At 54.8% G+C, this 108,274-nt stretch overlaps 2 protein-coding genes across 10 annotated transcripts; one reads left to right on the top strand and one right to left on the bottom strand.

Moving 5' to 3' along the window:
- The first annotated feature begins 3,901 nt into the window (after positions 1–3,901).
- On the top strand, positions 3,902–33,663 carry MAP3K14 (mitogen-activated protein kinase kinase kinase 14). Of its 6 annotated transcripts, none has more exons than XM_008167576.4 (16): positions 3,902–4,084; positions 12,172–12,444; positions 13,412–13,481; positions 15,565–15,775; positions 15,912–16,487; positions 17,699–17,836; positions 21,284–21,413; positions 22,196–22,327; positions 22,756–22,860; positions 23,044–23,207; positions 23,626–23,776; positions 24,451–24,792; positions 27,000–27,106; positions 27,458–27,602; positions 28,118–28,218; positions 29,071–33,663. In XM_008167576.4, the coding sequence occupies exons 2-16, from the start codon at positions 12,192–12,194 to the stop codon at positions 29,233–29,235; spliced, it is 2,790 nt and encodes a 929-aa protein (XP_008165798.2). In that variant the 5' UTR covers positions 3,902–4,084; positions 12,172–12,191; the 3' UTR covers positions 29,236–33,663. The 6 variants fall into 6 exon arrangements, with proteins under 6 accessions (XP_008165798.2, XP_042700739.2, XP_042700740.2 ...); XM_008167577.4 differs by having other exon boundaries at positions 3,949–4,088; positions 29,071–31,066; XM_042844805.2 differs by lacking the exon at positions 22,196–22,327 and having other exon boundaries at positions 3,940–4,084; positions 29,071–31,066.
- A 4,994-nt stretch (positions 33,664–38,657) lies between these two features.
- Positions 38,658–96,801, bottom strand: FMNL1 (formin like 1). Of its 4 annotated transcripts, XM_065577658.1 has the most exons (27): positions 96,434–96,801; positions 77,929–78,012; positions 69,096–69,209; positions 67,718–67,791; positions 65,617–65,700; positions 63,527–63,667; positions 60,417–60,525; positions 58,961–59,037; positions 58,438–58,531; positions 53,815–53,889; positions 52,457–52,567; positions 51,962–52,111; positions 51,262–51,363; positions 50,555–50,792; positions 49,696–50,022; positions 49,016–49,140; positions 48,437–48,639; positions 47,070–47,304; positions 46,221–46,289; positions 45,522–45,602; positions 44,315–44,444; positions 43,953–44,116; positions 43,416–43,517; positions 42,921–43,010; positions 42,390–42,513; positions 41,397–41,494; positions 39,565–40,692 (listed from the first exon to the last, which is right to left on the bottom strand). In XM_065577658.1, the coding sequence occupies exons 1-26, from the start codon at positions 96,584–96,586 to the stop codon at positions 41,403–41,405; spliced, it is 3,348 nt and encodes a 1,115-aa protein (XP_065433730.1). In that variant the 5' UTR covers positions 96,587–96,801; the 3' UTR covers positions 39,565–40,692; positions 41,397–41,402. The 4 variants fall into 4 exon arrangements, with proteins under 4 accessions (XP_065433729.1, XP_065433731.1, XP_065433733.1 ...); XM_065577657.1 differs by lacking the exon at positions 41,397–41,494 and having other exon boundaries at positions 38,658–40,692; XM_065577659.1 differs by lacking the exon at positions 41,397–41,494 and having other exon boundaries at positions 38,658–40,692; positions 69,126–69,209.
- Between the last annotated feature and the right edge of the window lie 11,473 nt (positions 96,802–108,274).

Below are 108,274 nucleotides of genomic sequence, written 5' to 3'. Positions count from 1 at the left end.
AACCTTCCTCCCCTCTGTGCTAGTTATAGTTCCACATTCATCATTGGAGAGTAGAATATCATAGACCTAAGAGGTGGAAGAGTCTTGACTGATCATTAGTCCAAAGAATTGCAACACTATCTCAGCTGAGCATTCTTAGGGCTGGTATAGCAGATCCTGTGGTTCTCAAGCTCTCAGACTGACCAACACAACTGGTGATGCCTGGTGTCCTGGCTTGGACTAAGTAGTCATAGAAAGGCCTGCTAACTGCAAAGTATGATATGCTCTAGTAATTATAACACATCACTGTGCAGCTTGCATGTTATGATGGGATTATTTTGTGGCTTTGTGCAGCTCCATTCCTTTATGAAGGAACCTTACTCCAGTTAAAGGCTGAGGAACTCTACCCTAAGGGGATAATGGCCCAGTGACAAGACTGCATGTAGAAGAGGGAAGTCTGGGCACAAGTGTGTGCTTGAGGTGGAGGGAACTGACTGTGTACCTTTAACCAGAAAAACAGGATCCTGCTACAGCTGAAGTTTCAAGATTGCTCAGAGCATCCTCCGTGGTGGTTTCTGTTCGAAGCTGCTTGCTGCAGGCTGTTAGTCATCCTCCCGCAAGCCACAGCATATCACTTAAATGCCACAAGAAGTCTGCTGCCCACAGCCAATCCAAAGGGAGTGAGTGGGTGGCCAGATGCTGCACAAATGCACAGGGAACATCAGGCTACAATTGCTAAACAAACTCCTTTCCTTCAGAACTCCTTACAAGTTATGGTCTCTTGTTTGTGTTTAACTTTTATCTGTCCCATGGAGAAGACCTGAAATCACATGGGGAAATCTTTATCCATGTAAATCAGAAGCTGAAAACTAAATCAGCTGACAACTGTTAAGGGTAGGATGACCAGATGTCCCAACTGTATAGGGACAGTCCTGATATTTGGGGTTTTGTCTTATATAGGCTCCTATTACCTCCCTGCCCCCGTCCTGATTTTTCACACTTGCTGTCTGGTCACTGGGGGAAATATACAATGTTTAAAGTCTCTTGAACAGCAGCAGCAAAGTGCAGAAGGAGAGAGAGGAGGTCCTTCTCAGAAGAGAAGAGGCTAAAATAAAAAGGGGAAAGGCTGTCTATCTGATCTTCTGAAAACTTCATTGCTCACTATAGCAGGGTGGTCACACATACCACCTGGGGCCAGTTCTAATTCTTGAAAAGGTTTCATTTTGGTCTGCCTTCTTGCAGAATACTTAAAAACTAGATGTGACTCAATGAGACATCACAGAAGCTTTCCTATACCCCACCCAGTAAAAGACTAATTCAGAGAGAGCCTTTTAAATGTTACTATTTCATATTGCTCAGACGCTCACTACTTTTTCTTGATGAGTACATGACTATCCAACTGAGCACCCAGCCTAGCTGCAGTATCTAGGTGCTACCACACTTGTTGTCCTCTCCTTTTCTGCCTTATTTTATATCATTTTAGGTAAACACTGGCTGATACTTTAGGAAATGCACAAGTTGGTGGAATTTTTACATCAAGCATAGCTCTCCCTTCTCACCTTTTTTTTCACATTTTGCCCACATGCTACTGCTGCTGTATGAACAACCAATGGCTGAGTGATAGCATTGTGAGAGATAAATGGTCACAAAGGACTTTACAATTTATGAAGGGAGAGAACTTGGTTCCTGCTGCTCCAATCACCCAAATCCTCATCACCTGAGTTAAAGGAGAATTTCCTTTTATCATCTATAATGGTATTAAGGCTTATGACAGTCACACTTGAACAAGTGCTTATCTGGGGGGGGATAGCTCAGTGGTTTGAGCATTGGCCTACTAAACCCAGGGTTGTGAGCTCAATCCTTGAGGGGGCCATTTAGGGAACTGGGGTAAAAAGCTGTCTGGGATTGGCCCTGCTTTGAGCAGGGGGTTGGACTAGATGACCTCCTGAGGTCCCTTCCAATCCTGATGTTCTATGATTAAGTGTGGCATCACTTCCAATAGCTGACAGTGGTGCACACAGCAAGCTTACACAAAAGGGAATACAGTTGTCTAATGGTATATTTGGCAATGAATTCTGAAACCAATTCTGAATTTCAAAAATCTTATGCAGCTACATCTTGCTATCTTTAAAATGAGACATCATCTATAGCAAAACTGGAGGAGGAACAGCAAAGCTGTAGAGCAGAAATCCCATGAAGTCAATGACAGTTTGCAGGATTAAGGACCTCACCTTTTGGTCCATAGAATAGTTGGATACTTAATCCAAAAAGCCATGGGATGAATAATAGTTTATGTACACATAGTAACTTTAACAGCTCCCACAACCACTTTTCCTTTGCACTTATGGGCACAATTCAGTGATTTAAGCATTGTAGAAAAACTTAAATTTAAACACCTTAGATTTTAATTACAAGATTGAGCACTAGCAAGCTGGGAGGAACTGCAGGGAGTTATAAGAATCACAATGATATGGCTCACTGGCTATAAATAAAAGAGACTGGACCAAAGGCTCAGGGCATGCATAGCAGTAAATGGTCAAAGCTTTGGTGTTCCCTGATCTGCAGTGGTCTGTACAAAATGCTAGCACTGACAGTCACAGGATTTGCTAAGAAAACCTAAAAGTGAGCAGAAAAGATTGTCAGCTCAATACAGCCTTTTTTATTCTCCTTTTCACTGAAGAAACTTGCAGCAGAGTCTTAGGAAGATACTTCTGCCAAACCCTCAGCCCTGGTAAACAGCCAACAATCTAGCATCACAGCCCTGGCAGTCAGCTGCAGCGTGGGAGGATAGCAGTGGAGTTCCTGTCATTCCAAAGTGCCTTGTGGGGGGAAAAGGCTGAGATTAGTTTGCTGTTTCTAAACAAGGCTAAGGGGAAAGGGACATTGATGTGGATGGGTGGTGCTGGTTTGCAAGCCCCGAACAGCATCCACAGAAGGCAGGAGCTGGTAGACGTGTTGCTTAGTCCCTTGGCTGTGGATTTCTTTAGTCCCTTCAGTGCTTCACTGAGGTGAAAAAAATTATTCTAGGAAACTCCGCTCCGATAGCTGAAGTAGGGTGAGCAGACAGCAAATGTGAAAAATCAGGACGGGGGTGGGGGGTAATAGGAGCCTATATAAGAAAAAGACCCAAAATTCAGGACTGTCCCTATAAAATCGGGCTGGCTGGTCCCCCTAAGCGGCAGCCCCCAGGGAAAAGCGGGAGCTCGCTGCCGGGGGGGCTGGGACGGCCAATGAATAACGGGGCTCGGAAAAGAGTGGGCCGAGTTCCTGGTGGGCAGGTCCGCCGATGGCTGTTCGCCAGGGCGGGCGGGGACCAACCCCCTGCGCTGGGCGCCCCATGGCCCCGGAGCACAGGGGCTGGGTCACGGGAGACTTGTTCTGACCATTCCCTGAGCCCGGCCCCCGCACACAGCGGACACGAGGCTCGGCGGACCCTGGGGCTGACCCAGCCGGGCCGCTCTGGCGCGGGGAGCTGCGCAGCGCGGCCCGTAGCCGCGGCCCACTACGGACCCTCCCTGAGGAAACAAGGGCGGGAAGACCGAGGCTTCGGCTAGTCAAAAGCGGCTTAACGGCCTAATGCTCCCGCGCACGCGCAGCTCCGCTTCCCTCCCGACTCAGTTCCGCAGCTGGTAAATAAACAGCCGGCGGCCCTCAACCTGCGCACGCGCTGTCGGACGATTCCTGCCGCGCCCAGAGGGGGAAGGGAAATGGTTTGCAAGAAGCCCCGCCCACTTCTGGGAAACCACAGGCCCCCTCCGCCCAATGAAAGCCCAGGAAATCTCTCGTCGCGTCAGAGGGCGGGAGCGGTTATCGCTTCCGAACCGGCGGAGTGGGGCTGGAAGGAGTGTGCGCGCTGATTGGTTCGTGGGCTGGAGGGGGCGTGACGAGAAGGCGGGTCAGGGCGGTTGGGCGGGGCCGCCTCAAAGAAGGGGCGTTGGCCGCAGGCTATAATCTGCGGCTATTGGGCGGCGGGCCTAGGGGCGTGGCCAGGCAGGTGCCGTGGCAGACACGGCCCCCAGCCCCGAACTTCTCAGGCGCCGTGGAGGGAGCCTGAGGGGCTGCGCTGCGCCGCGCCGCGCTCGAGGCCCCCGCACGGACCGGAGCGGTAGGTGAGCGCGCTCTCGGCGGGCGCGGAGCGTGCCGGCCGCCTGGCCCCTCCCCCTGCTACGCGGCCGAGGGGCGCGTCCCCGTTACTCCCCCGGCCGGCCGGCTGGGGGCCCTATCGCTCCCCCCTCACCACCCAGCGCCGGCGGCCGTGCCCCGCCAGGCGGCCAGGTCCTGCCCAGCGCGGGGCGCTTCCCTCGGGCCGTGCGCCCCGCCCTGGCAGGGCCCCTCCTCGGGCAGCCCCGCGCTCGCTGCCCACGGGGGGCGGGGGCCACCCCCTGGCTGACGTGAGGGGCCCCGGGGCCGCGGAGTTCCCGAGCGGTTCCCCCGGCCGGCCGGGCGGGCGGCACGCTGCCTTCAGGAAGTCCACCCGCTAGCTGTGTCGCGCCCAGGCTTGGCCGGCCGGCTCCTGCAGGGGCGCTGGTTCCCCACGCGGCTTGTGGGGCCGTCGCGGCGGGGGGTTGGGGACCATGCGGGTGGTCGGGCTGTGAAGTGGGGGGCTCGGGATCGGACCCCCAGCAATATTCGCTTCTAGTCACTGTAGGGCGAGGGCAAGCGTCCTAGTTAGCACCCCAGTGCACCACTGGCTGGTTGGTCTGGATAGACATGAAGCCAAGGAAACGTAGCTCCCGTATGTCAGTTTTAGTAATCAGCCTTGCAGCATTCTAATATTGAATTCAGTGTTTTTAAATGTTAAACAGTAAAACCCCTGTTAAAGTAACTAGCTCTTATAAAAAAAAGTTCCTATACCAGAAATCCGAGCTATTTCTTGTAATAAATTGACTTCCTCAGTTTGAACCTTCTGTCGGGAAGCATCAGCAAAGGCTGTTTGTTTGAACTTGTTAAATTAAACTCTCTTCTTTTTTAGTCTGTTACAATTTGACATGATTGGCTTTGCCAGTAATCTCAGCAAAGTAGTATTTTAACTTTTTGTCAAAGTTAAACTGTTAGTCTCAAAGGTGCCACAGGACCCTCTGTTGCTTTTTCCAGTCATCTCTGATATCCAGAATGTTTCGAGAGTAACAGTGACGTATGGTATTAGTAAAACATCGACTTCATTCATTCAGTGGAGTGCTGAAAGAGTGACAGATTTCTAATCGCTCTGAAATTTGTGTGTATGTATTCTAACGTTAAGTATTTAGTCAAGGTTTGTATATATAGCTGAATGTTGTTCTGTTCCTTTGGAATCCACCCAGGTGTTGTCTAACCCAAACATCTTCACATTTATTATCAACTTTATGTGAAATATTTTTAGCAAATGTTTCATGAAACATTCTTGAAAAAAGCATAGTATTCCTACGTGATCTCATTATTGACTAATATGTATTTTCATTCTACAAATACTAGCGCCTTGAATTCAATTGAACCTACTCTTTCTTTTCCATGTGTTTTGGTGAGAGCTTCAGAGTCTAAGAGACATTTTTAGCTTAGATGGTATTTTTCTACTAATGAGCAGACTTTCCCTTTTGATTTTTGAAATACCTTGCTTCCTGCCTGCTCTCTGCTTTTCACAGCAAAGAAGCACTCCTAATAAGTTAGGAGATTAAATTGCAGACTTTGCTGTTTTGATTGGGAGTTGCTAGGTGCAGATCTACAAAAGCTATCCTTTACAATGGGGAGGAGAGAATGAGGCAGAAACCTTGAGATCAGCCAATCAAAATAAACTGAACTTCAGATCTTATTCACTTGTATAACTGTATGTTTACTCACCACTCATTATCTGACCATATCACTTCTCTTTAAAACAACATTTTTTGACAAAAAGTTAAAATACTACTTTGCTGATTAATAAGTCACTGCTGCGGTTGATTTCAGATGCTTCCTGTCTGCTTCATCTTAATATCAGTTAAACTGGAAACATACATGCGCTACCATGCACGAATTGAAAGTGGCAGCATGAAATTGGTGTCCATAAACAACTTGCAAGTTGCTTTTTAAACCGGATTTCTGAGCTCTCATACAAGTGATATTTCCTCTTTGTCTATGCACAGTGAGAGTCGACATATGGATGTCTTCAAATCTTAATTTCAAATTAATCTGAGCATCAAAAGTACTATAAGTTTTTATATTAACATTTAACTATCTTAAATCTAATGGTTGTGCAATTATCATAACTGACAGCTCATTCAAAAAAATTGAGCTACTAAGTGATAGCTGTCACAAGAAGCCGAGTCTCTGAATAGCATACTGTTACTTTAACCTTTTAGTAGCAACAGCTATGTGGAAGGAGAGGCCAGGTTTTTTGTACAAAATTGTTGGGATTCTTCATTTTTGTATTTGGCATCTTGATACCATGGTGATGAGTGCTCTAGAAATACCTAAATGGTTCTCAATCTAAAAGTTGAAATTGTAGATACTATAAATCTTTAAAATATTACTGTTTGACTAATAGTATTTTTCTCAGATTGGACAGTGAAACTAAATGAGTCAGTTTGACTTTGAGTCTCATTCACCATTATGATCTTGTGTTTGGGTTCACAAGATTAAAGGGGAATATTTAAATGAAGCTTATATGGAAATGCTTCGATTGCTACTAAGTTTAGTAAAACCATTTAAGTGAAAGCTGATTTCCTGTTGATATTACAAAATATGTCATATAAGGGTCTGGGGGAGAAGTAGCATGGTTGGTGTAGATGGGACCAAACCATTTTAGTGTGTCTTCTGGCATTGGATTTCACAATATTTATAATATTTGGTGACCGTTTCGTCCTGTCTACACAGAAAACATTGAATTATTGTAACATTGCAGTTTTTTGTAGTGTAGATAGGACCTAGATGGGAATGTCCCTTTTAAATACCATCTTATTTTAAGCTGGGGATATAATATTAGCAAATAAGCTTGCTTAAGAAATGGCTTTTTAAAAAATGAGGTCAGGATGTTGTGTTGGACTACTGGATCATGAAGTTTGATGGAGATGTACAAACAACTAAACTTCATTGAAAATAAAACCTTGTCTAGATTGCTTACTAACTTAATACTTGCAGCTTCTATGAGTTATTTACAAAATGCTTTGCAAATTTTAACTCTGCTAACTTGAATGGAATGGGTAAACGTGAAGGTATGTCACATTTGGGCAAATAGCTTTTGCAAATCTCATCCCATTTCAATAATATGAAAAGAACGTCATTAGGAGATAGTTTGGGCCCTAGACATAAGTGTGTGTGTGTGTATGGTGGGGGGAGGGGAATTAAAGATAGACATGTTTAAGCATTTTTTTTAATTCACTAAAGTTTTAAATCCAAACAAATATTTCCCTGCAGCATTGTATTACATTGCAGCATTGTAGTGGTGTATGACTCTACTATTTCTTATTACTATTCACTATTCTAGTTCATTAGTCACTCAAGTGTAAAAAGTAAGCAGTATAAATTATACAAACTTACCTTCAATTAAGCCCCCAAAGTTTTCAAAATGTATTAACATGAGGAAAGCTGTTTTTAATATGACTTTTTTAGCCTGATGATAATTCATTAAAATACACTGTTTTGCATAGGAGCACTTGCCAATCTATTATGGACCAATTAACCTTCTCTGGTCCTTATAGATATTCTTGTCTGTGGAAGGAAAAGTGTAGTGCAAGAGGTGGGGGACCCTTCTCTAGAAGGATAGCAAGTCATTTAACCCACGCTGCTTTCAGTTATCAAACACCAAGTCTCTGCACAAAGCCTACATTTAACTCCATCAGGTACCCAAGATTTCCAGAAATCATCTTTTTGCCGATACCTTAATATTGCAGTAAATTGTTGGGGGAATGTTCTCTGTATTCTAAATATTTCTTTAATCCATTCTGGGACAAACTGAAACTTCCCATGCTGACTGTGCTAGTTAACAAACAACCCCAGAGCTATGCTGCCATAATATGGCTCGAACTGACAAGGAAAAAACAGAACTATCTTAATTTCAATTCCATTGAAACATGGGCGGTGGAGGAGGTCTATGTATACCATCCAAATTGAGGAAGGAAAAGATGGCAGAAAAACATAATTTATAAGCTTTAAAGAAGGCATAATAAACTTTTAAGAACTGTCAGAGTTGATAATGGACTTTTTACATGATGGAATTGGCATCTTGTAGTTCTGTACAAAATTCTCAGCTTCAGAGAGCATTCTATATTCTAAGGTTTTTCTGTTGGGCCTATAACTGATCTATAACTTTCCACAAGTGCTGTTCTCCTTGTGGCAGCTATGATGTGGGTAAGAGATCATACAGGCTCAAGGACTTTTTTTTTTTTTTAACCATCATGTTGTCTAACTTCTCAGACATCTGAGCCTTGGACTACTTTTTGCTTCCTCAGTTCCTGTCTGTGATGGGAGTGCACTTGTTGGGAATTAGAGGTCCCAAAAAAATCTCAGTCTAGGGGATGGGAACGTAGCATTCCCTGTTGGTGTGATGTGTAAATTCCTGGCTGCATCCTGCAGTTGTGAAGCTTAATTTTTGGTGGCCAGGTATGGGTCAGCAAAGTAATGTTGCTAAGACTTTAATTGCATGTTCTAATAAACCAAAAGCAACTTATGGGTGACCGGAGTTAAATGCATTGCTCATAAAACTCATGTCCCAGAGGCAGCTATTTATTTCAAACAATGTCAGTCTGAAACAGTTGTTGGACATTATAGCTATACATTTCTTCTAATAGCCTTAGTTTTTTTTAAAGTAGCCCTCTTAAATGTATAAATTGACTTAAGGCAGAACTCCCAAATGGCAAAATATAAGTTGCCTGACTGCCCTGACAAAATGCTGACTAGAACCCTTCCAAAATAGCAGTTGGCAGGGGAGATTTGATCTTCACAGCAACTGATTAGTAGCAGGTATAATGTGCTATAGACTTTCAGACTTTGAAATGCCCTGATCTGCTTCACCCTTGTCCAGCTATAAATCTAAGCTCTTGTTTAAAGTTTATTTAAAATCACAGTAAAAGTGTGTTTGTCTGAAGAGACAAAGTCCCTGCCCCAAAGAGCTTCCAATCGAAGTAGACAATGTTCAGACGAAGAACTGGAGTGGATGAGTGGTGCATCAGAAAAGCAAAGTGATCAAGGCTGGGGTTTTAATGGAGCTGAAGGGATTTGAGCACTCTGTTCCCTTTGAACTTCAGTGGCATTTGGGTGCCTATTTGGGGAAAAAGAAGAACAGGAGTACTTGTGGCACCTTAGAGACTAACAAATTTATTTGGGGAAAGAGTCCCTGAAGCCATCAGACCAATGGCTGTACATTTTCAGTAGTGCTGTACGATAATTTTCAATTTGCTGCTCGTATGAGGGAAGGTAAGCTATGGCTATGTCTTTGCTGCCAAAAAAGGTGTGGTTTTTTTTTTTTTTTACAGTGAGATAGCCAACATGCATCAGTTATCTCACTGTAAAATCTTAGCAGAGACAAGGTGCAGTTAGTTTCTAACTATGATGGAGCTAAGTGAGGTCAACTGCAGGTAGGTGATCTAGTGTTTGCCTCTCCTAGCTCTGTTGCTACGTAGCTGCCCCCCTCTTGTTGTTTCTTTTTCATGGGTCTGTTTTTTCAGAGCAAGTCTTCATGGTCAGGCAGGGAAGAAATCTGGAAGTGTTTACATTTAGCTTAATCATTGAGTTTGTCTTTTTTTTTTTTTGTGTGCAAAATGAGGCTTGAAATTAAAGACGCAATTTCATTAACGAAACTGGGCACACCTGGCTTAACTGCAGAATATAGTCCTAATAAATGTTGCATTTCTTTATCATTTTTCTTTCTCACCAGCTAGAGTATGTATTAACAGCCTCATGGGAATGTGATTGCTGCTGCAGTGGTAGGGTGTCAGCCTGATGGACAACCAGCAACACAGCCCCACTATGGGGAGCCCTGGCGCAAACTTCTCTTATGAATAGTGCTATGAAATCTTTAATGTCTGTTCAGAGCCCACAGGACCTTGGCCCAGATCCTCAAAGGTATTTAGGCACCTAACTCCCATTGATTTCAATTAGTTAGGTGCCAAAATACCTTTTCTCTAAAATGTAACTGAAAAAAGCTGTATGCCAAGAGGTGGTAAATGCCTGCAACCAAATCAGTAAGAGTTGTGGATACCTGGCACCTTTCGGGATTAACACCTCCAACTGTGCGTGGAACAGAGTTTACATATGTGGGAACGGCTGAATCTCCTTTGCTGGGATTGGAACCTGTGGTTCCAGGGAATGTGGTGCTTATAAACATGATGGCCAGTCCTCTTTATTCAGTCTCCCATTTCCAACTCCATATCTGTGAGAATTCCCACAGCTTAGTTGTCCTTAGTTGGAAACTGAAATTAGCATTACAGTATAATTTGAGGTAACAGGTGAACTCATCCAAATTTTTGATTTTTACTCCTTCACAGCCCCATTGACTTGAATCACTTACGTTGACTCTACAGTGTATTTAATAAAGAGCCTTGTTTATACTAGCTACATTGGATTCCTATTGTTAAGACTGGTATTCCTCCTTTTTAATTTACACACAAAATAAATCTTCCTCGCACTGACTTAAATGTCAGTATATCTGTGTGATTCCCTTCCATTTCAAGGGAACCAGGAGTTGATGTGATGGTTCAGTCTCCCTAAATGTATTTAACAAAACTGAGGTGCAGTTTTTGGGAAAGATACTGATGATTTAGCTTGTGGTTTTTGGGGGGTAGGGTTCAGATATATCCCTGGGTCTTGGAAGGGTGAGGGGAAGGTAAGGAGAGAGTCCGAAGGAAGTTTATTGCAAATTAGGAGAATGTGAATTCGAGCATAGCTCTGAACTTGTCTACTAGGTCACTGGTGGCTTGAGTCAGTCGTTTGGCAGGCTGACTCTCTGCTGCCCCGGGAGATTAGTTCAGAGCACTTGGACTTGACATTATTTCTGTAGAGAAGAGGCAGAGGGGAGTTAGTGTAGTGAGAAGGATTCTGTCACCAGCACATCTTTCTCATAGCAGCTGATCTGTGTTCAATTAGCCTCTGAATGCGGTTCTTGTTGACTTATCTTGTATACTTGCTAGGCTGTTGGGGGCCTTATTTGCTAACCACACAAAAGTATGTGCACTTGGGTCCAAACAGTTCGTTTCTTTCCTAAGGTGGCCCTTTAGGCACTGATCCTGAGAGGTGCTAAGCACCCTCAGTGCTCCTTTGAGGATCATACCTGCAGTCACCAGGGGCAAGTTTGGATTCAGTTCTGTTACTCCAGGCAGTGACCAGCAAAAGCAGAGTCTGAGTGCTGTGTGATACTCAGTAAGCTGATGAGCATGCGCTTGGAATAGTCCTGTGTTTCTGCTTTCACTGGGGTTTATTTAAACATCACCTTTCCCTGTCTTACGTTTGGGGGGGGGAAGGGAGAGCATGGGACTTATAATATTCATCTGTCTACACTTACTATAGGAATCTGAATTTTCACAAGCTGTTTAATAAAAGAAGCATTTGCTTTAAGATCTCGTTCTTACTGGTGGATGGATTGGAATGAGGAAATGACTCATGACAGGCAAGGAATAGCTAGAACATACTTTCCTCTTTTTAATATACAAAACCCAACAAACTCAAACTCCCTCCCCCTCCAAAACAACCACCCTTAACACAAAAACTGTAAGAAAAATATTCAAAGATGGTAGGGAGTGCAGGGGAGAGAACAGCCAGGAATATTGACCATTTCAAAAGTACAGGTTGTAAGGGGATGTGCAGAGACTATGGAAGCTGCAGATCCGCCAGATAAATCATTCAGGAAACAGAATGGAGATAAGTGACCATTCCCTCTTTAAAAGGACGGGGGTTTGAAACGGTTGTGCTCAATTACTGTTTGTAGTTAGGCCACATGAATATGAGATGAAGGAAAAATCTTCAGTCTTAACCTAGATTAGTCTCCTCTCTTTCTTTTTAATACCTGAAATAGTTTATTTAGATCTGATCTAGTGGTAAGAGCAGGGAACTGGGACCCAGGATGCCAGAGTTCTATTCACAGCTCCCAGGTTGTTCTGTGAGACCTGGGGGAACATATGATGCCACCAAAACTTAAGCTATCCCTTGCTTCATGTAGATGTTCAAACTTAATTGTTTGAGACTCTTGAGTGAAAGAATCTGCAGAAGGATAAAATATTATAACAAGTTTTTTGTTTTTTTTTTATGCAGTGTCTTTGTGAACCTATGAAATGGCTGTAATGGAAATTGCATGCCAAGGAGCTCCTGACCCCACCATCGGGCACCAAAAGGAGCTTTCTGCTACTAAAGGGCTGAGTGAAACAGTGAGTGAGAAGCAGAGCAGTGTTTGCAAAGTAGAAGATTCAGAGAAAGTTGCCTTCCACAGTCAATGGAAGATCCTGAAAGATGTGATCACCAAAGGAACAGCAAAAGAAGAGACAGAAGGGGGTTCTGCATCCATTTCCATCATCGCCCAGGCTGAATGTAAGTTGCCCAGTGTGATGCTTTTTGTTGAGGGGAGTAGGTAGTGCAGTGGGGCATTTCACCAGCTTTGCATCTCTGGAGAGCTGGGTTCGAATCTGTCTTTGTGATTGCAGGCAGGGTGAATTTGGTGATCTGGTGATCATTTTCCAGTTCCCATTTAGCCAGATCACCAAACCTTTGACTATTGTGGCAGTCTCTGCTGAATAAAGACCAAGTAATGGAATAGCAGGGTTGTTACAGGCCATGACTAGGGGGTATTCTCAGAGCTGCATAAGGTTGCTCCTACAGCAGCACCTACTCACACTATAGTCCCAAGCCAGGGCAATTGGTCCCTGATTTTATGTCCAGCAATGAACATTCTATGGCAGTAGGTCCTGAATTTCTTGAGAAAATTCCAGAAGATGCAAGGGGAGGGAAGATTCCTAGTGTTTGGGGAGTGTTTGATGTTAGAAAAAATACTGTAGTTCTTCATAATCTGTCATAACCAGGGATGCTAGTGTTCCATGATGAATCCCTCCCCTCCCCCCCCAGATAAAAAAAAATCTCCAATTAAAAAACACACCCAAATCTGTGTGTTTGGGTATGTTTGTGTGTGTGTGGTTAAAACGAAATCTGTCAGCAGGAACCCTGATGCCCATGGCTGTCAGTGTTAATTCCCCATATTCCTGTGTGTGTGCTGGTGGCGCAAGGTTCTACTATAGATGTGTGGTGTTTTTTTGTTTGTTTTTTTCCTCCACAAAATGTAAAAACTAAAGATTTTCTGTTAAAATGCAAATTCTGTATTTTTCTGTGGTACCCTGATTTCTAAGATCCCTGGTCATGACCAATATGGTGACTTATTTTCCTGAATTACTGTTTGGTTCAGCAAGATGTTACCACCATCTCCTTGTTCAGACACTTTCTGCCATCAGTGGAGACCATTGTCTAGTATTTAAGCTTTATGGTGATCTTGTTTTCTCTCCTACAGGTGAGAACAGCCAGGAGTTCAGCCCCACCTTTTCAGAGAGGCCTTTCATAGCTGATAGTAAACGTTACAGGTGAGAGGCCTTTAAAATAACTCTGGTTTCTCTTGAAATCATATAAATATTTACTGGTCTCACATCACTCTACTTCAGTGGTGCTCCTTTATATACTGCTACAGTTTATTTAAAGAAACTCTGTTTAGAATTGATTAACTCTTTTTTTTCTAAGGAGTGTGGGGAACTTGCAACACTTTTTTACCCAGGTAACTTTCCCAACCTCTCTACGTTTGCATCACATCCTGTCCTGTGACATGCTGCCCCACAAAGCATGTTGAGGGCTATGTGTGTAGCTATCTTGCAGTCATCCTTGTTCGTCCCTAGAATCTTGATTCTTTCCCAGTGAACAGTTACACCAAAATCACCCTGAGGTGGGAGCTGAAAGACCCTTTCAGTTTAGGTCCATGGGTTGGAGGAAGAAAGTTCATGGTAAGGGACATTTTTCAGTCTTTTCTGACTGAAGAATGTATCTTCAGCCAGGTTCATGCATCCTTTCTCTGGAAAGCTGTGGTAGGCTGGATTGGCTGGTGGGGGCAATGATGGTGCAGGTCAGCGTCCTGTTCCCTGGAAACAGCAGCAGGAAGAGCAAGGTGGGAGGAGAAGGACCCACACCTACAAGTCTGGTGTTGCAGGACTCAGTAGCAGTGCCAGGAATCCAGAGAGGGAAAGAGAAAGGCAGGAGAGGGAAATTGAAGGGCAGGGAGCAGCAGCCACAGGAAGGGGACATGGAACTTTGGGGCCCTTCTGCCTTGGCTGAGATGAGGAGCAGCAGCGGCTTGATGGGGAACTTGGAAGCAGAGCTCAGTGCTGATGGTGTCAGCGAAAGGAGTTGTTGCTCTGGAGTAAGAGATGGTGGGGCTTGGTTACCTGTGGCCAATCAGGTATAAGCTTCCTCATTTTCAGCAAGTGCCCAGCTTCCTCCTAGCCCTGCAGAACAAGTTCCAGTCTGGATTGCTTTGATATGGGTTTAAGGGCACCACAGACCAGATGAAAGCTTCCAGGGGAGTGGATCTGATTCACAGGGCTGTATGCTTGACACTTCTGTTTTATACCCACTGCTGCCTTACCTTCTACTGGTGCAGTAGATGTTTTCCTCTATGCCAGCAACCTTTGAAAAAGTGCAAATTGTGCTGTCACATCATTTAATCCCTTAAGTGTGTAAGAAGTACAAAGAAACATGCACTATGCTTAGTGCTACCATCTCGTCATGAGCTTAGCACTCACAACTCAGCTGCTAAATCAGCTAAATGTGCAGTGATAGAAGAGATTTCTGGGAATGATTGAAAAAGCTGTGAAAAACTCTATGGGTACTGCATAAAGAGTAATAAGGGCAGATGGCTACACTGCTTGGACCAATACATGATACTTACCTACAATTAGAAATTCTTCATGTGAGGAGCAGTCTCACCTCTTCTTCTCCTGCCATTGCTGTTAGATGAAAACAAACAACTTCTGATGGCTGGTGACTAATGAATGACTAATAAAGTAAATATTTGTCTTCTGAAAGAGAAATCTCTGGGTGGTGCTGGTTTGCATAGCTATGCTTTCCTAGTAAAACTAGCTTCGTTTTACTGTAGCAGTCATCACAGACTAGAGGTTTTTGGCTTAAATTTTGACTACTCTGTTGTAAAATAATTGGTCCAGATCCTTTCTTTAACTCTACTTACTTTTAAAAAGCAAATTTAAAGGTCTTTGTTCTCAGCACACTTACAGATTTCTTTTAATTAAGCTAGATTGTGAACTTAATAATTAAACATACATGCAATACACAGCAAGTCTGTGCCAATAAAGCAACTTGGCAATGATTTTTACTGCCAGTGGCTCCAATAGTCTCCCCGCCACGGCCTTGCTAATCTATACCTTCCAAAATACGTTGACAATGTTTTCTAGTGGACCCAGTGCTGTCTACCTTCTTTCATGACATCTTTTTCCTGTGTAATGCCAAATATGCTGCTACATTTGTAACTTTCCCTACTGAGAAAGCAGTATTGGTAATGTCCATTCCTGTCTGGTTTGGTTTCATTGGCAATGATTGGCCAGGGAAGATGTGCTCCTGTTGTTTGTCATATTAAAATGTGTCCTTTGCTTTTCTTGTTGGTAGCCGGTCAGACAGTCTTGATCAAATCCCGAACAATGTGGCCCATGCTACCGAAGGGAAAATGGCACCAGCCTGCTGGAGGGCAAGGCATCGCGGGAAAGGCAGGAAGAAACGTCGCAAGAAAAGATCCAGGGTCAGAATACAAACACTGGTCTCTGCTAAGCAAGGGCCCAGAACTCCGGAACAGGAAAGTTGTACACCGATCCCAGTCCAGGTGAGAGAGACAAGCTCAGCCCAGGGTTGGGAGGGGAAATCATAGGATTAATATAATTCTTTGAAGGTGAATTTGAATTTTGAGACTGGATTTATTGTTAGAGTTCCTGCCTAACTCTCTTCCTCTTGTGTTCCAGGAGGATGAAACTCACCAAAACACTCTCTTCAGTAACAGCTCCTGTTTTTCAGAACCTTGCAAGGACTCAATTTGTGATCAGATACCATTTGAGAAACCTAGAAAAGTTCTGCTCATAGGCAAACTCCATTCGCTAAGGAACCTGCACAGACCAGAATTGCACAAGTTGATAAGCCCAGTACAGTGCCTGAACCATGTTTGGAAGCTACACTGTCAGGGTGATTTTGTGCCTCAGCCAGAGACTCTCCATCCCTTCCCTTACAGTCCTCTTTGTGCCATGAAACCTAATCCTCGGGAGATTAATCTCCTTGATGATCGGGCCTGTGTGAATGGTGAGCGTTGCTTTTCTGGCCTAAGCTTAGAATGCAGCTTACCAAAATGTGTCAGCCAGTCCCTGGAAACCAACTTGGACAAACTTTCTGTGGAAGAATATTTGGTGGATGCTCTTAAGGGGAGCGTGAGTCTCGGTGAGCCGCAGAACTTAGCCAGCCTGGCCAAGACGTGGAGAGGAGGCGGTCTGGATTTGAAGGAGCAGTTTCAAGAGACAGATGACAATGAGGGGGTGCTGCTTACTGAGGTGATACTTTCAGCCTGGTGGCAGGCAGTGTGTCCATCTCTGTTTAATAGGACTGTGAATTTACACATCTACATGCCTTAGTGATGCAGGGAAAAGACTTCAGTAGAGTTAACTCAGAGATGGAGTCATATCTGTAGTGGTGTAATTTCTCCCATAGAGAGTGTGCGTGAATTTAAGCAATACTCTAACTCTTGCAATCTGCAATGTCCTTCATAGTTCCGTGTGGCTTATAATGCCTCAGTGAGAGCCATCAAGAGCTCGGTATAGTGGGTGTTTATAGTAGGAAGAAGTTTGGCACATAGCCAGTCTTCAAAGATTTCTTTTGATTATTTTTTCAATGGTAAAAGGGCCGCATGGGTGAATGGGTCATAAGCTTTTATTTGCCATAGGCAATTTGCAGTTTATTTTGAATCCAGTAGTCAGAGGGTTGATAAGCTGCACCTGCAAGATTTTTCCCTTGCACCTGCACCTGTTTGTTCCACGTACCAACAAGCTGGGTGATTACACAGCTAAATACCCATTGCATAGGCAGGGCTTCCTGGGACAATGGAAGCACATGTAAATCGTGCAGCACAAAATATCCACCTGCTTCAACTTCTGGATCTTGTTGCATTAGCTGTTACAGCAGTGTCCAGTGGGTGTATTGCATTGCTCAGCCTGTGGAAAGGACAGCCTTTAAAAGATAGACTAGTTACCTAGAAATCTTTAGGTCTCCAGGGGATGGCTCATTTTCTCATTGGGACGGAGGGATAGTCATTTTGATCCTAGAGACCCAACCAGTGACCCAAGAAATCTAGAGGGAGGGGAGGGCTTGTTGAAGGCAATAATTGAAAATCCCATCCCAGAGGTGGTACTGAGTGATTCTGGGACCCTTAACTCTTCTATAAGGGGTTGCCGTGTTAGTCTGGATCTGTAAAAGCAGCAAAGAATCCTGTGGCACTTTATAGACTAACAGACGTATAGAACCATGAGCTTTCGTGGGTGAATACCCACTTAGGAGCATGAGCTTTAAGTGGGTATTCACCCACGAAAGCTCATGCTTCTATACGTCTGTTAGTCTATAAAGTGCCACAGGACTCTTTGCTGCTTTAACTCTTCTAGTTTATTTTGAAAATCCCAACTCTTTGCTCTCCTTCTTAGACTTGACACAGCAGATTGGCAGCCATGTTCCTGCATGCTTGCTTCATCTTGTCTTTACTTCTAATCCTTAGAAACTAAAGCCGGTGGACTATGAATACCGAGAAGAGGTTCACTGGACCAAGTGCCAGGACTCTCTGGGTGTTGGCTCTTTTGGGGAAGTGTACAAAATAGAGGACAAACAGACGGGATTTCAGTGTGCTGCCAAAAAGGTAACTTAAGAAAACAGGAAAGCTTGATATGTCCAAAAAAAGAAGGCACCAAGAAAGTAAAAGCTGGGTCTGTTTTCATTCCAACTCCCAAGAACTCTAGATATGAGAGTCAGTGCTAATGAGGCTGTGCATCCAAGGGCAAACTGCAAAGCATTGGTACGGAAACGCCAAACAGAACTTTTGTCTGAGGTGAGGGAGCCTGTATTTCAGTGATCAGATAGTCTTCTATCGACCTTCACAGCATTCTGTGAGGTTCACTTGTTACTGTGAGCTGAGAGAAGCTATGTGGACTCTGGGTAATCTTAAAGATCAGAAGTATGTTTTTAGCTGCTGCATGAATCTAACTGTATTCTTAAAATGTGTCCAAAAGCAAAGAGCAAAAGGTTAGGTGCTCCTTTCTATACTGGATGAGTGTATCCTGGAAAAATGTGTGGCTGCCTATACCCTAAAAGGGGGTTAATTTTAAGGCATTTTCTCGGCATTATCATTTGCATATTCTGTTTAAACAATGCCTGTAAAGTGTAGTGAATTTGTATTCTGGGCTCTGCAAAGGAACTATACTTTTCCAGGATCCTACGTGGTCCAGCATGTTTTAGATATTGTATAGTAAACAAAGTCAGATGTTTTCATGAAATGTTGCTTGATGCGCATAGAACTTGGGAATTTCTTTGAAGATTTGTCTTAGCTATGCCCCCACTTTTGTAGGTAGGTATATTAATACAAGTTTGCATTCTCTCATAATCTCACTACATAGTCCTCTAGATATCAGAGTGCATGTACTTTCTGTTGGCTGTTAAAAAATACTTTTACCCCCTATATTACTCTAGTCAAGAGTGTGGGAGGAACTGACTTTTAGAAAGTTTGGGTTCAGAATCCTTTTGAGTATGTATTTTCACTTTTTAAAAACTGTTTTTCTATACTATAAATAAATAAATCTCAACTTGACTGATTACCTGGTGGAGACAAACAAGCAAAAATATAATTAGCCAAGTTGAAAAAATAATACATCTGATCTCTGCTGACATGTTTCACTTGTGAGCTGTGCAGGAGAGAGAGTTAATACAAACCAAAAAATGCTGCAGTACTAAAATTTGCCATGATACCTAGTACATTTAAAAAATAGACACACACAATGACTTATGGCCACTACACGAGCAAGTGATGCCGATGTCATAACATACAAAATCTCTTCATTTGGGTTAATTATCTACCTGGCAAACACATGCACTCAGATAATTTTGCTACAGTTTTATTGTCCTAGTTCAGGGGTGGGCAAACTACAGCCCGCAGGCCAGATCTGGCCCTTCGGGGCTTTGGATGCGGCCCGCGGCACTGCCACCACCACGTTCCTGTGAGGGGCACAGGGCTCCATGCATTGCCCTTGCCTCCAGGCACTGCCTCCCGCAGCTCCCATTGGCTGGGAATGGGGAACTGTGGCCAATGGGAGCTTTGGGGGAGTACCTGGAGGCGCGGCAAGGGCAGCACACTTGGAGCCCTCCGCGCCCCCTCCCCAGGGGCCACAGCGCTTCCTGGAGCGGGACAGGGCAGGCAGGGAGCCTGCCCTGGCCCCAGTGCGCGCTGCTGCCACCCTGGAGCTGCTTGAGGTAAGCGGGGCCAGAGCCTGAACCCCTCCTGTACCCCACCCCCCAACTCCCTGCCCTAAGCCCCCTGCCTGCACCTCGCACCCCAACTCCCTACCCTGTGCACCTCTCACCCCTCCTGCACCCCAACCCCCTGCCCTGAGCCCCCTCGTACACCCCGCACCCTCCTCTGTCCCAATCCCTTGCTTGGAGACCCTTCCTGCACCCGTACCCCAATCCCCTGCCCCACATACTATTTCCCCACCCAGGTCCTAGTTGCTGCAGGGTAAAATTTTCAAAAATGTCTGTCACTTTTGAAAATGGGACTTAAGTGTTTGAAAATGTTACCCACAGGTTTCAGAAGGCAGCTGTATAGATAAAGGAATAGATTTCTGACTGAACACATTTCTTCATAGTCAAAAATAGGTGGATTTTAACCAGCAATTAAGAAATATGAAGATCCAAGTTATGATACTTTAAAGTCACTAATGTGGAAACAGGGCCGGCTCCAGGCACCAGCAAAGGAAGCAGGTGCTTGGGGCGGCCAATGGAAAGGGCGGCATGTCCGGGTCTTCGGTGGCAATTCAGCAGTGAGTCCCTCTCGGAGTGAAGGACCCGCTGCCAAAGAATGAAGCGGCGCAGTAGACCGGCTGCTGATTGTGGATCTCTTCTCCCCCCCCCCCCCCCCTCCTTGCTCCCCCACTTGGGGCGGCAACAAAGCTGGAGCAGGCCCTGTGTGGAAATGAGGTGCAATGCCTGGCTTGCCCGAAATTAATACCACCTCTGTTTTTACGGAACTTGAGCTACCTACCCATGTCTTATCAAACTTGATTTCAGCATCTGGCTTTTAAATTCTTGAGATTGAACTCAATCAATCCAGCTATGGCTGGACCATTGACAACAATGAAACATGATGCATCCTTTTCCCACCAGTGTCCAAATGAGTCATGGTTTCCTTCTTGTCTTCAGCAGTGTCTAGTTTTGTTTTGTTTGGCCTACTGATGTGAATCAACTTTCTACTTAGTTTTTCTTGTGTAGCATAGCTACTGCCTAAAGAGGTGGTGATAAATAGAGCAGATTACTGTACATGGGCATATAAAGAGAACTTGAAATCGAGTCTATTTCAAAAAATTACTTACAAGTTATTCTGGGTGCTACACCTCCCCTGGTTTTTCTTCTCCTTTGTGGCTTTTAACATCACATTTTCCTGGTATTTATAAAAATGTTTTCTTCCTGTTGTATGAAAGACACGCACAAACAGGGACACTGACTACAGTGTGTGCTATCAAATGTACAGAGCAAACTGAAAAGTGAGATTGACAGGAAATTTTCCTCTAATTTGAGCAATGTGTTGGGCTAGATAAATGTTCAGACTGAAGTGTGTGTGAAGTTACCAGTTTCCCTTTTAAACAAGACACAACTAGAGCTGATTTTATCTTCCTTCCAAAATGTTATTCTCAGCCATAATCTGGAGACCAAGGGGAGGAGGCATTCTGGGGAGAGGGCACTGAAGCCTGAGCTGTGTCTTCTGGCCATTTTTAAAATGCTATGTAGCTTTGAGTGCTAGGGATTCTTGTAGTGCATTTCTTTCTTTCTTCAAAAGTGTCTGGCTCAAAACACCTAGTACTGTCTCTCTTGTCCTCTGTTGCTAAAGTCCAGTTGGCTCTGGCTGTGGAACAGAGATAATCTGTTCTAGTGCACAGAGAGAGTGCGTTTGGCCAGAATTTTGAGTGGTGCTGTCCCACGTGTGGAGGGCAGAGCTGCATTTCCAAAGGAATCCTTTAAGGGGAGGGTGTTGGTACAGATCTAGCTGAGCTGTTGGAATCCAACATCTTGACTCTCCAGTTTTTCTTCTCTGTTTCTCCAGGTGCAAGTCGAACACTTTCGTGCAGAGGAGTTGACGACATGTGCTGGAGTAACAAGTCCCAAAGTTGTCCCTTTGTATGGAGCTGTGAAGGAAGGTCCTTGGGTTACTATCTTCATGGAGCTAATGGAGGGTAAGGAAGATGGAAGCATCCTTGTAACCATCAAACAAAGTGGGCATTGATGTCCTTGTCTTCCCTCTTTTCCCCATCCCCCCTTCCTCCCCGGCCACAATTTTAAATGTTTTTATCCCTTTGGTGGTATTCTGGATTTTCTCTAGAGTTAATTTCTTGGGGGAGGGGGGCTGGCGGCTGTGGCAGGTCAACACCACTAGTACATAGAAATGGACATCTATTTTGAGTGATCCTCCCACTTCTGGATTTATATTTCTAAAACTAGAAAGCCGACAAAATTCCTCCAAGCCTATAACTAAAGCAAGCACCTGTCTCCTTTGATGCTACAGTGTTTGCTACTGAGACCAAAGTTGTGAAATGAATCTCTCTGATCTCATGTAATATACTGGTATGGAGCAGGGAGCATGTGTTGAACCTGATACTTCCCCTGCACACAGCTCCTCTTCTCAACCAGGGGCAACAGAAAGCACAGCCTCTTCAGGGATCAGTTGATGACCAGAAGAGACTGGATGGGGTTGGTCCTGTCAGATTGATAATTGGTTGCTGTGAGGTCACTGAGTTATGTGAGACCAAAGTAAAGGACTTGAAAAATGGAGGTTACCTTGGACAGCAAGAACTCTGGGAATAAATAACAGGAACTTTCCCATTCGTGGGAGGCAAATGTCACCCCTCTGATCTTAGGGCTTTCTTTGGCCCTAGCAGAAAGGGAGGAATGTTAAAGCTTCTGAGGAGTACTGGGCAGATCTAAGACTGAAATGTGTGCACTCTGAATTCTCTCCTAGGTGGCTCACTAGGGCAGCTGATTAAACAAAGTGGCTACTTGCCAGAGGATAGAGCCCTCAGTTACCTGGGTCAAGCATTAGAGGGTCTGGAGTATCTTCATGCTCACCACATTCTGCATGGAGATGTCAAAGGTAGGGTTCCATGTAAAACACCCTATTACTCCTCTTCCTCTTAACATCTGACAGAACAGGCTCCTACTAATTCCAGATGGCTGCTGGGTGGCTCAGCGGGTTAGTGCACTAGCCTTTCAGGCGCTGTACATTCAGTCAGAAGTGGTGAGTATAGTAAGCTCCACTTATTCCTCTCTACCCCTCCATTTGGCATGACTGTGCTTGGGGAGGCCCAACCCTGGAGTAGAGGGGACTCTGCAGGTCAGAATTGGCAGACGCATGCATGGCATTATGCCTTGCTCTAGTTGCTGGTATTTGCTTACTTTTGTGAGCATGAGAAGAGTCCTAGGTTTGGGTTCAACAAGGACTCTGGCTCCTGGCTTTGGCTTCTTTTGTATAGGGCTGACTTCAATGAATAGGAAATTGATTTTAAGCCTTTTCACTGGCAGCGGACAACGTGCTCTTATCCAGTGATGGAAGCCGGGCTGTCCTTTGTGACTTCGGCCACTCTGCTCGCCTTCATCCCGATGGGTTGGGGAAGTGCTTGGTGACAGGTAAGGTTCTGCCATGGTTCTGTATTGTCCCTTTTGGGGCCAAGTTGCCTTGTAAGCTATAGCTCTGTATGAAAGTTTTGGGCACCTGTGGGCTGCGTTTGGCTCCTGGATCACATTTTGACTACTTCTTAGTGTACACTCAGCAGGTCGATGGCAATCTCTGAGTTTGACTTGTGTCCCTAGGGTGCTACATGCCTGGCACAGAGACTCACATGGCTCCAGAGGTAGTAATGGGAAAACGCTGTGACTCAAAGGTGGATGTCTGGAGCAGCTGCTGCATGATGCTGCACATGCTTAATGGGTGTCATCCTTGGACCCGGTATTACAACCACCCTCTTTGCTTAAAGGTGAGTGACCAACAGCACGCTTTGTCAGAAATCCAGAGTGACAGACAAACTCTGATTCTAGCTAGCAAGCTGGAGTGAGCTACAGGGATAAAATCTGAAAGGTGCATATAGGGGACTAGAAGGTGGTGGTGGTCTTAATTTGGGAGCAGCTTACTTATGTTACTTGTGTGCATGAACAACTGGCTTCTTCCTGTTTCTCCTTTGCTCATCACTGAGGTGAACGTTCTTAACTATTTGTAGAATGAATTGTTACCAGGCCTCTGATCCCGATTCCATGCTTTTTAAGCCATGGCATCAAGAGACCCAGATAACTGGTGGATGTGGCCAGCTTAGGGGAGAACTTGTCTCTTTTGGAAGCAGACTGGAATGTTTGTTCATTCAGTTTAACCTCTTTCCCTTGCTGTTTTATGTGATACAGATAGTCAAGGAGCCACCTCCTTTGAGGGAAATCCCACCTTCCTGTAACCGTTCCACTGTCGAGATCATTAAAGCAGGGCTAGAGAAGGAGCCACTTAAAAGAGCTTCTGCGGCTGAGTTGAAGACTAAGGCTGACATAGCTTTGCAGGAGGGTAAGAATGTCCTGCTTCTAAGGTCATGCTCATTTATTACTAAGTACAACTGGGAAGAAACCAGCCGCATCTGAAACATGCTTCTTGTGATGCAAAGCCTTTCCCACATGCAAGTAATGCACAAAATGACTCCTGTTGGTGCTGCCTTGCTGCTCCTCGTGTATGCGCAAAACACCCTGGGGTTGGACGGGGGCCTGTAGCTGACCCTGTTCGTATAAATCTTCAGGAAAGGAGCCATGGTGAGTTCAAAGGCCAGATAGTGCTATTTTGAGCACTATTGCTCTCTTGCATCCCTCTTCATTGTTGGAAGCAGATGTTGTGCTCTCTGTGAGGCTAATGTTAGCGTGAGCCAAGGCTGTGGTAGGCAACCCAGAGCCCCATGTGTCTCCCACTATCCAACGGCAAACAGCTGGTGTTTGGTATATAGCAAATCTGAAAATAGTGTGTTTGTCACATCCCTAAGTAAAACCTGTCCATACGCTAATGTTCCTTCTTTGAGACTATCTCATCCATCTCCTGGAGAGTTTGTAATCTGCCAGGAACTGACTTACAGGGAAGTTACAGGCTTCATCTTTTGAAGCCCTTGGGTATTCCACAGCAAGATACAGTGCTTCCCGCTTTAGAAGCGTGCTGCATCTCTCTAGAACAGTCCTGTATATGCCTTTGTTTTGTAGTGGGAGATGTGAAGAACCCTTGGCGAGAATACAGAGAACCTAGATGCTTATCTTTGGATGAAAAAAACAATCTGCACACCTCCCTGTCCCCAACAGTCAGCCTGATTTCTGAGACTTTGGCTAGCCCTGGGTCAGCTCCTTGCCTATCCCAAACCTTGCAGCCACCATCTCTGGAGCTGACCGAGAAGACTGGGGTAACCCCTTGGAATCTGTGCAAGGAGTTACCTAGGATCTGTGATCCACTTTCCCTCTCCTCCCTGGCTCCTGTCCCCACCAAGAGCAGCAGCTCCTCAGAACGGGCAACAACTATCTCGGAACAGGAGCTTCAGCAGCTGGAAATAGGTAACAGGGAGCCTGTCTCTCTACTGTTAACAGAGCTTGGGATGTGGTGATGCTGCTGCTGTTTTCTGGCTTATGTCATAGTTATTCTCTTTGGTGCCCAGAAATGGTTTGGTTTTGTTCACTTTTCCAAGAAAAGGGAAAACTCCATTTGTTAAACCCCCGAAATTATCAAGATGAGTGGTTCTCAATCACGAACGTGCATCAGAACCAGTGTTGTGGGATTCTGAGACTAATGCTTCTAGGTTCCCTGGCCTTCCTTAATGAAGGGCTGTAGTGCCTTGACGCTTCTCAGCCCCATTCGGTTGCAGAGCCTAAACTCTATCGAAAATTTGCACATGCCCCAGATAGAGTGTGGTATCTAACTTTGGCTGCGTCAAACCCCGTTCTTATGTTGGATGAAGCATAATTGATGGGAGCTGTGGAAAAACTGACTAGTGCAGCCAAGATCTGTCTGGTAAACTGGTGAACTTCCTGGAGAAGTAAATATGGGAAGTATGTCTCCTGTGTCCAGCAGCCAAGTAGCTTGATTTCTAGTGTCTCGGAAAGTTCAGCAGGAGCACTGGTCAAGTTTTAGTCCTTTCCATTGCCCAGAATAACACGAATATGCTCTCTCCTGATGTAGACAGGCATCTTATTTCACTTAATGAATGAGCTGGAAAGCTGCAGGAATAGTATCAGAATAATCTGAAGTCCTTAAATATAACAATATCTTCATTAATGATCTGGAGGATGGTGTGGACTGCACTCTCAGCAAGTTTGCAGATGACACTAAACTGGGAGGAGTGGTAGATACGCCGGAGGGTAGGGATAGGATACAGAGGGACCCAGACAAATTAGAGGATTGGGCCAAAAGAAACCTGATGGGGTTCAACAAGGACAAGTGCAGAGTCCTGCACTTAGGACGGAAGAATCCCATGCACTGCTACAGACTAGGGACCGAATGGCTAGGAAGCAGTTCTGCAGAAAAGGACCTAGGGGTTACAGTGGACGAGAAGCTGGATATGAGTCAACAATGTGCCCTTGTTGCCAAGAAGGCTAACTGCATTTTGGGCTGTATAAGTAGGGGCATTTCCAGCAGATCGAGGGACGTGATCATTCACCTCTTTTCGACATTGGTGAGGCCTCATCTGGAGTACTGTGTCCAGTTTTGGGCCCCACACTACAAGAAGGATGTGGAAAAATTGGAAAGAGTCCAGCGGAGGGCAACAAAAATGATTAGGGGGCTAGAGCACATGATTTATGAGGAGAGGCTAAGGGAACTGGGATTGTGTAGTCTGCAGAAGAGAAGAATGAGGGGGGATTTGATAGCTGCTTTCAACTACCTGAAAAGGGGTTCCAAAGAGGCTGGATCTAGACTGTTCTCAGTGGTGGCAGATGACAGAACAAGGAGTAATGGTCTCAAGTTGCAGTGGGGGAGGTTTAGGTTGGATATTAGGAAAAACTTTTTCAGTAGGAGGGTGGTGAAGCACTGAAATGGGTTACCTAGGGAGGTGGTGGAGTCTCCTTCCTTAGAGGTTTTTAAGGTCAGGCTTGACAAAGCCTTTAGTTGGGAATTGGTCCTGCTTTGAGCAGGGGGTTGGACTAGATGACCTCCTGAGGTCCCTTCCAACCCTGATATTCTATGAACACAATCTTGGCAAGTTCCTGTCAGATGCAGTAGGGCAGTATTCCTGCAGAATGCTCCTCTAGTAGATAAGGAAATTGTTTGAGATTTGCTTGATACCACAAAGTGGGGATTAGCATTTGTGGGGCCCTGTGCTCAGATCATTAGCCCAGTATTCCTGCAACCTTATGAGCTCTGAATACTCTCCAGGCAAGGGATTACAGGGACTAGGACCTGTCTTAACTTCCAGCTTGGCTACGAGTTCTCTAGACACAAAGCAGGAGGATCCGGGGTGGGTGTCTTGTGATCAGAGTACTGAGTTGGGACTGCTGGGTGCCATTCCTGGCTCTTAGCTTGGCAAGTGATGTGTAAGTCACTTCCCTGCTCTGTGCCTAAGTTTCCACCCCCTTTACAGTGGGGACAATAATACCTACCTCACAGGGAAGTTGAGGGTAATGTGATATTTGTAAAGAGCTTTGTGCTGCTTTAGTACCCTTCATTCAGGGTTTAAAGTATTAATTACAGCAAAAGGGAGAGGGGTTGGGGAGGCATGGGATCAGAACAATTGCAAATCTCTCTCATTTCCTCTCCCTTTTGCTTTTAGAGTTGTTTTTGAACAGTCTGTCACAGCCGTACTCTCTGGAGGAGCAGGAGCAAATGCTCTCGTGTCTCAGCATTGACAGCCCGCTCATGTCTGATGCCAGCGAGAAGGTGAATAAAAAACCACACAGCACCACTGCTGGGATCTGAGAGGCATCTGCCTCCTGATGTAAAACAGGCGGTACAGTGTCACCAGCAGTGGAGACGTGGCAGTACGGCCCCTGGCAGATGTGCTGCCTTTACCATTACCTCTGGGTCGATCTGTGGGTGGCCTAGGGACTGTTCTGTGGAGGGGATTCTCCCTTCTTTGGACACAGGAAGGTGGGTGCTGGTGAAATGTTCTTCCGTGTGCTCTCACTGTGGTTTAATAGTAACAATCCTACGGTGCTGTACTGGCAAACCACATGGCCCTTGCATATGCAGGATCAGGGAAGCGAGCTGTATGTGCGGTTACTTTTTCAGAACTCTCTGAAGGCCTCTCCGAGCCTGAGGGACACCATGAGCTCTGGGGTTCACTCCTGGAACAGCCAGACCGATGGACAGAGCTTCAGCTGGAACAACCTGCTGTATCGCAGTCGGCACACGGACACCCCCAGCTATTTCAATGGTGAGTCTAGTTGGGTCTCCAAATCTTGATGTAAATGGGGTGGACCGAGCTACCCCATATCTTGAGGGGGAGAGGGTGGTTCAGTAGCCACTGTGTGTGAGAGTAGCAGTTTTTTCCAATTTTTTTTCTCCCCATTGGAACAAAGGAACCATCCCTGGGAGGTGGGAGAGGGTCTTGCTAAGCCTGTGACATTTCATCTGGTAAAAAGCACATGAGAGTCAAGAGAGGCTGTGCCCACAGCTCCTGGTGAGTTCATGGGGTGCTCTGGCCCTTGCAGAGCAAGGCAGCCAGAGGAAAACTGCTGAATGCGTGGCTTCAAGGGGTGCAGCTCTGTGCCTCCGACACATTTGCAGTGCCTCTGGGCGCATGAGACACTTAGTGGCAAAAACCTGTACCTCAGGCTCCTACCAGGACATTGGTCGCTGACTGATCTCCTTTAGAACAACTTGTACGTTGGAACCAGAGACACTAACTCCACCAAGCTTGCAGTAGAAGTAAATGGCTCTCTGTTTCAGGAGTGAAAATCCAGATCCAGTTGCTAAGTGGAGAAAATCTTCATATCCGAGAGTTCCACAGGACCAAGGTGGGAGACATTGCTACTGGGATAAGCAGCCAGGTGAGGGGCAAGCAGAATGCTGAGATTCAGATGGTGGCTGTTGGGCCATCGCATGCTGGCCAATCGTGGGCTACTGCTAGAGGGCAGCTAGTGGTGGCTTGGGGTTAATGCGCTAGTGCGCGCACACGCACACGCACACACACCCCTTGACTTAGGTGTAGTACTTTTAAACAATGTTGAGAGAGGGTTGAGTTCAGACTTCTAGGGCTCTTTCTCTGACTGGAAACGTTGCTGGTTTTCTAGGGAAATTAGAATACTGCTTGCATAGAAGAGGCATGTAGTGAATGTCAGCTAGAGAAAATGGCTGCACATCCATTTATAATGGCCCTGAGGGAGTGTTGTCAACTTCCAGTGTAAATGCTGGGCTGCCTTAGCAAGGTGTGAGGGAAGGCAGGTACCAGTATCACAGGATTGTGAGGCTGTTGATCTTAAAACGCTTTGACCTTCTCAGAATAAAGGGGCTGTAGAAGTGTAAAGGATTTGTACTGTTGGACGTGTACCCGTTTGGGATAAGCCATTCACTTAAGGATCACAAAACAAAGAGGTCCAGCTAAAGAGAAAAGGCTACAGGAGTCACAACTAACCCATCCATCCCGGTTAATGAATAACTAGCAGTAGGCACTAAACTGTGTGCGGAAATCCAGTGCAGGATAAATACCAACTATATTTGGCTTCTGAAATGGTCTATCACCGGAGGAGAATTAGGACATGATCCCTGCCAAGCATGAACCCCTTTCTCCTTGCACTTTTCATTAATCAGAACGCTGTTAGCCAGCTAGAGTATTCCTGTCATGCACTGAATTAGACTTTGATTGCCAAGTGCCACTCAGCTTTGTTTGCTCCGGTTCACAGATACCAGCCTCTGCTTTCAGCCTTGTTACAAAGGAAGGTCAACCTGTTCGCTATGACATGGAGGTTCCGGACTCGGGGATAGAGCTGCAGTGCACCCTTGCTCCTGACTGCAGTTTCGGTTGGACCTGGAGAGTCAAGCATGGTCAGCTGGAGAATAGACCATGAGGCTCTTGGTCTTGGAGGTCACTTCCTTATGTTGAAGCATGGAATTACAGAAGCCCACAACCAGCTTTGCCTGATAAGCATCAAATGTAGCTATGGCTGTTTCCTACTGAACTAGGATTCAGGGTTCAGCTACTCCCTGCTTTAGTGCATCAACTCCTTGCTGCTCGGTCTGGATTCAGTCTCTAGACAGGCACTGTCCTCGTAGGGCGCCCTCTAGAGCGAGGGCTGTGTACATGCTGCGAATGAATGCAGCAATGAGGAACTTCTGCAGAGAGGAACAGGACTGTACTATTGTGCATCAGCACTTTCCAGGAGAATGCTGGGGAGCGGGCTCAGAACTCCGACATGAAGTCAGCAGATGTTGAACTCGCTAGAGGAAGGAAGCTAGGGATCTTGTGTAGTAAGATGGTGGCTGAGGAGGTGGCAAACTTCTTTCTTGGTGGAGGAAAAATTCTGTTTCTGTAAGTTTTGAATAGCATCACTGCCTTAAGGTTAGAGCAGTGGAGGAAAATAGAAGCTGTAACTGGCTGGGTTTCAGGGTTCTAGTCAAATCATTGTATTCCGTTTCCCTTCCCAGCAGCACTCTGGTTTTTGAGGTTGTGGATTCTAATCAGAACAGGATTAGGGCCACTCTCCAGAAAGGGTTTTCCATTCACCTCTGATTTCAACATCCCTTCTGTAGTTCTGGTCCACAGAGACCTTGCATTATCCCACTCTTTCATTATTGTAAGCAGTGTATATCAAGTAAGGGAATACATGGTCTGGAGGCTTGAGAGTTGACTCCTGGGTTCTGTTGCCAGCTTTGCCATTGATGTGCTGTGCCTTGACTAACCTTTTTGAGAGTCAGTTTGTCCATATGATGGATAGAATACAGATGGGAGGAATGGCAGCTAGATTTAACCCCTATGGAGCATATCAAGGTCTATGAATGACAGGTACTATGTAAGTCCTCTGTTAGAGCCATGGCTAAGAGTACTGTAAGGAAGTCAGTATCATTATCCCCATTTTACAGATCAGAAATCTGAGGCAAGAGCAAAGAAGTGACTTGGCCAAAACCACACTCTGAATGTATGGCAGAGCTGGGGCTAGAACCCATGGCTCCTGACTACAGCCAGTGCTTTGTCCACAGACCATGTTGCAAATTCTAGTGAAACGTGCAAGTAATGCTGGGCTAAAGTACAGTTCTCCTCTGCCTTGATTAGAAGATGCAAGCACATTAAGCCTCTAATCTCCAATGGTCTCTTGCATGGTTAATGCTTCTGGCTGTGTTACATGATCAAAAATCCTGAATCAGAAAATCAAAGCTCTTGAAAATGTGAATTCCAAGATGAGTGGAACTTTTGTATCACTACACTGCTGCTCAGCGTAGTGATATTTCTATACTTGTTTCATCCCAAAATACTTAACAAACCTGGAGAGAGTATATATCTGTTGTAGCTGAAATGCAGCCAGCTCTGGCATCTAGCAGTAACCAGCTAGCAAATAACACATGGCATTCCCACGGAGAGGGGAGACTTGCGTTCCATTACACTTCTTCTCTTAAGAAAAGTGTCATGGGAATTCAACTTCTAATTTTGATGGCGAGCCTCCATGACTTCTGTTTTCAGAAGCCCTAAAGTACATGGAACTGTTCTGCTACCTTGGAGGAGTGAAAGGCTGAGTTAGCATTGGTGGGGTTGGAACCTCTTTCCACAGAGCCGAGGAATTCCAAACCCTAATGCTTTGTCAACTGCCGCAAATTCACTGGCAGTGGGGACTCTGGTTCCTGTCTCCTTCTGGGGGGCAGGATTTTCTTTGTCTTCCATAAAGAAAACCGTGGCATTATAATCGGCAGCTGACAGTGTGTTGCTGTGACATTACTACAGAGTGTCCCTGGTATTTGTCTCCCCCTTATCCATTGTTTCGCATATCTATCGCCCATCAATAGGGGAATGTGTTCCAATTCACGTCGGTCCCGATCCGCATATCCGTCATTTGCAACCTACAGTACTGCAAACAACAGATCTGTGGATTGGGACTGATGTGAATGGAACACGTTCCCCTATAGAGGAGCGACCAATATGGGACAGAAATGAGGAGCCATGGGTGGGCCACGCCCCACCCACTTAACACCCAGGCCCATCCCACCAGTCCCAGCTCTGCTTCCTCTCTCTTCCCCCCCCCCCCCCCCAGTGCTTGCCCCAAGCCCCTGACCTGGGTGGGTGCGGGGGTGCACATTTTTCCAGGAGCCCCTGGCCAGAGCATCTATTGCACCCTGCCCCCCCTCCCCCACAAGGCTGGCTGGAGAGGGGAGAGAGGCAGCCAGATTGCTCCTACCCCTCTGCCCCCCGTCATTGCCCGCCCACCAAGTGTCCCCTCCTGCCTATGCCACTGTTGTACCAGTGGGTCCCCAGTATCTGTCATTTTGGTATTGTCACCCTTTTAAGACCACAACCCCGATGTAAACCAGGGACCTGCTGTATTGCCTGTCACCCCAAAGGTTGCTCACGCCTGAGGCTCCGTGTTTGTCACTGATTCCATGACTTCTGCAATGGCTGGTACACCTCGCCTGGGGGCCACCTGAGTAGCTTGGGAAGCCCCTGGACCAGGCGCACCGGCCGCTGCTGGGGCAGTCTCACGCCCCCCTGTCCCCCAGCAGCAGGACTTTGGGGAGGCTCAGGGCTGGGGGTTGGGGTGTGGGGGGCTCTCCTCCATCAGCGCCTATCTCCACATGCTGCCTCCACCTGCAGGCCAGTGGGAGATGTAGAAGCCAGGGCTTGGGGTGGAGCAGAGGCAGCACGTGGATCCTGGAGCTGGGTAGGGAGCCCACCCGCAGTGCTCTCCTGAGCCGTGCTTCCCTCCACTCACCCCCATTTCAGTCAGGGGTATATAGTAAAAGTCATGGACAGGTCACGGGCCATGAATTTTTGTTTACTGCCTAGGACCTGTCCATGGCTTTTACTAAAAATATCCGTGACTCAAATGTACCCTTACTCATGCCCTCTGTTCCCTCACTTAGCCCTGATCTACACTGGGGGGGCTCGATCTAAGTTAAGCAGCTTCAGCTACATGAATAACGTAGCTGAAGTTGACGTACTTAGATCTACTTACCGCAGTGTCTTCACTGTGGGAAGTCGACGGCTGTTGCTCTCCCGTCGACTCCGCCCGCGCCTCTTGCTCTGGTGGAGTAACAGAGTCGCCAGCAGAGCACTTGGTGGTCAATTTATCGCATCTAGTCTAGATGTGATAAATTGACCCCCACTGGATTGATCGCTGCCAGTCTCCAGCGGGTAATGTAGACAAGCCCTTAAAGATTCTCATTCTGGTATCTAAAAGGGGACACTACCTAATTTTGCCAGTTTCTCCTTAGTAACTTCCACCTCTTGTTAACCTGTTGGTGTCAAATTCTGCTAAACACTAGAGCAAAATGCAGCAGCCCTCAATGTTTGGAAAGCTAGTGAGCTCTACATTTTACTTATAGCATTAATGCTGCCCTTTCTATGCTGGGAACTTATCTGAATGATGAGTAAAAGTGTAAACCCTCGTGAATCCAGGTGGGCAGGATGTGTATATCCTGCGCTTTGGCACACCAGCCTTAGCCAGTATCTCCGCCTCGTGTATCTTGTCCACCTTAAATCCGACAATGTTGTCCTCTTCATTGTAGCCTCATATCACTTGCACCCAACTTCCATGTGACAGATGCCCATTTGTCAGCTGCGCAGGCCCTCTAATCTCCAGCTGACAGGATGGACTTTCGTTCCTGGTACCACAAGCCACTCCTCTTTCCTTACTGTCCTTGGCGTGTGGATCTGCTCTGTAAACTGACTAAGGTGCCTAAGGGCATCATGTTTGTCTCGACGATTCCAGATCAAATTTGCCTGGCAAGTAAGAGATGGCTTTCCAGCTCCAGACTAACACAGCTACCCCTCTGATACTTTCCAGCTCCGACTCCCCGGCCTTGACAATCTGCGGGTGCAATTTGGTTAAATGTTCTGGTGCTGCTGGAGCCAGGTGAGATTCCAGGTCCCTCCCCTGCGGCTGGATGTCTCTGCAGCGCTAGGAGTACAAGGTGGGGGAAGCTTTTGTTGCTGGAATCCGTGGATCTGACCGATGCATGCAGTTGCCTGAGTAAGAAGGTGCTGCTTGCTATTACCTGTCACTGTCCAGTGAAGAACCACAGGTTAGGGAACAGAGGATGAAGGAAAGGCGAGAGCGGTGGCACATACGCTCCCTCCTGAAAGGGTCTAGGCAAAACTATGCCACTTAAAACAAAACAACAAAAAGCTGTTAGGGTGCTGGGTGGGATGGGTGCTACTTCGAGGGGTGGAAGCTGCCCTGTTTGCCATAGGGTTGAACTGTTTGTTGTACATGGAGACACTTTACAAAACTGAGGTTTTAAAAAATAAATAAATAAATAAATAAAAATGCAGGTTGACCTGTCAATGAAAAGAATGAAGCTCTTTGTGGCATTGTCTGGTAGTGTGGTACTGTGTAACTGGACTTGTCTGGTTTCTTCAGCTCTGCTGCTGCGGTGTCAGTGGGTTCCTGCAGGCCATCGCCTCATTTGGTTACAGAAAAGTGGCTTTCAAACCGCTCCACCCCCTTCCCCATCCCACCAGGGATATGCTAATCAGTTTCAGGAAGGGAAGTTCTTGGGAGGGGGAAAGTGGACCTCTAACTGCAAACCCACCATTTAATTAGGCCCACGCTTAAAACTAGCCCAAAGGCCCTAGCATCTGTTGGTTCATTTCTGCTCCAGCCCTGGCCTAGATTCCTGGTTAGTCAAGCATTCTAGTATTCCTCGGTGAGTGGCATCTTCATTGTGGAGGTGTCTGCTGAGCGGAACCTCGAGGGGAGTGGTGTGAGGAGGAAGGAAAACCTAGGCTGGGGCTCTTGAAAAATGCTCCGGCAGGGAGGTGTAGTTCAGCTGTGGACTTGGGGAAAGCCCCGGGCTCGAGATGTCTGAAAGTAGGCTGGACAAGACCCTAGTAGCCGTACTGTGGGGACCGGCCTCTGGCAGGGAGCGGCACCCTGAGCCTTGGGAACACTTCTTATTCTGTCACACCTGCAGCAGCTGTCCCAGGCTTGAGAATCTGCATCATTGGGGGCCTCCTCCCTGCCCAGAGCCACCCCTTGAAACCCAGGTTATTTGTTCTGCTCCAGGTGCCATGCGCTAGGCTGCTGGGCACCAAAGCAAAGACTCCATCAGTATGAGGCTTTCTAAAATATACAGGGGGATCCTGGGCTGTTTGACTATTACCACCATATGGGATATCTGCACAGGGAGTGAATGGGGCAGGAGCTCCAGATAGATTCCCCCCCACTTTCCCTCAACTGTGTTCTCACAAGAATAACTCTCATGGTGCCGTAACTCCAGCTGCTGTAGAATGGCTGGTCATGCTGACAGTGTCACCATGGCAGTGTGATTAGAGGGGGTGTGTGCAGCGTGTATAGAGGTAGCTCAAAGCTAACGCGTGTAACAATCGCGATGAAACTGTGTGAATACATGTGCAGGGCCCTGGGCTGGTGGGGCTTGGCCCTGTTGCCAGGGCTTCCTTGCTATCGTTACTCGAGCTAGCTGGGTCAAAGCTGACTTGGGGTATGTCTGTACACGCTCCACTTCCTGCTTGCAGTGTAGACATACCCCTGGGTGGTGAAGGTGTGACAGCAGTGCAGAACAGTCTACAGCAAGCTGACTGTTAGCTCCACACCAGTTCTGCAATCCCACCTCCTGGTTACAGTGCAGACACACCCTTAGAGCACCTCTGTGAAGTGTCAGCTGAGAATGTCACGGCCGGTTTGTATCACTTAGGGAGTAGTGTCAGCCTCCACCTAGTGGAGGTGTCCAGCTGGCTGAAAGTGAAGTTGCCTCTGTAGGAGTTTATAAATCATTTCAGGGCACAAATTGGCTATCACAAGGCTGCACTGAAAGCAACTTCCAGGCATTGAAAACTAGGCTCATAGACCACCTGTCCAACTAAGCAACCTCTGGGCTGATTCTCCTTCAAGTGAGCGTGTACATACGTTGCACTGCTGGAGTGTCAGGAGCTGGCTGGTATAATGAAGGGGAGCCCAGATGGGCCTGTGGGGCCCTGGGACCCCAAGATGGACCTAACTGAGGGGGTCCTTTTGTCTGTGCCTGCAAGACCTGTCTTGGACTGTGTTCCTGTCGTCTAAATAAACCTTCTGCTTTACTGGCTGGCTGAGAGTCATGGTGAATCGCAGGAAGCCGGGGGTGCAGGCCCTGTGTCCCCCCCACGCTCCGTGACAAGGAGTTTATGTGCACCTGATACTCTTGAGCACTTTGGGTGCATAGACCCTCTCAGGGGGAGCATATATGTGCCCAATACTGCTCAGAGAACAGCTACTGCACCGGTAAGTAACCACTCTGATCAGTGGCTGACATGAGAGAAAAGGGGTTGCTCCTACCAACCTGAGCACCAGACTTTGAGACCCCTTCCAGTCCGGGCACACGCTAATCCCTAAACAATATGGTTTGGGTTTGAAATTTAGCTCTGAGCAGTCAGTGACCTGCTGGTTCAGTCCACTGGTTCTGCCTGTTGATTGCTCGCTGATTGTGCGCCTACGAGCTTGTTGTTGTGTTCCTTTGTTCTGGCCAGGAGAGGAAGCCTGAAGAGGCTAGAAGGCTATTTCCTAGTACCTGCTGCTGGGCGTGGTGTGTGTTCAGCTGTATGTGAGGCTGGAATTGGTGTGTTGAAAACACAAGTTCTACCCCAGCATTGTTACATGGTTTCTCATAAGAGCCACATAGCCTGGAAGAAAGGGCCCCCGCTATATAAAAGCGCTAAGTGGGGCTGATGGTATTTAAGTATAAGGTTAAAGGCAGCCAGTGACCTAGAATGCAGCACAGAGATGGTACCTGAAACCAAAAGGGTGCCCATCCCATGTATCTATCCCAGGGGTGGGCAAACTTTTTGGCCCAAGGGCCACATCTGGGTAAGGAAATTGTATGGTGGGCCATGAATGCTCACAAAATTGAGGGTTGGGGTGTGGGAGGGGGTGCAGGCTCCAGTTGGGGGTGAGGGCTCTGTGGTGGGTCCAGAAATGAGGAGTTCAGGGTGCAGGAAGGGGCTGAGAGCTGGGGCAGGGGCTTAGGGTGCAGGGGGGGAGTGAGGGCTCTGGGGTGAGGCTGGGGATGAGGGTGTAGGGGTTCAGCTGACAGGAGGGGGATCAGGGCTGAGGCAGGGGGTTGGGGCACGGGAGGGGGTCAGGCTCCAGGCGGCACTTACCTTAAGCAACTCCCAGAAGCAATGGCATATTCCCCCTCTGGAATGTGGAGGCGTGGCCAGGCAGCTCTGCGTGCTACCCTGTCTGCAGGCACCGCCCCTGCAGCTCCCATTGGCCGTCATTCCCAGCCAATGGGAGCTGTAAGGGTGGCACTTGGGATAGGGGCAGCATGCGGAGCCCCTTGGCTGCCTCTACATGTAGGAGCCGGAGGGGAACCCGTTGCTGCTGTTTCCAGGAGCCGCATGGAGCAGGGCAAGCCCCCGACCGGAGTGCCGAAGCGGGGCAAGCCCTGAACTCTGCTCCTCGGCGGGACCTCGAGGGCTGGATTAAAATGTCTGAAGGGCCAGATGTGACCCTCAGGCCGTAGTTTGCCCACCCCTGATCTATCCAGTGGTCCAGTTGTTCCCTGGATGTTGCTTTTCACTCTGTTGGGCACGTGCCCATGGTGGAGACTACAGCCATGCTGGCATTTCCCACTAGCAGTATAGATTTTGTACCACTCGTTGAACACTTGGATTGAAGCCTGAACCATAGGTTTGGGTTTTGTTTTGTTTTTAAATGTCCTTTTTATTATAACTCCTCCTGCTAGATGGCTGGGATGGTGGAAGATAAATAGATGGATCAGTTGAGCAGTCACAGCGCTGCCTTCTACCAGCTTCCAATGGAAATATCTCAAGTGGGCCTGGTTCTGTAGTGTAACCGCAGTGCCTGGCCCATGAGTGAGGGGTGGGCATATCTGCGACAGTGCCTAGGCCACAAACTTCAGCCGAAACCAAGTAACTGTGTGTCGGAAAGAGGTTCCACGTCTTCCTCTGAGTGCAGGGTGAGCCCCCACCTGGTTATGCTGTTTGAACAATAACCTGAGCACCTCTCCTGCAGCCGCATACAAATTCAGCTTCTGTGTGGCCATCGGCCCATAGGCCACAGATGGGGTGGGAGCACCGTTCCTGCTGGGGGTTTGGAGAGGGGGCTCTGCCGCCCCAGGAGAAACTGGGACACAGGACTAGAAGGGACCTCCTGGATCACTGCATGTAGATCCCTATTGCAAGCAACTGTCACAAGCTTACCAAGCTCCATCTTCAAGGGAGAAGCCTGAGCTTTTGGGCACAGAATGGACCCGCTAAAGGGAAAAGCTAACTGCTGAGGGCTGAATCCTTTAGATGCATGCAAGCCTTTCCCAAGGATTTCTGTTAAGTTTTGATACATAAAGGCAACGTAGAAGAGAAACCACCTCTTAAGTCGTGCTAGACTTCTGCCTTTGCCTCAGGGCTCCTGCTTGGCGCGAGGGCCAGCATTTGCAGAATTCCAAGCGTCGAACTCCACGAGCTAAGTAACCAGGTTCAGGACGTACAGACCTTTGTGGGGAGCAAACCCCGTGGTGAATATCCGGTACTCTGGGTTCTGCTGTTGGGATCTGCATGGCTGCAGTGTTTGTAATGCAGAAGAGCAGGGGTAGGAGCATAGCTGCCCAGCAGTGGAAGGTTAGAATCCCACTGAAGATGTGACATTGGCATAGGCCAGGAGCTGCCCTAGGTGTGAGGGCCCTATTGTTTGGGCCACTTACAAATAGACTGGGCCACCAGGGCACTGGCGTGGGCAGCAGGAGCCCTGGGGTTGAATGCTGGCTCTGCTGCTGACCTGAGGCATGGCATGGCTCCCCTCCTTGCTTTTGGTTGTTTGGGGCAAGAATGATCCCTGGAGGGGTGGGGCCCAGCACTCTCTAAGGCCATAGAGCAGCGGAGGTGGATGAACTGCTGGGTTCTCAAACTGCTCCCAACATGCCAGCAGCTCCCCTCCCAGCTGAAGGTCTCAGCTCCCCCTGGTAACTGCAGGAATCACTTCTGGGGACAGTGTCTCCGAGGTAATGCTCGCCGGAGGCCGAGGAGTGCGCTAGCACCGAGTGAGTGACGCTTTCCCTGAGCTACCCCAGGGCGTTGCCTGAATCTCCATGCTCTGGAGTGGAGCTTCTCCCTGCTGCTGTTTCGCTCCCGGGAGAGACAATATCTTCTCTGCTGGCCCAGCTGCGGGGGCGACAGCTGGCTGAGTGCACACAGAGCTCTGGGCTGTAAGCTCAACCACTTGTCTCTACCACCAACACGACGCCCCCGACCTCAGCCCCCAGCCCTGCATGCACCAAGGGACGGCGGCGATGTTTCACAGGCCGGCCCAGGGGCCTCACTGGAGCAGCCAGGCACTGGAGCCGTAGTGGGTTTATTAGGAGTGCGGCGCTGGATCAAACCAGGCCTCACAGCCAGGATATAAAAATAATGTCTACAAAGGAGCAGTTCCTGTTTCTTAAAGGCATAGTATGTTACACATTCATTTCCCCACCCCCACCCCCCTGCACTGTGAGGAGCGGCTGTGAGTGATACCAAGCAGCTGGCGTTTTGCCTCTTAATTACAGCAGGAAGCGATCACTGCTCTGGCCCTGCTCTAAACGCCTGGCCGAGCAAGATCTGTGGCAGCCGTGAGCCCTGAGTCAGGGCGAGAGAAGGGGGCTAGCACAGTAGTAAATGCACCTTGCAAGCAGGGGGCTGCTTCAGTCCAACAGCGAATGGCTCTGAGGCGTGAGACTCGGGGCTGGAGGGGAGGGGCTGGGGAGCTGCAGACACAGGCCTCGCTGGCCCTGGGTGCACAGCCATGCAGCGGGGCAGGTTACACACTGGAGTAGCGCTGCACCTGGGGTTGCTGCAGCTGGCCAGAGCCACGTACCTGCTCTGCAGCCAGGACGGCAGAACTGCATTACTGCAGCCCCCTGGCAATGGGGGCACCCGTGCAGCCAGCTGTGTGCGCTTAGGGCTTTGATAGACGTGCCCAGGCCAACCTTGCAGCCCAGAGCCAGTTGGTCTGATTGTCACTCATCTGCCTGGGAAAGGCTTAGCCATGCAACAGGCTCCAGCCCTGCCCAGGGCATAGCGGGCACTCCGTCTGAGCTGTGTGTGTGTGTGTGTGTGTGTGTGTGTGTGTGTGTGTGTGTGTGTGTGTGTGTGTGTGTGTGTGTGTGTGTGTGTGTGTGTGTGTGTGTGTGTGTGTGTGTGTGTGTGTGTGTGTGTGTGTGTGTGTGTGTGTGTGTGTGTGTGTGTGTGTGAGAGAGAGAGAGATGGGGAAAGGGTGCCACCTTGTGGTGACATGAGGAATAGTGATGCTTTGCCCCTGTTGATTGTCGTTTCTGAGCCGCCCTGGTTCCTGGGGATGAGAGAGGGGCTGCTCCCATGATCCATCCCGCCCTCCCTCCTCCGCGCAGCGCAGCATAAAGAGAAAGCCAAGGAAGACATTTAAAAGCCACCCTAAAATACCCTTCCCACGTCAGGTGACCAGCGAGCAAGTGTGACTGTTCGGGACATGGGGGGAGTAGAGGTGCATTAGTAGGACAAAGCCCCTTGGAGCAGGACGGCTGGTCAACCTAGTCCCACCTGCCAGCCAAGAGGGTTTGTGCTCTCCCTGCCTTTCAGCTTAGCGCTGCCCTGTAGGTCCCCCCTGCAGCCAGAGCCTGGGCGCTCTGTCCTCACTACAACACAGAACAGGGCAGGGGCCAAGGAGCAAGGCAGGGTCAAGGCCTATTGGGGGGCTGGGGTCAGGGTCAGCCCTACAGCAGCAGGAGAAGGGAGGTCACCGTACAAGATGCAGCCCATGGACTGTAACCCGAAGTGAAATTGGCAAGCAGGAAGGCAGGGCTAGAACAGACCGTGGGCAGAACCCCCTCAGTGGCTGTGCTCCGGCCCAGCATGTGGTGTTGCTTGAGGGAGAAGAGGGATGGGAATCGCTACTGGGGCCCTAACCCCCCTCTGGTCTCCCCTGTGGAGCTCAAGCAGCTGCCACACGCGCAACATTCCCCCTTCCCCACAGCCACTGACTCGTCCGCTGCCTGGCCAGTGGGGGAAGCCCTGTGCCAGGCATGCCGGGTGCATGGCTGATTTGGGGGCAGGGGGGAGGGTTTGCATGGCACCAGCTGGCACTCTGAGCAGTTAAGCGGCTTGAAGCGGCGAGCACGGATTCTCCCATTGGTGTGAGAGTCCTTGGTTCAGGCCAGTGGCCATGGTGGCCCAGTTCCTGTGGGTCACATCCACCTCTTCTCCCCTGGCGGGGCAGAGTGGCACTGCTGGCTGGCCTCCTCCAGGTGGGGCGGTCACAGCGAGATGTCAGAGGTCACCTGGAGGGTCTGGCCAGTGGGTCGTTTCTTGGCGCTGCACCGGCCGGTGTCGCCACGCCTGTACGGCTGGTTCCGCAGACCTGTGCCCAGAGAAAACGGAGCCTGGTTGGAGCCGGCCAGCAAGGGGGAACCACGCAGCCCTTTGCACCTGCCCTGAGGGGATGAGAGCAACTCCCCTCACTGGTGCCTTTCACCCCCAGCAGATGCTGGGGCCACGGCCCACCCTGCCATGCAGCCGCTGCTGGCTGTGGGGTGGGGTGAGGTGGAAGGGGCCTTTCCCATCCAGCCGGCATGGAAGGAAGCAGAACACCAGGAGCTGGGGACATGGCTTCATATTGCAACGCTTGCCCAGCAGGAGTGGGCCAGCGCCTCGCTGGGCCTCCCCGTTCTGTGTTGGCGCCAAGGGATGCATGCTGCCTCCTGCACCAATTGGTGAGGCACCCGCAGTTTGTCTAGGCCTCTGCCATCCCCACACGGACCAGGCCCAACCCTACAGAGCGTGAGCGCAAACCAGATCACTATCCAAAGCAGTGTGGGAAGGGAAGTGACGGACAGACGTACGTGAGCCCCCGGCCTAGCGCCACCCTGACTCGCATGCTGCGCAGGGGACAGGGGCAGCCGAAAAGCGTCCTCCCACCTGAAGCGCACCCAGCTCAGAGGGAACAGGCTGAATTCCCAGCAGGTGCGTGCCAGGAATCTGCTCCCCCAACCCAGCTCCTCCAAAGCAGGCCGTAACCCAGGCCCAGGCACCCCTCTGGACCTCAGCTCCCCAGGCAGGGGTTACCTAGAGCTACAGGGGGCTCTCCTCATTGAAGCTGGCCTCGCAAAAGAGCCGGGACGAGCGCTTGCCTGTCCGGGCTGTGAAAGGAACTGTCTTCAGAGCTGAGCAGAGCGATCCGCCGAGAGGCAGCAGAAGCGGGGGGGGGGAAGAGAGAGAGAGCAGGAGAGAGCAGCAGAAGCAGGTGAGGCCAAGGATGTATGAGAGACAGACCAAGGTGCACGGGGAGAGCTCAGCCCTGCCCAGTGGCCAGGAGCTCTGCTCGGAGCCGTTCCTCTAGAGCATCGCTGCGTCGAGCCCCCCACGGGGTGGATGACTTGAGCCTGCCCCCTCAGTTCCGCCCAAGCCCAGGGGCTGGCTCCATTGCTGGCACAGTCCAGGGAGATTTGGGGGGCTGGAGATCCAGGGGCGTTACGGAAAGGCAGCAGGGAGCCCCCAGGCAGAGACGCTCAGTCCCGGCCCCGGCAGCTCTTTGCACACACTCATGCACTACCAGCTACCAGTGCATAGCACCAGCCCGCTGCACCAGTCCCCAGAGAGGGTGCAGCTCGCCCCAAGCACGGCAGTGCCAGAGCTGGGAACAGACCCTGGGAGTCCTGACAGCTGCTCCAGCTACGGAGCACCCTAGTACATCCGAAGTGTCTGCCCCTCCCTGAGCCCCAGGGGACGGGGAGAGCTGCCAGCCAGGCCAGGGAACAGCAGGGGATGGTGCCTTGGGAAGTGAGGCCGGAGCATGGCCCTGTGATTGGCAGCAGGCTGCAGCAATGGTGTGTACCACATGGCGAGGTGTGGGAACGGGAGCGGGGGGGGGTTAGTGGTCATGTGACACGCAGAGCCCAAAGAAAACTCATCACAGAGCAGGTACCCACCTGGCCAGGAACCCGCTCTGCACCAGCTGCCCTGGCTTTGGCCAGTGGCTAAGGTATGGGGCGTTAGTTCCGTGGGTTCACCTCCCACACCTGGGAGACCCCGCTGGTCTCTGGGTCTGTGCCCCCTTACCTGAAATAATGTCCTCAATGGCGCCATCTCCTTCCTCGTAAATGAGGGGCTCCTTCACCATCTGCTTCTTTTTCAGCTCAGCGATCATGTCCATCTGCTGGCGCTTGGCCTTGGGGGCAGGAGACTGTGGTAGCAACCGTGGAAAGAGAGAAGTTAGTGCCCTCAGCCACCTGGCCCCTCACAGACAGTGTCTCCTTCTTCGATAGGAGGAGACCCCAAAGCACTTTACAAACCAGATACAAGAATCACTTCACCCGCTACAGAACTGCAGCCACCTCTGGGGTGGAGCATGGCAGCTGTGTACCGGCACATCGCAATGCTACACTCTGGGTTATGAGAGGAAGTGAAGCAGAATCCAGTGGCCAGGGGACGTTTTAGGGAGGCAGAACGTGGGAGCTGGCAAGGGGCTGACACCCCACCTCTTGGGAAAGGCACCCCAGGCTCCTGAACAAGCACGTGGGACAGGTGCTTGGTGTCATGGCTGTGGGATGAAGCAGAGCCCAGCTCTGGGGGTTACAACTTGGCTCGTACCTTTGGCTCCGGCTTGCTGGGGGAATTGGACTCCACTTCTTTGGCAGCTGCTTCCTCTTTCCTCCACAGCTCGATGTCCTGCTCCACTTTCTTGGGAGGAGAACAGTGTGGGCACTGGTTACATGGGCTGGGGCTCTCCACCCCACCGCCCCGGAAGCAGACCCACCCCGCCTCCTGCCTGCGAGGGAGCTTGCAAAGCCTGGCTGGAATTGGCCCTGCAGGCAGGGCCCGGGGCCAGTCTTTGGGCAGACCCTGCTTGAGCCCACAGGGTTACAGCGGCTCTGTGCCCGTCCCCCATGGATCCCAGATCCAGTCTGCCCAGCCAACGCGCCTGGCATCAGTGGGGCCCACGGGATCCTTGCTGGCGTAGGCCAGTCCCAGCCAAAGCAGATTCCCAGGGCTGCTGCCATCCTCTTGCCATGGCCCGACCAGAGCGTCGCCCCATGGGCTGCAGGGCAGCTTGGCCTCTCCCCCCGGCTCCTGGGGCCCCTTTACCTTATAGGCCTTGACGAAGCGCACAAATATAGGGAAGAACATGGTGGGGGGGCTGGTCTTGGGGTTCTCCCCGAAGTACTCCACAGCTGACTCATAGGCCTCCTGCCGGCAGGGGGGGACCCGTTAGTGCAGCCGTCCCCAGGTGCCGGGGTGCTGGAGGCTCCACTCCCATCGCCCTGCTCCCAGGCTGGCATCAGCGGGCTGGGCCCGAGGAGCTCTGCTGTCTAGGGAGCGCCTGCTGCACTACGCCCGAACGGCAGCACGTTCGCTGCGCGGCGGCTCCAATGCCGGCTTCCCAACCCTGCCCCCCTCAGTGTCCCCCCGACCCCCGCCCAACGGCGCTCCCATTGGGAGCCTGCTCCAGAGGCAGAGCCCCCCAGCAACCCCACCTGAGCCCTCCCCCTGCACCGCCAGCAGGCCCCGGCCTTCCAGCCCAAGAGCGCCCCCAGCTCAGCCCCCCCACCAGAGCATCAGCCCCCCACCCGCCCCCCTCGGCAGGCTCGGTCCAGCCCCCCCGGTCTGGGGTGACCCACCTACCTGGGCGGTCTTGCTGTCAGTCTGCAGCTTCTCCATCACCTCGGTGTTGGCCTTGAGGAAGTCCTTGAGCACCTGGCTGTCGTCCTGCCGCATGAACTCCTTGCGGGTGAGCTCCATGCCCCGCTGCAGGGCCCTCATGTCCTGCAACACGCTGTCCAGGGACACTAGGCGGGCAGAGAACAGAGCGTCAGGGCTGCAGGGTCAGGGCTGCCCTGAGCTCCCAGGCCTTCCTTTAGGGCCTGGCTCCTCTGACAGGCTTCACGCAGACTGCCTGGATCAGGGACTGCGCCCCCCAGCTCCACCTCCCCAGGGCTCGGGCCTGGCCCACCTGCGGGCACCCTGAGCCCAGCCCTGCCCGCTACCTGAGCCCGCCTTGTCCAGGAAGTGCAGCTCGGTGTGGAAGCCCGTCAGCTCCGGGTACTTCTCCATGATCACCCGCCCGATGTAGTGCAGCAGCGTCTGCTTCCGGTCTGTTGACTTCATCTCCAGCAGCTGGGGGACAGCAGAGTCAGGCTGGGGCCATGCCCAGGTGTCCACCCCCAGAACCTGCACCCAGCCGCCAGCCACCTGCCACCGTACCCAGCTGCCACCATCTGCCCCCTAGTGTCCCCTCATGCCCATACCCAACCACCCCCGTCCGCCCCATACCCAGCCGCCACCCTCCGCCCCTTACCCCATACCCAGCTATCACCCTCTGCCCCCTTGCCCCATACCCAGCCACCCCCCTCCGCCCCACACCCAGCCACAACCCTCCGCTCCTTACCCCATACCCAGCTGCCACCCTCCGCCTCCCCGCCTCATACCCAGCCGCCCCCTGCCCCATACCCAGCCTCCCCCCACTTCCCCCCGTCCCATACCCAGCCGCCCCCCTCCGTCCCATACCCAGCTATCACCCTCCGCCCCCTTGCCCCATACCCAGCCACCCCCCTCCGCCCCACACCCGGCCACCACCCTCTGTCCCTTACCCCATACCCAGCCACAACCCTCCGCTCCTTACCCCATACCCAGCTGCCACCCTCCGCCCCCTCGCCCCATGCCCAGCCACCCCCCTCCGCCCCATACCCAGCCGCCACCCTCTGCCTCCCCGCCTCATACCCAGCCGCCCCCTGCCCCATACCCAGCCTCCCCCCTCCTCCCCCCGTCCCATACCCAGCCGCCCCCCTCCGTCCCATACCCAGCTGCCACCACCCAGTGCCCATACCAGCCAGCACCGCTCATCCCCTACCAACCTCCTGCTCCCTTCAGTTCCCAGCTGCCACTGGGTTCAGTCCATCTCCTGCTAGTGCCCCCAGTGCCCGCACCTAGCCAGCAGCACCCCTCCCTGGCATGCTCTCCCCTCACTGTTCATGCTCTGGCAGCGAAAGCAGACTTTGCAGACCCTCTGATCTAGGGCTGGATTTCCTCACCGGGGGCAGACCTGGCTGACAGATGCCAGCTCCCCACTCCCCCAGCATGAGATCCACAGAGCGAGACCTGCTGCTTGACCCCCGCCCCCCTTGTCCGGTGCTGCCTGGGAACTCTCAGGACTCCTGTCCGGGCCGAGGGGAGCCCTTCTCCCCACCAACCTACCGCATCGAGGCTCTGCAGCCGGAAGCCGTAGGCTGCTCCGCGCTTGCTGCTGTTCATGTAGTTCCCGAAGGCCAGGACGATCTGCAGAGAGATGGCTGCTAACAATCACCAGGCAGGGGCAGTGCCAGGCAGCCCTGCCAGGCTGGGGTTCCCATGGGCAGCCAGGGCACAGGGTGCCCATCCCTGTTAGCCAGCCAGTGGGGGCACCCCCCTGGAGCGGGGAAGTGGCCGGGGCACGGGGCAGGAAGGCACTGAGACTCATCCCAGATACCCAGCCTGGCAGCTCAGGACACCAGCCAATCGGCTGCAGGATGCCTGGGGGAGTCTTCTCCCAAATAAGACACTGCACCCAGCCCAGCCCCCCTCCAGCCCAGCCCCTCCCCCCGGGCTAGCCTGGACCCTTCCCCCAGCCCAGCCCCCCTCCCCCCCGCAGCCAAGACATGAGCCCAGCCTGGGCCCTCCCCCGCAGTCAAACCTGGACCATGCCCCCCAGCCCAGCCTAGCCCGGACCCTCCCCCACAGCCAAGCCTGGGCCCTCCTCCTCCAGCCCAGCCTCCCCACTCCCCATGCCCCTAAAGAGCATCCCCCCTGCCCCGCAGGAGAAAGAATCCAATGGTGCCCCTGGGACCCAAGCCCAGCCCAGGCACTGGAGTCCCCCTCCCCCCTGGGGCTGCTCCGGTCGGGCCCCCAGCCCCTCACCTCCAGGATGTTGCGGAGCTTGGTCGAGGACTTGAGGGACATGGAGGCGGCGATGACGGCGTTGAGTTGCTGCCGACAGAGGGAGGAGCAGGTGAGAGGGGCCAGCAAGGCACAGCCTGGGTCCAAAGCGCCTGCAGAGACTGCTTCCTGCTCAGCACAAACCACCCCTCCCCCATCAGCACAAGGCCCCCACGCTGGCCCCACCCCACACAAGAGTCTCCCCAGGCATTCCCCCCAAGGAGCCCCCAACAGTACCAGAGCTGGGCTCCCACCCCAGCCAAGCCCCGCCCCAAACAAGGAACCCCACCCACCCTGATCGCACCGCGACACCGGCCCCAGTGCTTCCAGACAGCCAACACCACTCATCCCAAGGCCCTGGCCCTTGGTCCTCACCTGCAGCCCCTGCCACCCCAGCCCTGGGCTCCCCCGGCTTGGCCACCCCGGCCCTGGGGTCTCCCACCCCATGGCTCAGTTGAGGCAGCACCGTCCAGGTGGGCTGCCCTCCTCGCTACCCCAGCCCTGCACGTGGCGGCTCTGATAGCTAATGAACTAGCTTGAGATGTACCAAGGCAGTTCCCTGGGTCTTCCGACCCGATTGGGCAGATTGGAAGCCAGATTGCTGAAGAGTAAACGCCCGTGATCCCCCAGCCCACTCCTCCCGCTACCGGGCCTTTCTTTGGAGGCCTGCGGTGCTTCTCAGCGTCCCCAAACCCCTGCTCGCGGATCTCATTGAGTCCTGGAGGAGGCCCAGGCGGGAGCGTTCTGACCTCACTACCCCTGGCCCCCGGCAGAGCCCCCACCCAGGTCACTGCGGGTGCAGGCCAGGCGGTCGCCTGCTCTGGCCCATACCGGCATCAGGAGCTGGGCGGTGTCGCTGAAGTTGCCCAGGAAGGTCATGATGTTCATGCGCTCGGCGAGGCGAGGAATTTGGCTGAATTTGATCATGAAGATGTCCTCGTCCGACAGCTCCTCCAGCGGCCGCTGCTCCTTCTCGTACTTGCGGATCAGCGTTAGCTCATATTCGGTGGGCAGGAAGCGCTGCAGCAACTCCAGGAAATCCAGGCTCAGGCTCTTCAAGTCGTACCTGGGGGAGGGAGGCAAACAGGCCAGTGCAGCATCGCACACGCAGCTACAGCATCGCTCGCAGGGAACAGCCTTCGCCGCTCAGCTCCTCGCCCTGCCCGCCCTGTTGGGCCTGCGGCTCTGGATCAACTCTGTCACTCCTGCGAGCTGGTCTTCCCCACGCCCGGCTCGCCCTGAGCTCCGTTCCCCCATGCCCTGTCACCTGGCCCGTCTGTGCCGCAGTCCAGTCAGCCCTCAGCCCTCTCCTCCTGCCAGCTCCTCCCTTTTTCCCATTGACCAGAGTGGCTGATTCTCTCCATGCTTCAGTGTCCTTGATGTCTCTGCTCCTCTCTCATCACATGGTCTGCCTTGTCAATCCTCAACCCTGGTTCACCCCCACAATGCACCTGGACTCCCCTGCCTCTCTAGCGCCCATCTCCTCTCCAAGCGCCTTGAACGCAGTGTCTGCAAAGGCTGGCTGCAGTTCTCCAATCCCATCACAGGGAATTCACCAGCACAGTTACGAGTGCTACAATTACCCAGTAAGTTTCCCCATGTAGACAAGCCCTTAGACCCGCTCCAGGCCATCTCTCGCCCCTTGTACGCCATCAAATCAGCTCTCACCAAAGTCTAATGGCCTCTTCCCAGCCAAAAGCCAGGGCTCCACTCTATTCTCTTCCTCCTCAACCTCTCGACCCCGGCGACAGCTCCCTGCTTCCAATCCCATCCTCCCTCTGCTCTCATCCCATCCAGATTCTCCCATCCCTCTCCAGCTGTCCCTGCACTGCCCCGTTCACTGGGCCTCCCTGTCCTCTCTGTAGGCATCCCCTGCTCCTTGCCCCTGACCCCTGCTCCTCTCACTAGGCCCTCACCTCCAAGCCAGCCTTAGCCAGTGATGCCCAGACCTGCCTAGCCAGGCCCCCCTTCCCGCAGCCCTACACCTCCGCTCAGCCTCCCAACGTCAGCTCCCGGACGTCCAGCCAGCAACTTCAGCTCAGCTGATCTTTGGGTCCCTCCCCCCACTCCAGACCATCACCTGGGCGTCTCCTCCCACAGGCCCTGGCTCCAGACCCTGCAGCCAGGTTGTGTCCAAGCTGTGGGCTCCTCACTAGCTCCCCCGTCTCCTGCCTCCGGCCAGCCCCTGGGGTACTCACGTCTGGATGGCCTTGCAGATGCTGTCGATGCTGAGGCCGCCCTTGCGGAGCGTGATGGCCAGGTTCTTGGCTCGGTTGGACTCGATCAGCGTCACCTTGCTAGGGGCCTTCTGAACAGCCTTCACCTTCAGGGTGCTGATGTCTAAGCTAGGGCCCTGAGCCTTCGTCTTGAACTGCTCCTCAAAGTCGTTCATGTCCAGTTCCTGCGGGGAGGGGAGCGGAGAGGCAGAATTCAGCAGGACGGAGATGGAGAGTGGGAGGGGTGCCGGGGAGAGGAGGGAGCCCGTTCCTCTAGGGCTGGGCCGGCTTCCTACTGGTGAGTCCATGAAACTGTCCCAGCACTAGAGCGCCTCCTCCAGCCACCTTTCCCAGCCCGCTGGCAGGCAGGAGGCTCTTCCCTATGCTGCCCCATCTCACCGCTCTGGGCTGGGAGAGGAGGCTGGGCTGTGCCTGGGCTGAGCACGCCAGTCTCATGGCACCAGGCTGCCAGGCCAGCCTGCAGGCCGTTCGGGCAGTCTCCACGCAGCTCAGAGCCTGCTCCGCCCCTCAGCCCATCCGCCCGGGGCCAGGCAGCCTCACCTGCAGGACCTTCTCGTCGTTGAGCTCGTTGAAGATGGTCCCGTTGATCTGGGTGGGTTTCAGAGCCACCCAGTTGAAGATGGGCATTCGGAACTTGGTTTGAATCGGCTTCTTGATCTTGACGGCTAGCGAGGAGAGGGAGGGAGAGGAGTGGGCTGGAGAGCGTGCCGTGAGCGCCCACAGAACCAACCTGCGGCGCCAGGACTACCGGGACCTCACAGCTCCTCCAACCCCATCACAAAGCTTGTGGAAGGGTTTTCACACCGCCATGAGAGCACGGCCCAGCTGGCCAGGTGCATTGTGGGCAATCTCCTTTCCCTGGAGAACGGCTTTGCCGCCAGAGGCAAGGCAGCAGATGGACCGGTCCAGTTGGCAGAAGGCCAGGGACCAGGCTAAGCGGCAAGGGGGTTTCACGGCTAGGTCAGGGGCCCCAGATCATTTTCAGCTGAAGGCTGTTTGGGGATGGCTGTGAAGTGATGGGTGAGATCAGTCTCCACCTCACACCCAAACCCATCCCCCTGGCTGGCCCTTTTGTGGTGTAAATGATGGTGGCCAAGCTACTCCTGCTCTGTGGATAACCAGGGGACCCGTCTCCCCAGGGCACCCCCGGCCCCTCTGCCCAGCGCTGTGCTTTGGCTCTCACCCTGCACACGCCATCGCATCCCGGAAACTGCACTCACCCGAACTGGCTGCGGCGGTTGGGCCACTGAGCTCCCCCGCTGGCATTCCCAGGGGTGGGGGCGGAGGGGGAGGAGGGGCTGGGCCGCCCTCCACCGAGAGGGGAGGAGGTGGTGGGATTTCCACCCCGGGAAGGGGCGGGGCAGGTGGAGGCGTGTCGCTCCCAGGAAGGGGTGGAGCTGGAGGGGGTGCAGAAGGTTGGGTTTGCTGCTGAGAAGGCAGGTTGGCAGAGCCGGTGTCTTCGGTGTGGGGCAGTGGGGGAGGCGGAGGAATCGTCTGGGCAGCAGCAGGGGGCGGCAGTGGGGAGCAAATGGAAGGAGATGCCAAATCTGCAAAGTAAGTAAGAGACATGTCACCCATCCACCCTGCCAGCAATGGAGTGACTAGGCGTCTGTCCCCAGCCATTGACCTGCTGGGTGACCTTTGGCAAGTCACTGCCCCCACTCTGTGCCTCGGTTTCCCCATTTGTACCATTGGTGTATCATGCTGACCCTCCTCTGTAAAGTGCTTTCAGAGCCTCAGCTGGGAGGTGCAGACAGAGTGCTTTGGAACATATCTGTGCAGCACCTGGCACGGGGCCGCGATCCCAGGAAGCGGCCCATGGCAAGAACACAGGCAGCCGGTGGGCAGCAGAGCCAGCACCAGCATGAGGATCTTCTGTGGGGATCCAGCCCTTTGCCTGCGAAGAGGGTTCTTTGCAGCCCCAGCCGGGACAGGCCAGAGGGGAGGAGCATAGGGGTGGCACATGGTAACCCAGTGTTCAGAGCCTCACTCCCAACGCAGGGGTCCCAGCCTGGGACCCCCCCAACCCCATCCTATTAACCCCTGCAGTCCTCCAGCTACGCTGCCCACTGAAGGTACCTGTACTGGTAGAGGCGGAGGCTTCTACAGTAACCGTGGGGACTGCTGTGGTTTCCATGACGACAGGGACAATCTCGATGGCAACGGCTCCCTCTGGCCCACGCAGGATCCGGACTAACCCTTTCTCCTCCAGCTCCTCCAGCTTCTGCTCCAAGGCCGAGGGACGGGCATCCACCAGCCTCTGCTGCTGCTGCTGTGGGGGGGAGCTGGCTTGGCTGCTGGATTCGCTGAGCCGCTCCTGGGCAGACACACACAGCACAGCGGGCATCAGTGCCATCCCCCTCCTCGGCAGAGGGACCCGATCCCTGGGCCTCATGCAGGAGCCAGCAGGGCCGAGCCTGCCTGAGAGATCCAGAGAGGGGCGGGGGGATCATCCACGAACAGAGTGCCCCCCCCAACCCCCATCTCCGGCACTGGCAACTCGGTGCCAGGAGCCCACCTACAGCAGGAGGCCCCCGGTCCTAGCACCGCCGCGCCGGGAGAGGAGCCGCTCGGGGAGGCTGGCAGCAGCATTGCGAGAGCTCAGTGCGGGAACATCTCCCCACTGGAACGCAAACCATGCTCCAGAACCAGCCCCTCCCCGTCTCCCTGCCCCCATACCTCCCCCACCCTGCCCGACACCTCTCTCACTGCCCTCTGCACCTTCCCACTTGGCCTCACCCCGCCCCCAGCCTCGGTGCCCCCCGTCCCTTCCCTGCTGGTCTCACCCGGAGTGTCTCTACTTCACGGCGTGTCTGGCTCAGCTGTTTCTCCAGCTCCGCGATCTTGGCCATTGACTCGTTCTCCGCATCCTGGAGCTTCTCTGTGAGCTGCAAGAGGAACCAGCGTTCAGCCAGTCCCCCACGAGCGGGGCCGTGGGGTGGGCCAGGGCACAGGCTCCCAGCATGTGGCGTGAGGAGGGGAGTTGCAGATGACACAGCCCCGGTGCCAGGAGCAGGCGTGTGCAGCAGACCACCTCCCCTCTACCATGCTGGGAGCCCCCTGCCCAAGAGAAAAGTCCCCCTCCAGCTGGCAGGGGCTGGGAGAACTCCTTCCCCGGGGCAGCAAGCCCAGGCCGTGGGGAACCCCTGGGCTAAGCGGCAGGGTCAGCGCGCTCAGTGCCAGGGTCAAAGCTCCTGGGCTCACAGAGCTACAGGCAGCATGGAGGCCTCGTTCCCTAGCACCTCCCATTGGCCAAACACTGGACCAGCAGGGACCAAAGCAACCAGCCCTCCTGTTCCAGAGCTGGGCGGTGCTAGGGGCCTGGAGGAGCAGCCCTGGAATCCCTCCCCGCTCTCAGGTCACAGAGACACGCTGAGCACATGGCAGCGTTTTCCTGCCCATACGCAGATCAGCTCCTGCAGACGCCCTTAGCAGGAACGGCTCCTCGCTCCCTGCCTGCCCTGGCTGGTGCCCCAGGGCCCTCACCTGCCCCACTTGATCCTGTAGGTCCTCCACGTGCTCCAGCAGAGCATTCTTGGTCTCTGTGTCCTCCAGCAGGGCGCCCACATCGAAGATGTTATCCAGATATGCCTGGATCTGCACCTGCAGCTTGTCACTCTCCGTGTAACGCAGCCTCTGTCACAAGACAGCAAGGGTCCCCGTTCAAAGCCAGGCCCAGCCCAACCCTTAACCCTACCGGGGAGCTCCATGCGTTCCGAGTCGATCGTTCTCAGCTGAATGCGCATCCGCCCACACCTCCTCTTCCTCCGGAAACACCCTGCTTCTCCTCTGGGGAAGAGGGAGCCAGAGGACCCCAGTCCTCGCCCAGCCCTTCTCTGTCCCAGCATTTCCAGGCTGCTTGGCCAATAGCCCAGGCTGGGATGGCACACGATGGCTGTAGACAGAGGATGTCCCCGATGGGGGCATACAGACCAGCCCTCTCTCCCCTCCCTCAGAACTCAGTGGTCAGAGCAGCCTCACCTCCAGATACTCATCCAGCCCCAGGTGAGTGAACTCGTATTGCAGGAAGACGCGGAAGTTCATGTTCTCCACCGAGTGCACCACGATGTTGATAAACTGCATGCAGGCCACCTGCCGGGGAGCCCCAGGGTTAGCACCAGAGCCTCTCCTTCCACCAGGGCAAGCGGCGGGTGGGGGCAGCGAGATACAAGCAGAGACACTAGAACCATCAGTGACAGTGCCAGAAGCAGCCGCCTGGCCGCCCAATCTTGTGACCTTGCCGCTAGAGGGTCTCGTGCCCAGCGTGAACACGCATGAGACAGCGTTTCCCATTGCTAGCACACTAACGCGGCCACAGAGTGCTCTACGGAGCCAGCAGACGGGGCCCAAGGTCAAGCAAGTCAACAGCAGAGAAGAGAACCCCGGCGTCCTGCCACCCACTCCAGAACACTGTCTCCCTTAATCAGAGCTGAAGAAATCACTGATTGGTTTTGTTTGGTGGCTAAACCCAAAATCAATAAATAAGTAAATAGCTCATTTTGTTTCAAACCAAAGTGGGGTTTTTTTTCGTTTTTTTTCTCAGTGAAACAAAAACCACCATAACAATGTCACTAGGGCTGAATGCAACATTCAGAATGCCGACCTGAAACAAAAACGTCCACCCGGTTTGTTTAGACATTTGCTAAATCTTTCTTGCTTTCAGGTTTTTTTGTGCCTGAAACTATTCACCGTGTTTGGCCCGAATTCAGTGCCCCGAAAAAGGAATTTTATGGTGAATTTACTATTTGCCAAAAAAGTGTCCCCAGCTGTATCCTGAACACAGCCACGCTTAGTGGGAGGAGAGGCGGCAAGCCCAGAGCCAACACAGCTGCTGGACACAGGGAAAATCAAGCCTCAAAGACCCAGTCAGTGGGGCTCATGGCATTTGGAACGGCCCCCTGCTAGCTCTTCCAGACTTGAAGGGGCTTAGAGTGCAATATATAAACTACTGCCCTCTAGTGGTTTAATGCCTATGCACACTAAAAGCCCTATTACTACTGACACCAAATGGGATTCACCCGTAGTTCAGGTGGCAGAGGCCTGGGAGTGAGATTACAGGTTCTTTCCTCAGCGCCACACACGTGTGGTTTAACAGAGGGCCGATGGCCATGTGTGGAGCCCTGGATCCACCCCAGGGGCAGTGGGACATGGCCACCTACGGTGACAGGCGGAAGGAAGGGGTGTTGCAAACAGCTCTTTCCTGCACTAAGCAGATGGAAAACCCAGCCAAGTCTTCACATCACACGAGCCCCAAACACTCAGGCAGCAGCACGTTATGGATGGTTTGGGGGATGGGGCAGGTGAGGGGGGCTGCCTGGACCCCCACCCCAAATGCTCACCATGAAGTCAATGTTACTCTCCTCATTTCGGAAATACTCCATCAGCTTCTCAAAGCGATTCTTCTCTCCGCAGACCTGTGGGCAGGAGCAGAGACCACTCAGCATGGGCGGGTTCTGTGCCATGGGCTGCTCCCTGCCCTGCAGAGAAGCCACCCAGACGGTGCCATCCTGCTGCCCTAGAGAGCAGTACGGTGTCTGCCCTGCTGCCAGGCACAGTCCAAAAGGGGAGTGGGAGCGTTGCCGTGCCCGGAACGAGTGTACGTGAGAGGGGTGCATGTGCCAGAGCAGACACCCCGCTCCACTGGCCTCGCCCCAGTGTAGCCCCACCCCTCACCACAGCCGGTTTCAGCTCAGAGCGCAGCACGCACAGCTCTGAGCTCTCGGCAGCCCGGCTTCTGTGCCAGGGCTTGCGGGACTGAGATTTCGTGCACTCCTAGAAATGAAGCCAAAGGCAGCTGGGGGAAAAGGAGGGGTCGATTCCCCAAGGGATCTCCAGCTCCTCCCCCGCTGCATTACTCCAGGAGGTCAAAGCCTCCCCAAGGTAAGGGACCGTGCAGTGCCCAGCACACGGGGCCCTGCCTGTGACCAGGCTGCCAGACGCTGCAGTACAACTCGGCCCAGGATGGAACTCCAATAACTGGCATCGATCTGCCACTGGTGCCAGGCCCAGCTGACCAGACGGCTCAATAAAGCCGATGTGTTGCTGCCCCGCGGCAGCGACCCAGAGGGGAGAGGGAGCCATGCACGTGGACATGGCCAGGCACACCAGCAGGCAGCCACGCGGAGATTCCTGGGATCCCGGCTACAGAGGGATGGAAACGTTCAGTCCATTTCAGCTACTCCTAGGAAGGGTCAGGCCAATGCAGTGCAGTGGGCAGCCATGAGCCTGGTGGAGGCTGGGCCAGGCCCTGGGGAGACCCAGGATGGGGACATGAGGCGGGGTGGGCTGGGAGCTAGGGCCAGAGAGAACCTCAGGGTGCGTCTGAGTCCAGCAGCTTCCTTGGTTCACCACGGTCCTGCCCAGGCCCCTTCCCCACCAGGAGAGACGCTGCAGCTCAGAACAGGGCCCCGTGAAGGTTGGGGCCTTTGGGTCCAGCTCCAGCGCTAGGTCCTTCGCCTAACGCCAGGGCATGAGGACGTGGGCAGGGTCTGGCCCTCAGAGACATGGCCTTGTGCTGGGCAGGACTTCTCTGGTTAGCGATGCCTGCACCATCCTACCCTTGTGCAGTGCAGGGGCAGTGCCCGGGCCACAGGACACCACAGGATCCAGGCCCAGGCAGTCCAGCCCTGGCCAGAGCCAACTGATAGGGGAGGGAATTGGGGGGTTGTGAACAATGACCTTCGTCCAGCTGCTCCCTGGCTCTCGTTTCTCTACTGTTCCCTGCAGGGATGGGACCCTGTGAGCCCCCCATGGCCCATCCTGCAGTGCCAGCAGGGGCTCGGAGAACTCAATCAATACATTAATTAATTAATACCAATTCCCCTCGGATGGCACCTTCCAGCTGAAGCTCACTCTATAGGTACTGGAGCCTCACGCCCCCTTTGAGGTGGATTAGTTTTATTATTCCCATTATACAGCTGGGGAAACTGAGGCATGGAGCTGGGAATGATCTTGCCCTCGGTCACCCAGCATGCTAGCAGCAGAGCCAGGAATAGAACCCAGGCGTCCTGGCTCCAAGCGCAGCCATGGCTGGGATGCAGTGATAGGAGAGAGCACAGGTAGCTGTTGAAACGGACATGTTAGCGAACTGAAACCCAAGTCACTGAGCCAAAGGAGCCCCCCGTGTCACAGCCCCCACTACTGCAGACCGTGCTCCGGCTCGCTGGCCTGTCTCCGGCGTGAGGGATCAGGTCCGCTCCCCTCCATTCATCGCTCAGATGTCAGCCTGGGTTCCCGTCTCCCACTCACCTCCGCCCAGCTCCCTGCTGCTGCGCCCAGGAATTCAATCCAGCCTGCAGCCCGTGTCACCCAATCGGCCCCTTTGTTGGAGCCCCTTGTAGGGTTACAGCAGAGCGACAGCTGGGGCAGCTGATTGCCAGGCACTGCCAGCCCTTCCTGAGCATCGTCTCGCTGACGCTCCCAGCCCGGAACAGCCGCCACTCGCCCCAGCAGCCGCAGCGCAGGGCCCTTGGCACATTGGTTCTGTCCCACCGGGGAGAAGGGAGAGCAGCAAAGGGCAGCAGCAGGACACGGCCCCGGGGGCTGCCGGGCAGGACAGGGGGGCGCTGGCAGCACTAGGCTGGGGGCAGGGCTAGGCTGGGGGGCAGGGCTAGGCTGGGGGCCCAGCTAGAAGCGGCCTGGGGCTGCCGGGCAGGACAGGGGGGCACTGGCAGAGTTCATACAATGTACCCAGGACTCTGGCACAGCCCCTGCCCGTCGCTCTCCACCATTAGCAGCACCACACTCAGGAGCCCTTCCCTCAGTGCGCAGAGCAATCTGGGTGGGAAGATGAGGAGGGAGCTTTCCCACGTGCTTGGCCCTCCCCCCCGAGAGGCGAATCTTCACAGCTGCATGACGTGCCCCCATCCCATCCCCGGCCACATTAGAACTGTCCCGAGTCAGCCCAGTGGGAGGCACCGGCGGCACCCGGGCACTAGCCACGCCTGCGAGAACTTCCCGGCTGGCAGCGCAGAACCAGCCCTGAGAGCCTGGCAGAGGAGCTGGGCAGGGGGCGCGGGCGGGCCCTTGTGCCATTTCAAAGGGATGACATCCCCTTCCTTCAGAGCTGCGACGCCACGGGGCAGGGGATTTTACAAACCCCAGCAGCAAGAGGGACGGTTTCAGGAGCCCAGGGACGGCAGGCGGGGTGGCTAAAGGTGAGTGGGATGGAAGGATTGTGGGCTGGCTCTAAGGCCGTTTGGGGGAGATTTTCAGAAATGTTTAAGGGAGTTAGGAGCCCGACTCCCATTGATAGCCAATGGGTCTGTGCTCCTAACTCCCCTAGGAACTTCTAAAAGACTTCCCCCTTCCTGGCTGTATGGGGGCAGGGCAAGACTGGCCATGGGCGGAGATACCATGCTGGTGTAACCCACACACCGCCTGGGGGTGGGGCATCGAGCCCACGTAGAGAGAGATGAAGGCGTCTGCTCTACAGCCTTAGTGACGAGCCGCTTGGCTTTTAGCTCGTGCTGTGGAGCCTCGTGCACTAAGCTCCACAGGTCCCCGGTTCGATCCTGCCCGCCGATGACCAGGGTCTGTCGGCATTACACTGTATCACCAGCTTTCCAGGCAAGGGCCTATGGTCAGAGCCAGGGACAGGGAGTAGGAGACCTGAGGTCCATTCCTGGCTCTGCCACTGACTCACCATGGAGCCTTGGGTGAGTCCTTTCCCCACTCTGTGCCTCAGTTTCCCCATGTGTAGCGGGGTGGGTAACCATGGCCACCCTCCATAGGGTTTACAAGAGTCAATACATCAGTGTCTGGAAAACACCTTGAGATCGTTGGCAGAAGGGGCTAGAGAAGAGCGGCGAATTGTTCCTTGCTACCACTAAGGGCTGGCGCAGCGAGGAAGAGACGGGAACCCTTCAGTACGGCGTCCATCCGACACCCCCGCGGGCCAGCTGTCAGCCCTGGGCAGGGAGCCACGGAGGGCAGAGGTCACGCTCTGACCCCATTCCGAACACCTGCACCTGCAGATAAGCCGCAGCCGGTCCTGGGGGCTCCCAGGAGGCAGCAATGACAGGAGGGTTGGTTCTTGCCCTAGCACTGGCAGCAGAGTCATGCCCTGCCTCTGCCCATCCTGGCTACAGCCCCCAGAGACACGCCAGCTCTGCCAGCCAGGGCACGCTGCGGAGGGGAGGGGAGCATGAGCCAAAGCACACAGAGCTGGTGAGGGGCTGGCTGGTGTGTGGATGCCCGCTGGGCATGGGGGAGGGAGGACAGGCTCCAGGGAGTGGGGCTGTGAAGGAATGTGGGATTGCAGAGGAGAGGGGGTCCCACTGCTCCAGCACTACATCAGCGCCAAGGACAGCCCCTCATGGACCCAGCCCACAAGGGGTGAGGCAGGGGCTCCTCAGAGAGAGATGTGCTCCATGATGCTTCCAGAGACCCCTCCCCGGCCCACCCCCATGCTCTGCTCAGCTCTGGCCCAGGGAGGGCCGGCCACGTGCAGCACCCTACGCCTAGGGCACAACGTGTGTGTGTGGGGGGGATGTAGCTCGGCTCCGCCCACAGCAGAGACCAGTTTACATATCCGACTGGCCAGAGCCCCAGAGACGGGCCGTGGGGCGCAGCCCTGCGCAGGAGGCAGGGGAGGGAGGTGTCTGAGCAGGGCTTCCCCAGCTCCTGACACACAGACACAGCAAGGCGGCACCGAGGGGACAGAACCAGGCTGCTCAGTGGTGGAGCATCAGTTCATTAGTACCTGGCGCGTCTCCTCTCCTCGGCCCTGACCCAGCCCAGCCCAGCAGGCAGCTGGGTATCAGGGGAGGACAGGGGTTTATCCGAGCTGCACTGAGAGTTGCTGTCAGAACTGGGACTAGGAGGCAGGAGTTCCTGGCTCCCACCCCTCGGCCAGGCTCCACCCCTATTGCCCCCATCCTCCACAGCAGGGGCGCTGAGATCCCCAGGGCCAGCTGGCTCCTGGGCCCCACCGGCTCCGACCTGGTCGCTGGGGGACCCACCTCTTTGAAGTTGTCGAAGGCAGCGAGGATGATGTCGTGCCCTCCTCGGACCAGGCACACGGCGGCCAGCAACTCCAGGACGAGGGCTTTGGTCCTACGGGGAGAACACAGGGTCTGACTCCCTCCGGGGGCTGCCCCTTCTCTGTGGCACCAGCCATAAGCTGCTGGTCTTCACTCACAAGCCCCTCCACGGCCTATGCCCCCTCCCTATGGGCTCCCGTTCACAGCGAGAGCCGTCAGCCCCCTGCCAGCCTCCATCGCCCATGTGTTAACCTCTCAAACGACACGTCCCGTGCTGCTCTGCGCGCTGCGGGGAGCTCCCCGAAACGTCAGCAAAGCTGCCTCCTTTGCCGCGATTCCACAGCCAGGCCAATGCTGACCAGTCCTGCCTCGCTGCTTCCTGGTGCTCCCCCATCTGTTACTTAGCCTGTCAACTCTCTGGGGTAGGGTTTGGCTTTTTGTTCTGTGTTTGTACAGCGCCTGGCGCAGCAGGAACCCCAAGGAAGAGGGGCGGGGAGCATACCTTGGGTTCTTATTGTTCAGGCTCAAGGTGATCTCGTTGACACAGGCTGGATGGTTCATCACCAGGCTGAATCCAGACTAGGGGGAGAGGCTGGTGTTAGCAGGTTTGGGGCGGACGCCACGCCTCGCCCTTCCCCCACATGCCCTCTGAAATGCTTGTGTGTCTTTAAGGCAGAGACCACCTGGGCAGGACCAGAGGGGCACGGATCGCAGGCCCATCCCGCTCAAGGTGCTGGCAAGCCCCCTGCCAGCTGCTCTGCCACCCCGCCAGCCCCCACAGGACCTGACACACCAAGCGGAGCCAGGCCAGTTACAAGGACCCCAGTGCGGAGCAGCTGATGCCATGGAGAGAGAGGAGAGAAACCACAGCACTTAGGGGTCTCCATCATGGACAAGGCCCCCAGGCTCAGAGCCACAGGGATATCAGGAGGGGCTGCAGGGGCAACACAACTGGAGGGGAGGGGAGAAGAGGAGGAAGGGGGGTGCTGGAGAAAGGGAGGCAGGAATGTGGCTGTTCAGTCACGTTCACGTTTCAGGCCCCCACGCGGTGGGACTGACCCTCTGGTCAGCACAGCCCGCCCTGGACCCACTGCCCCGGGGTGCTGGGTGGAACCTGCACTCACCCCCACCCCTCAGACTGGGAGGTCGCTGGCCTGGGCTGGAGATGACTCAAACAGCTCACTGCCCAAGGGCCAGGCGAGAAGTCCCCAGCACCATCTGAGCTCCCGGGACTGTCTCCTGCTGGGCCCCACAGATTAAATGGAGGAGGCCACTGGCACTGAGCCTCTGGGGTCCCTCCAACGTCGGGCGGGGTGATTTCCCTGAGACCGTCCCAGAGGGGCAGCACTCGGTAACAGCTGGGGTCAGCGAGGCCCCCTGGGGTGGCTCACAGCTAAGCAGGGAGATCACAATGCCGCCTGGCTGCTGGGAAGGGCAAGGGGCTCCCTGCCCCAGAGGGGTGGGGCTCTGCTCTGCGGTGCCTGGACAGCCGCATGGAGCAGGACCCAAGCCCCCCTCTCTGCACAGGAGTCTCCCACCCCACAGGGAATTGCCTTTCTGGTGATCGCGCTTGCTGGGACCAGCACCTGGTCCCCCGCAGGCAGGGCCGCCCGGGGAGAGGCGGGGGGCAAGTGGGGCAATTTGCCCCGGGCTCCGCAGGGGCCCCCATGAGAGTTTTCGGGGGCCCCCACATGAGTTTTCGGCGGGTCTTCAGCAGCAGGTCCTTTGGTGCCACCAAACCCACCCGGAGCGAGTGAAGGACCCGCTGCCGAAGACCTAGAGCTTCTTCCGCTCCGGGCCTTTGGCGGCAATTCGGCGGTGGGTCCTTCACTCGCTCCGGGACCCGCCGCCGAGGTGCCGGAGCGGAAGGACCCCCACAGCCGAAGACCCCAGGCCCCCTGAATCCGCTGGGTGGCCCTGCCTGCAGGGCCGCGCTCGGGCCATTGCCTTGCCCCCACCTGGTAGTTCATGATGGCGCGTAGGCACATGATGCAGAGGTGGACGTCGTCCTTCTGGCTGATGATGCGCGAGTTCCGCAGTGCCTTCCTGCTGTGCACCGGGTTGAGTCTGGGCCAAAGGAAGAGAGTGGGTGAGCCCGGGAAAGACTCGGCAGGCGGCACAGCTACAGAAAGCACCGGCTGGGGGTCTGGCTGGCTCAGACTGGGAACGGGGTCCCCTCTGATCCGTCCCTGTCTGCAGCCCCAGACACCCCAGCCCGTGGGCTGTCTTGGCAGACAGGCCAACAACTGAGTGGCTGGGCTCTGCCTTGGGGCTGGCCGGGGAGAGCAAAGGGCGTTGGTGATCTCGGATGGCTGCGGGAGGCTCACCGGGGCGCATAGGAGTTCATAGGTGGCCTGGGTTTACTCTCCTGATCGCTCCAAGGGGCGCTGGAGGGAACGCTTGGGTGGACTTGTTGAAAGAATGTGTGGATCTGCTGGTTCAAGTGGCAGCACCTGAAGGAGGATTACAGCCTGCAGGACAGGAGGGAGAAACAGTACTAGATGGGGATGCGCCCTCCATGGAGGCACATGGCGGAATGGAACGGCAGGGGCTTGGCGGCCTCTCCGGGGCACAGGCAGATGGCCAGGAGGCCTGAGTGCCCAGCACGCAGCAGCAGAGCAAGGCCAGGCCGTGCACTCAGCACCACGCTCTTACAGGCCGCTAGAGGGCCCAGGGCCTGGATCTTCCTTTACTTTACCACCAGGCCCTGCCCATCACACCTCCAATCTTTGCATGCAGGGAACTTCCTTTGCCTTTCCATGGTCACATTTCAAAATATCCAGTCCCTAAAGAGGGTCCCTGCCTTGTCACTGCACCATCGGCTGCTCCCTCGCATCTCAACCCCTCAGAGCGGATGGCACATGCTGACAGCCCCACACCCTGCAAGGGCACCGTCTCCAGGGGCACATGTACGGGCTTTAAGCCAGTAATTCTGGGTTGGGTTCCTGAGCAGTCACTGCAGGTAGCAGCCGGGTGAGCCGGGAACTCAGTAAGTCCCTATTGATTCTTAAGGGGTATTTCTGCTCTGGAAATCAGCTGGCAAAGTGCCCGGGGTGCCATGGCTATCGTCTCTCTGGTTTCCATGCCCAGCGTGCTGTGGTTAGGTGATTTCCTAGCTGCCAGCCTTGCAAACACGCCCGGGGATGGGAGGGGCGGGGTGGGGGGAGGCCAGGCTCTTTCCTCCTTGCACATCACCACGAGTGGCCACGGCTCCGCAGGCCAAAATTGGCCCTCGGCACCTCTTGTGCAGGCCTAGCGCTACCCAAAAGGGCAATTCTACGCATGCACAAAAGGCTCTTCCCCCTGGCTAGACAGGTCCCGCAGTGCTACTGGGGTCAGACTCTGGCTCTCCCCTGCCACCCATGGCTGGGCTGGCCCCACAGGCCAACGGGATCAGACTCCGGCTTGCTGCCCGCGTGGCTCGGCTGGCCTCACAGGACCAGTGGGGTCAGACTCCGGCTCCCACCCCCACCCCCGTGACAGGGCTGGCCCCACGGGGATAACAGGAGTAACAGTAGGGCTGACTGCGCACATAGGGAGCGTGAAGCAGCACCATAGGACGACCTTACACATGACTAGAAACGGAACTGGGAAGCGATGCCGGAGCCTGACCCCAAGCACCAGGAACCCTGGGGCAGACGGCAGAGCCAAATCTCCACCATCCCCGAGAGCGAGCCCTGGTTACCTACCGTGAGACACGGCCCAAGGGAAGCGTGCAAAAGAAGCCTGTGGTTAGAACGTGGGAGGGGAACGGGCATGCACAGAGCCTCATGAGGTGAGCGGGCTTTGAACTAGAACTGTCTCCCGTCAATCTGGATCAGAACCAGGCCGATTCAGCCTGGGTGTGGGTGGGTCCAGCTCCTCAACGTCCACTTTTAACATTTCACCTTGTTTTCAGATCCATAAGATTTTGACCTATTGTCCTTTTAGGCCTCACAACCCTACCCTGTGCTAGCATCCTGATGGGGAAACTGAGGCACAGGAGGGGACATGGTGAGTCAGGAGCAGAGTCGGGGAGGAGGGATGTTTTAGTGGTCAGGGGACTAGGTTCAATTCCCTGCTCTGCTACAGACCTTCTGTGTGACCTTGGGCAAATCGCTTAGTCTCGCTGTGCCTGAGCTGGGTGAAATGGGGACAATGCACTTCCCGACCACCTGGGGGTGCTGAGGAGAAACATGTTAGAAGAGGCCTCTGGTAACAGATAAGTAGTTACGAGAATTTCTCAGGGACAGAACCTGGATTCCTGGCGCTAGGTCCCCTGCGTTAGACAGCTCGTGCTTCCTGGGGCCGGGGCTGGGGGTGTAATTCAGGTACAGTTGTTCTCTGGGTCACCAAGCTCCATGTTTATCAGTTTAGGGGGCAGTTATTAGAGACCCCCCCCCAGATTATCATTTACACACACTTGGCCTTCTGGCCAACATCAGATCAGTGCAGTTTCTGGTGGTCCTCTAGTGGCTATAGCCCTGACCCTGCTGTGCAAGCGTCACTCAGCCACAGCCAACACTCAGAACTCGAGGAATGGTGCTGGACAGTTATTTCTGGGTGGTGGTGGTTTTTCTTAAATTTATTTTTATTTTAATTGTGAAAAATTTCAACCGGCTCCATTATTCCCTGACCCTCACAAGCCATTAGCCTCAGTAACATCCTGCAGCATGGAGTGCCCCGAGTTAAATATATGGTATGCAAACAAGGAAAGGTGGTGGGGAGAGGGGCGGGGTCCTCAGCCCAGCAACTCCAGGCTGTACTGACTCCAGATGGGCAGCGTGTCAGCGCCCAAGCAAGTGAGACAAAGCTGTGTGTGTCAAGAGTTGTCAGAGCCACAGTGCAATGCTGCCACGGGCGCTCCCACGAGGGGGCTGATGTTCTGTTGGGTGCAGAGATGTAATTCTTCCCCAGTGGGAGCTGGGCGCCTCCCTCCTGGCCCAGGGCAGAATCAGGCCCACGAGCTGCAGCCTGTTTGCTTGGCCAGAAGAACTCCCTGGCAATGGCCTCTCCTCCAGTATCTCTGAGCAGGGCCGGAGCTGACGGGCTCCAGCATGGGGTGTCCCAGGCTGGCTGCGTGTGTTACCTGATAGTCAGGTTCCTCGTTTTGGAGGAGCCCTGTGTGGGGGACGAGGAGTTGCTCTTGCTGAGGTCCTCCATGGATCTGTCCGGGGACTTGCCCTTGTCAGAGCCCGGGCTCCCGTTATCTGCGCTCTCCACATTGTACCTGGAGCCACACACGTGAAGACAGACGTGTGAGTCAGCAGAATAGAGTGAGGCCTCGTATGAGGCAGCAGGATCCCGGCCAGTGGTGGGGGAAGGGCAGACCCAGTGACAGAGCACAGTGAGAGGAGGTCCCCCACATAGGTACCTCGCGGCTCCTCGGCAGAGGCCCCCACCACTCGAGCCCAGGGGCGGGATGAGACTGCCCAGCCCTCACTCCTCTGGGACTGCAGAGATTGGCCCACACCAGCTTGCCCCCCTCAGCCCCACGCTACCACTCAGCCGGCCAGAGCCACACACGCCTCAGGGCAGGTACTGCTGCCACCACAGCCTTGCATGGCCCCACAAATGTCCCCAGGGACCAGCAATGCCACCATGGATGGTTATGCCTAGAAAGTGCAAACAGACCACGTGGGCACAGGGCTCCGAGCTCAGGGAGTTTAACCATCCGGCCCAGGTGAGTTGTTAATGGCACAGCCCCCGGCCCTGGGCGCCAGGGGCCAGCCCTGAGGCAGCAGGTTGAGGGAGTGGAGACGGACGGGCTTTTAGGGAGATCTCTGCAAGCTGCAGAAATTTCAGCACCCAGGACAGGGACAGACAAGGGGATGGGGAGGGGAACCGCGAGGCGGGGTTTTCATCGATTTTAAGGCCAGATCAAATCATCGATGTCTGTCCTCCCGCCTAGCACAGGGGTGCCAGCACATCTGAGCTAGAGCATCTTTCTCAGCCTTTGCCGGTTGGCAACCCCGTCTCTGAAGCCAAAATCTGTGCAGCCCCCCTCAGCGTGTACCATAGAACGGTCTCAGTGCCACCCATGCATCTCGGTGCTGTCTAGCCCTGCGGCTCTGTGAGCTGGGCATGTCCCCAGAGGCGGGCACGGCACACTGGACCCTGAAGGGGAGGGGGATGAGACTTTGCTTTAGATACCAAGGTGCCTGGCCACCCCCAATGGCCTGGCAAAATGCCAGGCTTGAGCAGAGCTGTCAGGAGACGGACGGTCTGGATTGAAACACTCCCAGGGATGGAGAATTTACCCTGTCCCTAGGGAGGCTGTTCCACTGATTAATCACCCTCCCTGTGAGCAACTGGCACCTCCTTTCTAGTCGGAGTTTGTCTGGCTTCAGCTCCCGGCCTTGGGTCTCACTCTGCCTGGCTGCTCAGTCCAAGACTCCTCTGCTCTCAGAAACCTGCTCCTGGGCAAAAGGAGCCGAGGGCGCCCCGCTCCCACACCCCAGACCCCGCTGGCCTCCCAAGGAGAGCTGGGGCCCCAGCCCTGATGTCACACGGGCCAGGCTCGTGTGGCCCCTCCCCTCCCATGCACAGTCCCATGCTGTAGTGTGCGTGGGAAAGTTGCTTCAGGGAAGGGCACGTGGAGATCAAGCCTCTTTTAATGAAACGCGACAGGCTGAAGCCACCAGCACCAGGTGAGCAGCCAGACCCCTGTGGGCCCCAGTCTGGCACCTGTGGTCTAGGCCAGTGCGCTGCCCCACGCTTGGGAGCGGCCCGTGGCGGGGCACTATTGCGCTAGGGGCTGGCACGCCTTGCTGCCAGAGGCCACAGACTGGGGCACTAGCGGAAGGCCCCATGGCTTAGACGTGGGCTGCCCCACACTGTGGATCTTGGCCCTGCCCTCCCGGGAAGCTGCTTCCAGGGACTCGTTCCCAACGAGCTGTAAAGAAAGCGAAGGGGCCGCCTGCCCCCGCTCACAAGCTGCTAGTGAGGGACGCAGAGGCAGTCTAGCCAAGTGGCCAAAGTTCAGAGCCAGGGCTCCCATGAGCATGGCACTCAGGCAGGGCTCCCACGTTAGGCCTGAAGTCAGAGGCCCGACTCGCGTGCTTACAGCTCGGCACTGCGGCGCTGGTCTGACGCGGGGCCGATGCTAGCGGAGGAAACGGCACCCGTCCCAGCGCCCTCCCCTCCCTGGCGGGGGCAAAGGGCTCAGCAGCAACTTACGTGACGGCGCACTGGGCGAAGGCGAGGTATTCCAGCAGCACGTCCAGCCCCTTGTTCTCCTCGTTCAGGAACTCCTGCACCCAGCTGGGGGAGAGGAGGTGCGTTAGCCAGGGAGATCAGGCAGGGATGGCCCAGCTGCACCCCCATCCTCACGCCCGTTTCTCTTTTCTTCCCTTTGCTTCCTTTCTAGAGCGTCTCTCCCCCCTCCCCTCCCCTTGGGCCGGAGCGGCCCAGCCCTGTGGCTACCCCTGCTCAGACTGAACCCAGCTGTAACGGGGAGCCCAGGGCCAGCTCACCCAGCACTGCTCTGCACGAACCAGTGGGCAGTGGCAGGGTGGGCTGGAAAGCACGCTGGCTCTGCCCCCCTCACACACTAGCCACAGACCTGGGATTAAGTAATCTGCTCCCTTCCTAGAGCTGTGGGGAAGGGCAGGGCTGCATCTCCCCCCATCCAAGCTCTCTCCCCACTGGCCTAGGGCCCCCACGCTCGGGGTGGACAGCAGAGTTAGGACGCAGCCCTTTGAGGATATGGGTGGTGTCGAGTCAGCCTGGCCCAGTCGGATGCATGGCCAGGCTTCACAGGAGTAGAAAGGTTCACTTTCCATCAGGGCCCTGCTGCATGGCTGCGTCCCCCAGGGGCAGCCAGCAGTCCCTCTTCTTGCTTCCCCCACCGCACGGTTATTCACAGGTTCCCTGCTCCAGGGGGAGCCTTTTACTCTTTTCCTGAGAGCTCAAGTCCCTCCGTCCTGGCCCCGAAAGTCTCAGAGCTCCTCCCCGAGACTGAGCCATAGGTCAGGCATGCCAGCACTGCCACCCCATCTCGCAGGCCAGGGATGGCAGCTCGGAGATGTGCAGGGACTCGCCCAAGGCCAGGCAGGGAGTCTGTGGCAAGGCTGGGAATTGCCCCCAGGTTTCCTAAGTCTCAGAGCCCAGTGCCTGAACCCCCAGACCCGCCTTCCTGCTCTCCCAGAAACCCCTCCGCTTGTCTCCTGTTTGGCTGCCGTCACCCGCACCCCATCCACGCTCCTCTGCCCATGCCGCGGATAGAAGGCAGGCACCTGCTCTCAACAGGACCCGCCCAAACTGCCTCCATCGCTCTGAGCCATGACTGGCTTTGGGCCAGGCCCCAGATGGCACGGGACAGCCCCAGTCCCACGATCAGGGAAGGGCACTGCCCATCTGCTTTTGCTCCATGCTCAGACGACAGTATGGACGTTTCAGATCAGTGCTGGGTCCCATTCGCCAGAGCACTACCCAGTGGGTTTGCCCCACAGCACGGGGGTAGATTTAGCATTAGACATACTCCAGGTCACCCTGGCAGCGCAGACACTGGGCCGGCCAGGCCTCAGTGCCCATTCCCACCCAGCCTGGGTCTGATTCCAAGAGCCTGTCACACGCTGCACTCCAGGTACCTTCAGAGAGGCTTCTGCACAAAGCATGGGGCCACAGAAGTGCCAATGTGGACACAGGAACAAAGGGATATAAACTGCCCATCAACAAGGTTAGGTATGAAATTCGGCAACACTTTCTAACCATCAGAGGAGTGAAGGTCCCATCTCCACCCAGACTTGCACCTGTTCTGGATCTTCCATGAGCCAGATGGGGCTGGTAGACAGCCAGGGGCCCACGAAAGCCTCATCACCAAAGTCATGAGATTTTCACAGTGGGATGGTAGCACTGAGGCAAACTCAGTGGGGCCGTCCCTAATTCCCCACAGTGCTCATCCTCCCCAGACACGGCATGACCATTATGGCATCTGAAAGCCAAGCAGAGGAGAGCAGCAGATGGCGCATGGCAGGAATGCATCACTGAGTGACGGGTCTTGAACCAGGGACCTTTGTACTCAAAAACACAGCAGCTCTGCTGCTGGAGTCAAAGCAGACCTCCGGCTAGCATTGATAGCAGCCCCTCCTCCTTGCAGGCCTGCAGTGATTAGCAGGCAAGAGTGTCACCCCCCTTGTTGGCACAGCCGCCAAGTACAACGCAGACCTGCAGCCCCCAAAGCACAAGCCCTAACACTTGCAGGGTGGGAGTGGCCACTAGAGGGAGACAGTCTCCTGCACTAACCCTGGACATTAGCACGTGATCCATAGATACTCACCGGATATAGTTGGTCCTCAGCGAGATCTCCAGCTCTCGGAGCACCTGTGTGGACTCCTGCACTCGCCTCTTAAACTGCGTTTCAAAAAGCAAAGGGGCGTTAGACAGATCTGCACCATCACTGGTCAGGTTGCAGCCTCATTTCTCTTTTACCACCTGTGTTAACTCCAGATAACCTCTAGAGCAGCGATTCCCAGCGTTACTGGTCCACGTATCTCCCCTCATGCCAGCATCTCCTTTCTGTGCACACTTCTTTTAGGCCTTAACAGACATTTTTTGACTAAATGGTTTTTCATCAGAAAATGCCGATCTGTTAAATCCAAAACTTTTCGCAGGAACGTCTCAGTTTCCATTAAACTTTTGTAAGGAAGGGTCCTCAGGCCCAGGATGGAATTTCGAGTCAAAATGAGAGAGACGCAGCCCCAGTCCAGAACCGCCTGACTCAGAACAGGCCCTGGGACCTGGGGCTGTCACATCCCGCGGAGTGCCCTGACCTCAGGCTACTGGCTATTCTGGGATGGATTGCGGGGGGGTGTCTCTCTGAGGTTTTTCCACACCAAAAACTTCAAAAAGTCGCAGTTTCATCTCGATGCAGAACAGGAATGTTCTTGAAATCAGGAAAAGTTTTGTGACCTGAGATTCCCGTTTCCCGCCGGCTGTAATGAGGTTAGACTGCGGGGAGGGGCAGTGGTGGGGTGTGAGGGAGTGGGCGTGTAAAAGGGCAGGGAGGGCTCAGAAGGCAGGGATAGGGAGCTGGAAATGTGGGGGCCTCATCTGGCATCAGGCAGCTCCAGCTCCGATTCGTCCTCATTCCAGGGCTCCCTTCCCATTTCCTCTGAGCCAGGCAGCTCTGCCAGCCCCTGCCCTCTCTGGAGCGTCTTTCCCACGGGTCTCCCTCTGGCCTGGTCTCTGGACTAAAGGCCTTCCTCGCAGCCAAGGGATTCCACAGCCTTTCTCCTAAGGGCTGTGCTGTGACTTAGGCAGGCTCCCCAGCCCACAGTCTCTCTTCTGGGTCCCAGCCCAGGGAACCTCTCTCCTGGACTGCTGCTCCCCTGTAATTCTGCTCTCCCTCTCCCCCTGGGAGCCAGCCAGCCAGGAGGTAGGCACCTGATGGACACCTAACCCCAACCTCCAGCTAGTGTGCTGCGCCCTGCAATACCGGTGTCCTTGCAGGGCTCATGGCATGGAAAGAGGTTGTCTGGTCCAGGCTCCCCTCCCCCTTACAGAGGACAGACCACCCTGCTACCGGACCCCACTTCCAACAGCTCCTGTGCCCCTGGGGTGCACGTACCCCAGTTCGGGGACCTCAGCTCTCAACTGCGGTACAAAAGCTAAGGGGAAGCAAAGGAGAGGGGAGAATAAAAGGGGGAGGATAATACCGCCATGGCAATCAGCCAATCGGAGGTCACCTTTCTGCTGACTCCGCCCGTATCCAAGTAGCTCTTCAGTTTCTGGATGTACGCAGAGGGGGGGTTCTTGACCTGGAATCGTTCCTGCGAGGAGGGAGGGAAAGGGAGACATTCGGGCCCAGCTTCCGCAGACGATGGAGGAGAATACAGCCCCGAGCACTGATGCAATGTGTGCACACCCGGGCAAGCACCCACAAGTGAGCGGGACGCTGAGGAGACTGCAGGGGTCTGAGATGTGCATGAGAAACAGCTGCATAGGGCAGGGAGAGAGACTCGCTCTCTGGAAGCGACCCGCTGCCCAGGTCACCTGCCCCCAGGAACTAGTCGGAGGGGAATTGGAGAAAGGACGTTTGCCAGGATCCGGTAGGATTTCGATGCTGAGTGGGAGTGAGTGAACTGGCCTGGCTCAGAACTCACATCCAGCCCTCTTCTTTAGGGCACGGAACTACGCTAGGCCACCGTGCCAGGCTCAGACAGACACCGCTCCTCACGCAGTGCTGTGCTGCACACACTGGGCATGGGGGCGGGGGAGTGCCACAGGGACCCTCCCCAGCTCGGGAGCTACATTGGTGAAGACAGAATACCTGTGATAGCCCTGCAGTCCCCTGCCCCAGACCACACCAGTCCGGTCTCCTGTCTCGCCACCTCCAACTGTCAGTCCTGCCCAGCCAAGGATGAGCAGCGCCCAGAGCTGGGTGCTCTGTAAACCCCACCGGCCACGCCTGTTATAGTACGCCCCACCTTCCTATTCCCCTCCAACCCAGGGTCTCAAAGCTCTTTACACGCACTCGCCCATTACGTTGCACAAGCCCTGACCATGAGCTAGGTGAATATTATCTCTATTTTACAAAGTAGAGAAATGAAAGGACTTGCCGAAGGACAGGTTTGTGGCAGAGGTGGGATTAGAACCCATATCTCCTGATGTCCAATCCTGTGCATAACCACAGACCAGCTTCCTCATCCCATGATATAGCACCAGGCTGCCTTCCTCTCCCACATGGCCCAGCGCTGCGCCTTCCTCCTCCCCCGGGCACAGCGCTGGGCCTGCCTCCCTCCCCACCCACACACCCCGGGCACAGCACTGGGCCTGCCTCCCCTCCCTCCCACACACACCCCGGGCACAGCGCTGGGCCTGCCTCCCCTCCCCCTGCCCCCCCCCGGGCACAGCGCTGGGCCTGCCTCCCCTCCCCCTATCCCCCCGGGCACAGCGCTGGGCCTGCCTCCCCCCCACACACACACCCAGGGCGCAGCGCTGGGCCTGCCTCCCCTCCCCCTGCCCCTGGGCACAGCGCTGGGCCTGCCTCCCCTCCCCACACACACCCAGGGCGCAGCGCTGGGCCTGCCTCCCCTCCCCCTGCCCCTGGGCACAGCGCTGGGCCTGCCTCCCCTTCCCCCCACACCCCCAGGGCACAGCACTGGACCTGCCGCCCCTCCTCCCCACACACCCAGGGCACAGCGCTGGGCCTGCCTCCCTCCCTCCCCCCGCCCCAGGGCACAGCGCTGGACCTGCCACCCCTGCACAGCAGAACATTGTGCAAGAGGGATTGTTGCCTGACACCAGCTGGTGAGCAGAGTGCCCATCAATCAACCGCTATCTAGTGTCACTGCAGAGACTGGGCACACAGATGTTAACTCTTCTTAAGAAGCCTTGTCTAGGGCTGGTCTACACTGAAAACTTACATGGGCCTAGCTCCGTCTCTGGGGGCGTGACAAATCCACACTCCTGAGAGAGATCGCTATGGCGACCTAACCCTGGAGCAGACAGCGCTAGGCCCACAGAGGAGTTCTTCCATTTACCTAGCTACCGCCCCTTGGGGAGGTGGATTAACTACAGTCAGGCCATGTCGACACCACAAAATTACATTGGCATCCAGCCACTGCAGTTATTCAATTGCTTGTGCATGCACACTCGGCTCCTTGTGTCAGCGGTGCATGACCTCACCAGTAGCGCTTGGACCATCACGGTGGGGCATTGTGGGACGGCTCCTGAAAGCCGGCACCTGTCCGTGTCTGCACTGACACTGTGTCCACCCAAGTACAGCGGCCGTGACTCTCCACCGCTTGGGGAAGTGGCGTTACTAAACCGGCGTAGAGAGGCACTTGCGTCGGCAGGACCCACAGTTAAGCGAAGATACTTCCACGGTTAGGTTGATGCAAGGCAGCTTACGTCAACCTAACCATGTGGCTAAGCAGCAGTTCTGCAGAAAAGGACCTGGGGATTACAGTGGACGAGAAGCTGGATATGAGTCAGCAGTGTGCCCTTGTTGCCAAGAAGGCTAACGGCATATTGCACTGTATTAGTAGGAGCATTGCCAGCAGACTGAGGGAAGTGATTATTCCCCTCTATTTGGCACTGGTGAGGCCACACTGGAGTATTGCATCCAGTTTTGGGCCCCCCACTACAGAAGGGAAGTGGACAAATTGGAGAGAGTCCAGCGGACAACAATGAAAATGATCAGGGAGCTGGAGCACATGTCTTATGAGGAGAGGCTGAGGGAACTGGGATCATTTAGTCTGCAGAAGAGAAGAATGGGGGGGGGGGATTTGATAGCAGCCTTCAACTACCTGAAGGGGGGTTCCAAAGAGGATGGATCTAGACTGTTCTCAGTGGTGGCAGATGACAGAACAAGGAGCAATGGTCTCAAGTTGCAGGGAGGTTGTAGAACTGATGAATGAAATTGTTTTTAATTGTTCATTTTATTAATGTAACTTCATAAGTAAAGTTTTATGAATGAAACAACATTCATTCATAAAACCGGTTACCCCAATAACTGACTAATTGACAATTAAGATGCTTGTTAAGAGCCATAGCTGTTCAGCCAGTTGCCCTTGTAAGTTTCACTGTCAATCCAATTCCTGCTTAAATCACTAAGACTTGCACTCATAGACTTTAAGGTCAGAAGGGACCATTATGATCATCTAGTCTGACCTCCTGCACAACGCAGGCCACAGAATCTCACAATACTGAAACAGGAGTGGGTGGGTAACTTCTGTTCACTGTTTGCCATTCACTACACTTGTCTACTTCTGCTCACTGTTTGCCATTCATTATACTTGTCTACGTTGTAGCTTCTGTTCACTCTTTGTCATTCCTTACACTTGTCCATATTGTAACTCAAACTCCATTTTAAAACGCTCACTCCATTTTGTAAGGGCTTGCTGCAACCTTCATTTTTGCAAAACCTGCTGTAATCTTATTAGTTTAGTTTAGATGTGTGAATGTGGTATGTATGGATATGGAATCAACTTCCAGCACCAGCCTGTCCTGATTAAATAGAGTTCAAACACCAAGGGCTGAAGATGCAGACAAGAGCCCTAACAAAGTAAGAAGAGTCCACCCTAAAAAACAACAACAAAGGTACAATAGAAGGAAGATCAAAGCCAGGTCCCAGGCTGAAAGTCAGGGTCTGCAATTGACGGGTGATCAATCACACCTAACCCAGAGGCAGCGTGACACAGCAAGACCTATAGACTCTGGATTCAAACTAAAGCCTATAAAAAGGATGGGTGAGATGGAAGACTTCGGAGGGTAACGTTCTGCTGCCAACATGGGAGGGCAGACCCAGCCCTTCCTTGTGCCCGGCTTTCCTGGCCAGTTACCACCATGAGCTACGAACCCAAGCTGCAAAATCAAGCCACGGACTCAAGCTATGTTCAGGACTGGTAACTATACAGCAGCTTTCAGAGTAGCAGCCGTGTTAGTCTGTAGCCGCAAAAAGAACAGGAGTACTTGTGGCACCTTAGAGACTAACACATTTATTAGAGCATAAGCTTTCGTGGGCTACAGCCCACTTCTTCGGATGCATAGAATGGAACATATTGAAGAGATATATATACATACAGAGAGCATGAAAAGGTGGGAGTTGTCTTACCAACTCTAAGAGAAAAAAAACTTTTGAAGTGATAATCAAGCTAGCCCAGTACAGACAGTTTGATAAGAAGTGTGAGAATATTTACAAGGGGAGATAGATTCAATGTTTGTAATGGCTCAAGTACCAGGGGGTAGCCGTGTTAGTCTGTATCTACAAAAACAACAAGGAGTCTGGTGGCTCCTTAAAGACTAACAGATTTATTTGGGCATAAGCTTTCATGGGTAAAAACCTCACTTCTTCGGATGCATAGAGTGAAAGTTACAGAGGCAGGCATCATATACTGACACATGGAGAGCAGGGAGTTACTTCACAAGTGGAGAACCAGTGTTGACAGGGCCAATTCAATCAGGGTGGATGTGGTCCACTCCCAATAATAGATGAGGAGGTTCAATTCCAGGAGAGGAAAAGCTGCTTCTGTAATGAGCCAGCCACTCCCAGTCCCTATTCAAGCCCAGATTAATGGTGTTGAATTTGCAAATGAATTTTAGTTCTGCTGTTTCTCTTTGAAGCCTGTTTCTGACTGTTTCTGTGGCTGGCTCATGATATGCCCAAATAAATCTGTTAGTTTTTAAAGTGCCACCCGACTCCTTGTTGTTTTTGTAATGGCTCAGCCATTCCCAGTCTCTATTCAAGCCTAAATTGATTGTATCTAGTTTGCATAGCAATTCAAGCTCAGCAGTTTCTCCTATACAGCAGCTGCAGAACATCTGATGTGTAAATGGGTGTGTGTGTGTGTGTGTGTGTGTAGGTATTAAGTTATTGGTTATAAATCAAATTGTGTTATCATAATAAATGTGGCATCTTTGTCTTGCCCCCTGAAATGATCCTGTGTAGTTTTGTCTGCATAACAAGGTTTAGGTTGGATATTAGGAAACACTATTTCACTAGGAGGGTGGTGAAGCACTGGAATGGGTTCCCTAGGGAGGTGGTGGAATCTCCTTCCTTAGAGGTTTTTAAGGTCAGGCTTGACAAAGCCCTGGGTGGGATGATTTAGTTGGGGATTGGTCCTGCTTTGAGAAGGGGATTGGACTAGCTGACCTCCTGAGCAGGGCCGGGTCCAGGCACCAGCTTGCCAAGCAGGTGCTTGGGGCGGCCACTCCGGAGAGGGGCAGCACGTCCAGCTGTTCGGCAGCAATTCGGCGGAGGGTCCCTCACTCCCGCTCGGAGCGAAGGACCTCCCGCCAAATTGCCTCCGGAGATCGCGATCGCGGCTTTTTTTAATTTTTTTTTGCGCTGCTTGGGGCGGCAAAAACCCTGGAGCCGGCCCTGCTCCTGAGGTCCCTTCCAACCCTGATATTCTATGATTCTATGTAGACCAGGCCTGACGGGAGAGCCCCTCCTGTTACTGTCTACACGGCAGTGCTGCAGCTGTACTACTCTGAGTGTGGACGCACCTTTCGTAACAGAGACGGATGTTTCTCTAATGATGAGCCATCTATGGGGCTTGAACTGGGACCATTGGATTTAAAAGCATGAGGTGCTACTGCTTGAGCCACACTGCGCTGGCCTAGGTTAGGCATCGAGATCCCCTTTCATCCAAGTGCCTCAGGACTTCTCCTTCCCGGTGTATCAATGGGGTAACTGAGGCAAAGGGAAGGGAAGTGACTGTAGCAGAGCAGAACGGTCCTGGGGACAGAGGCTGGCACATGGAGGTTTGATAACAGGCTCTTCAGTCCAGCAGAGGAAGGTGTCACATGATCCAATGGCTGGAAGTTGAAGCCAGACAAATTTAGGCTGGAAATAAGGTGTAAATGTTTAACAGCCGGGGTAACTAATCATTGGAACAACTTTGCAAGGTGGATTCTCCAATCCTGACAATTGTTAAATCAAGTTGGGAGGTTTTTCTAACAGACCTGCCTTGAGGATCACGGTGGGGCGGGTGTCTGCCTGTGCATTCCAGGGGATCAGACTGGATGGTCCCTTCTGGCCTTGGGATTAGGAATGCACGAGCCCACTCCGAGATGCTGGACTCCTGGCAGCCTCGCAGAGCTCCACCGATGGGCGGGAGATGCCTGTGCCCAGCCAGAGCCAGGATCAGGGCCCTGAGGCTCTGGCCTTGGAACAAGCCAAGAAGAGCCTGCTCTACGCAGTATCCCAGCCGGCATGTGATGACTCCTGTCCCGCACCACCTCCTCAGGGAGCGCACGGCCCAGCCAGCTCCCATCAGACTCAGGCCCCGGACCACAGGCAGGCTAGAGGGGTGATGACAGCCCTGGGACCCCTGAGCAGAGCTCTGGGCTAGGGCCAGGGATGACTGTGCTGGGTGAGCCCCTAGGTGAACAGCCCATGGCCCCCATTTATCCAGAGCACACGGACAGCGCGAGTAGCAGGGCACTGAGCCCCAACCCTGCAGGGCCTGCCCGGAGGTGGACAGGGAGGTCAGTCTCCATGTCCCACCCACCTATTGCCTCTCTGCTGGGCCTGCCATCAGCCAGGATCAGGGCCGGTGGGAAAGCTGCTTTGTCATTCCTTCCATGTCCCCAGGAGCCGGAGCCAAATTAACTGCCCATCAGGAGATAGCAGTCAGCATGGAGTCGGGAACAGTCAGCATGGATTCACCAGGGGCAAGTCATGCCTGACCAACCTAATTGCCTTCTATGAGGAGATAACTGGGTCTGTGGATGAGGGGAAAGCAGTGGACGTGTTATTCCTTGACTTGAGCAAAGCTTTTGATACGGTCTCCCACAGTATTCTTGCCAGCAAGTTAAAGAAGTATGGGCTGGATGAATGGACTATAAGGTGGCTAGAAAGCTGGCTAGATCGTCGGGCTCAATGGGTAGTGATCAACGGCTCCATGTCTAGTTGGCAGCCGGTATCAAGTGGAGTGCCCCAAGGGTCGGACCTGGGGCTGGTTTTGTTCAATATCTTCATTAATGATCTGGAGGATGGCGTGGATTGCACTCTCAGCAAGTTTGCAGATGACACTAAACTGGGAGGAGTGGTAGATATGCTGGAAGGTAGGAATAGGATACAGAGGGACCTAGATAAATTAGAGGATTGGGCCAAAAGAAACCTGATGAGGTTCAACAAGGACAAGTGCAGAGTCCTGCACTTAGGACGGAAGAATCCCATGCACTGTTACAGACTAGGAACCAAATGGCTAGGAAGCAGTTCTGCAGAAAAGGACCTAGGGGTTACAGTGGACGAGAAGCTGGATATGAGTCGACAGTGTGCCCTTGTTGCCAAGAAGGCAAACGGCATTCTGGGCTGTATAAGTAGGGGCACTGCCAGCAGATCAAGGGATGTGATCGTTCCCCTCTATTTGACATTGGTGAAGCCTGTGGAGTACTGTGTCCAGTTTTGGGCCCCACACTACAAGAAGGATGTGGACAAATTGGAAAGAGTCCAGCAGAGGGCAAGAAAAATGATTAGGGGGCTGGAGCACATGACTTATGAGGAGAGGCTGAGGGAACTGGGATTGTTTAGTCTGCAGAAGAGAAGAATGAGGGGGGATTTGATAGCTGCTTTCAACTACCTGAAAGGGGGTTCCATAGAGGATGGATCTAGACTGTTCTCAGTGGTGACAGATGACAGAACAAGGAGCAATGGTCTCAAGTTGCAGTGGGGGAGGTCCAGGTTGGATATTAGGAAACACTATTTCACTAGGAGGGTGGTGAAACACTGGAATGGGTTCCCAAGGAGGTGGTGGAATCTCCTTCCTTAGAGGTTTTTAAGGCCTGGCTTGACAAAGCCCTGGCTGGGATGATTTAGTTGGGAATTGGTCCTGCTTTGAGCAGGGGGTTGGACTAGACACCTCCTGAGGTCCCTTCCAACCCTGAGATTCTCTGATTCTATGAAACAAGGCAGCCCTGGGACAGCAATGCCCAGCGGCCACTGCCAACCTGAGTCAGCCTGCGGCCTTGCTGCTTGAAAGCTCAGCATCCCCTGCCCACCCACCCCGCCCCCGAGCCTCCACCCCCAAACCTGAGGGTTTCACTCAACACGGACCCCCAAAAGCAAAATCTGGAGTCACCAGAACCCCTGAACTAACAAGCAAGTGCAGAGGCTGACTGGTTAAAATATCCAGCCACTAGCAAAAACTACCAGCCCCTCCCCCTTCCCCAGGGAAGCAGTTGCTCCAGTGAGATGCATCAATTACAGGGTTTTCTGAGGCATTTGATCTTTCACCGGTTTCTAATAATACTCAGCACTCACACGGCATTTGCAGCCTCAGAGCGCTTGGCAGGCATTAAGGGCCCGATCCGGCAGGCCTTGGAAGGACTGGGCCCCGGTGCCCCCCACCCCTCTCTGAGCTGGAAAAGACCTAGCGCGCACACACATGCCCAGTCCCTGCTCCCTCTCAGCACCAACGCAGAGCAAGAGGATCGACCCCTGGCTTTCTTTGCAGATCACCAGGAAAAGGCGACTTGAGCTAACGGCCTCTGGCAGAAAGCCCATCCCTGAAGTGAAGTGAATCTTTCTGCTGCTAAGGAACTGACTGACTGTGGGTGCAGAGAGGACAGAAGGGGAGAGAAATGACTCATCGAGGAAATGCTGGGATTAGCCTCTTTGGCTTCAGAGGATTCAGCCCCTCAGACTCCTCTGCAGGCCCCTCCAATGACTGCAAAGTGCTGGCAGGGGAGCCAGCCCTCGGCCGTCCCAGTTGGGAGCAGAGGCTGCCGGGCCACTCGGAACATCTGTGGGCTGAAGCAGTGAGCGTGACTTCTCCCCGCTCTGGCCCCGCTGTCGTGAGTCATGCTGCGAAGCATCAGACTGAAAGCCTGTGATCAGGTACCAACCTGAGCAATACAGGAAGGGGCCAGGGGGAAGTGTCTGGGTGTGAGTTTCCTGCCGTGAGTGTTGTGTACAGTGGGTAATGGAGGGCGCTGAATCTCTTGCAGCAGGTGCTAGGGTGGCCGGGGGGGGGGGGGGGGGCGCGTGGGTGCCCGCAGCTCCTGGAGACGTCCCTGGATTGGGCACCTCAGTCTCACCTGGTCACAGATCAGCTCCCACTTCTTCTCGCTGTCGTACTGGCTAAGCAGCTTCATCTTGTCGGGCGGCAAGTTCATGGAATCCTGCAGGGGAGACAGACGGGGTGAGACAGGAGTGGGGGCCAGAGCTGCCATGACCACCAGGGAAGCAGAGCCCCTGTGTGGGGAGGGCTGAGCCCTAGCCATCTCTCTCTTTAGGCCCAACCTGGACGATGCAGGGTCCCTGCATGTCACCCCATCTTCCTCCAGTGCCCTGGACCCTCCACCCTCCTACCAGCACTGCATCCCCGCCACCCCACCCGACCCTTCCACCTCCAAGGACGGAGCCCCTGAGCTCCAGCTCCACGTCAGGACGTGGTTGGGTTGCTCCATCACCAACCAGAGCTGCCAGGACTGGTCAGGTCTCAGAGAGACAGACTCCCAGCTCGGCACGAGCCTGGCACAGACACAGACAGTCTGTCCTGGACAGGTGGAGACCTCCAACATCTACTCTAGTGTCTGGCTGCAGAACGAGAGGCTTCAGCCTATAGTGTCCTGAGGACTTCCCGCTCTGGTGCTCCTCACCACCAACCCAGGAGTCCCTCCCCTCGGGATTTGCACTGCGCACGGCGCCGGGGGGGCAGAACCCCAGGAACTCACTCAGTGCTGTGGTGATGCCTGTGCAGCACACAAGGATCAATAAAGCCAAGTCGAGTTTCAGTGCAATGATTTAAGCTCCCCATCACCAGTCTCCACAAGCCCAGACTCCCTCTGGCTGCGAGTTTTAACCCGGGGCCTCCCGATGCTTTACAGTCAGCTACTCAAGCCTCACAGCTTGGCCCTGCCTGGTGGGTCAGTATCGTTATCTCCCAGTTTATGAACGGGGAAACTGAGGCACGGATGGGGGATGTGATTTGCCCAAGTCCACACCGGGAGCGACTGAGTGGGGTGTAGAACCCAGGAGTCCCGGCTCTCAGCCCCCAGCTGCAGCTGTTGGACATTGCCCTTGCCATCTTAAAGGCTGCATTAAGTGCGGTTACCACTCTCCCTCCGAGAGACCACGTGGGAGCCATGTGCAGCCGCGTGATGGGTCTCAGCCCATGAAATCAGTGTCTGTTTAGAGGCATGAGCTCAGCGGCAGGATGTTGCGCGCTGCGGTGTTCCCAGCACTGATGTTGCTCAACCCAGCTCCTTCCTGCTTCCCCATCCCACGGCAGTCGGTTTGGGCCCGATCCGGAGAGAAGGGGAGCCAGCGAGGCCCCTGGGCAGCTCGGCCTGTCCCAGGATCGGGCCCCTCGTGTGGTAATTGGGCACAAACGGTTGGCTTCTCCAGAGGCTGCCCTTGCGTCGCGTGTGCAGGAACAGGATGTGACATCACTTCCCCTTTCCAAACAGGTAGCACGGGGGACTTCACTTCTCCTTATGCTCGGCTGTGCTGGGGGAGGGCTCGGGCCTGACCAAGTTACATGATTCGCAGCTCGCTCACTGAGCGTTGGTGCCGGGACCCAGCGAGGAAGCCACCAGGCCAAAGTCCTTCTCCCTTCCAGCACATGGCCCCATTGAGCCTACAGCTCCCAGCATGCCATGCTCCACCCTGGCATCCAAGATGGAGCTCGAGCACACAGACCTGCCTGCCCTGGGATTTCTGGAGCTCCCCGGGCAGCCTGCCAGGGCTCGGGGGCGGCAATGGGGCTGCAGCCATGAAAGAAGCCCCAAGGGGCACTAAACGGGGATGGGGGCCATAGATCCTGCTCAAGAGATGAAGCCCAGCAGTTCCCCACAGACATTTAATGCACAGCGTGGGTTATTTTCCTGGTTCTAAAGAAAATCGTCACTTTTCCCCCCAAAAAGCAAGGAGCCGGGAGCTAAGGCCCCAGGGAGGGGCAGCTGTCAGCTGGGAGGAATAGCTCCATTGCCCATGGAAGGCAGGAACAATGACACATGGTGCTCATGGGATGCACCTCCACCATGCTCCAGGCTTGTGCTTTGCGAGCAGGAGGATCTGAGTTCTAGCCCCACCGCTGCCATGACTCTGAGTGGTGACAGTGACAGCTGTGAAGTGCCTGTAGATTCCTCACAGTGCTAAAAGTGGAGGGCAGCCAACACTCATGGCATTTCACACAAATTAGCTTGAGTCATCAGGCTGCCAAGCCTGGGCAACATGGGCAGAACATCCTAGGAGCCCAGATAATGAGAAACGAGAGAGGAAACACGCTCCAGAGGGATTTGGACTTAAAATCCAAACTGCTCAGGAAGAAAGCGAAAGAGCCTCGGCTCGTTATAGAGGAGTCCAGGAGGAGACCTGCCAAGCCAGATGCACTCCTGGAGCGGAAATCGCACCACCCGCTAACTGCACTTCAGTGCCCTTTGTGGTGCATTCGGGATGAATGAGGCTGTCAGAGGCGATGTGTGCGATTGAGAGGAGACGAGGACACGGAGCCACCTCGGGAGAGGGCTCAGGGATTCTCCAGCAGTGGGGAAACCCACGGCAGAAAGGCACCCCAGGGCCCGGGGAGCGCCTTGCTCCAGGCACAGCTGAGTTTAGCCAGGTCCCACTGGATCCAGCTCACTCCCATCTGTGCTGGCTCCTTCGGTCCCTTTGCTTTGGAAACACCAGGGTGAGCCTCTGGCGGGGCCCTCCTCCCTCCCTCACGCAGCCATGCAGAGCCGAGCTGAGCCGAGCAGGGAGGCTAAAATTAGGCTGCGAGGCTAGAAATAGAAATAGCCTCACTGAGACAATCAACAGCCCCGGCGCTCACTGCCTGGGCGTCCGAGCAGGATCGTGCTCCGATTGAGAGCAGCCGGCGGAGAGCCCAAGCTGCACCTGCGCTGGGTGCTCTCCAAGGAATGGGCCCATTCCCACGGTGCCCACCGCCAGAGGTGCTGGGGGTTATGCTGCACGGTGCCACCCGGTGCCCAGGAAGCAGTGGGCACAAGGGCAAGTGCAGCATGTCAGATGGTCTGTTAACAGCACAGAGCTCTCCGGGTAGGCAGGGCTGCCTTCGTCTTCCCCAGGCATCACACACAACCGCCCTCACCTACCCGCAGCGTTTAATGGCCCAGTCGCTCATGGACAACATGGCATTTCCCAGCATGGACCAGCCCTGGCAGGACAATCTTGGGGCTAAAGCACAGGGCTGGGAGCCAGAACTCCTGTCTCCAACAAGTCACTTCTTCTCCCCCTCTGTAAAGCAGAGATACCCTGATGGGAGAGATTTACACATCATAGCCCAGGTTGGGAGAGCCTGGCGCGGGAGAGGCTGGCAAGGGGTGGGGCTTTCGCTCCAGCAGAGAGGGAGCAATATCACCCGCCAATCGTAGCCCCTCTTTCGTTAACATCCTTGACCAAGGAGAGATGCTGCGTGCCACCATCCAGCGGTGGCTAATGCAACTGGGCAGACCCCTGACGTTTCACCAGGACCAGGGAAGGCAAGTCAATAGGACTTTAAACCAATGTGAGGGTCCCACAGACACAGGGCAGCTCTGAACCTGGGCACTTGGCTCCTGTCCCAGACAGCCATCTTCCTAATCGTCCTAATGCCTTTTAGGGCAGGTTCCTGCCCTGGTTTAGTGCCCAGCCCCTCCTCCCCCACTCTGCTCGGGCTAGGATCCCTAACTCCCAACCATTCAGAGAGCCCACCCCCCCGCCCTCCTCTCCCATTTCCAGTACATCTGGGGGCTCCATTAAGGCTCACAGGTGGGCATTCTCCCAGCCCGAGCACTAGCACACAGAACGTAGAACTGCCATCCCTCGTAGGGATGTGCTAGAAATACTCCAGGGCTTTGGCCATCACAACAATTGCTGTGGGCAGCTCACACACTGTGCTTCATATAGATTCCAAAGCGCAACGGTTAATAAACCGGAGCCTGCCCACCCACTTGGCTCGCCCTAGGGAAAGCAACTGTCTGTGCGCCCACAGCTCCCCGCTCCTCACTGGCCTCTGGCCCAGACTCAGCTGCCTGGGATATGGAGGGACTTAAAGCCCTCAGCAAACAAGATGCTGCACTGGCATTGCCACAAGGTGCCTTGTCATCACCTCAGGAGCCTCCTCATCACGGCAGGGGGAGGGAGAACTCAGTGGTTTGAGCATTGGCCTGCTAAACCCAGGGTTGTGAGTTCAATCCTTGAGGGGGCAATTTAGGGATCTGGGGCAAAAATCTGTCTGGGGATTGGTCCTGCTTTGAGCAGGGGGTTGGACTAGATACCTCCTGAGGTCCTGGATTCCTCCCTGGTCTGGAGTTTCCCTCCTGCAGGGAGCTGTCAGCACATCTGCGTGTTCTCGGATGGGCTGAGGCCCCCCAGCTGTGCACCCCACCCATACCAGCACACCATTATGATCCTCCCCTGGGAACAGAGGGCAGCACTTGGGCACAGCACCATGCTCTGGGTGTCCCTGGCATGTGGAGGGACAACAGGGCCAGGGGAGCTGAGAACGAGGCAAAGCTGCCTCAGGCAGAGGACAATGAACAGACTGAATCCTCCATGCCTGCCAGCCGCCTCATCAGATCTCAACAGCTGTGTGGGCTCCGCCCCAGTCAGTTCTCGGAAGGTGTCCCCCAGGGGGGGCTGGTGCTGCTGGATGAGACATAGCGCCAAGGCTCTGACCATTGGTGATCATTAAAAATCCCACAGCACCCTGCAAGAGGAGGGTCAAGTTAACCCGGGTGTCCAGGCCAAGTTCCAGTCTGGTTGATTACTTCCTGCCTCCCCTAGCTCTTCCCAGCAATGTCAGTTTCATAAGGAATCCTTCTTCACTTCCTGTCCTAAACTAACATGTTGCATTATTGTGTGCTATTAAGCAGCTGCCCATTCCACCCCAGAGGTGGCTGCATTTCAGTGCTGGGTGAAGCAATTCCTCCCTACAGCTGGCACAGTGGGTTGGGATAAAAGGAGCTCTATAAACGTAGGGCCGTATTATTACTACAAACAAGGAGCTGCAATAGAGGCAATTGCCTCCATAGGAGTTTTTAAACTCCCAGTGAATGGACTGTCAATTAACACATTTGCACGTGCTGTCTGGACAGTCGATAGCTCTGGGACACAAGCCTTTGTGGCTTGCCCCAGCCTAGGGGGCCAGACTCCCAGGTCTCCCTTGAGTCTTTGTGCCACGTGGTCCCTACTGTTACCAGTGAACCTTATCTCAGCTGCAATACAAATATAAGAGCGTAAGAGTTGCCACCTGGGGTCAGACCAATGGTCCATCTAGCCCAGTATCCTGTCCCTGACAGTGGCCAGTGCCAGAGCTTCAAAGGGGACTGTACAGAACAGGGCAATTCTGGCCTGATCCACCCATCTTCCACGCCCAGCCTCTGGCAGCTGGAGGTCTAGGGACACCCAGAGCAGAGGGTTGTGTCCCTGACCATCCTGGCTAACACCCATCGATGGACCGATCCTCCAGGAACTTGTCTAATTCTTTTTTAAACCCAGTTATACTTTTGGCCTTTACAACATCCCCTGGCAATGAGTTCCACAGGTCAGTTGTATGTTGTGTGGGAAAGTACTTCTTGTTGCCAGATAGCCACTGCAATTCCCAGCTATACCGATTCCACAAATGGGCCATTGTGCACCACTTTTCCTGGTTAGAGGGACATTGGTGACTCAGCAGGGAGATGCTGGTGTAATGGCTTGAGCAGACGAGTGAGAGCGAGCAGCTCCTACTGTGTCTCTTTCCCATATGTGCGCTCAATACAGTTTGCAGCCAGGACTGGACTAATGGGGTTTATGGGCCCATGGCTGGGCCCCCAGGATCTCAGCTGTCATTTGAAAACATTACATTTCCAGCCTTTACAGATGTAAAGAAAAAGCTTGAAAAATGTGACCTGAATGTGACTGCGTGAGTCTGCAGAGAGCCTGAAACAACATCTCCAAAAAGCATAGACTTCCCCAATTATCTTAACTCTGAACCCTGCTGCCACTCCTGAGACAGGCAGGGCCATTGGGTGGTGGTGGGGTGGCAGGGGCCATGCAGTGGGCTGTGCCACCAAAGCCCCAGATCCCACAACCAGGAGCTCTGCCCCAAATCCAGGCTCCAGTGCCCGAGGAGCTCTGTGCTGATCCGATTGGCACGCAGTCACCTGAGGTCCCGCAGAGCACCTGGGGACACGACCTAAGCCATCTGGCTCCTTCCCGGCTGTGTTCCCTCAGCTGCCGTGTGGGCTGCAGATAATGACAGGCAATTCAGCTCCGGTCAGGAGGGAGGGGCCATTTGTGATCAGAGCTGGGTTCCAATCTCAGCTCAGGCCTCCCCGGCAGCCATATCCCAACACACGCCCCTCACTGTGTCAGGCAGGGAGCTGCCATCTTACTTCTCTCTGCCCTGTGCCAGACACCCAGGGCCTCGTATAAATAAGCTTTCCGGTTAAGGATCAGAATACTCTGCACTGCTCTAGCACTCTCATCCACCGATCTCTGGTCACGAGCATCATTCGCCCATTTTACAGATGGGGAAACCAAGGCCCAGAGAGAGGCCATGACTTGCCCCAGGTCACACGGTGAGGGGCGGAGCTGGGAACCCAGGAGTCCTGATGCCCATTGCAGGGCCCTGCCCATCCGAGCACGCTGCCTACCAGAGCAGCAGCAGGACGCTGTGTGTCCTACAGAGAGTGGTTTGGACGCGTTTTGAAACCTCAGGAATCGGGGCCCCGCTGGGGGTGGCTGAAGACTTGGGCTGGCGCGTTTAGCTGAGCTGGACCAGAGGACCCTCTCCAATCGGGTTACGCCAGCGCCTTTCGCCAAGGCGGGGTCCTGCCTGGCCAAGGGCAAAAGTCACTGTCCCAACCCAGAGAAACTGTCCCAGAGGGAAGGCAGGGCAGGGCGGGAGCCGGAAGGGCAGCCTTGGACATGCTAGCATTTGTATGCCAGGGCCCCATGGTGCCAGGCGTGGAACAGACACATGGGTACAGCTATGCAGCGGGCCTCTGAGCCCAGGCTGAGACTGGCTCTGGCTGATGGCTCAGAACAGCTGTGCAGACAGGGCCTGGAAGCCGTGACTCTCAAGCCCCACGCCCCACCCCCCAGGCTTCGGAGCCCGAGCCACACCGTCCACACAGCAATTTCCAGGGTGGCAGCACGAGCCCAGGTGTGTCGAGCCAGGCTCGGGGGCTGCCGTGCAAAGGCACCCAGAGAGACAGGCCCTGCCCCAAGCAGCTCACAGCCTGAACTAGGGTGACCAGAGGTCCCGATTTTATAGGGACAGTCCTGATTTTTGGGTCTTTTTCTTATATAGGCTCCTATTACCCTCCCACCCCCATCCCGATTCTTCACACTTGCTGTCTGGTCACCCTAGCCTGAACAGACACGGGCTGAGAGGGGAAACTGAGGTGCAGAGGGGGAAGGGAGTCAGCCACCGTCACCCAGCAGGTCAGGACGGAGCTGGGAGCCGAACCCAAGTCTCTGAGTCCCAAGGTGGTGCCAGAGTCACTAGACTGCACTCTCTCTCCCACGCTGGCGGCGGGATGGGGGTGAGGCTCCAGGGTTGTCACCCAGGCCCCTCGTGCAGGTAGATCAAGGGATGATGCAGAGACAAAGCAGCAGCCCATGGGGGTGGGGGGAGGGGCTGCCTTGGTCCAGTCAAGCCAGCTGACAAGTGTGCTAATCCCACCTGACCGCTCAGTGAAGAGAACAGATGAGAGGGAGTAAAAGGAAGTAGAACATGAGCCCGGGGCACCCCCCAGGGACACCCAGAGACAGGCACGTGCCCTGGGAACATGCCCATGGGGACACCCAGAGACAGGGACATGCCCAGGGGCAGCCAGAGACAGGCACACACCCAGGGGCACCAAGAGACGGGCACACATCCACAGCACACATCCAGGAGCACCCAGAGATGGGCACATGCCCGGGGCATCCAGAGACAGGCACATGCCCGGGGCACACCCAGAGGCCCCATCACACGGAAGCCGCCCATGGGCGGACACATAGCAGGCACTCGGGGGGCAGACACGGCCACAGCTCAACACCAGCCCTTCCCCAGAGGCAGCCGCACTGCCTGAGGAGCATCGCACAGCCCAGGCTTTTCTCCACAATGACACGGGCTGTTTCCTGTCACCACCTCCCGCCCGCCAGCCCAGCCTGGCCTAGCAGCAGCATCTGGAGCCTGTCTGGGAGCAGCTGGGCAGTGGCTGTGGCTTGTGGGGGATCCCCTTCCCTCCCGATTCCCAGTGCCCCCAAGGCTGGCCAGGCAGCGAGGGGCAGGAAGCAGCCACCCTGCTGCACCCCTGGCTACCATCACGGGTGGCGTTAGCGGGTTGTGGCACAAGAAGCAGAGCGAGAAAATGCTGGGCCCCTCCCTGTGGTTTCCTGCCGAGAGACACGTGCGCTCCTGGCGTCTTGGGGAGTGGGGGAGCTCCCAGGGCAGGGGCCTCGGCCTGCCTTGGGGTGGGGGCAGGGGGTAGAATGCAGGAGCACCCTAGGGTGCCAGGAGCTGGTCGTGGGCGGGAGTCGTGGGGAGTGGAGGGGACTGTGTCCAGAGTCCATCTCATGCTGATGGAGAGGCCAGTGACAGGAGCAGCCCCAGTGCAGACTCCTCATGGGGGAGTCCCCAGATCCCCCCACTCTGGAGATGCTTATGGGACTGATGGGTTCCCACCCTCAGCCCCCCATGCTGCCCTTTGGAAACACTGGAGTCTGAAGGTCCTATTGGGCTCCAGCCGCCATCACGCCACCGCACTACGCAAAGGGGCCTCCCTGGCCCTGGCCCATGCCCCCCCACTGGGCAGGCTCAACAAGCCCCACACGATTCGGCACCTGCTCCTGTGTCCCCCCCACACACATGCAGACGCTCCCCTGGGTTGTTTACAAACTGGGCCCGGTAACATGCCCATTAGCTCCTCCACCCTCCTGATTCTGCCTGTGCCACTGGGACTGGTCAGTATCCAGCCGTATGGCCCCTGTGCATAGGGACTGCACAGCCAAACTCGGGCAGCTCCAGGGGCCTCCTTCCCCAGAGGCGCCTGTACTGCACGATGCAGCCGGCTCTGCACCCACCCATGGCCGAGCCGGACGCCAGCCAGCGCAGCCGCTGCCCGCATTATTGATGGCCCAAGGTTCGGCTCTTCCTCAAGGGAAGGGAGTGGATTGTTCAGCGGATGCAACCGCCTGGGCTCCAGGCCCCTTGCAGAGCAGGAGGGATGAAGACGAGCCTCTGGCCACCAATCGGGGGAGGGGGGCTCTCCGCTCCCCCCCACCCCCCGAGGGGCCAACCCTCCTAATACGGTGCCAAGGAGGCACCTGGCAGGGACCATGCTGCTGCCATGGTGCCAGGCGGAGTATTAGAGGGGGAAAAAGGACTCGCCCCCACTCCCAACCAGGGCTGGGCTGAGGCACTTGTTACCCACATGGGGGCTGCCCAGCGAGGAGGCAAAGCACCTAGCTAACTATCAGAGCTGAAGTGTTCAGCTGGTGACTGGGTTCCATAAACCCTCCCAACCGGCCCGGTGCCCGCGGCACTACGCTGCCTTCCACCCGCTATCTCAGAGCCCAGAGCCACCTTCTCGGGACGCTGCAGCCAGTCGCGCCAGGCTGTTGGCATGCAGCCAGCTCGGCACTGGGCACTGATGAAAGACCCCCACTTATTTCAGGGGTGAGCGGATTAGAGTCCTGGCTCCAGAGTGCTGCGTATCAGCCCCACAGGTGCTGTGCCACAGGAACCGGGGGCATAAGGCCAAGGGCAATAAAGGGTTATGGCCTTGAAATGCAGATGCCCCTGGCCTGAGTCTGCTTGGCCCCGGGCGGGGATTCTGGTTCTAGCTGCCGAGAGGGGAAGGAAGCAGAGCTGGACCTGTGGCCCCTGGAGCAGACTCAGCTGAGCACTAGGCATGTCCTGTGTGGCTGGCTGCCTTCATTCCCTTCCCCCGGGGCTGGGGAAGTGGGAGCTGAGGGTTGGGCCTGCCTGACAAACTGACGGCTTCAGTACATTGACCCCCAGCCAAACGACCCCACCCCACTCTGGAGACTCTGCGCCCAGCACGGCAGGGACCAGCAAGGAGACAGGCCTAATTGGCTAATCACTGGGGGTTATTCAGCCACCTAGGCTAATCACTGCTGGCTTCTGCCATCTGTGCCATATTAACCCTCCCTGACCTGATACCCCACCCAGGGCACGACGGCTTATTTCTGGAGCCAGAAGTTAACGGTGCCTCTGGGGGGAACGGTTGTCGAAGCACGTCCAGTTATACAATGCCTTTCCCTGCAAACTGAGCACATCCCCTAGCACTGAAATGCAGCACTGCTGAGGGCCGAGCACTGCAGCGGTTTAACATCCCAGCGTGGGGCAGGATGGCTTTGCGGGAGCACTGGGAGGATGTGCCGTGGTACAGCTCGGAACAGCACCCATTGCTCAGAGCCAAGTGACTGCGAATTCCACCACGGATCAGCCGGGGGCTGGAGCCGGTGCAGGTAGAAGTGATGGGGGATGAAGTTAAAAGGGACAGTTTAGGCTGAGCCCCGAGTGCATGGCTCTGTATAGACCCAGAGGTCTCCTGGGCTGGACCCTGCATTAGGAGCTAGGGTCACTGCTGCCAAGGGGGAGTGGCAGGTGCGTCCAGGGAACATCACCCAGGATATCCGGGGATTGGAGCCTCACGCTGGGAGGCAGAGGGAGCTGGGGCCTGGGGCAGAGATCCTGCAGGGGAAGCCCCAGGAATCGCCCCACGGGGGAAGAGAGCTGAGGATTATGTCTGGTGGAGCCGCCATTGCTCGGGACATTTAAAACTAGCACATTACAAGAGGGAACACGCCTGCTTGGGGGGCAGGGGTGGCTCCATGTGCCAACAGGCTTCTCCAGCTGGAGCTTTTAGACTAGCATCACTCCACCCCAGCATGTGGGGCAGACCCACAAAAGCTCAGGGGCTGGTCCTGAGGTGACCCTGCTGATCAGTGCAGGGGTTGACACGTGCCATGGGAGGGAGCTCTGTCCTGGGAAGTGAGGGGCAGGGCAGCCCTGCAGAGTCCATCTCCCTAGGTTCGGGGGAAGGAGCGGTTCAGCTGGAGCCCGTCAGATCACAAGCAGGAAAGACGCGTCTCACACCGAGCGAGAGATGCACGAACCGCACCCAGCTCTGGTGCAGAAATAAGCACCCCCCAGCTTGTGGCTGAAAGGCAGGAGCGGCGTGTTGCCCCTCACCATCAGCAGCTCTCAAATCCCTGCCCATGATCAGCCCTCACACCCACCCGGATGGAGGGAGATTGTCCCCATGGCACAGAGGGGAGACCCAGGCCCAGAGAGGGGCAGTGACCGGCCCACGGTCACACAGGGGACTGGCAGAGAGGAACAGAACCCAGGAGTCCTGGCCCCCAGGGTCAGTGGAGTACGGCTGGAGCAATGGCTCCCACTCCTCCCTGAAGTAGGCTGAAGGCACCAGGTTTGTCACTGCTCCAGTTGTCTCTCGACCCCTCCAGGATCAGGCAGGAACCCGTCCTGTTCACCCCACCCTGCTGGGCCCCTGCTCTTGGGGATCCTGCCCCCAGGCCCACCCAACAGATGCACTTGCAATGGCCCCACGGAGACAGGCCACTGGGGAGCGATTGCTGCACTGCCCAGCATGGCGGCTACCATGGTGGAGACACAGACCCCTGGGGCCCACCTGGGCCTTTACCAGAGACTCAGAACACACGGCAGGTACAAGAGTCAGATCTTCCCTCCCCTGCAAGCTGCGGTGGCACCACGGCCTAGTGGGTAGGGCCCTGGATTGGGCCTCAGGAGACCTGGGTTCTATTCCAGACTCAGACACTGAGCTGCTGGGTGACCTTGGGCAAGTCCCTGCCCTCGCTGGGCCTGCGCCAGCACAACAGGCCCGGATCTCACTGGGGGCCTCTAGTGCTATTGTAATAGAAACAGCCCCCTGCCAGGGGCGGGGCGGGGTACCCCGACCTGCCCAGGAGAATGGGGGAGGCAGAAACAGACTCCAATTCCCTACCCAAACTTGGAATTTGTTCAGCACATTTTCCCCCAAGAAAGAATAAAGTGCATCCACCCTCCCACCCCAACTGGCCGAGCCACTCCCGAGGCCCACATGCTCTCCCGGCGCTCAGCTGGGTCGGGGGCCCGCAGCACCCCGCAGGGCTGGGCCGCAAGGAAAGCCAGGCCTTGGCTGAGCAGCCTCTGTGCCCCAAACCCACTGACCCCGTCTGAGGAGCAGGGCCAGTCGCCTGGCGGCAGTGCTGTCAGCTCAGGGTTGAGACCAGCCTCACCCAGCATCACAGCCCTGCCTGCCTCCCGCCCGGGGTCTCTGCTGGTGCTTAACCTGGCCTCAGGACCAGATCCTCACTGCAGCGCCAGGTGGCTCCAACTCAGTGCGTTGTTCAGCTCAGTTCGTTCCAGAGCTGCCCCCACTTCGTGGTAACGTCATGCAGGGCCGGGCAGCCCCTGTCCCAGGCCGGGCTGACCAGCGTAGGCTTCCAAAAGCCAAGGCCACTGACTCTGCTCCTTGGATCAGGTCTCCATCCCCTCCAAGGTGAGACTCCGGGGGCTGGAAGCGAGCAGGGCTCCAGGCTTGGAGCATCCCCCCCTCCCAGACGCAGCACCAGCTCTGGGGTCTCCTGGGATCTGATGCCAGAACAGGAGCAGAAGAGAGCCCGTCGCTCACGCTCCATCTGCTGCCAAGCAAGGAGTTGCTAAGGCACTCGAGGCTGCTTAGCACATTGCAGTGACAGAGCAGCTGCCTGCTGCTCCCAGCTCTATTTTAAGAGCAAGCAGCAGCTTCACTCTGCACATGGAGTAAATTTGGTTGCTCAGCCACCCTCGAGTCCCAGCCTCTCAAACACCCTCCCACTCACCCCCACGTCCCCAGCGGCTCCCGGTCGCTGCGGCACAGGCCATGGAGAGCCCGCCCAGGCAGCCGGCAGAGAGCGCACGCGGCCCACAGGGCAGCGCCCGGCTCTACGGGACGGGGAGTCATGCAGACGAGGCTGGGGACAGGGACAGCTCCAGGCAGATTCACGGCCAGTCCGGGTGCTGGGGAGCATGGCCAGGGAAGGGCTGCCAAGCAGCAGGAGCTCTTTCCACCCCAATCCACTCCAGTGCAGGTCGTTTTAACCTGCCCAATAACTTCTGGGCTTGGTAGGAGGGGGAGGCTGCAGAGCTCAGCCCAGCCTGGGTCAAACTGCTCAGCTGCAGAGGGGGAATGGCAGGAAAGGGCCACTGCCTGGGCCGGAGGAGAGAATCATTGCGTGTGATGGCAGAAGGGATCGTTACGCTCCTTGAGTCTGACCTCCTGCATAACGCAGGCCAGAGAGCCTCGCCCTGGGATTCCTGCACCCAGCCCAGAACGCGGGGCTGAGCCAGAGCGGGTCTGTGAGAACGACACACCCAATGATGTAACGGCTCCAGGCCACAGAATCCTCCCTCTGGTGTTCTAATGGTTCTTTACTGCCAATATTAACAAATTTTGCCTCATTTCTAATCTGATTTTCTCTTGTTTCAGCTCCCCGCCGCTGGATCTCGTTATGCTTTTGTCTGCTAGATTAAAGAGCCCTCTGCTATCAGAAATCTTCTCCACACCTAGGGACTTGTAGACCATGATTATGTCACCTCTTAACCGTAACTAAATACACTGACCTTCTTCAGGTTTCAGAGTAGCAGCCGTGTTAGTCTGTATCCGCAAAAAGAACAGGAGTACTTGTGGCACCTTACAGACTAACAAATTTATTAGAGCTTTCGTGGGCTACTGCATCCGAAGAAGTGGGCTGTAGCCCACGAAAGCTTATGCTCTAATAAATGTGTTAGTCTCTAAGGTGCCACAAGTACTCCTGTTCTTTTTGACCTTCTTCAGTTTCTCTCCCTAAAGCCAGGCTGTAGGTCTCTTCTGAGCAATTTGTCAACATCCCTTTTGAAGGGCGGATACCAGCCCTGGACACAGCAGCCAGGAACAGTCTCGCCAATGCCATACACCGCGGCATCTCCATGGATTGCATTCACTCCCTTGGGCCTGGTCTGCACCTGGAAGGGCTTGCTGTGTTCCTAGTGGAGACACAACTCATGCTGATCCTTGAAAGAATAAGCCACCTGGGAGAAGGACTTTTTGCCCTGTTTTGTGAGTGTGATCTACATTCTTTGTTCCTAGGGGTCTGACCTTCCACCTACCTGTGCATGTGAGGCCATCCTACCCAGTCAGCCTGATCACTCTGTATAAGTGACCTGTCCCCATCATTGTTACCACGCCCTCAGCGTGTCTCAGCTGCAGACTTTACCAGCAATGGTTATAGTTTGTTCCAGCTCATCAGTACAGCAATGGGCCAAGCACAGATCCCTGCTGGATGACGAGTCCCCAGTAACAACTCCTTTTTGAGATCGATCAGTTGGCCAGCTTTTAATCCGTTCAACATGTGCTGCACCGATTTTGTACAGTGCTCATTTTTTAGTGAGACTGCGGCCAGAGTCTTCAGGAGAGCTCCTCCGGGCCAGATTTTCCAGAGTGCTCAGCTCCCATTTTACGCCCAGAGTCAGAGCCGGTTTGCCAGAAGAGCAGAGCACAATGGGCTCGGAGCGCTGTGGAGAATCTGGTCCCAGCTGTGGGTGCTGAGCACTTGGAAACCTGGCCCTGGACTCTGGAGAACTTGAGCCCAGCTGGTCCACTGGCTGGACGTAGGAGGCCAGGCGAGATGGCCCAGTGATACGATCCAGCGGGGGCAGTGGGAGAGCAGACGCGATACAAGAGTGGTCTCGCTCCCATGCAGCAGGAGCCAGAGTGACTGGCCTAGATGGATGTGCTCTGATCCACTGAAGCAAACCCGCTGTTCACGGACACTGCCCAGGCCTGGCGCAGACAGCCCAGTGAGCTCACACAGCTGGTTGCTGCTTTCCCTGTTAATGGGTTTGGAATTCCCTGGGGCTTTAGACAAGCCCGAGTCTCTTCCCTACCTCCTGACCCGCCCGAATTCTGCTGGTCGCTTTTAGATCTGAGAAGGAGAAAGACAAAAAAATCTGCCTGGGAGAAGAAAGGGAGTTTGTACAACCTGCATCTGGGGAGTTTCACCCTTCCTGCCCTGGAACTGCAGATCTCACAGTTATTATCCCCAGCTGGCGACACCCCCACCAGCTCCCATCTTCTGAGCCCCCCCAGGCTTCCCAGCCTGTGCACAAGCCCCACAGCCAAATTCTGAATGGAGCTGTTGTGAGGGAGGGGTCATGTGGCCTCACCAGCCCAGCTGAAAATTCATTCAGCAATTTTTGGATGGGCCTGCCTGCAGCCCCTGCTCACATTCACCTCCCTCCTGCTTTGGCCTCAATTCCCAGCTCCATCTTCTATTCCTGACCCTCTCCCCACCTCTCTCGGGGCCACTGGAAAAGCACCTGGGCTTGCAGGCTCGTGGGCACTGGGGAATTCTAGCAAACTGAAGTGAGGTTTTTACTCACGAAAGCTTATGCCCAAATAAATCTGTTAGTCTTTAAGGTGCCACCAGACTCCTTGTTGTTTTTGTAGATACAGACTAACACGGCTACCCCCTGATACTTGCCACCAGTGGGAACCCCTCCCAAATCTGGACCGAGGTCACGTCCATGCGGAGAAGCTGATGCGTAACGCTGCAGCAAAGTAACTCTGTGTGGACGCTCTTCTCCAAAAGAAAAGAGATTTTATTCCAATTAGACCGACTTTATTCCGCTCACACGGGGGAGTTCTAGGAACAAGTATTCTGCTAGAGCGATTCCAGTAGAACTTCCCATGTAGAAAAGGCTTTAATAATCAAGGATAAAAAGCACTGACTAGAGCCAGGAATCCTGACCTACAATCCCCCTTCAATTCCAGCCCTGGGCACTCCCCGTCCCACAGCTCTGCCAGTGCCCCTCAATTCCAACCCACAGCCCCCTGCTATCCCCATCCCCAGCTCTGCCAAAGTACCTCCTTCCTGACTTACAGTCTCATCCTCTGCAGCCCCTCCCCACAGTTCAGCCTGCCCCTCAGCCCTCTCCTGCAGGACCCCTGTAATTGCCAGGCCTGGCTTCTCCTGAGCACAGGTTTCCATTCACGCCTCATCCCTTGCTGTGGTTCTGTGACGTGTCTGTTCTGTGGGGATAGGTGGTTGCTCATCCCCTGCCCTGGAGGGCCAGAGCTTTGCTTTTTGGCTGGTCCCTACCGTTTGACCTGTCCAGCTTAGGTAGCCCTCTGAGAAATGACAACTCCTGCTGCACCACTCACAAGGGGACTGCCAAGGGGCAGTCCCCAGGAAGGGACTTAACACCACAGAGGACGCACAGAGAGCTGCCCAGGATAGACAGGGATGGCAGAGCTTTGTCCTAAGTGATGTCCGATGGCATGAGAAGGATTCAGAAACTCGCCCGCTGGTAACCTCAGTCCAGTTGCAGTCCAGGTCTCTGGGGGTGAAAGGCTAATGCATTAGGCTGAAACAGCCACAGGCTTGACCCACACTGCAAAATCTCTCTCTGTCCAACCAAAGACCTGTCTGGTTCTAGTCCATGGGAACTTGCATGGGGCTGCAGGGCCATCCCAGCTCTCTGCAAAGCACAGCCCAGACAAGCCCCAACATTTTCGCCTTGCTGATGCAGCTACAGCTGTCAGGAGCTGCCGGAGAGCCATGGGATGGGATGCACATGAATTACATCCACAGTGCAACATAGGGTGACCAGACAGCAAATGTGAAAAATCGGGACGGGGGTGGGGGGTAATAGGAGCCTATATAAGAAAAAGACCCAAAAATCAGGACTGTCCCTATAAAATCGGGACATCTGGTCACCCTAATGCAACGCACATACCAGCAACCACTCTCGTGAATAAACTTTGATCTAACCAGCATGCAGGCCCCTGCAATGCTGAGGGTTATGTTTTACCCCACAACTCACCGTTACAGAGAAGCGTTTAGAGAGGGCTGTGAAAGTTCACAAGCAGATTTAGAAGGATTGGGACCTAGATAAATGCCAGGCCCCAATTCCTGCACGCCTAGCAAAAACCACCCCCATGCTCAGATCTGAGTGCTAGTCACTGGCATGGGGGAGTCCACGGGAAGGAGGAAGAGAGATTGGGACATCAGCAATGTTTCACAAGAGACAGAGTTCCCATGTTCCTTGCAGAGCTAGGCTTAGGGTCCTGGCGGGGCGGATGGGACTAAGACATGCTGTTCTAATAATGCTACTTTGCTCTTCTCGTCACCTGTCAGTCCAGGATCTTAAACCGCTTCACATGCATTCAGTCAGCCTCACAATGTCCCCACCTTCCATATGGGGAAACAGAGGCAGACTTGCCCATGGCCGCCCAGCCAGGGAGTATCAGAACCCAGAAATCCTGACTCCCAGGCCCCTGTTGTAACCGGATTGTTCCCTTCGGTTTGTGCTTGTCCCATAACTGGATGGGGGGGGGGGAGATGAAGCCACTAAATTGAACAACAAATTGAAGCAGCATATAAACAACTTGCAGAATTCCTTGCTGCAGGAGGGCAGAGAGTCAAATCCGAGACTAGATTTAAAACAAGGATGGACCCCAAATATCAAAGACACATGGCCATGCAACTGAAGGACACAAACTGACGGCTGCAGAGGTCAGGAAGGAACAGTGTGCAGCACTGCACAGGGGGCTGAGTGCATTACACCCACACACACTCACTGGACTATCAGGAATTGGCTGCTGCCAAAGGCAGGATCGCGGATTCGCTGGACCAATTATGCAATCTGGCAAACGACAGTTTCCAAAACATCTAAATTCTAGGCTGTGCCAGGAGCGGGCCAAGCACTAAATCTCTGGTTAGAATTTAACCCCTTCCCCCCAGGTCTGTCTCCCAACAATCCCAAAAGTCAAGGCACTGAATCAAATCACAAATCAAAAGGCGAGGGAGGTGACGTGTCAGAACCTCACTGCTCTTGCCCGGGGGTTCCCCTGGCCAACGCCCGTCCATTTTAAATTGACATTGTGAACCATCCAGTCTCTCCTTTTTGAAAGCAGAGAGAGATCTGCTTCCGTTTGCAAGGCCCAGGCCCAGCTAGTCAGACAGCCGAGATAACGGTCGTGTTGCAAGAACACAGGAGTGAAAAGTTACGGTGCAGACATAGCTCAGGGCGGGCACGTGGCTGGGTGGGCGTGCAGTGGGGTCCCCTCAGAGATGCCTTGATGTCAGCTGGGTTTTCTCTTACTCTCACACACCCGCCCACAGAACAACTTCTCCAGGAGGCCAGATATTTCCTCCCCAAGGGCGAGAGGCCAAGAAGCATCACCCACCAGCTTCGGAGAGGGAGCGGAAGGTCTTGGTGACCTTCTCTCTGGACACAGGACCATCACGCTTGGATAGAAATGGGGGCCGGGCCGGCCAGTCCCGTGTGCTGGCCCCACCGCTCCAGTGACTTGGACACCATGGGGCCCCCACCTTGAGCCCCTCCCTGCTCCAATGGGCAATTCCAGAAAGTTGTCTTACAGGCCAGCCAGAGGGGGAAGGTGACAGGGTCCCCCTGGGTGCACTGCAGCCTCAGACCTCCTCTGGCAGTTAAACAATAGATGCTGTCACTGTACATTGCTCCCCCCCAGAGACCCACTGGGGCGGCTGGGAACGGAGGGGGGCGGGCGGTCCTGGGGGGCAGGGACTTACCAGCACATGGGTGAATCTTTCCTCCAGCTCCCCAGCGCTGGGCATGGGCTGCTTCGGGGGCGCGGGCTGCTTGGCCGGCAGAGCTGTGGCTGGTGGCTGGGTCTTAGTCTCCTTGGCCGGAGCCTGGTCCACGCTGCCGGCCGCGTTGCCCATCCTGCGGCTCCTGCCCAGCCCAGAAAGCTGCTTCCAGGCTCCCAAATCCAGATTGGAAAAGAGGAAGGGGCCAGAAAGGAGGAAACTTTCCTCCCAGAGTGCGAGGGGCAGGCGAGAGCGGGGGCCGGCTCAGAGCCCCCCGCCTGCACCCAGGGGAGCCGTCCCAGGAACTCTCCGCGCTCAGCAGCGGGTGCGAGGCGCGGCTGCTCCCCGGCGGGGCTCCATCTCCACGCGGCTCCGAGGGGCGAGCCGGCGTCCCGTCGGCCCGGGCAGCCCCTGGCTCGGCTCGGCTCGGCTCGGCGATTGCAGCAGGCGCGGGCTGGAGCTGGGGCTGGGGCTGGGGGAGGAAGTCAGGGTGCAGCTGCAGCGGCTGCGGTTCCGCGGTGCGCGCTGTGCAGGAAGCGAAGCTGCACCCGGGGCTGGTGTTTTTCTATCTCGGCTATTTGTAACTTCGGGCGCAGCCCCCCGCCCCCAAAGGCCCCTCTCCGCCCGCCCCCAATGGCCCCTCTCCGCCCGCCCCGGGGGACTAGGGAGCGCGGGGCGGCAGCGGAGCGCCCGGCGCTGCCCGGCCCCGAAGGCAGGGGCCATGGCCGGGGAGAGGCAGGGCCCAGGCACCTGCTGGAAAGGAGCTCTCGGAGGAGAGCAGCAGAGGACCGGCAGTCAGGGGGCTTCAGGGTCCCAAAGCCCACAGCTTCCAGCCCAGGATTAGCTCGCGGAACCGAGAGGCGAAGGCCAAGTGGGATTCAGCGGCTCGCCTGGAGTCCCGGCCGCCTCCTGGAGCAGGGGGAGGAACTAGGTCAAACGGCTGCTTATTCCCGAGGAGCGTGGCCTGGTTCTGCACTTTCAGCAGCTCCCGAGAGCACCCAACAGCCCCTTGTTCAGCGAGCGGAGACCAAACAAGCTCGTGCCACCCCCGAGCAGCCCCCGGTGATGGGGATGGAGTGGGGTGCTCCCCTGGGCTTAGGGCCTCGGCCTGGGGCACTGCTCTGGGCAGGAGGAGCTAATGCAAGGGGCTAATTCCAGGTGCGCCAGTTGATCACAAACAGCAAGAAGTAGTTGGGAATTGCAGCCTGGGTCCGAGAGCGAGGCCCCGCTTCTGCTCCCGGCCTAGGGTGCCCTGGGACCGTCGCTCATTTTCACCTTCGCTTCCCACTGGCAAACTTTCCTTCGCAGCCGGAATGTCTCCCGGAAAAGGAGGAAGAAAACGACCAGTCGGTGAGGCCGGTCTCTGGCACGAGAGACATTTCCACGTTGGGTAGCCAGGCTCCAGGGGCGCTGGCTCTCAGTGACCCCACAGACAGCGTCTCAAATGCAGCCTCCAGAAAATGAAGCCCACACAGTGTCTACCTGCTGACCCTGTGGCTTAAGTGACTTGCCTGGCATCACCTGCCTTAACCAAACCATTATCCTGTCTCTGCCTGCAGGCCCCGCCTTGTTCTCCACCCACCTTCAACTTCTCCAGCTGCAAAGAGCTGTGACCAGTGCGCTTTCCTGGACAAACCTTCTTGAATTACGTGTCTGTAGCATTGTGGGCTGGGGATTGTAGGTCATTTCATGGGGGAGGGGGACCGCAGCCCTCTAGAAACTAAGATGTGTGTGTAAGGTAGGTGGTGGTGGGGGTAGGCCCAGTCACTCAGGAGAGGTGTCACACCCTGGAGAGACTCTCGCATCTACTGGGTCAGACTGGATTCTCCAGAGACTAGGGAGCTCCATGAAGCTGTTACACCATATCTACAGAGTCACTGGGGTAAATGTAATGTGAGTATGACACTCGTTTAATCTCTAAAAGAGGAAATAAATCACACTAAAGCAGAGGTTTCCAAACATCCAGGGGGTGAGCGGTGACACCAGGCAGCTCAGGCTTTAGCGGGATGGGGGCCCACTCCTTAGCTTCCGCCCCTGGACTTCAGTGAGTCTAATGCTGGCCCTGCCAGAGACCAGCCGACAAAGAAAGGACTGTGGATAAATGGCCGTGTTCCCGATCCAGCAAACAGACAGGACCTTCTGTGCTGGGGGCCCCCAATCCTTCCTTGGACAGGCTGGAAGGACTTTGGCCTACGAGGCCCCACAAGACTGATGGGTGCTTGTTCTGAGCTGGGGCTGTTATGAACTTGTAACCCCAGAAAACCCCCTTGCTGGGGTCTGAAGGACTGACTCCTGCCAGAGCCTGTGGGTGGGGTGATCCTGGTGAGCTTACTAGCATGCGTGCAGGTTCTTTTATTGTTTTGAATCTGTTTTCTCTGTAATCTCTTACTTTAAGAATAAATGGGCTTGCTTAGAATAACTGGGGCAACTCCACCATTTACTGTCGCTGAGGAGAAAAGTAAAAGCAGCCCAGCCATGTAGGCAGGGAGTTAGGCAGTCTGGAAATACCCCAGTCGGGAGGGAGAGACGCGGGTCTTTGCCCAAGAGGGCTGGTGGCTGAGGATTTTACAGTGGGTGCCATGGCTGGCCCATGAGGGGGAATATGGGTGCAGTGCCCTGAACTGTAAAAAGAGTCTTGTTCACTCCTCCCCGAGCACTGTCCCTCCCGTGCCCTGAACGGGGGAGGATCCTGTGCAAAACATAGAAAGATTGCAGCACAGCGTCAGCTTCAGGACGGCTGGTCCAGTGGTTATGGTGCTAACCTGGGCTCAGGAGATGGGCGGTCCAGGGAACCTTGAGCAAGTCCTTGTCTCTCTGTTCCCCACCTGTGAGGTGGTGCTGCTTGGGAAGTACCATCTCCCAAGGGTGCTGAAAGGATGAATGTGTTGGACTGGGAGGGGCCAGAGAGGTACCTAAGGGTTAGGGTAAGGGGCACCCTAAATCCTGGCATTTCCTGACATTTGAGCACTTGACGTTGCCATTTAAAGAACATTCTTTTAGTTAAGTATTTTTGTATTTAATCCTGTAGGTTTTCTTTTAAAAAAGACAAATGTAAAAGCAAATGGGGTTACATGCAACCCCCGCATCATACAGCAGCAGGGTTTGAACCCGAACCTTCAGCACTGCCCAAGCTACCAACAGGAAATAGCTGGTACCTTGGGGATGGGTTGCTGGGGCCATGGGCTAGCTTTGAGGGTAACCAAGCATCTCTTTTTCTCTCTCCTTCCCTCCCTCAACTTGGGGGAGCGCCTGCTCCATGTGGTGCCCCCGGAGGGGAATGGGGCATTGAAGTCAAGGGGCCCCCTGGCTCAGGTATCTTCCCCGCCCATGGAGAGGCTGCTGCTCCCGTGTCGTGCGTGCTGGCTCAGGAATGTTCATGTGCACTTGTCGTTTGGGCTGCTGCCAACATTGTGCTGAAAATGCCAGTGCTGGAAGGGGGGTGATGTATCTCAGCAAACCCAGAGCAGAGTTTTAGGGGAGAAAGAAAAGGCACTTTTCAGACCCCCAGGCATTCTCCCTCTTTGATTTCAAAGGTTGGCTGCAAACCGCACAGCGATGAGAGCGTTGCAGGAATCTCTTATCGTGGCTCCCAGCTCCCGTATAATTACAGACATACTTGGAGGCACCAGCAGAGATCGGGTTCCCATTGTGCCAGGCGCGATACAAACACCCAGAGAGACAGTCCCTGCCCCAAAGAGCTTACAGTCCAAACAGACCAGACAAAGAGTGGGAAGGGAAGTGACTTGCCCAAGGTCACCCAGCACAGTTAGGTCTCCTGTAGCCCAGTCTCGTGCCCGACACTCCAGGGCAGGCGCTAGCTAATGGAGCAATTCCTTTCACTCCAGTGCTAGAGGCCTGTGCTTTGAAGCTGAAGGTCCAGCTAGGTCTTTTCTGGCTGATGGAGCATGGGGGGCGGGGGACACAATACTCCATCCAGGCCCGCTGCTTTGCCCCAGAGGCGGCGTGGCCTGCTGGGCAGTACAGTCTCCCTGGGGGGGCCGGCTAGGGCAGCTTCAGGTTTGAGCCCCCAGGCTGCTGAGCAGAGGTCAGGGGTGTGTGAGCGAAGGGAAGTTCCCTCCAGCCGAGCCCAGAGGGTGAGAAGCCAGGAAGACCATTTCTTGCAGCCTCTCAGCGCTCATGGCCGATCCAACTTTCCATCTCACGCGGCTTCTCCGCGCGCGGCCCGTCTACCATGCCGTGCGGCCAGAGATGGTTTCTGAACCTGGCCGCGATCCCAAGTGGAGGAGCAGTGAATGTTTTATTTCATCCCCCCACCCCCGCCATTTACAGGCTATTAGCCACCTTCCCTTAACTGACATTTCCAGGCAGTGCAGTGCAGTGCAGTCTGGCGCCTGGGAGCACCCAGAACCTCGGCAGGAGGGGAGCAGGGGAAATGGAGCCTCAGATGCAGGGAGGGAGTGTCTGTCTGCTAGTGCTTCGAGCAGGGGCCTGGAGGCAGGACTCCTGGGTTCTATTCCTGGCTTCCCCGCCATTGTGCTGTGAGACTGAGCAAGTCATTTCCCCTGGGTGCGCCGAGGTGTCTCCATTTGTAAGTGCAGGCTGATGGCGACTCCCCCTGCCCCAGGGAGGGTGAATGGGTGTTTGCAAAGAGTTCCGCGAACCCAGTTGGAAAATCACTTCTAGAAACACAAGTTATTCTAGCGGTAGGCTGCAGATGTGCGTGGCGTGGCAGCCAGGGGATGGGAACAGGCTAACCCGGCCTCTAGCAGGGGTCACGACCCCAAGAGGAGCACAAACAGGTGTCAGGGGCTTGCAACCTATGTTCCTTGTAAGCTGCGCGGCCGTGCAAGCAGGGGGGGAGAGGCGCCCCTCCCCCAGCCCAGCCTCCCCCCCCCCCCCCCCCGAGCTTCCGGGGAGAGAAGCACCTCCCCCCAGCCCAGCCCAGGCCCACCGGAGCTGCCACAGCTGGGGAGAGGTGCCACTCACCTGGCCCCAAGCTGCTGTAGCTAGAGAGGGATGGGGGCGAGTCCTCTCTCCCCACTGCAGCCCCGGGGCAGCCTGCAATCCGAACCCCTCATCCCCAGCCCCACCCCAGAGCCCACCCCCTTCCCACACCCCAACTCTCTGCCCCAGCCCTGAGCCCCCTCCTGCACACCAAACCCCTCAGCCCTGGCCCCACCCCAGAGCCCACCCCCCCCCCCGCACCCCAACCCTCTGCCCCAGCCCTGAGCCCCCTCCTGCACACCAAACCCCTCATCCCTGGCCCCCCCCGGAGCCGCCCCCCCCCCCCCGCACCCCAGCCCTGAGCCCTCTCCCACACTCCGGACCCCTTGGCCCCACCCCCACCCCATGATTTTTGTTATGTGCACCGGTACAAAGGCGATATGTCACACCGGGGTTTGTCACACATCACCTCCACACTGGTGCACATAACAAAATTCATTCTGCACATGGGTGGGAAAAATTAGAGGGACACTGGTTGTAACTACACTTCCCTTCCTCCACTGCGGAATGGTTCCAGGGTGAGGATGAAAATCTCCTCCAGGCTGGCAGGCACAGTGCCCCTAATGCCTCATCCCTGCCCTGCCGGTCTCTAGCTCTTCAAGAGGAAGCTGTTTCCTCAGTAGCTCTCAAAGTTGGTGGGTACCATGAACCCCATGTCTTGGAGGAGGAAGCTGAGACCCAGCAAGGGGTGGTGACTTACCCAAGGTCACCTAGCAGACCAGGGCCAGGACTAGAACCCAGGTCTCTGGAGTCCCACGTCCAGCCTCGTGCACTGTCCACAATCCCACAGTTCAGGTCCTATGGGGCCTTCAAGCCTGGCACTCCCCGTAATTTTATTCCCATCGAATGAATGAAGACACAAGCAATTACTGTCAGTGATGGGGCTGCAGCACTGGCGCCCCCCGAAGGAGCTGAGGCAGCACACAAGCAGGGTACAAGTGTAATGACTCTGGGCAATCAACCCCCAGGGGCCAGGGCTGGCAAGTCAAAAGCAGCCGTTGATTTTGGGAGTCTTGGTTTTTGGCTGCCCAGCTTGAGACCCCATGAGCTGGTTCAGCCCAGAACTCAAGGAGAAGGCTTAGGCCTCCGGCCGAGCATTTCTGGGGGCCAGTTTGTCACACCAGGGGAGCTAAGACTGGATATTGTTACAGTAAGAGAATCAGCAGGACTGTGAGCTCCTTGGGGAAGGGACCATCTTTTGGTTCTGTGTTTGTGCAGCGTTTGGCCCCAGGGCATCTGGGGCCACAACTGGAGCCAGGCACTGAGAGAGATACTCATTAATCATCATCATAACTCAACCCCCCCTTTAACAAACAAACAACCCCCTTTCAGCCTCTTTTTATCCATCATCCAGAAGCCCAAAGGGGCACAAGGCCAGTGTGGTTCAACTCCTTTGCAGGTCACTAGCTCGGCACCAGGGCCGGCTCCAGGCACCAGCTGAGCAAGCTGGTGCTTGGGCGGCACATTGTTGGAGGCGGCGTTCTGACCAATCCTAGGGCGGCACGGCCGCTTTTTTTTTTTTTCTCTTGTTCTGCTCTGGCTGCCCTGTAGGGGGCGGTGGCGCGGAGAACCAGAGCCCCCTGCAGGGCAGTCCTCTTCCTTCCCTCCCCGCCGACCGGAGCGGAGCCCTCGCGGCAGGCGGCAGGAGGTGGTGCAGCGGGAGGGGCCGCGTGGCAGCGCCCCTGCTGTAGCCTTGGCCGCCCCCTTCTCTCTCTCTCCCGCCCACTCCCTCCCCCCCACCAGCCGGTCCCCCTGCACCCATGCTCTGGCCACGCTGCAGGGCCCTGCTCGGCACGGTGCATGGCCCCACCCCAGCGTTCGCAGGAGCTGCCCTCCTGCCGTTCAGGATTCAGGCCAAGGGTCATTTTTAAAGCCCTCGCTGGATTCCCCTCCCCTCGCTGCCCTACACTGCGTCGTTCCACCCCCGTTCCCCTGGGCGCCCCTGGAGCAGGAGATCTAGGGATTCAGCTGGTGGCTGATGCAGTGATACAGGAAACTCTTGTGCATGGGACCAAGGAGAATTCAGGACCGGCAAGGGGCTCTAGTGAGGACTTTGGGGTGTCCAGCGGGAGCCCCATTCCCACTGGCACCAAGCACCACAAGCCTGGTTCTGGTACTATTCTCACCAGTGCAACGTGGGTGTCTCATGCTACCAGCTCAGCCTGGAGAGTGCTTGCACTGGGGCAGAGGGTGGCACAGAGTGCAGGGCAATGGTGAGGCAGGCCCCAGATTTGGGTGGGGGAATCGCTAACTTCCCTGTGTTATTTTCAGTGGACGAGGGCGCTGCTTTCTCCACGATAAAGGCAGGATTTTCTCTGCGGAGGCAGGAGTACGAGGGGGACCTCTTTGGGGCTGACCCGGTGCCAGACTAAGGGCAATGCACCGGGAGGCCAAGTGCCAGGCCTAGTTTGCATCTAATGGGGCACATTGCAGCCGCTCAGAGGCTCATTTCCATGCTTAGTGAAGGCAACGTAACAGGGGTGGCCAAACTGCGGCTCTTTTACAGGTAAAGTGCAGCTTGCGGAGTCCCTCCCCCCCCCCCGCCATTTTCCACCTACCAGATTGGGGTGGTGGGAGCTCATGGCTTCAGCCCTGCGGGAGGGTGGTGGGCTCAGGGGCTTCTACCCTGTGGGGAGGAGGAGTCTCTGGGCTTCAGCCCTGCGGGAGGCACCTGCTGGGGCTTAGGGCTTCCGCAGGACAAGGGCTGAAGGATGACCAGACAGCAAGTGTGAAAAATCGGGATGGGGGTGGGGGGTAATAGGAGCCTATATAAGAAAAAGGCCCAAATATCGGGACTGTCCTTATAAAATTGGGACATCTGGTCACCCTAGCTGAAGCCCTGAGCCCCAGCAGCCGTGCCCCACAGGGCTGAAGCCCCAAGCCCTGGCCCTCGAACTTCTAAAGCCTGAGTATGGAGCTCAGTCAGGGTCAGTAAGTTTGGCCACCCTGCAATATAAAGCTTTGGAAGGGACAGAAACCCTCCTGCTCCAGGGCTCCAGCTGACCGCAAGGGAGCAGGGTCAGGAAGCGACTTTCCTGGGGGCAGGCTCTCCCATAACTGCTGGATGTGGGGTTCTTGCCCCTTCCTCTCAAGCAGCTGGTGCTGGTAGCTCTCAGAGAGGACCCCTGCTCAGCCCAGCCTGGCAGTGCCTAGGTAAAGTGCTTGGACACGCAGGGTCAGAGTCTGAGCTCGCTTACCCGGGTGTTAATCTGGAGCCTCCCCACTGAGTGACTCTGTCCTGACAGCCGTGTAACTGAGCGCAGCGCCTGGCGCTATTCGCCCTGCGGCGGGAGAGAAAAGCCACACTTCCCTCTGCCTCCAAACTCCTTCCACGCGTCGCCCCCTTCCTTCCCACCCTGCACACACTGGTCCGGGCAGAGCCAGGGTGACCCCGGTGCTGGGACAGTGCAGGCCAGAGCCCTGGGGAGAGGACAGTGCACTGAGGTCTTGCTGCCCCCTGCTGGGCCCGTGGCTAGTGAACATCTAAGCAAGCCCCGAAGACCGGCTCCAGCCAGCTCTGGTTGTAATACAAGGGGCTTGTCCCTGCTCAGCGGGTCTGGGCTGGCTGCAAGAGCTGAACAGTGGTGGCAGAGCCTTTCCAGAGGGCGTCATCCCCCTTAGCAGAGGTGGGCAGGGACACTCTGGGAACAAGCCTGGGCCAGCCTTGCTTTGGGCACCGCAGCGTGCGTGGCTCTGAAGGGGGCATCCGGGGAGTCACAACACACCAGCTCCAAGGTCACGACCACACACATCATTCACGCAGAGTTACAGGTGCCCAGTGCATGCCCGCCCCAGACCGTCAAGTTCAGCAAAACTCAAACCTCCAAACCAGGAACTTGAGTGAAGCTAAACCTTAGTTCTGCCCCCCGGAGCTGGCGATTGTGAAATGAGGCGATATGCAAGGGCCATGCCCGGGTGGGGGGTGCCCCTCTCCCTGACCCTGTGCGTGTGATCAACGGAAAGAGGGGTGCTTGTGCCTCAGGAGAGACAGCGTGCCCCTGTTCAGAGCTGCGCTGTGTGGGGCGTGCCAGCAGGGGGGCACAGGGATTTTCTTGCCATGGGGCTTGTCAGCAGCGTGGTGGGAGAGACGTGAGGTCTGGGGGTTTAACGGAGGGCAAGTGGCAGTACAGTGTGAGTGGCCGTTGTGGCCAGGAGGGCGAAGGGGTAGCAGTTGTGGTGTTCCTTCCATGCAGTAGGGTGTGCATGGGGAGCTGTAGGTAGCTCCTGTTCAGTACAAAGGCAGCAGGAGCATGTATGGGTCACATTAGAGCAGCTCTCAAAGCAGGCGGGGGGCTTGGGATACCAGGGGGTCAGAGGCAGGAGCAAACTGGAGATTGGAACCACAAGTCAGACACCAGGAGGCAGCCAGGTCAGGCGACCCAGAAATCAGAGCAGGAGCAGGGTGGATCCCAGTTGCAAGAACAACTTCCTGGTGCTGTGCTGGGTTTATAGAGAACCAGTCACGCCCCCCCCCCCCCCCCCCCCCCGAGCAGCCTGCCAGTCAGGTTCCAGGAGTGGAGTGCTCTGGTGGGGTTCAGCTGCTGTCCTAGTGGCTGTTAGCAGATTGGAGCTGACTGGTACTAGAGTGACCAGACAGCAAATGTGAAAAATCAGGACTGGGGGTGGGGGGTAATAGGAGCCTATATAAGAAAAAGACCCAAAAATCGTGCCTGTCCCTATAAAATCGGGACATCTGGTTACCCTAGCTGGTACTTACATGCCCTGTGGCCTAGGATTCAAGACCTGTGGTTCCTGGCAGGAGCAGCAAAAGCTTCTTAAAGGGGGTGCTACCCGAAATCAAACTGTGGCCCTACACCACCCCTTCTCCCCTGCCTTTGTACTGCCTTGAGCCCTGCCAGCATGCCCTTATGGCCGGTAAAACGTGGTGGGGCCATGGCCTCCCCCCTCCTCGTCTGGCTCCTGGCATGTGGCTGCCTGGTTTGGCCAGAGACTTCACTGAATTTTGGGTCAGCCTAAATCTGATCATTGCAAAAATTGTCCACTAAACCTCCAAGTGTCCCAAGGAAGCAAGCGAAGTTCCCACTGAGCTGAAGAGGTGGTGAGTATTTTCTTCCCCAGCTTGCAGGGAGGGTAGGATGAGAGGGGTCAGTAACCTGGGACAAGTCTGCTAACTTCTTCCTTGTCATTGAATGTGCTGGTCTTGTTCTTCTCCCTTCTAGTAAAGACCCCGAGGATGGAGGTAGTAGAGAATGGCTTTGCTGCGAGAATGGCTTTGACTCGTTTTCCTTTGCTCCTTCCGTCTTTACCATGGCAGACGGGCGGGATGGCTCCAGAGCAGAACCTCAGATCCGAACACCTTGCACTTTGGCACAGCTGAATCAGTGTTCAAAGTGCCCGGGCCCGCTCTGTTTGAGAGAAGGCCAGCTTCTGTCCTGCTGGACACGTCAGTCTGCCTGGTATTTCTCCTGCCCGTGTCTGTATGTGGAAAGTTTGGAAGAAACAGGCAGAGCCCTTCGGCTTCAGGTTTTGCTGATTTTTTTTTTAATTGAAAATTTCCCAGGTTTTACAAAAGCTATTATTGGGGGAGGGGGGGTATTTTCACCCAAATTGTGGCCCCCTCAAGTACATGAAAATACTGCCTGTGGAGGAAATCCAATGCATTCCATTAGCTGGAGGTGTGTATGTTAATAAGTTAGTCTGTGTAACTGTGAGGTGGGCCGCTGAAGTAAGGCGGGGAGTGGCAGATGCACATGTATGTGTACATCAATATTCGAGGCCTCAAATAAGGGGTGTGGAGCTCCCAGGACCCGGCTCCCTCTCCAGAAGGAGAGCTGGTGGCCCAGGAACCCAGGCAGATCTGGTTACCAAGCTGCCATCTCTCCTTCCAGAGGCGGGAGCTGGGTCTGGACGCCAGGGGGTCTCCCTGGAAGGGGAGAGGGTGGTTCAGGAACCTGAGCAGACCACAGGTGGACCCTCCCCCCCAGACCCAGCTCCTCGCTCTGGAAGGAGAGGTGGGAGCCCAGGTAACTGAGCTGCCAGGTCTCCTTCCGGAGCGGGGCCAGAAGCAGAGGAGGTGGAGGAGGCCGTGTGAGGAGATGGCGCCCTCGCTTTCTCCATCTCTTCCGCTTCTGAGCCCACTCCAGGAGGAGAGATGGCGGCTTAATGAACTGGGCCCTCCAGGTTCCTGAGCCGCTTGCTCCCTCAGTGGGAGGGAGCCTTGCCTGGGTGTTAGCACCCTAACACCACCAGCCCATCAGCCACCCAGGCACCCCCCTCTGGGCTAGGCCAGCCCGGTCTTCACCTTGCAGGTTAAGAAGAAACGCACCCCAGTCCCTTTTAATCATTGCCCTGTGACATCCAGCCCCTGACACTGGCTACTCTCAGAAATCCCAGCTCCTCAGCTCCCAAAGGAGCACTGGGCCCCAGTTTACCAGCTTTACCTTAAACTCCTCCCTCCCCGGCTCCTGGGTCACACACAGCACTTCTAAGAAAACAAAAGGCGGTGTATTTATTTAAGAACGAATGGAGAGTTAACCAGAAACAAGAGGGTGTGGTGGAAACAAATGGTTATGATACAAAGCAAAATGCAAACCTGAGCTACACTCATGAATACTTCCCTTTCCTAGCTAATAAAGTAGTTCCTTTCCCCCCCTCCCCTCAAAGTTCAGTCTGGTGCAGAGCAGGCTGGCTTCACAGGAACCAGGATCCAAGTTTTCATAAGAACATCCCTGTCCCTCCAGATGGCTCCTCAGTGAATGGATCCAGAGTGCCTCTCCCCACCCTGTTAGACAGAAACAGGTTTTTGTCTCTGTTCCTAGGCAGGGTGATCCCCTGTCCGTTGTACTGCTCCTTTTTTTATCTCCAAGTGGTGTGAATTGTTTGCTGTTGTCTCTGATG

The sequence above is a fragment of the Chrysemys picta genome, chromosome 24 (genome assembly GCF_011386835.1).
Source record: "Chrysemys picta bellii isolate R12L10 chromosome 24, ASM1138683v2, whole genome shotgun sequence".
In the NCBI taxonomy this organism is placed as follows: domain Eukaryota; kingdom Metazoa; phylum Chordata; order Testudines; family Emydidae; genus Chrysemys; species Chrysemys picta.
The sequence above is the reverse complement of the archived record's forward strand: the minus strand, read 5'-3'. Positions and strand labels throughout refer to the sequence as shown.

Coding starts and splice junctions, on each gene's coding strand:
- MAP3K14 (XM_008167576.4), top strand. CDS start 12,192: ATGGCTGTAATGGAAATTGCATGCCAAGGAGCTCCTGACCCCACCATC. Junction 16,488..17,698: donor AGGGGGTGCTGCTTACTGAG/GTGATACTTTCA, acceptor TCTAATCCTTAG/AAACTAAAGCCGGTGGACTA. Junction 23,777..24,450: donor TGACATAGCTTTGCAGGAGG/GTAAGAATGTCC, acceptor TTTGTTTTGTAG/TGGGAGATGTGAAGAACCCT.
- FMNL1 (XM_065577657.1), bottom strand. CDS start 96,586: ATGGGCAACGCGGCCGGCAGCGTGGACCAGGCTCCGGCCAAGGAGACT. Junction 60,526..63,526: donor ACGAGGAACCTGACTATCAG/GTAACACACGCA, acceptor CCTTTGGCCCAG/ACTCAACCCGGTGCACAGCA. Junction 51,364..51,961: donor TACAGGATCAAGTGGGGCAG/GTGAGGGCCCTG, acceptor TTCCTCTTGCAG/CTCACAGAGAAGCTCCAGGA.